Below are 144,179 nucleotides of genomic sequence, written 5' to 3' on the forward strand. Positions count from 1 at the left end.
CTTACTTCTGCCTCATTTAACCTCATTTAATGCTGTAAATCATTTATCTCTATTTAACATAATTCACAGTCTCTTTAACTTGACAGTGGTAATAGACACTCATCTGGCTAATCTTCATATAGAATTCCCAGTTTAGATTTTATTTAATTTCTATTAGTTCAAATATTTTTAAGGAACCTGAAGGAAATTTCCATTGAAATGCCCTTATGAAAGATAAAATGTAATTTTTGAAAGACAAACTACCCTTTTTTCAACTTTAAAACATCCTTCATTACTCACATGTCATCCATTATAAATGTGATACTGGAATAAGCAGAAAAAAAAAAGTTAAAAGGAAGCTAGACAATAAAGTTCACATCACAGAAAACATTTCTATATTTGCAAAATAAAAGATAAAAAAAAAGAAAAATGGACTTCTGAAATTTCCTCTGAGAAAATGCATTAAAATAATCTGATCTTCACTTTTAATCTTGCTGTGAATAATGTCAGTTCTGGGTGAGCTTTGCAGTAGTGACCCCCACTCTCCCTCCTCTTCTCTGCCAACTGTTTCCCTTCCTTTCTTGGATTCCACAACAGAGCTGGTATTTCTCTTATCTCTGTTAGGTTTTCCCACATCTAAACACATAATTTCCTTCCCTAACTCCCCCAGTCACCAGCTCCTGGTAGTGCATGTACTCTCCAAGTAATAATTCTTGCTAATCTTGGCAAGCCATGTTGCTCTTCTGGCTCCTTTGCTCTCCAGAGCAGAACTGGGTGCAAAGCAACCAGGCTTGTACCAAAGCACTTTCCTATATTCTCTTTCCTATGTTCTATGTTGCAAAATTCAGTCTGTAAAATGTAATTCTCCATTATTTCAATAATGGCCATGAAGTTTATTTAGTTTTATAGAAGAAACAAGTATTTTAACCTGCTCTTTCTCTTTTGAAAAGCGCTTCAATTTCATATTACTATTTTCCTCTAATTCATTCCTTAAACTGTTAGGATATCAAAAAACAACACCTCCTCCACATGTTTGCTAGAAACATGTTTTTGGGAGACCTATAAAAATGAAGTAGAAAAGTGATTTCAGACACAGTAAGCATAAGAAAGAACTGCCCAAGAATGTATTCCTGTGTGCTACCAAATAGGAATTAATTTGATATTCAACATTTCTATGACTGGTTTGTTTTTTTGCCAAGACTCTGGAGCGCCTGGGAGCTCTCACCAGAGCAGGGCACTGCTGTCGGAGGCACTGTGCAAACAAAGGGAAAAAAAAGATACCTGAAAAACTAAGTCACACAATGAACCACTTGGGATCTGCATAGATGTAATTGCTGAAGTAAAAACCCTCATTGTTCTGTCTGATTTTGTCAAAATAAAATTCCAGCTGGTACAGAAGGCCTTCCTTCAAGGACATCAGTCTTAAAGTACTGGGCATGAACTCATTAGGCAAAATATCTGGCTCCTCATAGTCCAGCCTGAACTGTGAAATCCAACTATTTATATTTGCATTTTTGCAATGGCTATCAAGATGACATTAAAAAAGAAATCTAAAAGAAAATTAAGTGTGATAGAAGGGCAGCACTGCTGTGGAAACAAATGTAGGAGTGACATCAAAAGGTAGCTGTGCTTAGTCATGAGACCAGACTCCTTAGAGGACAAATGTGCTACCCTGGCTCGCAGCTATGACTCTTGGAGGCTGTGGTTTCCCACCTATCCAGCAGTAATAATGAGAGGAAATGAATGCCTCTGATATTTGACAAAAGTATTATGGGTTCCAGGTGAGGTACAATGCTGAGTATTTACAGAGCTTGGTCTGGTTTGGTGTGGATTACTGCTTATTTCCTTGAGACCCAGGGCTAGAAGTGGGTGCTTAGACATTTCTTGTCCAGCAAATGAGAAGTTCCTCTTGATTTAGAGGAAGTTTTGGGTAAAAACAGAATCTTTTTTAGCCTTTTTTCTTCTTTTTTTCTGCCCTCTTTGTGTACCTGAGGATGCAGTACTCAAACTGTCTTTTTCCTGTAAGAAAAGATGATATGAGAAAGGTTTTCTACATGCACAAGTCTATTAGTGGCTGAGTGCAAATTTCTTGAAGGAGAAAACTTCACAAAAAGTTTGAATCCACAGGTTAACTCTCATTAGCTGTTAAAGCCTGACCAGTTGGTAAACACAAGCCAAGAATTTAAGCCATTTCCTCTTCTATTTCTTTGTCCTCAGCCTTTAACAAATGACCCAACTAAGTAAAAACATAATAGCATAAATGTCTATAAAACAAAGAATAAAGGATAAAGAAAATTATTTCCTTCACACCTCCAGGGCAGTCCATAATAGCACACACAGCAATGACTCTGTACAGTCCTGTACACACACTGTTTCAGGCAACTTGTGGGGCTTGAAGCATGGAGCAAAACAGAGAAGGGTTTGGAGGTGCAAAAAAGCCTCTAGCAAGATATTCTCATCTTCTGAGATAAGCACTGAACCACTTTTTGTCTATCAAATGCTGACCATTTTACACATAGTCACCATCAATCAATAGGAATCAATCAGTGTTTATTGTAGATCAATCACCACTGGAGATTTTATTCATTATGTGTTCAGTTAATCATTTTAACATGAAAATTGATTTTGTTTACAAGAGGATACCTGGAGCCTACTTGGGTAGGTGAAGTGATCAACTTTTCAAGAAGCAGAGAAAAATGAAGGGAAACTCTAGAATCAGTTTGGGTAGATTATATTCATCCTCTGACTCCAGTAAGAACACCATTTTGTCCATGACCTGATTTCTGAATCAATAAATACATTCACTGTTTTACTAAATTTTATTTTTAAAAAGTCATTTGTGAAAAAAATAGGACATTATTTGTGCTATCTTTATCAAGTTACTTGGAAATTAACTTATCATGGCAGTATTTCATTTGCCAGAAATCTTTTCTTTGATATTTTACAATTTATCTGCCTGATTGTTCAGGGAATACAGCTCAGACTTAAGTACAAGCAAGAAATCACTGAGAAAGCAGAATTTTAAATGCAACCAGGTTCTTTTAGCCCACAAAACCAAGAAAATTATATATAGAATTTTTTTTTTCAACAGTTAAAATAATTATCTCCACAAAGTGGTCTGGACTCATAACCTAGTCCTCTGGATTCATTTAAACCTCCCCTATTTCTCACAGCTGACAGAGATTCAGCCTAAAGGTGCTGTGGCAGGGCAAGGTAATTAAAACCACAACACAAAATGACACCTTTCTTTCCATGGAATCGATCTAGCAATTGCTCTGGATATATTGCTGTGAAAACAGATCTTTTGGCTGAATTACTTTGGCTACTTCTCTGCATTATGCAACGCCCAGTAAGAGCAGATAAACTAAGATTGTTTTGCAGCTGAAATTATTTAACCTATGGGATTTATTGCATCTGAAAAATGAAGTCAGTTCTCTGGAGGGAACACGCAGTTACTTAGAAATACATGAGAAATATTTGGGGTGAAGTAATTCATCTGGAATGGTGAACATTTAATTTCTGTAATTTAGTCCTAGATCTGTAACTGTACTTTGTTTCACAGGAAATTTCAGGAATTGTTTTATTTGACTAGCAGTATGGAATCAAATCCTGAGAATGTTGAAAAGAGGCTGGTGCTGGAAAGAGTCTGGTGCTAAAGCACAACTGAAGCATCTGTGACCTACCCCACCAGCAGAGCATGCTGGTGTAACAGTACTGGTTCCAGAGGAGTAACACTGGAGAACCAGCCCAGGGAATTGTTATGAAGAGCAAAATTAAAGGGCACATACAAAATATTTTGTTCATTTGTGCTCCACAACTTTCTGCATTCAAAATTTTGGTCCTCGGATCTCCAGCTAACCTAGGAGATTCTAAGTTCTGTAGATACCTACATTTTTTCCTCCAAAGTCCTAAGCAAATAAAGATTTTTCAAACATGGTCAGAAGTAAACAAACATCTCTCTCATAACCACCCTGGTGAGATTTACTAAGTTGTCATTCTTTCATGTCTCATAATAATCTAGACATTGGCATTCTTAGAGCACATAAATGAGGAAACCTTGGACACAAAGGGGCTATAGGATATGGGTGATTAATCTGATGCTGGAATCTGACTGTAAAGCTGGTTTCTTTTCTTTTGAAGAAGCAGAAATTCAGATGGCAAATATCTAAATTTTTCGTACAAAATGTTCCCTACTTCAAGTTTCTGGAATCCAGCTCTCTCTCTTTATTTTTTTGTATTCCATTGGGATAGTTATGTTTAATAACATCTTTTTCTTTCAATGAATACTGAATTATTGAATAATTTCAACAAGAAAGATCGGAAGAGATAGGCTGTATTGTGAGCCTAGAGTGTTTAAGAGGAATGTGTGGGTTTATAATATCTTAGTAGAAGAAAGAACTCTGGGTCTTCACATCTATGCAAGGGTGGTAACCATTGAGCTTATGGCTAAAAGAATAGGAACAATATTATTTAGCACACACTTCCCTGAAAGGAAGAACCTAGTGGGGGATTCCTTGCAGGATGACAGGCCAGTGCTCTGCTAAGACTGAATTGTGTCCCATTGGCCCGCTTGAAGACTGCTTTTTACCAGCTACCTTAACTGTTAGCTGTGATAGATGCTACTTGTTTGTCTTCCCCAAGTACAATTTAGGGGCCTCAAGAATGGCATTGGAGGTTATGGGTTTCTGCATTTCAACGGTGATGAGGCTGAATAAGTATGCATGAATTTATTTTTTCTTTTGGTGAATCATCTTCAGCTAGTAATGAGGATTTTGAGCATAGCTGAATCTTTCCTGTACACTTCTAAGCTCCTGCTGGCACCCAGACAAGCACACATCATGGTATTGGCACCCTGCTCCTGGCAGGAGGCTGGGACATGTAGACTCCCACAACAGCAGCAACCAAGAGTGCTCCAACACTTGCTTGGCCCATAGCCATAATGTGTTTTTGCCATCTCTCTAGAAGCTATTGAAATCAGCTTCTAAATGTTCCCAGATTCTTTCCCCTGGGGAGAAGAAATCTGATGGTGACATTGAAAGGCAAGACTCCCACAGGATTATGTATGTCAGCCTGTCACAAGGCCCTTCAGCCAGAAATATTTCTTTTTTGTCTTAATCTTTTATGTGGCCTTTTTACAGCTTGAAATAATGTTTTCTATCAGTTACAGATAATATTATAGTATCCTTATAAATGTTTATTTATCTGTTTGGTAAAACAATGAGATCTGGGGCTAAATGCTACAGACAAAAAGGAGATTGAAGTAGCATGCACAGAGATGCAGCTAATACCTCTAAGCAAATGTCATGTTCACAGTTCTCATGGTGAAATGGCATTAGCCAGAGCAGTGTCTTTTCTCTCATGTCTTCCCAATAATCACTGTTCCTTTCTAATCTGAAATTCTTCCTATCCTCTCATTCTATTAGTGACTCTAGCTGGGCAGAGACTTTTCATTGAATAGGCACAACCTTGGCAGAATATCTTCAGGATATTTACAGATAAAACTAGATTTAAAAATTTAACTTACTCTAATGAAACATTTCATTCTCTTTCCTTTTACTTCATTCAAGACAAACATTCAAGAGGTTGAAGTGAAGAGGTAGCAAGGAAACATCCTGTTACCCATCCATCTTTGGGGGATTCCTCGAGATACTCAGTGTAGTTACTCAGAAAGTCAATGGTTCATGAAACAAAGAAAATGTAGCTTATGTCTAGGAAAACATTTGGGCAGAAACTCAACTCATATTGCAGGTATTTATCCAATTCAAAAGAAAATGGTTCAAAACAGTTCCTTGCACTTTAAGCCACTGAGTCACTAATTTCCTCATCAGCAGAAAAGCAGCTCCTATGTAACATATAGCAAGGAAATCAGAAAATTTGTTAAAAAAGGGGTCACTACTACTATTTCACTAAGGACATGGGGCAGGTTTTCAGGTGGCCCATTCATCAGACCAGTGCTAATTTGTAGCTGGTAAGGACCTTTTCACAGCAATATTGTGACAGCAGCAGATGTGAGCTGTCACAGACACTGAGCTGGGATTTTTGAGCAACAAAGCCTTGTTGGGTGCATGCATTACAGCCTAACAATGCTGAACCTTCCCAAATGATGGGCAAAATTAATCACTTGCTATATGGCATTAACAGGTCATGCTCAAGGCTCTTGGTATATTTTCATGGTCATGAAACATTTATTTCTCAGATTACCTGCATATAAGACAAATATCTATCACTTGAAAGAGGGACTTAATTTGTCTGGACAAAAATAACCTCAAAGGCTCTGGGAGCTCTGAAGACAAACTTCTTGGTATTTCTAACAGGCTAGAAAAAGAAGAGGAAAAATTTCTGCCTTGATCTAATTAGAATATTACCTTTTTGATCCCCATTTTCAAGCTGCTGTTTTTCAGGACCCAGTGAATTTGGGCTTTGGTCACCATGGCATACATGCCTGTGTGCAGGCAGGGAGCTGTGGGTGTTGTAGTGAAGGGACCTCCTCACAAGGTTTTGGAGAGTGCAAAGCAGAGTTGGGAGCGGGGATACTGCAGCAGCTGAGGCCAGTGCTTGTCCAGGTGGGAAACAGCACATTTCAGAGTTCCTGCTCTGGAAAGGAAGAATACAGCCCAGCCCAGCACTCTGGAAGGTTTCCAGGTCCTTGCAGGCTGATAGAGAGGCACAACACACACAGCATGTGTCTAGCTTGGGAACAGGAGGTGCTTGCTGTGTTATAATGTGCAGGTTGGTCTCACAGAAAACTGGCTTTCCTGAAAGATGAGGCAATTTGTACTTTGAAGCAGTTCAGCATTTATGAAGCATCATCTCTGATTGTGTAATGAGCAGTGATATAAATCTACTTTTTTATTGCTTTTCACATTGAGTTATATTTTGTATTTTTAAAAACTTCTTAGTCAACCTTATTGAGTATAATTTCCCATTCTGTTTTCCAGTAAGTACTGAAAGGAATCTCACTTCATTGTGGGGTATGTCAGCTCTGTGTGGCCTGGAACCAAATTGGAATAAAAAGGGGAATTATATGGGGGACAGGGTAATGTCTGCTCTATAGTGGAAATTCAGATTGTGTAGTTGTCCTGCAATGCCACATGATTTCTCGGTCCAAATCCAGCACAGCATGATCCAGACCTTGTTTCTAATAACACATAAGGTGATCACTTGCTCAGCCCTGTCTGCTGCCAAACCCCTGTGAAAGAAATGGTACCACAAGGGCTGAGCTTCACACCACTGTGACAGCAGGGGCTGGCAAATCTGATGAACATCAATTGTCTAAAGTGAGTTTATCCCCCTTCTGAGCCATGAAAAGGTTTCCTCGAAAACAATTCCAGGCAATAATGATTTTACAGACAGAAATGTTGTGTTTCTTGAGACTGTACATTGCACCTTTTTGAGGGAAAAAATAAAGAAAACGGACAGTCCTCAGGACAATTCAAAGGACTTTTTGAACTTGGAAAGAAATCCTTGTTATGGTAACAAAATAGTTACTTTATAATTTTTTCCTGGGTGTTATTTTTTTAAGAACATTTCCTGTTTAATTGTCATTGCTAACTGGTTTTCATTTTTTTTCCAAACATGTGAGAAGAATTATAAAGTACTCTCTATCAATAGTAAAAGGCAGTAAAAAAGAGCTGAGTTACAAGGGGTACAAGAATGCAAAGCAAAATTTTAGGGAAGCAAACTAGTGAAGCAAAGCTAGTACAATTTTCTGAGAGATGCTGTCATCATATTTGGTTGCAACAGGGCATCTCTGAAATTAAAACTGATGAAACAAATGAAAATATCAAATTAACTAAGAATGTTTGAAACACAAATTCTATGGTATTCCAAGAACTTCAGTACGAGTATTGCCTCAAAAAAGATTGGAAAGTTAGAATTTTGGCTAATAAGAATATGTGGGATACTTCTGGGTTAGTTTTACAGAACATCATAAAACAGTGGGCTATAAAACCAGCAGTGCATACATAATAACAGCTAACTGCAAACACTCTGTAATGTTTTAACTTTAGAGGAAAATTTGATTTCAGAAGTAAAGGAAACATGTGTGTTTCTTCCAAATACCTCTAACTAGACAGTATTTTATCTAGCAAACAAAATGGGAGACAATAGCTTCTTTCAGACTACAGTATGATAATAAACCTGAGTTTGAAAAAATAAATGTTTCATCCTAAAAGATTATGACTTAGCAGGAATAGCCAATTACACACATTGAGCTTTCTAGAACCACTTTATGTGATTAGAAAAATGAATACAAGGGAATTAATGCATACACTCCTACATTCCTCAGTATAATTTGTGCTCTATACATCTGTCTTTTAGATGACAAATTTTAGAGACCAGGGCTTTTACAAAACATCAAATAAGCTGTTCATCTAAGTATAAAAGAACAGTATTGTGTAGCAAGAAAAACTGCTGATCAGATTTAACTTTGGAAAATAGCATGGATGTTCATGTAGCTTGTAAAAAAGATGGTGAGATTTAATTTTTTGAAAGTTTTGAGATACAGGAATGGCTCAATGCATGAGAAGAATCCCCCTGGTGTCTGCCTATGTTGAATATTGCTGCCATGACTTTGCTTTCCATCATACTAGATTTCAAACCTTTATGTTTAAAGAGAAAGAATCCAAATATTAAATGTGGAACAGAAAAATTGTATGTAAGAAGAAAACAAAATATAAAAGAAATTTGCATTGATATATAAAATATTTGGCTAACCAGACTAAAAGTATGTCCATCTTTCTTTTTGCAGATGGCCCAGCCTTGCTTTACTCCTGCTGTGGTCTGGCTATACATGACTCTATTAATGCTAAAACCAGCTGCCTTTTTGAGAGCTGCTTTTCTTGACCTTAGGTACCAGAATTACCCAAACTGAAGTTTGCCTGCTATCCCAGTCCTTCTGTTCTTTTTTAGGCAGATCAGTTGGGTCCTTTATGATCCAACTTGCAAGCAATTTCCACTAACTTTGTGAAATGTGATCATGAAAGCTCTGTTGTTCACAGGGCATGGTGAGTAGAACCGACAACTTATGCCGTGGGAGACTGTGCCTTGAGGCTTAGCCATGTGCTGGGTGCTGAGATGCCCCCAGTTTTCCTGCTTATTTTCTAGCTTATGTGCAGTGTCAAGAAAATGCAGCTTCACAATGTTTTTAAAGTCATGCAGGCCAGCAGCAGCCTTGGTGCTTTCATGCAAGGCTGGGATGGTATCTCCAGGCTGAAAGCCCTGGGGTTTCAACACAGTGATGGATGATGTGGCTCTGCAGGGACTTGGGCAGCTTCAGAAGCTGAAACACTTTATGTGAACACTTTATGTGAACACTTCATGTGAACACTTCATGTTCACTTATCCACTCAGCTTTAGCCCCAGTGCCTCAGATAAAGGGCACATCTCTGTAGATTAAGCACCTCTGAGAAATGTTCATGGTGCATGGTGGACTACAAGCACCCTGAAAGGACTCCCAGGCCTTGCCGTTCTTCAAAAGATGTAACACTGGGGTTTGTCTGCATTTTTTGGTGACTTCTCAGTCAAATAAACAAATCAACTTTTCATCTACCAGGCTTCCAAAACTTCTCATTGATATGGAAATTATATATGTGCAAGGTATATATGAAATCTCTGACTTGGATTTGTCAAAGCATTACAAAAGAAACAAACTTTGTCTTAAGAAATATCAGTCTGTGTGAGACTGGCTGTTTAGTGAGAACATACTACTCCACACATTTTATAGGGCAAAGCGTTTTGCCCAACAAAGAAAGGAACAAAGCATTTTGCTTCTTTACATGAAGGATGTTTTGGTTAGACTTGATTACTCTTGCTCTTTTACTAAAAATGAGACATTTGAGAGGAAATTCAATCTTATAAAAACAATATTTCGTTAAAACCTGGTATTTATACTTTTATTTTTGTTCCAGGCCAGCAGTAAAAGAAAATATTTGAAACTTGGAGATTACCCAAAGGACAGAAATTTGGAGTTATAAGAAGCAGCACTGCTTACCAGGTCTGAATTTCACACATATTGAGTGCTCTCATTGCTCCCAAACCAGTTCCTTACTGTGTGGCCTCTGTAGAAAAAATCCATCAGTTCACCGTTTACTCATATGTTGGTCATTCTCAACCATCAACGCATTTGTGAACTTCCCTGCTGTTTTACTAGCATGACTGGATCCACATGAACCCAAATCTCTGGCCTTTCCCACAGTCTGCTACAAGGCCACCCCATCAGAGCTTTCTGATTCACGGCTGGTGCAGGGAACCAACGCAAGAACCATTTCACAACACAGAAGGTGTATGTGTATTTTCCCACATTACTCCTCACCCATCCCAGCCACTAACCAAACATGAGGTCTCACGGAAGACATATTGTCAAACATAGGTAAATGTGATAGATCATTCATCCTCCTCGTCTTTGCTGTAGGATTATAGCTGTCCTGTTTTTTCAGCAGACAATGAGAGAATTTAAGTCTCAGAAACTGATTGTGTTCCTTACAGATTTCCAAAATAAACAAAAACTTGAGCAACATATCTAGCAACTTAATTCTCTCTTTTGTGTTGAACACCAAAAAAATATATACATATTTCCAGTTATATTGCAGTCTATGCCAAAAATGTTATCAAAAGGTCAAATGTTAGAAGTCAGTAAAAGAAGTTGTTTTGGATGATGATAGGGACTAATTCAGTGGCACAGTACCTCCATTAGCTGAAAGGACTGACCTTGTGGGTGAAATGGCAGAGACCTTGAGGGTTACCACCTGCTCATCTCAGTCCCATTTCTGAGATTTAGTGACATAGTAGCAGAGTCAGACATAAGCACAGAGAAAGTAAAGATAACCACTACCTAAGGACAAAAAATAAGAGATTAAAACCAGCCTGTTTATCCTGGTTGATCTTACAGAAATATTTAATGTAATTGTATAATTATGAAGAGAACAGTAATGGTTTTATTCAGCAGGTTTTCTGGATTGCCTTTTAAGTGGATGAGAGGTACATATGAAATTGAGCTTCAGTCCCACCTTCCCCCCTGAAACCATCACCCTTACTATATACAGCACAGTAAAGCCTCTTGATGTGGTACTACTCCCTTAAGTGAGCTGGCAGACCTATCTGTCCTTGCAATCTTCACAGTCTGCCTTCATCAATTCTCCTTCTCTTTCATGTATGCAAATACATATCTATGGCATGAGCTATCCCGTTGAGTTTTAGATCTCATGAAGAGGCCCAACAATAGTGCTCAGGTCTTTGAAAATCTGCATATTTTTTAGTCAATTCTGTTCATTTCAGGTCTGCCATTAAGATGCACTTGAAATTTCAACTTCCTTCAAAAAATCAGTTCTTTGTGTCCTAGCCTCAGACCACAAGCTCATTCCATACTGTGCATCAAGTAAACTTGGATATCAAAAATATTCTGGTCTTGGGTCTTACTGGAACTGGAAGTAGCAAGGTAAAGGCTGTGTATTGCAGGAATCCAAACTATTCAGTATGTCAACACTGTTTGAAGAGCCACGTGTGCGTCATGTTCTTGTTTGCAAGCTAATTAGATTGCTTGTTTTGAAAGATGGATTAATGAATTAATCACAGGGTGCGGTAGATGTTTTTTCTTGGCATTCTGAGGCTGATTTAATATAAAGTGTTTTATTTTTTTCCATGTATGATTCACTTCAGAACTCAAAACCACAAAAACCAGAAATGTAAAAATGATAGCTGTGTTAAAAAATGAATATTATCATCACTTTGGCACAGTCAGTTTTCATTAAGGTTATCTGAAACTGTAGATAGTACCATCAACCATGGAAAGAAGGAATGATCTGGGAGCTTTCTTGTTAAGAAATCAAAGCTGAATGGAAAAGGGTGTGGTTTTTATTGCACAAAATGTCAGACGGGTTTCTGGTTTGCAAATCTGAAAACAGGAGTTGTTCGCATTTTGATGCTTTCTCATACTGCAGCATTTATGGAATTTATATTTTTTATTTTTTCAAATCAATTAAATTTTGGCAACTCCTAATATTGCAAAATTCACATTCAAAAGCAGAAGGCAGCAGAGACTGGGATCTGGCTCAGCCTCTGACCATTTCTGGCCACTCATTTCTGGCCAATTTACCAAGTCAGGCATTTATATGTGCACTTTTCACTTATTTTCCTGTTTTTCAGCTTTCCCATTCTAAACAACTGCCCACCTAATGGGTAGAATTATGCACATCATTTTCATGCTGATCCAACCCACTGAGCACTGCATGGTGAGATCCTGGCCCTTGGCACACGAGAAAAGGAAGAGCAATACCAAGTTGTGTGATTCTAAGCAGGACACTCAGCATGAACTATGAACCACCTGGTCTTCAACCACTTTGAAAATGAAAGGTGGAGCCATATTTTCAAAGGTATTTACCTTAATAAATAAAGATAGATATAAATATCCAACGACAGAGATAAGGTGCCCTAGACACTTATATTTCCTGGGAAATTCTTGGGAACTCTATCAGTAGGGGTTAGAAAGCTATGCACTTATTAAAATCACACAAATCAAACCTTTGCAAATGCAGTCTTTGTTTCCTGATCCCTTCTGTTTTTCACCTTCAGCTATACAAACACTGTGCAGATACAGGACTGTGCAGTTCCTTCACCAACAACCTCCTTCTCCTTCTTCTTCATTACTAAAGCTGAAGAAATGTAAGAGACCAAAGCACAGACTGCAAAATCTGTGTTACTAGTAAAGGAGACATTGTACACCCCAAACATACTCCATAAAGTCATGCACTGAGTCAAGGCAGAGTCCCATACCTGTTGATTAGTAAAATAAGCATTTTTCTTGAATATTGACTAACAGTTACAAGGAAATTTAGCAGAAATATCACACAGGAAGACTGAGTCCTAATTATATATCAGAGCATGACTATAAAAGTGTCTGAAGGAGACGTTATCAAACCATAGTGAATGAATGCTACCAATAACCCATAACACTGCGAGTTGTGGATTTAGTTATGCATTGCAATTTCTTTTCACATCTGCTTTGTTTGAAAGCAATAAAATAGAGAAAACTGTCACCATCATCCACCTGTTCCAAAAGTCTCAAATTCATGCTTTAGCATGTTTTATGGAGCTCTCACTGCTGCTGAGATTTATTGCATCAGCTGGGGAAAAAAATTGTCATTATTTTATGTTTTCAGTTGTCTGACTGAAAATGTCTGGTGAAAACCACTACCTTTTAGGCTGTTGCCGAGTACGGTGATCCATTTCAAAACTGTATTAATACCCTATGCTCCCACCTGAGAGTCCAGACAGCAATTTTTTAAATTTCTTTTGCTTTTTGTACATTAGCTGGTGTGTGATAGTGCTGCAATATGACCACATGACCAACAAGTTTACAATGTAGCGCTCAAAGAATATAAATCAATATTGCTCCTTGGAATAAAATATCCAGGTTTTACCACAGACCATACTGTACAGAACAGACAGGAGGATGGATTTGCCAGAAGGGGCAGGGAAGAAGGGCTCTGTCACCAGCCTCAGGATTTCAGCAGGCTGGATCATGTGGTGGGTGCCCCCTGTTCACGCCTGCTCTCCCTCTCCCCATAGCTGCTTCTCCATCCCCATTCTGAGGGATGCAGCCAGGGCTGTGTCCTGGCTCAGACCTTGCTCCTCTTGCTCTGTGCCTCTCAGCTCAGGTACCTGGCAGTGAGCTCCCCTAGCTCTGCACAGCACTGGGACAGATGTCCTCCCCAAATCAAAGTCATACTTCTAGCACAGGCTGTGACTTGCACTGGGAATAGGGATTTCCCCAGGCAATAGCAATCCTAAGTGACCTGGATGTCCAGAAGTGTTGATGGACTCATTTGTATCCTTAGTTTTTCTGTGATGTCCTCAGAAAACTTAGTTGCATTTCCAGCATTGTGTTACTCTTCACTTGGGAGAGTCACTCACACTCATAGGGAAATTTGGAGTGAAAAGAGCTCAGACCACCTGGCTGATAAGCACAAAGAACATGGTCAGGTCCTGTGGTCACTGGGTCTTTCAAGAACATGGTGCAGGCAGAGGCTGCTCAGAGGGCAGAGCAGAAGGAAGTGCAGTGAGTCAAAAAAGCTCTCCCCTCCTCCTTCCAGCCCAGGATTCCTTAGCCAAGGAATGATCATTGCTGTACAACTTATAAAAATGTCTCCTGTGATTTGGAGGGAGCATGCAAGAGCTGGGACTATTTTATTTTCCTCTGATTTACCTTTCTCAAGTGCTTAAGGTATGTCCTACCTCTTTTCTCTCCAGAAAGCCATTTGAACTGTTTGTCAGTGGCTTCTTCACAGAGCTGAGGGTTTCAGCAATAAATAGTTTGAGGCCATTTTGAGGTTCTGAGATCTGAAGCCTCCCCCTCTGCAGCTGAGACTCAGCATGCTCCTCCCTAACACTTTATGGGATGAAATCAGAAAACTATTTTGAGAAATCAGATTTCTCAAAAATAAGGAAAAAAAAAAGCTCTCAAACTTCAATGCTACTAAGTGCTTACTGTCATACTTAAAGGCATATATTTCTGTGTGTTTGGGATAGAAAAACTGCAGATATCTGTACAAAAATGAGGCAATGGAGAGTTGGATAATTCTCTGTCAGCTCTATTGCAATGGTTTTACAAAGAGCTTTTTTACTGTGTATATGGAGTTCAAGAGCAGCTTTCCATCTGCATTACTGCAGAGTACAGTCTGTAATATTTTTTTCAGTCTCATATTAAATAAAAAATAGAAAATTGGAAAACAAAAAGGAGGTGAGTACTACTTCAGTGACCCATTTACTTTTTATTAAACTTATTTTATTAGAACTTATGTGATTCATACTGTACAGTTTTGTTTGACTATTGCTTAGGTTAATTCACACTAGAAGGATGCAAAACTGCTCTTATGAAAGCAGTCAAGGAACACATTTTGATTGCCAGTACCAAAGGGGCACTTAAGTGTCTACTAATATGTAATCTATTGGAAAGAAGAGTATCCAAACTACATGATGAATTTAAACCATATTAAATTCCTCCTTCAATATGAACTGATCTCTAATTATCTAAATATTGTTTTAGATTTTAAAAGAAGTCTTGACAAAGGTGGAAGGAACAAATCCTTAGAAACCTAATCAAGGAAACAGCTTAAATATTAAAACAGATATTTCCCAGTGTTTTTGTAAAATAGGCTTCATAGCAGTTTTAGTTCTAATCCTATTTAAAGACATATTGGAGTAAAGCAATGAGTTAGTTGCCCCACCAGATCCAGCAACTCTCTGGGCACTGAAATGAAGTTTGGAAACTTCTTGCTTAGCCTTTGTTCATTTGTTTACTGATGGACACTGGTGAAGTAGATCTCAGGTAAAGCAGATGCATGTGCTGCTGCAGGGGAATGCTGCTCTGTGCAAGATCATGTTTCTGCACTTAAAAGGATGTTATTGAAGTCTTTGGATTCACTCCAGCTGTTGTTGAAATCGTGGTAGAGTCCCTCTGGCTGGCACAGTGGAAATTGTACAGGCTCCTTATGCTCCAGTGCAGCAGCCTGCATCCATGAAAGAGCAGTAAATACCATTTGTCATCACTTTTTTCTCATTAGACTTCCCTCCCACTTTTAGAGAAACAAAAAAAAAAGGGGGGGGGGGGAGGGGGGGAAAGACTTGAGAGTTGTGCTTTCTACTGGAAGGAGGCATTTCTATAAAGTGTTCTTTTTCAACATCAGTGAAAATCAAGATTCTCCCTGTTGAAAATTACTGTAATGATGGAAAACTTCCTTCTGATTTGGTTGTGTGGTATATTTTTCACCCTCTACTCTCTTGATTTTTTAAATAGCTGTTATTAGTATAATCTAACCTCTTTATCTTGCTTCCTACGCAGAGGAAAAAAATTCTCATAGACAATAGTTTTCATATGCATTTATTAGACACTCTGAGTTTTATTACTGCATTTCACTCTAAGCCTTAATATAAACAGGCAGTGCCATCTTAGAAAAGCTGCTGCAAACTTCCTTAGTAGTGCTCTACCTCCAAAAAAGCTCACTGGGCAAAACCATTGTAACTCAGCTGGCAGATATAGTAAAGTATTTGACCTGTAGTTAATATATTAAGGCTTTTCATGGGGATCTGGCCTAGGAAATAATAAGGCTTAAGATTCCTATATGCTCACCAGCTTGAAGTTTAGCCCCACCAAGTCAGACAATGTGATGTGTTTTGAGTAGCAATTGCATTTAAAACCTTTCACTCAACAGCAGATAAGCACCTAACGTGATTTGTCTGGAAGAGCACCAGTTTTGTCCATATTAATCCTAAATTATGGTCAGCTGCCAGTATAAAGGGAACCTTCATTAAAAGTGACTTCTTTTATTCCCACATAATAGATACAATGCTCTACATTTCATAGATTAGCCTTTAACTTGCCTGAACTATCTCTCTTCTATAAATAGTTCACACACGAGCTAGGAACACTCATTTCTCTGGCATTTATTTGGAAATCACAGCTCCCAATCACACCAGTGGCTAATGCTTTTATGCTTCTTGCTTTTTAAATATCACTGCTGTTCATTAGGCTGTATATTCTATAATTAACACTCCTTCTCCTCAGCAATTAAGTAATTTATCAGATAACAGACATTACTGTACAGGACCACCAGACACTGAAAAATGAGGCTTACTTCAACAGAAGCATGTATTTCTGTGCAAATTATTGTGATAGTCTTTCTAACTAGAAAGAAAAAGAGGCAGATTTTGCTTTCAACAGCACTGCTGTAAATGCATAACAATTCTGGCACATCCCATCATGGTTTTCCCAGATTCACACAATCATAGCTGGACTATGTTTCTCTAGTAGAACAGAATTCTTGTCCCCGTCTGGGTCAGAACAGCTGCCCTCAGCCATACAGCTGACTGCAAGCTTCAGGATAAAATCTCTCCCCTCTGACTGGGGACACAAGTTTAGGGATTTTTATTTTTTTTTAACACGGCCCATTGTTTCTAAAAAATGCTTCTTTCTAAAAAAAAAAAGTTCCACAGTTTCTACCTCCTCAGCTGATGAGAAGTGACAGAGAAACAGGAATGCTTTTGGTTATCAGAAATCTGACTCCAGGCATACAAGCTGAACTCATTGTCACTTCACTACTAAAGTATGGAATTGTGAAAAAGCCATTTATTGTGGCAAATCACTGTTAGAATTATATGTGCTTGCCATCATGTAGCTTATCAATAAAAAATATTATGTGCTTCCACGTGGACTTTTTTCTTTTCTCTTTTTGACATTCAAAGTTCCATTGAAATATAATCTCCTACTCTGTAAATAATTTACAAAGGAAGTCCTTGAGTACTGCCACATGATGAAGAATCAGTGCAGATTTTCATTTTTGTAATTTTTATACAATTCTTTGCAAGATATCACTAAGAAATGATCTGGAATTATGGGTCACAATGAAAGTTAAAGAGCATGGATGTTGCAATGCAGTTTATTAAAATCTGCTTATTCCAGCAACTACTTTCCAGTGGCAGGTATGACTGTCCCAGGCAAATCAGTAGTCAGGAGTTTCAATGGCAGCTTGCCTATGCAAACCCAACTGATTATAATCACTGCTTCCCTCCTCTGCTGTAGAAATTTGCACTGTGACACACAACACCAGATGCTGGACACTGGCTACTATAATAAAAGTTAATTTGCAGGATGGTATGGGCTGCATTAATTTTCAACGTGGCAAAACACTAACAGCTGGCCCAACCTTGGGCCAGTGTTGTTTCATCAGCAAACGGAAAAAGGAAGTAAGTAATGAATCATATAAAGGGCTTTAGATGGCAAGTGTTTAGATCAGTCAAAGTCACAGTAGGCTGAAGGGATGTAAGAGTAATCTAAGAGCACAAAGCAGAGCAGCACAGTGACAGCTGAAATTTTTTATAGCTAAAACAAAACAAAACAAAATCTCAAGATGAAGGCATTTACCTGGAAATATGGTACAATTTATGTAATAGCTTCAATAAGGAACTGAAAAAATCTACCATGAGCACTTCCTTTCCCTGCCCCACCTCCTCCAGAATACTCTGCAACCTGCTCACTATGAAACCCTGTGAAAAACATGGTTTATGTTAAATTTCTATGTGATACCAGGTAGATAAGGGATTAACACCCAAGCCTGTGATATTTCACTATGTACTTTAGCAGCAAGCCCTAAGGCTTTAAATTATATTTTTATGCAAGTAAAGTGCCCATGGAGCAGCTGCATTGCACAGGGTGCTGCAGTGGTCACTGCAGCATCCTGGTTCCATCAAGACAGCTCTTGCTGAGCCCCTGAGTTGGCATGAACAGATGAGTGCCAAATTCCTGGATCCTTTCCAGGACATGAGCAGGGTATTGCATTACTCAAGGCACCCAGTTCTGGACCAAAAACAAGAGTGGAGCTGCTCTCAGATTTGGGGCTCCCTTTAAATTCTAGGTTCACTTTTGTATCCCATCCAAAGATACTCCTATGAAAGTCAAAGACACAGAGAGATAAGGAGTAACAGAAATTTCTCAAACATTATTCCAAAGATTGTATCTATTATATACCCCACGGTGTTTCTGTTAAAAGAGCCATCCTTTACAGTTACAAACTGTGTTTAAATTGAACTTCAACTTCCTAAACAGGCTTATGTTTTTATAAGCCATGGTTTGAACATGAAACGAATGCAGCCCTAAATGTTTGTGTTATGTACAAAAAGATATTCAGAGGACACTCTGGGCTGCTGCTCTAAACAGCACAGCCAAAGTTCACAGCCAGCAGGAAGGGATATGGGCAATGTCCACAGATACTGTGCCCTGGCTCCACCAGGGAGTTTATACTGGCCCTTTTCTGTTTGAAGGCTGGCTACCAAGAGGTTTGGCATGAGACTCAAAACTGTGTCACAAGTTACTTACCATTGTCTGCCACAGTGTCCTCATTCACCTGCACTAAGCACAGGATGATTAAAATAAAAAGGGGCTTTGAGACCAGAAATGGAGTGACAGAAAGACAATGGCAAGCACAGACAACTGTTTTAATTGAAAATCTGGCAGTGAGAGAAACATCAGTAAGAAAATCAGATCTTGACTAGTTTGCCCATCATGTTCCCTCTCTGAAATAGGTTTAAAGCACACACCTGAATTATTCAAACTGAAAGCCAGTGTAATTTCAAACAAATAGCTTGTTACCCACACAAAAGCTATTCAGATAGTGCAACATCAAACAAGAGAGCAGCAGCAGACAATAAGCTAAACTAAGGACTCCTTTGAGAGCACCTCTTTCGAGAAAACCAGCTGAGCTACAAAACTGCTGAGGATGATTAACATCCATGCAATTTATTGGCTTTCTTCAAATAAAGACCTCAGTGTAAGGAAATTATTGAAGAGACAACTAAACTCTGTCAGAGTCATAATTAACAAATTATAGGTTCCATTACATATACTGGTCTATACAACTCATTCAGGATAATGACAGAACAAGCTTTTTTTCCACAAAAAACATTTTATTAACATTACTTATTAATTTTTATTTAGAAAATATTGATGGTGAAATTAACTGAAATTCAGACATTATGAAAATACAAAATATAAAAGAATGTGCAAAAGTATCACCATAGGCATAACCTACCATAAGAAATATAAAAGTGCCTCAAAAGAAGGATTACCCTTTTGTAGATGAAATTTGCAGAAATTTCTGCTGCTCTGCTTCAACAGCTACTGCATTATCACAAATATCAAAATGCTCTGCAGATGTAAACAGCATAGCTCCATTAAAATCAGTAAAACTATGCTGATTAATGCCATATGAGGATCTGGAGTAACTTAGCCAAAATTTCAAATGTCGTGAAGAAGTAATGGCTACACTTTAATTTTAATGCTCAACTAGCTTATTCATTGCCTTTGTCAGAGTGTTTATCAAGGCATCTCTATTCCAAATTCTCTCCTGTGGGATAAGCTGCACTTTAAATTTATACTTCTTGTACTGTTATGAAGACTTCTGAAAGCCTTTACTATGAACATTGACTGTAAATGACCATCTATTTAAATGATAGGGCCAAACTATGTAAATGGCAGGGCAATAAACCTCTGAACACACTTGTGAAAAGTTCCTCTTCTTCAGCAAGCAGAGGATGCAAAAAAATTTTAAAAATCCATGGTAGATTTTCAGTGTTGGACTCTACTTAGTTATAATAACAGACATTTGATTTTTCAAATTTTAACTGATTTGCAACAGCTGAAATCTTCTCCCAAGGCAGTAGTAACATTTCCCCCATAAAAACATGGAAATTTAAACAAGTCTTTCCAAAATATTATTGCAAAGACAACACAGCAGAAGAACCAAACTTAGGTTCGTTATTCTATTAAATGCAGTTTCTTATAAAAAAGTAAATTGCATAAAAAGCAGCTCTGAAAGACAGAACTATGTCAGTATAAAACTTTGTGAAAAATATCTTACAAAAGAAGAAAGTGGAATCAACAAAAAGTGTATCAAACATCCAAGTGCACATCAGCTTTAAGACTTCAGGTTATACATCTGAGATTTTTTCTTCAGTTTTCTCACTATTTTTCTGCGGGATAAATTTGTTGGCTTGTTGATACCTGGTTTCTGATTTCCTGCTAACAAAACAAAGGAAGCAGTTAGGGAAACTGAAGGACAAAACTGTTACTACTTGTTATTGTTTGAGTTTGGTTCATGTTACACTGTTCACTGTCCAATAATAACAAACATAGCAGAAACTGTAACATGTGTTCTGCATTCTCTATTCTCACACTGTAAGGTCACCAGTGTGTTCACCTTTGGCACTGGAATCCTACTTTGCTGCTCTTTTCCTGAGCAGGCATCAACGCCTTATCCAAGTGTCCTGCAGTGACAGCAGAATGGAACTAAATACACTGCCCTCTATTAAAAAAAAAAAACAAAAAAACAAAAAAACAAAAACGCAACAACCAAACCAAAAAAAAACACACACAAACAAAAAAACCCAATCTATTCTTACATTTCTCCAAACAGTGGGACAAAGGTTAAAATACAGCCAGTGCTTGTGGGAGATGTAAAGAGAAAATTATTTGAGTTTCTGCACAAAACTCACAGAAGCTGCAGAGTGGCCTATGACAGTCAGAGCTAACATCAGACATGCTTCTAAAGGCTGCATGAATTGCAATTCAGAAAACAAGTATTCAGCAATCTTGACTAAAAATCTTTGTCTTTATGCTACCTATTTACCAGCACCCAGAGCCACTGTGGCCAACTCCCAATTATTTTGCTGTCATCCCAAGGCATTTGCTTTCTTTTCCAATATAAACTTTAAAGATGAAATTAATCACAAACCTTTTCACTCAAAACACTATAGATCAATTTAACAAACAAAGTGGTATATTTGCAGAGGGAAGGTCAACTGAATTCAACCTGAGACTCCAAGAGGTAACATGAAAGCTGCTGAGAAGGAAATAATGGAAGCAGGAGAGGAGGAGCAGGAGAGGCTTAAGTTGCCTGAATTATTTGCTTAATGTTGCTGTGCACTCCCAAGCTCTAGAAAGGAATATGCATAGCACAACATTAATCAGCACTAATTATGCCCTTAACTTTGGTCTTCAGCTGTACCAAGCCTTACTGAACTGCGAAATCCCAGAGTTGATGAAAAAGCTTGTAACTGGTACTTTGCATGTGGCTATCTGGTGCTCTAGTTACAAGACAGACAGCATCTCCTTACCTCTTTCTTACACACACACAATAGGAAAAAACAAAAAGAAAAAAAAAAAATGTGAGGAAGAGAGAATCGAGAATCCCCAGGTGAATCTTGATCTTGCTGGGTGTGGGCAGGGACAGTGTGGAGGCGAGATGCTGAAGAAGCAGTTTCCTTCCTCCTCTCTCTGAACTCTCCACACTGGAGCCTGGCCCAACCACTTCACAGGTAGCAATGGATGCAAATTAGATAATCACAAGCATCTCAGATAAACTTAACATACTATTAGAGACTCTCTCATAATACAATGGCAGAGACACACTCAGACTTGTCATCCACAGAAATATTACTGTAATGACTAACTGGCAGGCAATATTTTTATTTCTGAGGACTGTGCTCAAGGTACAATCCTTGCCCTAGACCTGGATTTCCAGCCCAGAACTGAAGAATCATCTCCCAGCATAAGGCTTCTGACTATACAACTTCCATACTGAGGTACTCAGGTTTTGTGCTTATTATGTTTAAAACAGAGCTGCTTTTTAGTTTTTCCTTTTTCTTTTTCCCAAAGGCAATGTACATGCTTAATACAGCCTTAAATATTTTTCCCATTAGTATCTATTTTTAAAATACTGCACTATGTCTGCTTCCTAAGTGTTCTGGGCAACAACATACAATTCTCTATCTCTCTCATTTATTTTCCTATCAAATTAATTAAATTAGAGTATTAAAACTTGCAATAGCTGCAATATGACTGCAAATAAAAGCACAACTGTTTCTATTTACAATCACAGCCACTAGCTGGTTTCAATAAAAGCATTAGGAAAATCTATTATCATTCCAAGCTTTCCCCCCACGGCCTGAGAAACAGCTGACACAGCACAACTGATGAGGCAGAATCTTTAGTAATGGGAATAGGAAATGTGAGTAGGCAACAGGGAATTGAGGAAGGATGGTAACTTCTGAAAATGCAAAAGAAAAAAGTAAATTGAGTTCACAACAGAATTTAATCCTATTTAAAACTATCCAGAATAAAAGGATATCTTAGTTTGTGGTCGTGGAGATACTGAACAGTTTAAAGACTGATTCCTTGTAGGCTCTAGGAAGTAGGCTTAGTCTTTTTGTGTGCCCTCCTCTACACTTCATTCAAATATGGTGTAACCACCTCACATCACACTGATCTTGCCAGAAGGATTTAGCATTGCCTTTCAATTTTCCCTGTCCTTAAAAACATAAGAGTCCAAAATGCAAAAAGCATACCCCCGTAGCTAGCCAAGGTGAGTAAAAGAACGCTATGAACATTTGATACTGTTATATGGATTGCTTTAAATGCTCGTGACTGACAACATATGAAAAACAAACAAAAACAAGAAACAAAAAAACCCCAAAACCAAAAAACCCTCACCATTTCTGCAGACATTGTAGCAATCCTTTTCAGTGACAAAGTTGTTGGCATTTCCACCACAGCCAGTATATCTGAACTCTTTACATGATTTAGTCTTGGTGTCATAGTAATAGCGAGGCACAGAAGAGGAACACAATCCTTCATCCTTTGGGTTATAGCATAGCAATGGGCCAGCTTGGGAACAAAGGAAAAAAAGAAGAGAGAGCGCGAGAAAAATTACATAAATGCAATCACTGTAGGTGGCTTCTTAAAATTGATCCTGAAATAAATTTTGTGTCTAAACAGCACTTTTCCCCCTTGAATTGACACTATTACCAATGACTTCAGAGACTTCCTACATCTAATTCCTGGGAGCTGTGAATTTGAGAAAGCAACAGACCATCCTAAAAAACAGGATTAGATCACATAAGTGAAATTCATCAGCTATCCCCATTTGTGATGTTATACATATGACAGCGAAGATTTTTATGTGATCTTATTCTGTATATATAGGAATATAGCAATAATTTTAGTGGAACAACCTCTGCAGAGAAAAAAAAAGGCACAACTTTGCTATGATTTTCCCAGCAAATTCTGCTCACAGCAAAAAGTACAAATCCAACAACTTTCCTCAAGAGCATGTTTCTTTTTGCCTCAACAAAATTTTATTTTTTCTGCTGTACCCCCTTTATCATCTCATTGTATGTACAACAGAAATAATTCAGCTTTCACCTAAGAAAATACTGATAATCTGTCATCAGCTACAAATAAATGCTTTTACACATTCTGGTAGATCTTCAAAGAGCCTATCTTGAACTAGATATTAATCTGGTGTTCACATCAAAACTTAGTTATAGTCACCTGCTCATAACTGCCACCAATCCTATTTAAACCTCAAATGGAGAGACAGTGAAGAACCACATCAGGCATCTCACTTTTATGAGAAGCTGAGCTGTTGAGTGCCAAAAACCTGAGCCGCCTACCACCATCTCCCAGGCCTGAATTTTAAAAAGGCGCTTCTGCTTTACATTACACTTCCCTGAATGTGACTGCAACACTCTCTGACACATTGTCCTCAACACAGATCTTCAACCTTATTATTTCTCTTCAGATACACCTATACAGCTCTCTAGAAGTCAAGAAATTGATTTGGTATAGCTCTGGGTGTATTTAAGATCTCAGCATTTTTGTTCTTCCAGTAACAGCTAAGACAACATATTAAAATTAAAGTCGACAATATAAACATCTGCCTTACAGAAGTCTTCAAAAATACCACTGTATGGGTATTCAGAGGAAAATATAAAATGAAGTATCATCTTCATATTACTTTCAAACCATCTATTTTATTAAAAATTTGGAACAACCATTACTTTTTTCTGGCAGACAGTGGTCCACACAAGACTGCAAATCTCTGAAGTTGTTGCCATTTCCATAACAGCCACCATAGATGAATTCCTCACACCTCATCGAGCTCAAGTTAAAGGCATATCTTCTTAGATAGCTCCTGCAAGGTCCTCCATCAGCCTCCATCCGGCATAATTTCGGCACTTCTGCAGAAATAAAGAAAAAAAAAAATTCATCCTCTGTAAAGCCAGCCCTTCATGCTTTGCATACAGAGCAACATGGTAGCGCAGGTAAAACTGTATTACTTCAGTTGCAGGCAAGTCCCAGTTTGTCCCTCTTGCTTTTTTTCTGGAGGAATCCAATGCATTAATTAGCGAGTAAGTGCAATATTAAATCACATTTAAAATCCTAATAGATAAATTCCACACGTCATCTCTGGGTCAACTGACTCTGTATTTTCTGCCCAAAACTGCCATCAGCAAGAAGCTGCAACAAGCAGGAGGGTCATCAGTTGGACTCGATCATCTTAAAGGTCTTTTCCAACCTAAATAACTCTATGATTCTAAGGCTCTATGATATATCGGGTGGGCGCAAAGCGTCCCGCAAATCCAAGCAGCCTCCCCGGTGTGTCCCCTCCAGCCCCTGCCACCCCGGGGCCCTCTGGGGCACTGCCGCTCCCGGGACTCACTCTTGATAGTCCAGCAGCTCTTCTCGCAGTCGTCGAAGGTGAGGAAGTTGTTGGCGTTGCCGTAGCATCCCCCGTAGGTGAACTCCTGGCAGCTCTGCGTGTGCCGGTCGTAGTACCAGCGCGGCACCAGGGCGCGGCAGGGCCCCTCGTCGGGGGGCAGCAGGCAGGCGCGCTGCTTCTCTGCGGAGACACCAGCCCCCGGGGCTGAGGCCACCGCGCCGGGGAGGCGGCCCCGGCCCCGCGGGGTCCCACCGAGGGCCCGTTCCTACCTGTGAGGGGGCGCTGGGCCAGCGCGGCGCAGGCCAGCAGCAGCAGCAGCGCGGACAGCGGCAGGCGGCAGCCAGCGGCCATGGCAGCAGCGGGGTCCCGGCAGCGAGCGGCGCTTCCCCTCCGACGGCAGCGCTTTATATGCACCGAGGCGGCTTCCCCGGGCCGCCTCCTTGCGCAGGTGGTGGGAGGGGAAGTTCTGATTCAGCGGGGCGGGAGGTCGCCGCTGACCCGGCCGCCACCGGGGCGCGGACGGCTGCGCGATGCGGGATCCGGGGGCGCGGGCAGCCCCCGCCCCGTCCCGCCCCGCCCCGCCGGGGGAGCAGCGGGGGGCGCCGCCGGGGCTGCCTCCCTGCACAGCTGCACCGCCCATAGCCCAGGGGCCTCCGCCCCGGGGCTGCGGCGAGCTGGCTGGGGGCCACCCCCCGCCCCGCTCACGTTACGGGATGATGCTCAAAGAGCGTTTCCTGTAAATCACGGCGAAATCCGGGACAGGTCACTCAGCGAAAGCCCCCCTCTCTCATCATTGCGCGTCCCCCCTTCGTCATCCTCGCCTTTCCCACCCCCCGAGGCCGCTCCCTATTCGGAAGCTCCGGGTAGGACGGGGGGAGTCCGAAAATCAAACGCTGGTCCTGCTGCCGGTCCCGATCCAGCCGGATCGAGTAGAGGCTGCTTAGAGAGTGCCGCCGAGAGAGACGCGCGGCATTAGTTTACCTCCGTAGTATAAAACACTGATGAACTTGAGAAAATGAGGCTTGGACTCTGGAGAAACCCGAGGGGCCGAAGGGATAACAACTCTGGCCGTGCAAAGATGGATGAACTTCAGGAAATATCATGACCTGGTTTATTCTACAGATTGTAACCCCACCAGGCAATGAGGCATGATCTGTGGGAGGAGGGGGTGAGCAGCAAGCAGCATACTTTCCCTCTCTAATCTGTTAGACACATTGCATTAATTAGTGTTTACCCTAGATTGAATATAGTAAGAGAGATAAAAGAGTGGCTGTAAATTAGGCGTGCTCTCAATAGATAACGACAAACTAATCTGATCTCCTATTGTTCTTCTCTGCTCCCTTTACAGCGACATTGATCCACAGTCCTGTAGGCAGGCACTGCCCGGGATGGGTTGCAATACAGGGCCCTGGAAATCTGTGGCCTGCAGGAAAGAAGACACAGTCTGTATGGGCTGTAAGCAGGAGGCACTTCAGGGCACCCTGATTACTTGAACTGACTTTCTCTCCAAGGCTTCTGTGCTTTACTTATGTCATGGAGGACTACAACCTAGCTTCCTGACATAGTTTTATTTTTCATAAAGGCAAGAAAGGAGCAAGTCTAATTCCTACTCTACCTACATGACTTATGAAAGGGCGTGAATCGCACCTCTTTCCCTCCTTTTTCAGAACTGCTCCCTTTTTCAGAATTTCCAGCAGTTAAAGTATAAGTGGGTGCTTTACTGACAAGAAAATAAATCGTGGTGCAGCTTGAGTCATCATGATGGGACATATCTGCCATGCTTTAGATTCTTATAGCTACAATGGTTACTAATGGGTGTCCTCATTTTTAGGGATTTTGTTCAGCATATTAGGCAGAGCAGCTATATCAAAGCTTATGTCCCTCCCGAAGAAAAGAACCAAAAAAACAAACAAACAAACAAAAAAACCCCACATACTTTTTCTATTTCCAAAAGAAAGCTGTCCTTTCTAATATTGGGAAACTAAAGTGGTTTTAATATTATGTTCTTTAAATGTCATGTCCTTTAGTTTTCATGACATTTTTTGGAATTGCAAAGAAAGAAATTTAAATACCACTTTAAACAATAGCAGCAAAGTGAATGCTGTAATGCAAACACCATTTTCAATATTTTCAATTTCCTCTGTGCACAGACATATAGAAATCAAAGTCTGATTTAAAGCCACCTATCTATCAATGCTGCTATTCAGCTTCTCTTTTGCTTTAACTTAGATCACATAAATATCTGTAAAAATATATGAACCACAATAAAAGTTAACACAGCAAGTGGTAGAAAGTCCATTACTGACTGCCGTCTGCAGAGCCAGTCACGTCAGCAGACAGGTCAGTGAAAGCTTTCCATTACAGAGCTAGGGACACCAAATTCTTCCCACCCCAACCATGTCAGTGGTGTGCCAGAGTCCACCTTCAGCTCACTCCTGTACCCTACACCTGCCTCCACCACATCACATGCTTTCTGCCTCTCCACACCACAATGCTTCTGCCCCCACCTACAGCCCAGGCTGTTGTGAGGCACTGGCCAGCCAGCTCCTTCCAGCTGTTTTGACTGGCCCAGGACCAGCAGCTGGTGGGGTTTGGGAATGCAGCTGTCAGTGTAGGTCATGGGCGTGTAGAAAGCACATGCCACCAGCTGGGGAGGGGAAGATAGTAGCCATACAGAGAGGAAGAGAAACTGATTTTAGTGAACTGGCTGAAGTAAAACGAATACAAACCCCAAGGGCACTATAGGAGCAGTGCTGGAGAAGATGTAAATTTTACATGCTGCTGACAGCTGCTTACAATCTGGTGAGTAGGAAGAGGTTGGAGGAAGCAGTGTGTTTAACAGGAAAAAAAAAGGAGAAAAGAGGGAGGGCTAACTGCCTATAAAGATCTTTGAAGTGGCAGATAACAGAAGGACTGCAAGCCCATTTTAATGGCCTGTAGCTGTGTTCAGTCTCAGGGGTCCTGAACTGTGCATCCATTGCCATTGTAGGAAAGCAGCTGCTCGGATGAGAGATGCTGGGTGATGTACAAGCATGCATGGAGGCACCCCTTGGTTTCTAAAAGCATAGAAACCTATTTGGGATCTAGACCTCAAAACCATATGCAACCACAGGAGAAGAATTTCCTAACTCCTTCTTGCATTTTCTGAATGCATCACTTCCCTTATGTTGAGTACTCCATCCCAACACCTGTCATAACTCCACGTGTTCGGAGACCCTTGTGCAAGCCAGGCACAATAACCCTTTTATGTAGTGTTGCAATTCTGCTTTGCAGACATACCTACCAAAAAGTTACAATGTCTGGCATTGATGGGCTGGCCACCTGTTGAGGCACTTTATATAGGAGCGGTTTCTTCCCCCTCTACCTTAGTCCAGTTCATCTGTAGTGGTAATGCACAAGTATTGAGGAAGGTACCCATGCACACCACCTGCTTCTGCCTTAGCAGCGGGGGAGAAGAACACAGAGCCCAAGGATGCAGGTGGCATAAAGCATGAGTCATTTCTATGGCCGAGAGGTGCATGGGGAGAAGATGGTGGGGAGAAAGATCTCACTGCTGGGCCAAAAGCTCCAGCCGACCTCGCTGCTCTTGCCCCGTACTGGAGTTGCAGAGGGTGAAGCCAGGAAGGTCAGCACAGGAGGGTCTTCCAGCTCCCGGCTCCTGCTGGGATGGCCGGACCTCCCTGCGCTGGCAGGGCCCGTGTCAACGCCCCGGCAGCGGGGCCGGGCCGGGCTCTAATCCGGTTAGGGGGGATTAGCGCGCAGGTTTAAAGGCCGGAGCGGCGCGGGGAAAGGGTGCGGGCGCGCTGGAGAGGAAGCGGCCGCCGCCGAGCAGCGGGGCAGCCCGGCCGGCAGCGTGTGAGTGAGCCCGGGGGCGGGCCGGGGGCGGCCGTCCCGCAGCCCCGCCACCGCCCGGGGGCTCCGGCCCCGGCGCCCTCGCTGCCCAGACGTAACCTTTTGTCCTCACTCCCTGCGCGCTTCGTAGTGTAGACGATGCCAGCCATCAACATCGAGGACCTGAGCGAGAAGGACAAACTGAAAATGGAAGTGGAGCAGCTCCGGAAAGAAGTGAAGCTGGAAAGGCAGCCGGTGAGCGGGCGCGGAGAAGGGGCCCGGAGCTGCCCGGGGCTGGGTGTGGAGCGGGGAGCGAGCCCGTTCCTCCCGGGGCGGCGGGGCCGGGCGCGGCAGGGGCGGCGGGGCTGTGGGAGCCGCTCGTCCGCAGGGCCCCGACTGTTTTGGGACGGCCGCGGTTTGCACCGACGGTCCTGCCACCACTTTGGGTCAGGGGCCGGAGACGGCGCTGTTGGCACAGCGCTGCTCACACCGCGTAGGAGCGCCGGTCCTTGCCGGGGGTGGCTGTGGAGCCCGGGGGAAGGAGCGCATCATCGCTGGGATAAAGCGCCCCGAGGGGCTGGCACGGGGCGGCCCGCCGCGGGCAGGATTTGGCACCCCTTAACTTAATCCCGGTGGATTTGGCACCCCTTAACTTCCCCTCCCCTCGAGTCCCTGGCGCCCAAGGCCGGCACAAGACCGCCTGCCAGGCGAGGGAGGAGCACGTCGCGCTGCTCCCCTGTTCTGTAGCAGAACGCCCAGGGACGTGCTGGTGCTAGGGGAGGGGTGGTCCTCCCCTGGGAAGCCAGGGGAGCGCTGTCGCGGCACTACACCCTGCCTGGCCCCTAGCCGCGTCTCTGCTGCCCGCGTCCCCGCCCCGCTTCCCGTGCTGTGCAGTGCCCGGGCAGGAGCCAAAGCACCGCCCGTGCCGAGCCGTGATCCACCCAGCCTTGTTCCATGGACATTTAGACATTCACACTGATTGTTCCTTCCCACAAGTACTTTCCCCTTAAAGGTTTATGGGTTTGTACATTTTCTATAGACGAAAGATGTACAGAACTGATCTTGGTCCATGATGAAACAAATTTTTATTTTTAATTCTGCATGCCAGCAGAGGCAAATTACACCTAAATAAACCGTTCAAGTTAGGACCAAAAATACATTTGTATGTAGGAATCAGTAGCATTAGTCATGTTGATTACATTGAAGGTCTAGGTTTTACCCCAAGAATAAAAATGCCAATTTTAGCAATGTTAGCAAATGCAATTAGCAAATGCCAATGTTTTAGCTGTGAGTTAGGTATCAGTGATTGTAGATGTTACAGTATAGTCTAAAGCTCCAGCAGTATTGAGGGCTCAACACCCAACTAGTGTTGATACCTATGTCATCTCTCAGAGATGATTCTTAGACAACTGAAATACACTCTGCAGGATATAAAGTTTTGGAAATAATAATAATTTCAAATACTTGTCTACATTTTTGGAATAAACCAAAACCCTGATCACTTTAGGAAAATGGGTATTTTTCAATTTTCCTGTAGTGAAGCATGCTTAATTCTACCAGTGCATTGTAACAGGAGTTTCACTGTGAGAATGAAATTGGTGTTGTAGTTGCCACGGTCCCCTGGTACCTATATGGAAGTTACAGGGACTGGGAAATGCAGAAACCACATGACTGTTGGTACCAAAAGAAAAACATCAGCCAAAATTTTCTTGACCCCCACTACCAACTTTACAAAATAAAAAGGAAGTGGCCTTTGGAATGAATAAAAATTTCGAAATGTATATTTAAGCAGGCTTTTTTTCTTTTAAGTGAAAGTCATCCTAGCAGTGCTGACTGAAGTAAAACCCTGGTCCTTCATATGCTTTGGCATGCGACTGTACTATGGTGTAAGGTGTTCCAGTTTGAATGAACAAAGTCGGCAAGGCACAGAAGAACAAGACACGTATAATGGGATTTCTAGGTGCAGCTTCTTCTTTGCTCTAAGGCAGCTAGATCTTATTTTATGCACTGTTTAATTGGGAATTAACTCTGTTCTTTCTGATGGCTTAAAGCTTAATTTTGCACAGGCCATGCTCTGTTGTTTGTGATGCAGCAAGTAAATTCATTGGTTCTCTTGTCATAGTTTTACCTTTGAAATAAAATATAATTAACAGAGGAGGCAAGGGGCCTTAAATTAGAAATACTAATCATCTAGTGGCCTGGCCAACAGCTGGTTCCTGCTGCTGACTCTGCACAGCAGTACCACTGCACGGCCTGCGGGTAGGAAGGGAGGAGGTGGGGACAGAGCAGGTGCTTATCCTCAAGCATGTCAGGTATTTGAGCATCTAGGGACAGTTTCTGCTGACACAGAGCAAGAGGTGTGTGTGCACAAGGAACCTCAGGAGCCCCAGACGTTCACTTATGCACTCTCAGACTCCACAGACACCACTACCACATGTGCTGCATGGGCTCCCGTGACAGTGAACAGAAACTAAACACCCTTCTTCTTCATAAGTGGGTTCTATTCAGGCTTGCCTACATCAGTGCTAGTTTGGTATGAATGCTATGGGAACTGTTATGGTCTCAAAACAAAATAGGTTCTTTTATTAACCATTGTTTGAAATAACCCCAGGTAACCAGTAAATAAATTGTCTTTCCTAGTTAGACTCTCATTCAAGGTGCATCATTTCTATAGTAGAACTGCAAAGTAAGAATTGGTATTACCACTGAAAAATCATTGCTGAATGTTTTGTTTGTGAAAAACACATAAAGCCATAAATACTTTGAAACTGAATTGAAAGTTACTGACCCTGAAACTATTGACCATAAGTCATGCTGGTGCTGAGGTAGAGTGTGATCCGCAGCTTAAAAAAACTAGATTGGCTAATTATGAACACAAGTTTAACTATGCAGCAACGGCTGTTTGGAGTGGCGTTTACATTCTCAGAGACGCTCACCTGTTCTGTCAATATGAGGCTGTGAAAAGAGAGGAAGGAAGCTGAGTGTGCACGTGCTTAGTGCTCTGTGGCCAGGTATTTTATGCTTGGTGGGAAGGTGAATGAGAGAGAATATAAATTCATGGGTTTCCTCTACTGATGAACGTTTCCCGCGGCCGTAACGCAGCCACTTTTCTGTCTTTTCCCTCGAGGTGTCCAAGTGCTCCGAAGAGATCAAGAACTACATCGAGGAGCGGTCGGGAGAGGACCCGCTGGTGAAGGGGGTCCCCGAGGACAAGAACCCCTTCAAGGAGAAGGGAGGCTGTGTCATCGCTTAGGAGAAGGAGCCCCGCGCCTGCCCCTGGAGCAGACATTCCTCCCGTACCCGTAGGGAGCGACTAGCGTGTCCCCACCGCCGCCGGTCTGTGTCGAACGAGCACAGGAGCGGATTTCTTTTTATTTTCTATTTCTCCTTACAAAAATACAGAAACCCTCGCGAAAGCTGCCGAGCCCCGCTCCGGCCGCTGGCCAGGGCCGGCTGTGCCCCGCTCCCCGCCGTGGCCGGCCTCTGTCGCTGCGCGGGGCCCGCTCGTCACCCGCTTGTTGGTCGCTTCATGGCTGTTCGTTGGCATTAAAGAAAACCTGCCCGTAACCCGAGAGCTGCCGTGACTTGCTGCAGGGGCGAGAGCAGGGGGAGGAGGGGCGGGGCGGGGGCTGCCAGGCGCCCCGGGCTGGCTGTCGGAACAGGCGCCTGTCCCGGCCTTTGCCCGGCACTGGCGGCGGCCATGGCGCTGCGCGGCGGCGGGCGCTGGGCTCGGCGCCTGGGCTGGGCGCTGCGGGGCCGCAGCTCGGGGCCGCGGTACGCCGGGGACACCCCGCAGCACCGCGACCTGCGGGAGGCCCTCCGGAAGGTACCGAGGGGCGACCGGGCAGCGGCGAGACCGCGGGACACCCGGCCTCGCCGCCCCGTGCGGGGAACGAAGCAGGGCAAGGGCAGCGAGCCGAGAGAACGGCTCGGGGTATGCTTAAATGAGTAAACTTCGCTCTGCCAAGGCCAGAAACGGAACCGTGCGTTCCTTGCCTGCGGGTGACCCGCCGGGTGGCAGAGCCCTGCCCGGGGCTGCAGAGCAGGGCCACCGGGCACTGTCCCCGTTCTAGAGGCGCACGACGGACACATAATGGGAGTCTCCTGCAAAACTCAGTCATAAAATCAAGAGGAAACGGAGCGCTTCTGGTAACGTAGCATGTAGATTGAGTGCCAAATGGCAACCTGCAAGAACAGTAGTGCTGGCGAACTCTGTGTAGTCCATGTCAGTGAGGTCAGTGTCACCTGTAGATCTCCGTGGTACTGGTCAGGGCACCTGCCAAAGCCAGAGAATCAGCAGGTTCGGCTGTAGGGAGCCCTGGTGTGGTGCCCACTGCAGGGCCAAGCACCAGTGGGAAAGAGAAATCCACCTTTAACCTATGAACGGCTGCGAAAAGTGCTGGAGTTCAGTACCTGCTGCAAGGGCCAAACACCATTATTGTGGCCACCACATAAGAACGTACAGTGGGTTCAGGTGAAGGGAATGTAAGGATTTATCTCAGATTGTAGGCAAGTTTCCAAACTAGCTGGCGTGCAGTGCTCTGCTGTAGTTTTTTAAAAACAGTATGCTCTGGATTGCCAGATACTTTCATGTGAGTTTGGAGCTATGCTGTCGTATCTTTCATGGATGCTTTTAAAAAATACTTGCAGAATCTTTATTTCCCTGAATACACTTAATTGTTTCCAAACTTCACCTCCAGTCCACCGTGGACAAAAGATAGTGGAGTTTCTTCTGAAGGTAAGATTTTTTTAAACTTTCACACCTAACATATTTGGGATATGTTAAAATATCCCAAATCCAGTGTTTGGGTCAGATTTTCTGTCACTGAGATCTGTTATCATTGAGCTTTGGGAGAAGGGGATGTATCTTCTGTGTTATAAAAAAGAAATCCAAGCAAGGAGGAAAAGAGACCCATGACTTGTCACTTTCTTAGTAAATTAGTTTCATTACTCTACATTCCTGGACTCTTTGCAAAGCAGAAATAAGATGATACAGAGAGAACCAGAAGCTGGAAATGAATCCTCACCTGGATTAATAGTGTAGAATTTTGTAGTTAATAACATTGTGTAAAATTTGTGCTGATTCTGTCTGGAGAGAGCCTTCATATATCTGTGTATCTGCAGAGCTATCTGCCCAATGAACTTGTTCCCTGGCATGCTGCTCTTCATTACCTGCCCAGGGACAACAACTGCATTAATAAAAAATTCATGTCACGAAAGGCAGAGGACAAGGCCAGATCTTGTAAAGGAGGTAATCTGGTTCTTTGTCATGGATAGGTTAAGGCGCACATTGTTTTGTATCTCAAGTATTTGTAGATGTGTATTTATTGAGGACAGGGGAAGTAGCTATATTAGTGTCTGCTAGTGCAGTGTTTGCTGCTCTGTTGTGTGACACACTGCTTTTTTAAAATAAAACTTTCCCCTCCTTTTCCCCTTGTTTTTATGCCCTCCATGCCTACTGAAGTGCAGATAACAGTATGCTCTACCTTGCTGGGTTCAGTGCAGATAATTAAATCATGGGCTAAGAGGGAATATGATGCTACATTTATCACATAAAGCCCTGTGATGAATATATTGTAGAATAAATCACAGTAGACAATATAAACCCGCTTTTTTCATTCCCCCGCATTTAAAAAAATGCTTATATAGCACTTATTTTAGATTTGCTTTGATCATATTGGAAAAAAATAAAAATCACAATTTATGTCAAATCCAGTCTGATGTTGTTCACACAAAGCTTCTAGCAATCAATGTTTGTTTTGTCTTAAGTTAAGCCTTTCTCTAGTGATTTTAGGATAAATTGAAAAGTGTCCCCTAAGTCTTTGGGAGAGAATGATCATTCAGTACCTGCAACACATTTTAAGTATACCTGTTATATATACTGGGGTACCCTTTCCAGTAGCTAAATCCAGATGCGAGTACCAGAGAAATCAGAGAAATGAGCAGTGCAATTCCATGAGTGAGAACTGGAGGTTTTGTTTGTTTGTTTGCATTAATTTTATTTTTTAGTGTATTAACGTACTTTAAATGATCTATAATTTCCCAATTGTTCTGAGCAGGATGAGGAAGAGACTCTTATAATTCCAGGGGGCTGTTTTTAGCAAGGGTATTGAAATAATTCTGTGAGTGGTTTCCTTTACAGCTTTATAGGTCACCACCCTTCCTCTTGGAAATTGAAAACGTAACTTTTCCTTAACTTGTTGAACAATGCTTGCAGTACACTGGTATCCTACAGCTTGCTTCAGTAATTACTACAGCTGGTTTGAAGAAAAAAGTTTAACTTATTCTGTGTATGTGTGTCTAACAGTATTCATATATATACAGAATGTATATGGGCTGCTTATTTGTCTTTTCCTCTGGCATTAGTAGGAAGAAACTTTGGGAAATGGTGAAATTTGGCATACATTTTACTAGAGCTGCATGTAATGTAAAAATGACATTTAGTTTTATGCCCAGTGGTGACTGAGTATAGTTACACTGTGTTGTGTGTCTGTAGGATGAGAATTTCCCCTCATGACAATAAGACTCCCCCAAGGGACACTGCTTCATTGTTTACCACTCCTGGCTTGTATGTCATGAGTTTCTATTTATTAATATATATCAATATATTTTTGCAGCAGTTAATGTCTCTTTGTATTAGAGCATGCAGGATCTGAATTTAATATTGACATTTCCTATAACTTTCTGGTAAAATTTCTGTAAATATTCCATCAAAATAATATGGTTCTTTCTGACTACCTGCAAAATAATGAAGGGTGACAACATTGGGGCACCTTGGATGGAGGGAGTTTATTTATCATTGTAAGAAATCATAAACCCCTGCCACAGGATGGTGAAGTAATAGCTTGTTGGTATTAGAAAGAATCCCTTAAATGCCAGTTTCTCACTAAGTTGGAAGAGAGAAAACATGCAGCTGAATCTGAACAATTACATGACTGGCACTTGCAATTTGAAAACCTAATTTATCATACACCCCAGTTAAAAGCTTCTGGAAGAAAACAGTTGGATGTGACACTGGCAAGGCTCACAGATTCTGCACTGACTGCCCTTCTGTCTAAGGGAAGCAAAATGTATTCCTGATTCTGGGGTATTGCAGTAGTCTTTTTCATCTTATGTCTGCCAGAAACATCACACAAACATTTAGGGGCTAATTCTCTTGCTGGTACCAAGAATTTTTGATAGCAATTTATCAGAGAGGAAATCTTCATCATTGAATTTTGTTGTTATTGGAAGAGGCAGCTGGGATACACCACTATAATATGAGAGACCATCAAGTACACCTACTAGTGCCCTACCAGGAAGTGCTTTTAAATCAGTGTAGGAGGAGGGGAAAAAAATGAGGTACAGTTTATTTAAGCAAGTTCTGTAAAAAGCTTTTCCTCATAATAAGAAAAATGTCACTCTCTGTACAAATGCTTCAGTGTGTAGCAAAAGTGCAATTAAGGCAATTTTGTAATCAGTGTTCCTATTTGTTTCTTGATGTCAGAGTAGAGCTGACATTGAGATTGAGTTGTTATGTCCTAACACTGGATTTTTTTTTTCCTGCCTCATATCAGTGTTAGAACAAATTTCCACTGTATCTAGTTAGACTTTTCAGTGAACAGTTTTTAGTACAACTATGCCTAGTGGATATTTTTGTGCCTCAGATCTAGCTATTATATTGCTTTATCATTGCCACATTTTATTAGGCAATACAGTTATGCATTTATGACAACTAAAATTTTGTCTTAATAAGCATTTTATGCCTGAGGAAAAAACTGAGGTTGAGACTGGTTTTGTCTGACAGTTCAAATGTGATGGTGTGGGCTGCAGTGAGAGAACTTGTTTTGTTCCTCCAGGGATGTATATTCGGAAGGAGGACCCAAACCCCAGCATGCCAGCCTCTGGTGGACATTACACTCTATCTAATCAGCACCTCTGTGCTGGAAAGTATGATTTGCAGGTGCAAGAAAATCTCTGTGGTCACTTGCTCAGTCCTGCATCTCTTTCATAACTCAATACAAGTAGCCTGGATACAATTCCAGAGGCCAGAGCTCCCCGTCACCCAAAATGCTTGTCCCAGATCAGTGCCTAGATTGGCACAGCACACATTTTTGGTCTTGTAGGACTAGCCTGGTTTAAAAGCCTCTGCCCTCAGATCCTAGGAATAGCTGTGCCCTCAGCACTTGGTTTTTTACAAATTTTGGGATCCTCCCTTTTCTGCCATACTCTTGGATAGGGCAGTTGCAAGGGGTGTATTTGCGAGTCTGCAGGGACTGCCAAGACACTCAGGTCTGCACAGGAGGGATTTGTCTTTGCAACTGTCTTTGGAAAAATGACATAAGGAGGTGGTGTTGGCTGGGATCATGTGTGTTCCTTCCCAGCTGGAGCTGCCTTCTAGCCTCTCATTCCTCAGGAAATGGTTGGGCAGGGCTCAGCTCCAGGGTAGGGGGCTGAACCTTTCATTTTCTTAGCATGGTGATGATGAGTGCCCTCTCTGCTTCAGCAATGGGGCCCCCAGATGTGCAAGCAGCTGCATGGGGTGGAGGGTAGGACATGCTTCTGGACTCCTTGGTGAACTTTTAGCTTTTTAAGAGTTCAGTAAGTATTGGGAAAAACTTTGTAGTTGATTCAGGGTTTGGATTTTTTGGTTTCCTGAAGTAAAAACTGTAGTCAGATGTATGGGATCAAAAGATAATCAGTATGCAAATTTCTGAACCAGTAATCAGCTTTCCTTTACCTGTTAGGTTTATTGCAAGGAGCTGCGTTGCAGTGAAAAGGAAGAAACACAATGATTTAAACAGAAACATGTCTGGATACTGACAAATGAATAGACCAGGCACAATTGCAGAATACTTATAAAGTGCGTGCTTTTTTCCCATGGAAAATCAGATTTTGTAAAAATAGATGAGGACAGGTATGCTTTGTTACGCAATGAGAAACTGCCAGCTCTTACATTATAGGGTTTTTCCCTCCTCTATTTTTCCCTCTGAGAAAGGGAAATTTTCCTTTAGTAACTGTTTGTTCCCGTATTTGGTGATCACTGCATTCTTTGGTACCCAGTGCAGTAGCAGATTGCAGATTACTTTGTTGCCTGTGGCACAGCTTAATTGAAGGTACAAAAATGAATTGTTGTGCTCTAATTAATCAGTTTTAACTGCATGTATTTCCCATTTAAGCCTTATATTTTCCAGCTATTAGGAAAATTTTCTGGGTTTTTTCTTTATATAAGCCTACTCAATATTGGTTTAAAATCCATTGGAATCTTCTCTGGCAGGTCAGTTCTGGCCACAGCTCTGTGCAGCAGGATTGGAGAAACCCTTTTTTTTTTTTTTTCTTCTCAGTGATATATTCCAGCTGGCTTGAAGCGTCCTCTTCATCCAGTAGGTTTTTTTTCTCTGTGTGGGCTACACCTTGTCCTGCAGGCACCAAGTAGAGCTATTGGCTTCTGCATATGCCATGTATTAAAAGCTGGGGAAATCAAATGTTTGAAAAACTTTAGTCAAAATTAATTCATTTTTGGTTTTTTTTAATTATCAGGAAATTCTACATCTAGGACTTTTTTTCTGCCACATTTTTCACAGTGTCACAAAATGGATGTCTACTTTTAAAGTGAAATTTTTCAGTTCAACCCCATATCATCATGGAAAATGTTTTCTTGGCTTGTTTCCAGAAACAGTCTGATGACAACTCAGGTTACAAAAGTTTCCATATCATCATTTAGGCCCAGCCTCAAATCCCATGGGCAAATAGGGCAAATTTTTCATTGACAATTCTTGTAGCTGATCATTTGCCCAGGTGTGTCACATGATATATTTGGCTGGGTAGCCAACTGGGAATATTGAGTAAGAGATGCATATTTTGTCCAAATGCCAAATCTTCTATATTGTGGGCAAGAGGAGACTTGTCTGTGAGGCAGAGAAGTGTTTCAGCAGCATCTGGGACATTTGCTATCTGGACATGACCCCTTGCATAGCAATGAGTTATATTTTACATACATCTCCTAGGTGAGCTCCTAACGAATAATAACAACACATGTTTTTATAGGAAGATCCAGGGCTCTCCCCCTTGTTTCAGTTAGTTTTAAAAAATCCCCAAAAACAACAACAACAAAGAAAACCAACCCAACACCCCAAACAACCCCCCAGATAACCCAACCACAAAGAAAACAATCCCCAGAAAACAGTCCTGCAAAACTTCCTGAAGACCTTTGCCCTGTGCTGGTGGTGCATCCTGAAAGAGGAAGCAGTAGGCTGCAGCTTTGCTCCCTAGATTACTGCAGACCACGGCAAGCCTGTAATGAAGGATTTTCCTTGCCAGAAGAAAATGCGCTAAATAACTTTGTATGAGCAGGCAAGGTTAGCACTGCAGGGAACATTTTCTGGCTGCTGTGTGGTTAAATCATATTTGTTTAATGGGGTTATTTTTAGCCTGTTGGGGTGTTTTAGGTCACATACTGCCTCTGCTTCTGCACCCGATGTCATCGCAGACTGAATGATTGCCTCTTCTGCTGCGGCGCTGAGCCTGTCAGGTCAGGCTCTCCACCACCATGCTGGGTGATCCAGGCATGTGGGCAGCTCCTGGCTTCTGCTAGGGTCTCCTAGCATGTGTCATGGGGGATGGAAGCACAGCACTGCCATCCATCCTGCCAGTGCTGGAGGGACTTCATAAATGCAGGACATGGATTCGCCTACTGTGTGCCATAGACATTCTCATCAGTGAGCTGCCATGGCATAAGCTCAGTCTCTCCACAGCCTCTCTAGTAGGGAGCAGCTACAAGGAGCTGACCTGCTTCTCTCACACGCCTATATTCCCCCATAGTTCTGTCCTGAACATGTTTCCACACCTCAGTCTCCTTCCCTGTGGCCTTTCCCTACCTTTCTGAAGAGTATTACTGGGAAAGGATTGTCCATCAAACTTTATTTAGGACTTTGGAAGAGTCTTGAGAGAGTCAAGGAGAGCTGTGACCTCCAAGCCCTGGAGTGAGAAGAAATGAGTAATATATTCTGAGAAACTCATTCAGGTGTGCTGGGATGCATTCCTTGGGGGAACCAAGATGGAGATCAACATGTGGGAAGTTGGCAGCTGCTCTTTGAAATGGGGACTATTTTTCCACGTGTTTTTCACAGGGTCATGAAATGAATGTCTACTTTTAAATTGAACTTTTTCATTTCAACCCCATATCATCATGGAAAACCTTCCCTAGGTCTTCTGGGCAGCAGCTGAGAAGAGCTGCACAGGCTGCACGTGTGGCCAGTCAGGAGCTCACCAGTGGGGTCCTGGCTGCCCTGCACTCCTGGGGTGGGTTTCGGTGTCCAGGTTTGGTAGCACAAATGTGTGGCCCATGGGTTTGCCCACCTCAGCTTTGCGTTTATTTTTTTTTGCCTTAGCATCTTTCTAAAGTACTACCTTGACCTCAGTACAGTGTTGCTACAATGCTGAGTTGTCTCACTGTGCAGTCATTACTCCTTGTGGTTTTGATTAAAACTGAAGGGAAAACGTAGTTTTGAAGGCTGTTAATTATTTGCTTTATTTATTGCTGATATAGAAAGCAAAGAAATGTCTGGTCTATTACCTCTTGTTTGAGTCATTGTTGCACTAATGTCTAGGTACAACCACTTGAGAACTGTCATTAGTGGTTTGTTGTTTATTTATTTGCTTTTTACATTAAAGATCCTATTAACTGTGTCATGTTTGCTTATTATATCAATAGAGCTAAGTTCAATTACTGTAACTTGATTTAAAGGGGAAAAAATTTCTTCTTCTAACATAATATGGAACAGTTATGTCATAAAATCATAGAATCAAAGAATGGTTTGGGTTGGATAGGACCTTAAAGATCTTCAATTTGCAGCCTCCCTGCTCTGGGCAGGGATGCTGGACACCAGATCAGCTTTCTCAAGGCCCCTTTCAACCTGACCTTGAACTCTTCCAGGGACAAGGCATCCACAGCTTCTCTGGGCAATCTGTTCCAGTGTTTTACCACCCTCTGAGTAAAGAATTTCTTCCTAACATCTCATCTAATCCTGGCTCCACAGACTCCATTTAATCTTCTTAATCCAAAATACCTTTTTTTAGACATTTTCTCTTGCTTCTCTAATAAATTACTCTAATCTCAGCTGAGGTATAATTCACAGGAAGCTGTAGTAAAAATTTGTGTAATTTTTTAAGAATTCAGTTTTTTGTTTCAAAATTCATCATCTTTCTCATAGTGTGCTGAAACTGTACACTGCAAGGGGTACTTAGAAGAGGTATTGTGTGTAGGACTGGTGTGGTCTTTAATTTCTGAATTGCATGATAGGAGGTGAACATGCTGGTGAATAATGAAAAATAATCTTAATTGCTGTAAAAGTCATCTGTACATACTCTCAGTACCCAAATTAATTCAGGTACAGTTTCTACTGTTGTAGAATGCATTTATTTTAGAATTCAGAATTAAATGGCATTTCTAATTTTTCTGGGTAGTTGCTGATACAACTACAATATCAGCAAAAATACTGCATCAGCATCATATATTTTTGTTACTTTTCTCATTTAAATAACATACTAAGTTTCAGTGGGAAATAGTCAAAACTGTGGCAGTGATTTGGGGGGATATTTTCCTTGCTCTTTTCTGAAGAAAAACTAAAATTACCTGTTTCTAAAAAAAATCTGAATTTATGTCTCTGTCCCCTCTCCAACCCTGCCATGGCATTTCCCCAGACCTGGGCAGGAAGCTACAGATGCTGTTTTCACAAAACTTTGTCAAGACAGTTTCTAATGAAAACACTCATTTTTCTTACCATCATTCAACATGAAGTAAATTTGTTGGCTTGATCTGTTTCCACTCTGGCAAGTATCCAGAGTGTTTTTAATAATTCACAGCTGATAACAGCCCTGAGGGCATTTTTGGAGGCTCCCCAGAGAACAGCCTGAGCTCATGCTGGGATGCAGGCTAAACCAAGGCTGCCTCCAGAGCCCATCTTTATTGTTCAGATGAAGCAGCCTGAGAAAAACACCAGTTCCATACAAACTGTTCAAACATACAGTTCACATGAGACTTACTGTGCCCTTGCTGTCAGGAAAAGAACAGTTTTTGTTGTGGTATACTGGTACTTCAGCAGGTAGGAAGGTTATATGGCTCCTTAATCAACTTTACATCCCAAATGCCATTGAGATTTGGACAGCTAGATCAGGTGGAAAGATTTCTTTTGTGATTGGGAATATCTGTCAGATGACATCTGTAGTATGCTGTGCTAAATATTTCTACTTTTAGAAGTTTTAGATCTTGTTATAGTTGGTATCCTGGTGATGGAAGTCTAAATGCTGTACCCATGATTTCCATGTTTCTCATGATAAAGCAGCAGACCAGATGCTCACATACTGCTGAAAGCTTGCTTCTGTGCAATTGCCAAACACTGCATGGATACTTTAGGGTTTAAGTTAAGATCCCTACATAATATTTGCCTGAAGTTCAAGCGTAAAGTATTTTTCTGAGGGCACAAATGTGAGGAAATAGCTAAAGCCAAGGGAGGGGACAAATCAGATGGTTGAAGTACAAAGCATTATTTGACCTGTCTTCAGCAAGGTTTTAAACAAATGTTTAATTTTGTGATCATTCAGTAACTGCTGGCTCAACCCTTTAAAAATACCTCTCCTTGTTTCAATTAGCTTTTCTAGGAAGAGATGACAATACCCAGTAATGAGTGCTGAAGCACCAGCCAGTTGAGGAGTACTGTAGTTCTTCAGGAATTTGGCTTATGTTTTTATGAGGTAGTACAAGGGAAGGTGTGCCCACAAAACCACCGTGAATGGTCAAGTACCTAAGAAGAAACTGTGGCTATCAGTATCTGGACTGTGATTAAAAAAAAAAAATTAATGCCATTTGGGGGTTTAATTGTGTCATGCAAGGAAGACCTTGTTTTACTCAATTTGGCAAACTCACCTGGTAATAAATCAGTTCTGTTAAGCAATTTGAGTTTTGCTCAAAGTCACAGGAGCAAACCTGCAGAAATCATGGCTTAGTCATTGAGAATCTGCTTAACTTCAAAGGTAGCTTTGTATGTAGGCTACACAAAAACTTGGCCCAGTACCAGCTACAACAAACAAAACTCTGTGTTAGTATATTCACCACCACATGTTTTTGCCAAGATCATCAAAATACTGGAATAACTTTTTGTATGCTCTTTTCCTGGGTGTTATCCAGTGAGCATTGCCAGATGCTATAACAGCCAAAAAGGTGTAACCACCTTCAACATCAAGTGTCAGTGTCTTAGGGTCTGAGCATATGGGACATGGTAGTATAGAAGAGAAATGTGAGCTCTCCTAGACAGGGTTCTGCCAAGTATTTTTTTACTACTGATCATTAGGCCTGTGTTAATCAATATAACAGTGGGAGAGAAATAATAATTACTGAATGAGTTGAACATTCAATATAAGAATTTCTCAGAATTTGGTGAGAGAACTGAAAAAGTGATTTTCCTGTTAGCAGCATTCAAGTATGCTTATTTCTGTGGCCAGCTGGAAGACAGAAAGCAGCCATATATGGGCTGAAATTCTCCAAAGAATGTGCAATAAATACATGGTTTGAAGAAAGTTTCGCAGGGTCTCAAGAACCCAGCAGTCATGGAGGGAGAGGATTCTATTTCCAGCTTAAGAAATAGTTAGCACCACAGGACTTGTTTATTTAGTGGGGAAAGAAGACTAAGAGGAGTAAGTTCTTGAAATAACAAATTCTCTCTTCATGAAACAGCATAGTAGTTAAATCATGGTCCCAGGTTAAAGGCATTACCTTTCTATTGGGAACTGGTGTTTGTTAAAGGCATTACCTTTCTATTGGGAACTGGTGTTTAGTTTGGACCCCCTCATGAGGCTGACCGAGGTGTGTGGTGCCCTTGGCTGCATGGCAGAAGCAGCCTGTGCCAAGGCCTGGTTTGGGCTGCAGAGCTGGGTGGAGGTGGGCCAATCCAGCTGCCTCATGATGGGCTGGTAGGCAGCAAGAACACACCTGCAGGCTGCCCACTTTGCTCCTTTCCCATAGCCATGGAAATCTGGGACTTTGTGGAGCAAAACATCCAGCTCTTGTGCCCTGAAACCTGAAAGTGTTTCTGAATGTAGTGGCTGTACTGCAGTTGTGTTTTTCTTGCAAAGGGAAGGGAAGGGAATGCTGCAGCCTGAACAGCGTAAGGACTGTAGTCAGGCAGCTTAGGACACTGACTTTTGGAAGATGTGCAGCACTAGCAGTAGCACAGACAAGAGCTGCTCAGGGACTAGATTTGGAATATTATCAATTCTGGAAGAAGGTCATACTTTTCCAGTACATATTGTGTCAGACTTGTGGGGAAGTTTAAATACAGACATGCTCCACACAGCACCAACTTCCTAGAGTGTTTCAGGCAAAAAGAGAGGAAATTAATCTCTTCTACTTGACTTTCTTGGAAATGTGTATGGTCATCAAGAACAGATCAACCTTTTTTGCCAAGGTTCTTTTGAGAATAATCCAGATTTCCTTTCTTGTCACTTTCTAGAAACTGTAACCCTACCTTCTAGAAAAGGTAACAAATAATGAGGGAAAGAGCCATTTTCATAGACCTTGGAGAGGCTTAAATTTGCCCAGATGGCCTGTTCTAGTAGTAATTGTTAAAATAATTACTTACATTTGCTTGAATACATCTTTTGTAATAGTTGTGGGTGAATGGAAAATAAGAATATGCATCAGGAAGTAAGAAAATTAATGGGCTTTTCTCAGTATATTGTTTTTTCCTTTTCTTCTTGAATTTCAGTTTTTAGGTGAAAGTAGTCAAAAGCTTTTGTGCAGGATGCCTGTGTTTATAACTTGTACATTTTTTTTTTTCCAAATCTAGATCATTGACAAGGAGATTAATCCCTTTGTGGATAAGTGGGAAGAAGAAGGACAGTTCCCAGCACATAAAGTGTTTAAAATCCTGGGACAGGCTGGATTCCTTGGTGTGGATAAGCCAACAGGTAGGCGAGTGTGTAACTCCTGACTATTAATAATGATAGACTCAAAAGATTAATTCGCTTTTGCCCCAGGTCAAAGCATGGGTTGGAATTCAGTGCAAAGTCTGCTTATATTCCTCAGTCACCTACAGAGTTACCAACTCTGCAAATACACAAAATAACATTGTTGCATACTTGTTGATATTCTTCTAAATACAAACGTTAAAACCTGTATAACTATTATTTTAAAATTAGGGAAATGAACATCACTTCAATTTTCAACATAAAATCTGTATAAGAACTTTTCTTCTGCATCCAGATATGTATGAAATAATCCAGATCTTCATTAAAGAAACCACAATTTGTAGGCATTGGAAGCATTTTAAGATTTGGCTTATTGTACTGCCTGAACATGCAACCTCTCTGTCACTTCAAAGGATGAGGATAGTGTGGCCTTTTGGCCATTATCCCCTAGATTGTCTTTAAAATGCATTATTCCAGCCCACAGAAGCCTGAACAGAACAGGAGGCTGATGACACAGAGAGCAGGTTTTTGTGTGTATGTTTATATATGTCGACAACCCAAAAAGTCCAGAGGAATAGGAAGTATTTCTGCTCTTCAGATAAGATACATATTCTGCTATCTATTTTTTTTAATATGTGATATAATATATACTTGTTTTCTTTTCAAATGCTGCTGTTACATGTAGAATTCTTGGTGATTTTCTTTACCCCCATTTTCCTACATTCAGAGCAGCCCAAAGTGTTTAACAGTTAACTGTAGATAATTTTCTATATGGGGTAGCTCACATAATCTTGGTATGCTACACCACATCATGATATTGCTAAGGCACAGGGTTCTGTGCAACAAATTATGTCTTTTTATCACTTAATTTCAGAGGAAATATTCCCTCTTGAAATGAACTCAGATTCTTATATTATAATGTGGAAGGTTTTCCCACAGCTGTTCAGCTGTTAGATCTCAGAGAACTCATGGGCTGTGATTGTCTGACAAATCCAATTAGGTCTGAGCTGGTATTTCTTTACAGAAATGCTGACAGTTCAAGATTATGCTTAAGATCTATTTAAAGGACAAATAGGATTACTGGAGGAGAGAGAAAACCGCTTCTACTTTCTGCCATAATTGATAGGCAGATTTGAATTGCATCTCAGTGGGTCTCCTTTGCATTGCTGATATTCGTGTTGGGTGTAATAATGGTGCATTGCATGGCTGGCAGATTTCAGTTCTGCCTTCTTATATTCATCTCAGGGCATGCAGAGGCTTCAGCTGGGTTAAGGAACCTCAGTGCTGAAGGTGCTGCACATACAACAATACAGAGGTAGGAACTTTGTGTAACACTCACAAAATATCTGGACAAGAAATAACTGGAGTAAAATCCAGTGAAAAGTGAAGAAGGGACTCATGGAGGTAAAGGTGGCACAGAAGGTTGCATGCACTTATTACACCTGTCATACTCATGTTTAAGACCATTTTAACTTTGGCTTTGATGTTTGCATCTAGCTGTTAATATAATTTATTTGACCTCTGCAGCTACATTTTATAAAAGGTATAAAAAATTGCTAAAATCCTCAGCAACCTGTGATCCATCTCAGTTCAGTATTGTTGGGCACAGAAAGTGCACCAACTCCTTGGAAGCTGCTGTCTTTGCAGCATTCGGTTGTGCAAGAGGACGTCACCAGATCCAGCTTTGCTCTGTAATGGTGCAATGCCACCAGGTACATCTTGAAAGTCCTGAAACTTTCTCCTGATGGTAAGTCAAAGTAAGGTGTGTAACAGCACAGTGTATGTAACTGCACAACTTTGGCAAAGCCTGAAATTCTTTGTCTTCTACACTTCTACACAGTGCTTAGGCTTGCTGTATGATTAGTGTATACTGTAAAATAGAATTAAAAGATCCACTTTTATACTCTGCTCAGCCACTTCTGTTATTTAGTTGCTGTTTTCAGAGGAAGAGAAGTCTTATGAAATTTGAAGAAACCAAGAGCAGCCAGGAGCTTTGGAGGGTTGTTGCAGGAGAAGAAGGGAGGGTAAATTGATTTGAGGAGAGCAATTGCAATACAGAGCATTTGTGAGTTAACAGTCTGCCCTACTTTCTCTTTCACAAACCAAAATTATCATGTTGTATCTCTTCAAATCCAGATCATAAGACATTCTCTATAAGCGCTGTTTTTTTTAAAAAGTTAATTCACTTTAGTAATACTTGCTATTTTGAAATACAAGTTTTATTGAATTTGTTTTCCAAGATCATTCTGTCAAGTTTGGAGGGTTTTTTTTTTCCTGCAGAAATAATTTTGAAGCTTTCTGATTGGGCAGAAATGGGTCACAAACTTGTTTTGCTTAGATAGAAGGAAACATCTGTTGGATTTTAGATTTGTTGAAAGTAGACTTTTTCCTGTGTAAACACCATTCCCTTTATGAACAATGAGCTTCTTCATGGGAGGCAGGTTTTTAAAAGAACGTGCCTTACATGTGTCCTTTATCACTGGAAACTTTCTCTGTGTGGAGAACTGATTTGGGGCACTATTTGTGTTGCAAAAGCTCTATCAATTCCCACTGTATGCAGTTGCAGGCTACAAACTTGGAAAAGCTTTTCCTGTATCTTTTTTCACAGTTGTTTATACAGTAGTTGGTTCTAGTGAATTTTGGCTGTAGTTCAGGATGTTCATTGGAGGTCATGTAAACACTGTGGGCAAAGCTCAGACATGCACCCATAATTGGAGAATTTTTAAGATGATCAGTAGATTTAATTTACTGTCTGGTCAGTTCTCTGCCAGAGAAAGAGTCTTCTCTTTGAACAATTTCTCTGCTCTGGTATTCTTTACATGACTCAAAAATAGTGCACATGTTAGTTTTCCTTAGGAAAGAGTTTGTTTTCTGTTACATTGCAAGATTCTTCCTTCTAGTAAAATACACGGTGAAAAGTGAATATAATTTATGCATAAAGAGTATTTTTGTTGTATGCAAAATGTGCATAAATTTACTTCATTCAGGATTTAGAAGGAAAAAACAACATGCCTATATACTTATTATTCTTCATTTATATTTACTGTCTATTTCTTCATAAATGATAAAATTCTGAGTTACTGAGCTACTGCCAGTCCCAAAACTAAGGGCAGAGAATATTAGGGCAGGGAGCAGAAATATTTAACCAGTCTTGGTAGTTTGCCATTGTCTGTTTTGCCAAGGGAAGTGGGCAAGACATATTCTTTGAACTGTTCTATGTGCAGATTAGATGAGATACTGGATTAAAAGGGGAAAATATCTGTGTGGTTATATGTGATCTTATGGCTTATGAATCAAAGCCTTGGCTGTTGCTAAATTTTAGGATGTATTGCCAAAAATGCAGGCTCAAAATGTACTGTGTGCCTACGTATGCCAATGCAGATGATTAAAAGTTGTTTTATCAGCTGATGTAAAAGCACAGGAATCCTGTAGAGGATGGGAGAGAAGGGTTTGTGGGAGGGCAATGTTTCCTCTCCTGCATATTCACATGGCATCACTGTGAAACATGAGTGATAATGATGCCTGCTCTGGGTGTTTCATTAGTGTTTACACTGGCAGTACTGTAGGAATATTTAGTGGAATGCGTTAGCATCTAGAAATAATTATGACAAGTTTGTCCAAATAGTAGCCTTCATTTATTACTGTCAGACACCTAGCAGTGAATGTAGAAAATATGTTCTTATGTATTTCAGGAAAATTAAGTAACTGTGGTAGGATTTGCACATGGATGGGAAAGTGTAGCTCTACACTATCGGTCCCCTTCCTCTGCTGCTGGGGCAAATGCCAGATTTGGGACTGGAGAAAGTAATAATCATTACCTTCTTGTCACTTCAGACAGAGAAGCATCTAATAAAAATAATGTTTCAAGTGTATGATTGCACTGCAATTGGAAAATGATAGCTTCCCTTCAGAAAGTCTGCCATTGTCTGCCAGTTTATTACAAGTGTCTCTGTCTGCCAGTTTATTACAAGTGTCTCTGTGTTGAATGTGGGGAGGGAATAGAGATCTGTACTATCCTCTAAGGTTAATTCTGTTGTTTTCTTTGCAAGTATACATTTATCTGGTAAAATGAGATCTTGTGAGAGTTTGGGCATGGAGAATCACTTGGAAAAAATGTACAGGTTTTCTGTAATACTAAGCCTTGTTATTACACAGAATGAGCATAGAAGGACCTGGGAGGAGCAAAAACTAGAAAGGGATTTAGTAGTTCAGGTGAAACAGGATTCTATGGTAACTTAGAAAGTCAATGGAAGGTGTTCAGGTACTTCTGTAGATAGAATTAGGAGCGATACATTTGTCAGAAGTGAATTAATTTACCCCAAACTGTTCCTGCATGGCAGTAGTGGACCAGCTGCAGTGCTTGTTCTTGGTTTAGTAGATTTAAGTATAATCAGCTGAATTAACTGCGTGATCTTTTTCCCACTTACAAAAGAGTGCAATAATCATTAATAAATAGTAGTTGCACTCTAAAGGTTTGCAAGAGAAGCCTTTGGGCTGTGCTTTCAGACACCAATGAACCAATAAATCAACACTCTCAAGTGTTTACCAGCTATAATCTATACCTGTTTTGCAATCAAGAAATAATTTTGATAGGCCTTCAAAAAGCAGTAGACCAAATCAGTCACTGCTTTGTTTGAATTAATTTGATAACAAGAATTGTGATGTGTGGCAGAGGTTTGGAGACCTTGATCAGATAAGAAATTTCAGATGCTTATTGGACCTTCTAATTCAGTGGATTGGATTGAAATCTCAGGAAAACAGGGGTTTTTATGTGTAGATACACCTGAGTTTTGTGTAGTTGAGACTTTTTTTCCCCTTCTCCACTCTTGTGAAATGCTGACTATTCAAGTCCCATTTGGTATCTTGCATGATGAAATTCAGTTGAAAATGGTAAGGGGGGGACAGTTTGCTACATTTCAGAGATCATCAGGTATTTCTGATCAGACAGAGAAATGAGCACTTGAGTTCACCTTTGGTTTTTCTTTAACTGTGAGCCTGACTTGGGAAATGGTTGTGTTTCTTTTCTTCATGGCTGGTTGGGAAATGCAGTGTTACCTCTGGGAATAGCTTGTTCAGCTATCAGTAGCAGCCAGCAGAGAACTGACTTACTCAAGGACACTCAGTCTTTGCAGAAGAGATAATCTTCCTTTAAATGTGTTGTTGATAGAGGGATCAGATTAGTTCCTGGGATTCTGCTTTTGTGTTTCAGATAAGGCAAATCCTCACACTTGTGGCTTGTAATGCAGAACACAGCAGTATTTCATGCAGTTCAGGTGGGCTAATAACAATGCCTTAGGGGTCAGACGTAGGCGTTTCTGAAATCTGGTATGTGTACAGGTTATGTCAAAATTATATCGAGAAGGCAATTTAAAATGTCTCTTTCCTGGAGAAAGTTAGAAGCATCTAACTGGTAGCAAATGCTCAGTTATGTATGTGCAATTAATGCCTGAGCTCTTGACACACATTTCTCTCACAGCAGACCTGCCATGCCAAATTCCCTTCTGTGAATCACAGGCTTTGCACAAACTGTCAGACCCACGTGGTGTCTTGAATCTGACTTGGAGCACCTAGAATCTGAGATGAGAGTGTTACAAGCAGCTGTCACTGTTCTGTCCCTGTTCTACTCTGGGTTGTGTAGAAAACTTTGTCCTCTGTTGTACTTGACTTCCCTCTAGTTTTGTAGGAAATTGTTGGGCTTGGGGATTTTCAAAGAGATATATCTGATAAAAATCTGATGTTCTTGATTTTATAGTTGTGAATAAGAGAAGAATGTGCACTAAAGAGAATAGTTGAATATATTAAAGAAATATGAAATAATATAACACCTGAAAAGAATATAGGGATTGAGACATTATCAAGTAAGACATATTGTTCAGGAAGTTTTTATTAGAGGCGTCTTGCTTATTCTTTACTTCTGTAGATCAAATAGCAAGACTGTCTCTTGACAAAGTTGGCCAGTGAATGAGGTTATACTGAAACAACCTGTGTATTACAAATATGTCTAATTTACACATAACTGTCTTTTCCCAGCCTCAAGATTCTTGACATCTGTCATATACATAAATGGCATAATTTAAAAGCTTGCTGAAAGTATAAATGCACCTCTTATGCTTACATGTCAGTACACATTTGAAGTGTGGACCAACTGTGAGAGACAAAGTGGTAAGAAAAGTGTTCTTCCCATCACCTGAGTTGTACATACACTGAAATTTAATTTAAGTTTTCTGTTATCCAGAAAAAGTTTTGAATAAGACCTCAGTGTCAGGGTTTTTTTCTGTTTTTTTCCCTTTGTTTTGTTTCTTAAGCAGAGTAATGGGAGGCCATTTGTGATAAACAAAGTACTTCTTGCAGGACAATGTATTTCCTGAAGAATATATCTGTTTTTTTCTCTTTGTGCCTTTCCTGGGTGGCCTAGAATGGCTGATTCCTGTTATCTCTAGTGCAGTAGCTATAATTTTCCATAAGACTACAAACCTGCTCTGTGGTCTTGCCTGCCCTGGGAGATACCTTCAGTGCTGGGCAGCAGGAGCCAGGAACGTGGCGTGAATCTGGAGGAGAGGAGGAACTTCTTGCATGGGACCTTTGGAGCAGCACGACCTCTGTACATGCTCTCCCCTTGAGCCTGAGAACTGGCAGAAAATGGGCACTTGCCCAGAGCCTCAACCATTTACAAATCAGCTTCACTTGTACACCTGAAAGAGGGAGCAAAGATAGAATTAATGAAAAATTTCCATGAATGTGTATCACAGGAGTTTGAGTTTTTTGTGGCACCATTGAATGCTTTAAAATTCTTTGAAGGTGACTTTAGTCAGCATTTCTTGTGCTTCCTATACTGTGTGTCAGAGGAAATGAATGGGACTGTTCTCACCGTTGCTTTATTATTCAAGAACAGGGGTCTCTCAATAGAGCAGAAGATCAGTGAGTAATAATCCTTCTGAAAGGAATTTTTTTTTTCCTTTTTACATTATGTATAACCGGTGAAACTCATTCCAGGAAATCACAAGGAGCAAAGTTTAACAGGAATCCAGAGAATGTTAAATAAATATACAGATGGTGGCACCATCCACAGTTACTACAGGGAGAGTAATTGTATTTCTGATCATCAGCTGCTCACTTAGCAGGTGAATACACCATTTCACAGCTTCTTGCACTCTGTGGCCTCACCAACTCCCCCCTGAAAAGCACATCTAGCACTGCTCCGTGTGCTGGAGCTTGAGCCTGGCAAAAACATTCACAATACATATTTGGACTTGTTCAGGATCCATCCACAGCCCAAGAAAGGAAGCCTTAAATTAGTTACAGAACCATAAAGTTTGGAAAAGACCTCTTAGATCATCAAGTCCAACCATTAACCCAGCACTGCCAAGTTAATTTTTGTACTTTTCTCCATCTTTTATGTTGGAATGGTTGTGAACATGTTTTTTACTACTACACATATTTAGTTTTTAAATCTTACCAACTGCTTTCAGCCACCTCTATCTACTTGTGTTTCCCACTGAGCCTCATCTCTTTCTTCTTGTTTTTTTTCCCTCTTGAGAGGATTCTGGTAGGTCCTTGTGTAACTTCCCTAACAAATTCTATTTGCTACTTCTATTTTAACTGACTTTGAAAGGACTGAAGGCAATAAAAATATTTTGCGAAAAAGTAATGAAAAGGGCCTCTGAATAAATTTTACTGTCTTTTTGGTCTTCGATTGTTTGCTTGTTTTAGGTAGAATAATGAGGGGCTCTTTCCCTTCTCATCCCCTCCCCCTTTTATTTTTTTTTTTCCCCAAGAGCGATAGCATGGGAGCAACTTGCTCTTCTGTAGCTGGTGTAAAATAGCTTTTAGTTGAGTTTGTCACTCAGAGCTGGTCAGGAAATTCCTTCCAGTGTGTCCAGATGCTTCCTGTGCACAAGGCTGATGTCATACTTGGCACATGATTAAAAAAAAAAATCACACTGAAGCTGTTTTTTAATTTGGTTTTAACCAGGTCCTTTTGCACCATGGAGGGAGGACAGTTTTGCTGGGGGGACAGTGACTCTGTGCTTGGGGTTGTTTGGAAGAACAAAAAGGAAACCATGTAAAATTTATCTGTTTCTAAAGCCTTACACTAATTCATATTCTGCACATGTCAGGTTCTGCATTATTAAAATAAAATAGTTATAGCATCTGATACTTGTAGCAGTGCTGCATTTAAGAAGAGATTTTGGCATCTTTGTATTCTAGGGAGTATTTGAGCTGATCATGATGCATCCTCTGACCTCTTTGTGGATTGTATTATTCTTTTACATGCTTCTGCATAGGAAAGGTTGTGTAAGCTGTACCTTCTGGTTGTTCCTGTAAAACCTGTGGGCTGCTGGACCTATAAAGGAAACAATTATGCACTTCTTACCTTTGGACAGGTCTCACCTGGACTCCCTGGCACCACACTAATGAGATGCCCAGATAAACCTGATTCTCTCAAGAATAAAGGGAGTTTCCTACATTTTAACCCCATGTCCTCACCAACACAATGTTGGGAATCCCATCCTCTGTCTCTGCCCAGGTTGAAACTGTGTGTCATCAGATCCCGTAGCCCCAGAGGAGGATGTGGAGAGAGGAGAATACAAGAGGAAACAAACACCAGGAGTAAAATTCTTTACATAAAACTCATTTTGACAGGAAATGTTTTCCTCCTTCCGGTAGAACTTTGTAACTATTTTCAAGACACTAATTTCACTTTATTCCATTTTTGCATTTATTTCTTTCTACAGAGAATCCAGTTTCTTCTTTCCTAGAAGATGGATGAGTATTTTGGTCTTTGAAAAGTTTGCTTCATCATCAGTTTAAAGTCACCAGCAGATCTTCAATGCACATGAAAGATGCTATAAATTCTGCTGGATAGTACATTTAAAACTGAAGGAATCCTGAGTTTTGGAGGTGCCCACTGAACATGCTTCTGCAAACTGATTGTGCAAGAATTGGCCTGGCCTGTAAAGCCACTGTATTGTGTAACCCATAAGCAGCTCCAGGGATTTCAGAGTATCATCTTTGAGATGGATCAGAATCTGGCTACTGCACAGATTCTCTGGTGCTGCCTGCTAAATTAGGGAAGGGAAGGAAAATATCCATTTTCTGTTAGGAGACTGGAAAAACAGCAGAAGATAATGAACTGGACTTTCCCTAAAGATATTTTTCAAGCAGTTTAGTTAGGTATCTGAAACATAAAATATGTAAATGCAGAGGATTAGAAAAATCTTCCAACTTTGATCTTTCTAAAGGTTTGGCATGTTTTAAATGCTCCCAGGTTTCAGACAACGGACTTTGAAACAATCTGATAAAAAAACTAAAATGATGAGATTATAGGAGATTTTTACTTTTGCAGCCACCACTATCTAGATCTATAGCATAGTGTGGTTTCTGCAAGGAAAAATGTACAGCAGAGTGTGGAAGGTGGAGAGGGGGGCCCATTCTATGTTGTACCTTGTGCCTGCATGATGAGCATTCAGGAGGCATCCTCAGGTCTTCTGTCATAGTTTCAAGCTGTCTGGGGTTCATGCTGAGATCTGTGGATAGGCTCTCCAGCGTGGCTTTAAAATATTTTGCCTGGATTTGGTAGATGTGTGTTTTTGGTGTGCACAGTCTTCCACTGATGGATTTAGTCAGGAGAAGCTGAATAGAGAGAGTGTACGTGGACATGGCCAGGAGAGCTGGGGCTTGAACCTGCTCCCTTCTCCCACCACTCCAGCGAGCTCTGTAATTAGCTTGTCTGTAATGAAAGGTGGAAAAAGCCTCCAGCAGAGACTTTCCATGTCCTGATGAGAGATGAAGCAGCACATGTGAAGGGTGGTGGTCTCTCACAGTGAGAGAAACCACCATCATCTACTATCACCTTCTTTCCTGTCATTTGAATGAAGACACTGGTAGTGCTTGACAGAAAAAAACAGCTGATATTTTAACATAATTTTCCCTTCATTTCACTATTTTATTTATTCAATGGGTAGTTGTGAGCTGTATTCTGTAAATGCCTCCACATGCTGAGTGATCTAATTTTCCACGTGGGAGTACAGAATAAACTTTAGAACACAAAAGGTTGCACAGAAAGGTGGCATTAATTATACAAAATTACCATCAGAAGGCAGATTATTATACAGAACATTCTTTTTAACATTATGAAACAGCTTTTAATTTAATACTAAGTTTGAACTGACAACATTCAAAAAACAATCACAAAGCTTTGGAGTTTAATTTCTTGTAAGGAAGTATCCTTAGAGGTAGTTGTTGAAGCATATTAAGTAAGTTTAAGAGGAAAGGAAATTTAAATATAAGTTCTGCTGAATAATAATAAAGGGATTAATTGAAATCATTAATTTCTGGTCATAACAGAGCTTGGTCAGAAAAGGTGAAATGGAACAATACCTGAGTTCTTCTCTGAGTCTCAAATATCCACAAGCTGTAAATATGAGAGTAGTTTTGCAGAGAACAACACTGCAGCTGGGGGTACTGGTGGATGAAAAGCTGGACATGACCTGGCAAATGTGCGCTCATAGCCCAAAAAGCCAGAAGTATCCTGGCCTGCATAGAAAGCAGTGTGGCCAGCAGGTCAAGGGAGGTGATTGTCCCCCTCTCCTCTGCCCTTGTGAGACCCCACCTGCAGTGCTGCATCCAGCTCTGGGTCCTCAGCACAGGAAAGATCTGAGCCTGTTGGAGCAAGTCCAGAGGAGGGGCATAAAGATGATCAGAAGGACAGAGCACCTCTCCTATGGGGAAAGGCCGAGAGGGATGGTGTAGTTCAGCCTGGAGAAGAGAAGACTCCAGAGAGACCTTGTTGCAGTCTTTCAGTACCTTAAGGGAGCTTATAAGAAAGGTGGGGACAAGCTCTTTAGCAAGGCCTGCAGTGATATTGAGTAATTGTTCTAAATTAGAAGAGGGTAGATTTGGATTAGATGCAAGGAAAACATCTTTTACAATGAAGGTGCTGAAGCTCTGGAGCAGGTTGCTCAGAGAGGTGGTAGATGTCCCTTCTGTGGAACATTCAAGGTCAGGTTAGACAGAGGTCTGAAGGTCTGATCTAGTTGGAGTCCATGCTCAGCACAGGAGGGGTTGAACTAGATGACATTTAAAGGCCAAGCCAAAACATTCTATGATTCTACACAGTTAATTTCGCAGGCATACAAATATAAACAAAAGCTTGCAAAGAAAAGGATTGTCATTTGTTTGAGGTATTGTTTAAAAAGAAATAAGAAAATTAGGCAACAAATAAGAGGAAAAATCAAAACATAACATGGCCACTGATTTGTCTATGGCTAAAGTTGCAAAATATGAAATAGACAGTGATGAGGTAAGACTTGTATTTTGTAATTATCCCTGGCTTTGGAGTGGTACAAGCTCTTACATGTTTCCTTTTTATCTCTAATTATGCCAACTTATTAAAAAAAAAAACACAAAAAAACCCTAAAAAACCCCAAAAAACAACAAAAAACTCCAAAGCAAATAAACCACCAGCCTGCTCCAAGAGCTGCACTTCTGGGATATTAGAGGCCACCAGTGTAACCAGGTCCATGATGCTGGGTGGATGGTGGGTGCCCACCCGGAGCCAGGCTTCACAGCTGGGAGCTGAAATGCAGAGATGGCAAAGTCTGGAGCAGAGCCAGAAAATGAACCCTAAATTTGGGAGTCTAGGTAGCTGTGATGAATGTGGGAGACAGGAGATTTCTGATCATGATGGTTTGTGCTTGCTCTCGGACAATCCTGAGAGAGTTACTGTAGTCCAAGACTTGAAAGATCCCAACAGATGAACCTTGTGGAGAAGTGTTTACCTCCAGCATCTCCCAACATCCCTGCTCAGCTTTCAACCAGCCTTCTCACTGAAGGCTGTTGATGTTTTTGAGTCAAGATTGTTTGGTTTTTTTTTTTTTTGTGAGAGTGTTAAGTTTCAGAAAAAAAGGTGAATGTTTTAAGAACATAGTAGAAAATTTGCTTAGGTATCATGCTGTGAAACCACTTGGCAGGGGTGGTTTTATTTTAGCTGACTCTGGAGAATCTGAGGAATGCCAAAAATGCATTTTTAATGGTCAGCTGCAATTTTAATAAGTAAAAAATTGCACCAAGCAGGGCATAATTTAGAGTGAAAAATATCTCAATGATATGAAGTCATTCTAAAGCACAGGGCCAGATGAAAACACCCATGTTCAACACAGGCTTTGAACTCACTATGTTTGTGGAGCTGAAAGCACAATCAAACATTGCTCTTCTTTTTGGTGTATGAGATGTGTGTCATCTGCAAAGGGTGAAACTGGAGGGATTATAGTCAAGATCGGTTTTAAGTTGATCCTCTGTTAAAACCATATGTCAACCTACATCTTCTTGCAACAATATTTTCAACACTCAGGCTGCTGGCTGAGACTTGGATAATTGCATATAGCATCCCTGTTGCTTGCCTGTGTCTTTTTAGTTGCTATAGGTCAAATATCACCTTTCTTTAAATAACCTCTGCAATAAAACGCCTGAGTGCTAGTTATTGGGTTTTGGCTCTATTGAACATTAATGAGAATTGGGGACATACTTGCAATTTTAGTGTTTTGAAAACTGAGATTATAATGAGAGAAAGGAAATGATGTGATAAATATGCTTTCTCTTTGTTTGCCTCCTTAGAACACCTTTCCTTGCTGGTTTCTACTAAAGCCTTCAAGCTACCTGGAAGCATGTAACCAGATCAGTCAGTCTGTCCTGGTGTGTGTCTGCTGCAGACCTCCCCAGTCTCCCAGAATGATTGCACTGTTGCAATGCCCAGCAAGGGAATGATGGGCAGGAGGCAATCTCTGCTTGCAGCAATTTTAAAGGCAGCATCCTCACTAACTTTAATAAACCCTGGATTAAAGGGCAGGAGACATCTAATGCAACTTCTCTGTAATAAAGGAAAGCTCCCTGAGCCACTCATGGAGATGTCATACAGGGGATGGGCAGATGTCACCATGCCCTCTAAGTTTTTAAAGTTTGGGCAAAGTGATACCTGTGATGAAATAACACCAATGCTACCTGGTCTGTAGCAGTGGTCTTTGGAAGCAAAGCTGAAAGCTGTTTTTATGAAGCTGTGATGTGGTTAAAGTTTATTTCTGAAAAAAACTTACTTTATTAAGTGCTCAGTTTCCTTTAATACTTCCGGATATTACGAAGCTCAGCCAGATTAATTTGAGGTCCCAAAGATAAGCAGTTCCTGAGTGTCTGAGAAAGTCCTTAAAGGGTGAGAGGAGAGAGACAAGAATGTGTGCTACCAAGAAAAGAAATGGGGTGTGATCTGAAACTGCCCACTCCCTTGGCCCAGCTGGGGCAGCTGCTTTGAGAGCTGTTACCCCACACACCCCAGCCTTTCTCCTGGCTGCAGCCCGAGAGCCTGGAATGGGGAGCTGGTGGTGCAAAGCCTGGGCACAGAACAGGGGGAGCAGAGCACCTGGAGCTCAGACAGGATTTCCCTCTACATGATGGCAAAAAACACCACAGTCTAATTATTTTTTGTTTGCTGGGTCACCAGGCAGAGTAGTGATCATCACTGATGCCATAAATATTTATAGAAAAAAATTCCATTCCATCTTCCACTTTCACTGAGGTATTTATCCTCACTGTTTCTCTGTTTGTTGTCAGGTTACCCACCTGATTCATTTTTCATCACTCTACACTTGTGGGCTAATGCAATGTGGCATATATTCAGATATCTGTGAGAAGAATGACTATACTGTTTTTGCAGGAGTGCTTTTTTACTATACATTTTGCATGCTGGTAATAAAGCATTTCTGTATTGCTTTGAGATGGTACATTATTATTGTTGAGTGTTTTTTTTTCTTCTTTTGGATATATTATCAAAGCCTTCACTGGTTTGTTTTTTCTAAGAAAATCTTTATAAATCCATTTTCAAAGCTGTGCCTTGCATTTATACATATTTTACACAGCCTTAATATGTTGAAGAAAAATCAGGGGTCAAGCAGAAGCTCAAAGATCCAATTAATGAGTTCTAGTAAATGCCCTTAAATCCTTTGTGCATTGGGAGTAGAGCACAGGGACACCTCTCCTGATGCTTCACTTATTCCTTCAATATTTAATTAGCATGGCTTACTCACTAATTCTCAGTGAATTTTGAAAATATTTAATTTGAAACTAATTAGACCAATTCCCTGACTATTAATTACCCAAACCTGCAGATGTAGGAATGGTAGGAGATCATAGGTGAAGACACTGGGTGCAGTTTTATGTCAAGGCTGAATCTCAGGTGTGGCTGAACAGACTTAGGCAAATCTCTGCAAATCTTTCTCTGTACCCCTTTTGTCCTTTGAAAGAGAGAAGAGGGGAGTGGCAAAACAACCTCAATATTGTGCTTGTCCTGCAGGGAGAACCAGGCCAGCCCCAAGCTGTGGTGTTCAGTCATGTCTGAAACATGACTCAGAGTGGCAAGACATGTTGCTGGTGCAGAGATGTGCATACCAGGTGTGTGTCTTATGGTACATGCATGTTTGTGTGTGCATATGCATATCATGACACATCACAGTGTCACAGAATGTCTCGAGTCAGAAGGGACCTGCAAGATCACAGGGTTCAGATCCCTGCCCCTCTCAGGACTATCTAAAACTAAACCATATGAGGGAATCATCCAGACATATGCATTTTCCAGTCTTTAAATTAATGAGCAATTTTTATTTTGCCATAATTTTAAATGGTGAAATAATTGTATTGCTTGTGGAACATCGAATTTTTCTGAGGCTCTTTCCTGCCTGGATTTACAGATATGGGAGTCTGTAGGGGAGGTCTTGTTTTTCAGAGGTTCAATGTCCTGAAGTAGATATACTGCTGGTTGGAGATGCTCATTTGGTAATCAGCAAGTGAAATTTCAGTGAAGCATTACAAACTCTTAAGTTTTCCATTCCTGCTTCTGGGCAGATGGGCATTATTGTAATCTTGCAATAAATGTGTCATGAAATGTGTTACTGAGATTTGTAAACTTGCCAGTTTGATTGAAGTGAGGAAGCTTGCTCATGCTTCATTACTCTTGTGGTTTTGTATAAACATTTCTTAAGCAGTCTCAAGTTGTCATAAGGAGCATATACCTGAGTCTCTTTGTTACTTCAGTAAAGACACTGAGGGTTAGGTCTCACTCTTGGAAGAGTAAAAAAGGAAAATTATCTTTTTTTTTTTTTACATTTTCCAAAATAATGCTGTCCATTTTTCCTGCTGGTACTTCGGTTCTCATTTGAGACTTTGTTTTGCATCTTGCTGAGTGTTTGGATGTGACTTTTAGCAGTGGACTTGCAGGCATGGAAGCATTGCTGCAGTGTGCTGTGCAAATCCTGCCCAGCTAGTTGTTTTCCCATAGACCTGCAACCCTGCCAGGCAGGAAAAGGTGTGGGTGGCAGAGCAGAGCCTGTCTGAGAAACCACCATGCAGCTGTGGGGTCTGGCCATGCAGCCAAGTGGGAATTAGATTTTTCTGTCCATCAATTGTTCAAATGGCAGCATGAACCCTGCTTCTGCCTGATTAAAGTCAGTGCAGCAGTAAATACTGCAGTAAATAATAGGAAAATACTAGCAAGATTTATTTCTCTGTGTTTGCAACACAATAGGGGCTCCAAATGAGTTGCTGCAGGTGCCCAGCATTTTCAGAGATCTTCAGCTGCTGTTAAATCACAGTTGTGCACTGGGACTTTCAGTGTTTGTTCTTCACACTGACATCAAAACTGTGTCTGCTTTTGTGCTTGTCTCTCAACCTCCCATTGCAGGAGGGAATGAAAGAAGCAGTGCTGTCTCCTGAACAACACAGGAGATGAAGTGTGTCTTATTTTCATGAGAATATTCATGAGGAGCTGCAGACTGACCAACTTGAGTCTGTAGTAGTGAGGGTGCCTGCAGTTCCTGTCACCCTTGATATCTGATGACAGTAAGATGACTTACTTGGGGTAAAATTGGGATCTCCATGCACTGGGTTGCTCTAAATCCTATGTAGCAATTGAGAATATTCTTAAGTAAGGTGTCTTTTAGTCTGTTATCTAGACTTAGTGCAGTGTGCATTATTGGCTAGGAAAGCTGTGGTTAATTTGTTTAAAACTGTAGAAACAACAGAGCCCTTTTCCTGGCACATGCCATGTCTAGTGGCAATAATAAAAAAAAAAAATAAACTTAGATCAGCTTTTAATTTAACTCACCTTAGTTAACTCACTCACCTGTGATTTTTCTGTTTTTCCCAAATGCAAAATACTGAAAAAAATTTTTTTTATGCTGCTAGAGACAAGTAATGTATTTTATTTAGTTTAATTTGGTCTGTGATCTTGATTTATTTTTTACCCATCTGTTAATCAGCCAGAAAGACATTTTTGAGAGGTCATTTTGTTTGACTGTTGGAATAACTTCACTCTCGTGCTGGACTGCTTCTGACAGTGAAAGACCTAAGTTTAGTAAGTAGCACTGAACCATGTTCTGCTGTAAGAGTTTTGCAGTTATCCTTTATGTTTGAGCAGAATTTGATCCCATTCTTTAAGTATTTGTTTCTTTCTTTCTCTTTGCTACAAGGCTGCTTTTCTTTCTGCATCTGTTTACCACTTGTGTTGCATCATTGTAATTACCAGCGAAAGCTCAAAAAAGAGGAAATCAATCTTTTCTGTATTTCAGGGAATTTTCATCTTCAGCTCTTAAGACAAAAACTAAATTAAGTGCATATTTTATTAACATTGAGGACAGATTTGGAATGGAAGCTATTAGCTGGGCATGTCTTGGCCTGAAAGTTTTTGGCAAACTAATGAGGTCAAGGAAGAAATTAGGAAAGCTCAAAGGATTGATCTGTAGGAACAATTTAGGAGCTCTCTAGTTGAGCTATGGAGTGATTAGAGTCATGTGATTACAATGTAAGTGTCTGGCATAAACAAGGAAATGAGGTCCTGTTTAGGACAGTGGAAGAAAATGAGAAATATAGACTGAAAAACTGCCAGCAAATGAAATGCTGAGATTATCACTTCTCACCAAAAGTTGGACACCTTGCTGGTGAAGACATACCAGTTGTATTCATGGAGAAGATATGCAGCTGGGACTCAGTCTTCTGGGACCTTCGTAGAGGTTCTTGGCTTGCTTTCTCATGTCCTCACATCTTTAATCATCATTAAGAGCATCTTTATAGATGAGACAGATATAAATAAGTCTCTTTTCAGTGAACAGTGCAAGAGTATGAATAATGAAAAAAAATCAGGTTGGTATTGCTAATAGGCAGCTTGTCTTCAGAATCTCCATACATTTGTTCAGAAAAAGTGTTTATTAAACAATTTCAACACATTTATAAGTTTGTTGTTTATTAGCAAACAGGCCAAAAGACAACTTCTGACTGCAAAGTATTTGCTAAACACACTTCAATCACATATATATTTATTTTATAAAAAATTTTTGCTCTGTTTCTTTGTAAAATAAACCTAGTTTATATTGTCATTGAAAGTAATGAAAAATGTTAAGTCATTTATCATGCTAATGAGAAAATAATCTCAACTGTAAACAGAAAAAGATAAGTAAGGAAACCATCAGTCTTCACTTTTCATGCTGCTCCCTCTACACAGCTTGTTAAGTCACATTGAAGTCAGAGAGTATATGCCATGGAAGGACTTCTAAAGCAAATTTTGGGGAACAAACCAGAAAAATTGGTGTGGTTTTGTTCATGTCTTTTGTTATTCTGTCATGTGAAAGACCCAGAGTATTAAACAGACAAATATGAAACTTCTGTATAGAGTTTGGGTATGAGACAGAACACATGGGACATGTGTTTTTCATACACATCTAGTTTGGTTTTATATTATTCAAACAGCCCTGTTGGGATTGGTGACACTCATTAAAGAGTGTGTATGGTGGCCCTTAGAATTAGAAAAAAGGGAGCTTTAAAGTGGAAGCATACTTTCATGCCACTAGGATTCTTAAAGAGCTGGTGTAAATTTTACAAATTGATTTTTAAAAGTATCCTTCTAATAGTTAAAAGTGGGGAACCCTGTGTTGAGATAGCATAACCAGTGAAGTACACTGTAGTATAATTTAAAACAATCTGCCACTTTTTAGCACTGGTTATTTCATAACTCTTCTATTGCTCCAGGCAGTTGTGATTGTGTGGCTGAGGGATGGGCACGCCAGCAGCCAGAGACAAATTATGTTTAGGTTGGAATAACAGCAGAGCTGCTGGCAGCTCCAGGAGTCAGAAACCCCTCTCCTGCTGATTTCTGCTTGCAGATGGGGCAGTGGTTATCACACTTAGGGATAGTCTGTTATCTTCAAACCAGTCCTCACTGTGGGATAAGGAAAATGAGAGTCTCAGCTGGTGAAAGTCCCAAGCCTTTACCTGTTTGGGGCTACAGTCTCTGTAGAGCTGTGAGACATCACCCAGTTGTTAGGTTTGTCCTGTACATGCCCATTTCTGTGGGGCTATTCTTATACCAGACAAGATTATGGGATGGCAATAAAAACTCTTGGCCTGTTAAAGCTGAGTGGTGGAGCTGGGTTGCTTCTCCAGTCTCTACCTGCCCCCAAAGAAGCTTTTTCTTACTGTTTGCTTTTTCCAGGAGGAAACTCCAGTTAAAGCACATACCAAGTTGGTTGTGAGGACTCATATTTCCTTCCACCCCCTGCTTCATTGAATTAGGTTTTAAACAAAATACTTTTATTCTTAAATTTCTTTCTCCCTTGTTTTTTGCAATGGTGAGCATCACTCCCCCAGATGTCCGCCTTCCTTTCCATGAGCTTCCCTGAAATTGTTCCTCTGTTGTGTTCCTTGTTAATTAATTATCCTGCTCTCAGCTTCAGGGTTTCTTTTTTTTCCTCCTTTGGCGTCTTTGAGGCTGTGATAAAATCCCATAACTTGTGTATCAAGAGACTTACTTTTTATCTTTTTATACTTGTGTTAGTTATCTTGCAGCATCTACTTTGTCACAGGGACCAAAACCATCACAATACTGAATTGTAGGCAATGCACTATTTCTAAATTACTTTGTCCTTCCACACCATCCTCTTCCATGTCTTTAACTAGTGTTGTAAATCCTGCTGTCATCATTAAGGGGAAAAATTTTCATCTTTTCAGTAAGTAGTAAGACATTTTAAAAGAAATTTCATAGTACAATACCAGGGCTGTATTGCTTCACTGGCCATTTATTTTGAAGACGTATAAAATGCTTCTGTGCTTATGCAAGGAGATAAGCAAATGAAGGTAGATGAATGGATAAATGAAAGATAAGAAGTACAACTGTTTGGCCTCTCTCTTCCTTAGCAGGAAAGACTTGATAGCAGGTAATGCCTTGTATCTCTAAGTGGAATCTGACCGTCAAGACACGGGGAGGCAGCAAGACAGTGTGGGGAGCTGAAGGCTTTTTGCTTAGCAATTGGCAGAGCACAGCACTGTGGCTGTTGTTGACAGCAGTTGCAAAACTTAGCTAGAGGTCAGATTAAAAAAAATTAAAATTGAGTCAACAGGGAAACATTTGGAATAATTAAATTCCAATATGATTAGTTTTTATATAACCTTGTTGCAGCACATTCTCCAGTGCTGGCAGGCTAAACAAAGAGGTCTTCTGATCCTGCTGTAAAATCTGTATGAATTTGGTTTGGATTCTTCCACCTTTTCTGTGTTTGTAATCAACAAAACAATCAGATCAATGAGGCCCATTCATCTTGCTAAGATATTCCAAAAACATCCCAAATGTGGGATAAAGAAGATAAATCTTCATTAGCATAAGAAACAGGACTGAGTGAAGCAGAGTGCCCAAAGCTGCATTTACACTGATAAAGACTTTTCATTGAGGAAGAAATTAGGGAGCAGTTTCACCCCAGGTTAGAATGGAAAACACAAACCAGAGAATGGGATTTGTCTGAAGACACATCTTAGCTCTGGAAAGCTGGCATGGAAGGATACACTGAGAGATGAAAAACAAACAAAAAATCGTATCAAAATTTGTTGCTTGATTACTCAAGCATATTCATCTTCAAATAAGAGTGAGTTTCTTATATCTCTTTGTTCCAACACAGTTAAACTTGCTAGTTCCTCTCTTGTGCTTAAAGTTTTAGCCTAAAGTTTTCTGGAAGCTGACAGGCTGCACACATCTTCTCAACTGCTTGGCAAGATTAAAAGAACTCCAACAGCACTAACTACTCCAACACAATGTCAGAAGCAAGCCAAATCTCACAGAGTGAATTGCAATTAAATTGCAAGTGGAAGACATTTTCCAGTGGTAAAACATCAGTGTGGGTGACCTCAGTCTGCAGCAGCAAAGCTTCCAAACAGCAATTTCCTTAAAATGGTAAAAGGTTGGGGTTTCTTTTGTGGGATTTTCTATTTCTTTCCATGGCAATACATCTAACACATAAGAAAAATCTGTGCAACAGGAATATGTGTCTAGTCTTTCATGTAAAGCTCTGTAAAATGCAGAGATTAGTCACATGGTTTGGTTTGAAAATGTAATTGCTAAGGTCTGTCTTTTAGCATGCTATTTAGGCGAATTTGTATTTGCTGAATTTTTCGTGTCTTGCTTTAGTTAATTGCTCTCAGTTCATACTTTATCAGTGCTACTCCAAAATTTAGAAAACAGGATTAACCACAGTTTGAGATTTCAAGCAAGAAGCAATTCTTTATTGGGGCTTGGTAGTGTAAGGAAAACAAGCTCAATCATTACAGTTATACCATGTTTGCATAAATGAGAGTAAAATAAATAAGCTCAATCTTTTCCTTTGCTTTTGTGTTGGAGATTTTCAAGATAGAAGATATGCTTTCATTCATATTTTACTTTTTTTATGTCACCTGACTTGAAGTGATGAGGCTGTAGACTAGAAGATGCTGTGATCTTTTCCAGATGTAAAAACTCATCTCACTTCTCCCTCCCTTTGTTGTTGTTGTTGTTGGTTTTTGGTTGGTTGGTTTGATTTGTTTTCTTATTTAATGGAAAGAGAATTCCAGCCGTACAAGTGAGGAATTTTTCATGTAAGTTTTCATTGTTTCAACGATGTATAGCATGGTCTTAAAGCTTATTGCTAATTTTTAGTGTTCACTATTCAATGAACAATGTATTTGTCTTTTCCTCAACTATTTTAAACATAGGGTGAGAGTTGAGCATAAAATGATGTCCTTGGTGTGGTCTTTCTCATTCTTTATGGTTCTGTACAATGATGTAGTTGGGAAAAAGGAGGCACAGTCACTGCTGCTTTGCTCAACATTAATTTGCTGTTGCCAGAATCACTCAGTTTGGGCCTACCTCATGCTGAGAGATGCTATGCACTGGATTAATCATAATGAGTTAGCAAATTGTTCTTAAGGAGGAAAAGGATTATAATAATGCACCACTGAAAGGATGTGCAGTATGCTCAGGATCATGAAGCTTATAAATTGTAATGCATTTATTATAGTTTTGTCTGAGACATTGCAGAAGCTTCAGAATGGGTCACGTTACGGATGCTTATATAGCACTTTGTTTCTTCAGAATCTCACTCTGCACTTTGACCATGCTAACACTGATGAAAAAGCTGCTTTGCACCCTTGAACAGCTGTCCTGGCTCTTGGGCAGTTTATAAAGACAGCCTGAGTCAGTGTGGGCTTGATGTCTCCACCAGACTAAGGGTACTCAGAGATGTTGATCGTGCTGGATTTTTACATGACTGTGAGATACAAGATATGTACTGGAAATGCATTTTAAGCCAGAAGCATTCCAGGACAGACATCTGCACATCTGCTGCTTCTGCTGTGCAGCATGGAAAGCCCACAGTGTCTCAGCTGCAGGGAAACTCCAAGAGTCCAGCAGCAGTGGGCTCTCTTTGTGTGTCACCAGAATGATCCCCACAGTCTCAGCCACCTCCTGTGTCATGTGTTGCCCATAAATGAGAAAACTAATTTAGCTCAGCACCTCCTTAGGGTGCCTCTGAAATACTGGAAAGCTTATCAGCAAGCTCTTTGGAGATGTTGTTTAAAAGTAACTAGGAGGTGGTGGAAAATATTTCTCTCTGAACAGAAATGTCCAGGAGACCACATGAAACAAAGGATTTGTCAACAATCTTACTTACAGTGGCTGCACAGGGAGATGGCTAACTGTGATAAAAGGTGCCTATGGTAATAAAATCCTCTTCAGTTCCCTTTCTTACAGGCCTGTGCTGCCCACTGGGGTCTTGTGGCCACAGAAGCCTGCAGTGATAGATGGATGCAAGTGAAAATGGGGCAAATAGTTTGTGACTATTGAGTGTCCTCCTAAAATAGTGCCTCTTACGAGATGTAAAGTTACGTAACTCAAAAATATGACAAGGTGCCTTAATATATTAAAATAATTTTCTAATTGTGTGTTTTGTTTCTGGAAATTCTTACACTAGTTGCCAATAAATGCATGGTATTTTATTTTTTATTTCAGATGTTTCAGTTACTCATTTGGAAACACATAACACTGTATAAACACCAGGTGTCTGATGGATGGTTGCAAGTGCTTTAAAAATTCTTTGCAATTAGATGGATCTAATGGAAAGTCCTTCATACAAGACCAATTAAAAAAATTAGTAGCAATATGTGGTTTTGACAAAAGCTTTTTCCTGCATGAAAAGGCTACTTTTCCCTCCCCCATCATTCCCACTTTTTGTCTACATGTAGATGTGTGGGAGAGATAGGAAAAGCATGATGACTCTGGAAAATCTGTGTCCTTGAGAGTGGAAGGTGGAGGGGACTCCAGCCTCCCTCATTTGTTGTTGTTTGTTTGTTTGTTTGTTTTAATTTGAAAGGAAGGTGTGTTATTGGTTACATGATTGAGCCATGAAGATAATAATTCAGGTATTCGCCAATACTTCTAAGATTATTTTTTAAATATCTCCTGGAATAATTTCTGAATTTCTATGAAGAAGGTGGAGTTTTTTTCCTCAATAAAAATGGTTTTGCTTCTTTTATTTTAAAATATAAATATTTTAAATTCAATTTCAGGAACATCCCATAACAATACAATACATTTAATGATTTAATGTAATTTGCCTTTCAGAATTTCTTGGAGAAAGCAATGAAATTTAATTCCTTCATAAATTTACTATGTGACCACATATTCAGTATGTTAAGTGTGAAATACACATTTATTGCTATGTAACACTAGAGTGATATTTTGAGAACAAGAATTTGAAATAAAATTTGTTGTATAGCTACTTATAAAAATGTAAATTACTGAGATGAGTAGTGAACCCTTCTTGGGTTCCTGAATGGTCTGTAAATATTCAGAACTGAGAGAAGTCTGAGTTTAGCCTTAAGTGTTTAAATAGCAAGTGGTGCAGATGCATCCTTACTGTAGACTTTAATTTGCTATGGCTAAATCTATATTGTATTTCTGTAGTAAAAAATTGCAGCTAAACTGTATAGTAAAAGGGCACTTAACTACTGGGTGCATGAGTTCTTAGGATCATTAATTATAATTCAGGTAGGATTGGGAATCAAGGCAGGTGACAGGGATATTCTGGGGAGGAGGTTTTGCTGGTTCTCTGAACTCATCTCAGTGTCCTACAGATACTTTTAGCCATGTCATTGTTCCCTTTTGCCCTAGATTAATCTCTAGGTATGTTATGGGCCCCAGTGTGTCAAACTGGTAACTGTTTAATAGGCAGTTTGATGTGATTTTAATTGCAAACTGTATTATCATTTTATCTGGTCTGCAGCAGGGTGCTGTTATTCTCTCTTGGAACAACCTGCTTTTCATTGCTTTGCAAGCTGATTTGTTACTGATTTCAGAACTAAATCTATAAGAAGAAAAAATATAATCCTGATCAGTGATAATTTCTTGGAGGAGACAACATTGTGTGATAAAATTCTTATAGAAATAATATAACACTCTGAGTAGAAGGTTCTTTTGAAGAAAATAATCTTGAATGGGGATTTTTTTTTTTTGGTACGCTTACACCACACTGAAAATCCTTTCGCTTTTGGCCAGTAACACACACAAAGCACACCCTACAATGTCAGCATAAATAAAAATAGTAAATAGCATATTTCACACTGGAGATAGCAGTTCAGATCAGAATCCTGTTGTGTCGGCTCTTCTACAAACAGAGAGGAATAATCTGTTTCATTATATGGTCTGGCTGACAAGTCTTTAAGACAAGGATCTGCACAGAATCAATAGGCAAAAATGAGAACTGAGCCAGATATTTGCAGCTCTAGAATATGGTTTAAAACATTTATCCACATTCCTTAAACCAAATAAAAGTTATCAATGAAAATTTTTCTCCATTAAAATTATCAAGAATAGAGAAAGCATGGAGACATATCAGTTTTACTGAAATATTGACTTTATTGGAGAAAATGAAGGGAAAGGCATTGTCCTGACATTGCAAAAGCACTTTCATTTTTACCCCAGAAATGGTTTTTATTGTGATCTTCCCTTTGTGTGTCTTTAAAAAAAAACTAAGGTCACCTGACAGAAGCATACAACTTACTGTTATAAAAATACTTGGATTGTTTCATTTTTATTTAACTTTTGTTCCCTGTTTGAGATCAAACCCATTGCCTTTCCTGGAAAACTGCAAATTTGGGTTTTGTCTTGAAGAGCTCACCACAATCCATTGCTCAGAGCTAGAAATACTCTTTTATTGCTTTACTTTTGCTAGCAGAAAGCAGTTTCAAAAGCAGTCAGCTTTCTCAACAATCACAAATCCAGGAGCTGGTCTCCTTTGGTTTCTGCTGGACTTGGGAATTGAAACCTGTGGAGGTGCTCCAGCAGCACGATGGATGGGATGCCCACAGGGTGAGTGGTTGGGAGCTGCCAGAGACAAGGAGCAGTGGGAGTGGTGGCCCCAGCCCTGCCCATGCTGAAGGCTGTGTCAGCGTACTGGTGCAGATGTTGCCAGCTGAAGAGAATTTATAAACAAGGAAATTATCTAATGACAGAGGGTGTGCTTCTGGCTGCAGCATTACTTGATGGATGTCTCTTTAATAATCTGTTGGCTGTGGCTGTGCTGGGACTATGCTGACCTGCAGTGTGGCAGGCATTCTAGGATGGCATGTTACCTTTTTCTCAGTGTCTGACCCAACATCTCAAGGACTTAAGAAGTCAGCCATGAATGGAAACTAATGGAAATTCATTTAGTCCTTTAAGTCTGTGCTGATCAGGAATTCCTGTGGAAACCTCCTGCAGTGCACTTCTGTTCCAAGTTTGCTGCTACTGAACTAAAACCCCTGTGCTGGCCAGGCTAGCTCCAGAGCATGTCCAAAGTTTATTTCATTATTCACTGCACACATTATGAATTTATTTTTTTTAAGTTACTGCAAATTAACATTTTTTAAGTTTCTCCCCCCAATGCCCAAAATTGAAATTCTGAATTTATAATTCCATTTGTAGATTGCAATTTTTGGAAAGTGTGAACTAGTAAAATTTATGTCTTTGGGTGTGACATATTAAGTGTCTAAAGTTTTCATATCAGACAAATGTGAATTTCCAACAAGCTATTTATTATCTTGGACTGGAATAAAAGATCTTGTAGGGAAGAAAATTAAACATAGCTTTCAGCTGATAAATATTTAGTCTTTGTATTAAATGTTAGCATAGAAATTTTAATAAGTAGCACATGTAATAAAACTGTAATCCTTAAATCACTTAGTATTGCTTCTTATTTTATTTATGTATTTATTTATTTATTTGGAACTCAGAAGAAACAGAATGATGTTTTTAATATTCACTGATACATTAAAGGAATGAAAGTAATTGGATGCCTGAAAGAAATGATGCAGTAAGTCTGCTTTTTTGTTTATAGAGAGCTACAAAACCGAGTACGGTGACTCCTTTTCATCCAGCTTTTAAAAATTCCTTACAAATCTACATACTTGTATTCAGTCCTGTTACTCATCTCTTCTCTCTGTTGTGCTTAAACTGGGGTATGTTCTTTGGGGTATCTCTGTTGGTTACCCATTGATAAGTCAATTCCCATTTTCTTTCCCTCTTGACTTATGGATGGTTGAATGTCTGTGCATTACTGTATGTTCCTTATACTATCTATTTGTGCATTCACACTTAAGATCCTACTGGAAGAAAATTTGCCGTGATGCAGAGTAGCATAAACTTTTTGTAGGAATTTGTGGCAGTCCATGTGAGAGGATGAGTCCTGAATAGAAGCACCAGCAACACATAAGGTTACGTACCTGCTTCATCCTTGTACAGATGTGGGACTAATTATTACCTGTTCAATGTGAACAAATATGTTTAAGACAGAAGAGCAGCTGTTCAGACATTTTTTTGGGAGGAAGAGCACATTTTACATGGGGCTGACAGATGCTGATGACAGATTTTGGTGCTTCTGAGGGCTGACTTATGGTTGTGTCAGGAGGACTGCAGTGGACACACATGTTGTTGGAGGATTTGCTGCAGTGGTGGCCTGATCATCAGAAGGGTGCCCACCTTCAAGCTGGAGAGAGCAAGCATTCACTGCTGGACATGCCTGACAGAGAATTTACTTGAGCATCTGCAAGAAAATCTTAGAGCAGGCTGGTAGCAACGTGTGTGCTCGATGTACGTAAGGAGGCTGGCAGCTGTTGCTGCTTGACTGATCTCAAGCAGCAGGCAGGTTGCAAAGGTGATATCCTTGAAATGCATTCTATGATTTGTTTATGAGCTTGCCCAAAGAGAATCCCCATGAGAAGTAACATGGCTTTTCCACTGGAGCTCAGGAAGGGTGATAGTCAGCCTTTATATTTCTTGACTTCATTTTTCTGTGTGTTTGATGTTTATTTCATTTTCTTTATGCTGTGGCATTTAGTTTGACTGACATTTTTCAATGTACAATAATTGAGATCTGTGCTCTTTAACCTTAAAGAAAAAGCTGTAAGCTATTTTGATTCAAGTCCAATTCTTTGGAACAGATAGATGTTGGATCAGACCTGAGTGGGTGGGAAATAAACTCCATTTAAAACTCCAGGCAAAAGACAACTGAGGAGTCTGTGACCAGGGGTTGCTTAAAGTTTTTCTCTGGCTTTGAGCTGATGCAATAGCTGGTTCCTGTGGCTGTGTGCACTTTGGATCTTCTTTTTCCTCTTTTTTTTTTTTGGCTACTACATCTTTTACATCATTAATGTTTCTTATGTTGCCATGTGTACATTTTCTTCTATTGTACTGCGCAGCTTAGCTTTTCCTCCCCCATAACATTGTTTGTACACATTTTTGGGGGGTTGTGTGATATTGTTTTTAAGAGCTCTGATAATCTTCTGAGTTTGAAGTTTTATGCAAATGTGATAACTAACTCAATGTCACTGGGTGATTCTGCATAACCACATAGAAAATGAAGAAAACTTACAAATTTTTGAGGGATGTTTTAGAAATCAGAGGGTAGCAAGTGCAGGTGTTGGCAACTTGGTGATTCATAATATACTACTCTGGCTTTTTAAAGTGTCCTATACAGCTTTGAACCCTTTTAAAATGTGTCCATGCTGTCTCTAGCTGGGGCCAGGTCTGTGTGGTGCATTTATCTTTATCTACTCAGCAGCAGTATTTATCTGCTCAGTGGCAGGCACTGCCAAGTTCCTCTGTGGTATTTCGTGGTGGTGTTATAGGAGAGTTTTTATCCTTACACTGTGTGAAAGTTTCTCCTTTATTTTATAGTGTAGATCTGTCTTAATCTACAACAGTCCTGCACAGACCCAATCACTTGATTTGCCTTAGTAAATTTAGTTTCTGTGGTGGCAACTGTGATGACGTGTGTAGCAGAACACAGAATACAGCACAGAATAATACAGAGTACAGAAGGAGTTTTGCAGGAACACATATTTTGCATTGTTAATTGCTCTTGGGATTGTACTTGTGATGCCAGCCATGAGTGCTTGAAAAGTAATGAAAAGCCAATCCATATTTTTCCTTTTCTGAGGGCTACTAGATCATGAGTGATACTAGAAGTTTGGTTAGCAGAATAAATCCTTACCTGTCTTGAAATTTTTGGATTAAGTAGTGTCTGTGAGAGAGCAAGTGCTGAAGGTGACTGTGATCTTTCTAGGAGCAACCAAATAAAATCATGAAGCACTATAATTTTTCATGGTTTGGGACAAAATTTCATTCAAACTGGGGGAGTTTGATCTCTCTTACTAAGGTAATCTGTTAAAATGAACTTTGCATCTGTTACAATGGTTTGTTTGTGTCTGGAGGTTTTTCCTTTGTTGTTTTTTTTTAGTTTGTTGTTTTGGTTTGATTTTTTTGTGAATTGATCTGGGGGGGGGAAAAATAGCCCAAAAATACATATGTCTTAATCTCAACAAGACTATAGTGGACTCACCGCTTTTCTGTTACTCTTAATGAGAGGTTCTTTTCCTCTACACTCAGCCAGATGCAAATAACCAAGAAGGCAGGGGGTGTTTTCTGAACTTTATCAGTCTCAACTTTTCAGAATGGATTTATGGGAAATTCCACAAGACAGAGAGTACACCCTTGGTAATTCTTTAAATCCCTTCAATATAAGGCAGAGGAAAAGAATTATGATATGGATTTCTGTACTGCCCTACCTGATGACATTTGCAGTTATGAGATTCAAGGCACTTTGCACTTCTCTGGAGTTTAAATTCTTGAACCATATTTATGACAGGTGAACAAGGTTTGAGCACTTACATTTTGCTTCTGTTGATTTAAAATTGTAAGCTGTGATGAAAACTAGCAATTAGCTTTGTCATCCTAATATCAAATATAGAAGTCTCTCAGACCTATCTGCAAACTGGGATTCGATTCATGCTTTTTCTTTGACAAATTTTAGAGCAAATATTTGGGTTTTTTTGCACTGAGGTAGATGCCCAGAGTAGAAGTAATACTGAGTGATTTTCTTTGGTGTAGGTACACATCATTGAAACTTTGGAAAGTATGTAAACAAACAAGACCGATTATATAGGTTTAAGCATTTAACATGGAGTTCTGAATACAGCTGCATTGTGTTATCACCATCCCTTTATCCAGGCTCACTTAAATTCTTAAAATGCTGTGAGGACCACCTGTTTCACCTTGCTTCAATTCACTTACAGGCTGTTTTCACCACAGATATTGTCATTCCCATTAACAGCTACTAGATGGGGTTCAGAAGCAAATTCCAAATAGAGACACTTGAAAACTCTTCCAAATTTTTGACTAGAGACTTCAAGCCTGTCTCATCATGGAACAGTCATATTTGAACAGGGATCTTTAACAAGTGGAAAAAAATGCTCTGGTCTTCACAAAAGTGAAATGATTATATGAAAGACTTCAGCTTCTCATTTGCCATTATGACTTCTTTTTCATAGACTTTCTGTGCCTTTGTTTTTTCAACTGGTCTTGTCACCAGTGCTTCCATTTTGACCTGTTGCAACTAGAGATCATGTCTTGCTCTTTTATTTGTAGTTTTGGGCATCATTTGTGCCGTCTACCCTAAATTCATATGTAAAACTCCTGATACCCCAAATTGTCAGATTTAGTAGAATGTACACTTGTGTCTTTTAAAAGCAATGTTTTTTAAGATTCACTGTGTTCTTTTGGCACCTATTCCACTGCCAGGATCTACAAACACGACATGTGAAAATTTGCTGGTCTGTATAAAATAAGGAGCTTTTGTGGGTTGGGGAATGGTAAAATAATGTGATGGTGGTGGTTAGTAGAAAAGCAGAGATCCAATTAAAAGGAATAGGTTAATATACAGACCATGGTGTGGTGGGTTCATCTTGGCCAACCACTAACTCACTCCCCCTCTTCAACAGGACAGGGCAGAAAATACAATACCAAGGCCTGGCTGTCGAGGAAAGTCAGGGAGACTGGCCACCAGTTACCATCACAGTAAAAAGCAGACTTGGCAGGGGGAAAATTATTTTTATTTCCTGCCAGTTAAAGTAGATGTGTGTGGTGAGAAGCAACAGCAAATTAAAACAAGATGTTCCACCATCCCCTTCCCAGGTTCATCTTCCATTCTTCCTTCCTGACTCATCTACCTTACTCCCCACCCTAAGCAGCACAGCAGGATAGGGATGGGAGGTTGTAGTCAGTCCACAGCACATCCTCTCTGATCTTCCTTCCTCCTCACACTTTTTCCTTCCTGCAGCTTGGGTCCTGCCCATGGGCTGCAGTGCAGGATCTTTATTTATTTGTATGTTTCTGTGCTCTCTGCTTTGGGCCTTATATTTTAATTTCTTTGTAAAAGAAGCTGAAATCCAACAATGGATGAGATATTCTATTAGGCCATTTAACAGCTGGAAGTTGTGCTATTATCATCAAAACTGTAACAATTTGAACATATCTGAGTTGCCTCTTTCTACCCGTTTTCAGCTATAAAAGCAATAGTGCATTAGACTTTCTGCCTAGTTTAATCTACTTTGTGCTTTGTTACTTTAATTTTCTTGCAAATTAAAATTGGTAATGTAGCCAAACAATTCTCTAAAGGTCCCTCATCTCATTTTAAAGTAAAATAAAATATTTACCCCAGAAATATTTTACATGTGAATATTTAAATATAGTTTGTTATTCTTGATGTGGAATTTTTTTGGTGTGGGGTTTTTGCTGTTTATTTTTTGAAATTGTGTGTGTGTGTGTGTGTTTGTTTGTATGTTTGTAAAGTGATCAAATCTGGAATTGATTTGGTTTCTTTCACTATGGATTTTCACCAAAAATGTCACCAAAATTTTTCACTCCTATGTTAGGCATGGTGTTTGCTCTTCTGAATTAAAATTTAATTGACGTATTAGCATTACATCATAGTACAGATAGTTCCAGGAAGTGGTGTTTGTTGATGAGACTGGCGAATACAAACCTACCACCACCAGCATATTGCCTTTTTTTGCAAATAAGCGTTATTCCAAAAAAGAGTAAGTTCTGTTCCAAATAAAAATTGAAAATTAATTTCATACAAATTTACCATCATCACTGAAGGAGATGGAAATAAGAATGGCTTGGTGGTTTTGTCTCAGACTGAGAGCTGAGTCCCATGACATGGAGGGAAATGTGCTCAGAGCAGTCCCAAAATCTCTGTCTGGAGCACTGGCAATGGGTCTGCGAGCACCAGGCTGCCACTAGGAACTGAGGAAAAAAGGAAATTTCTTTGGTGCTTGTGGCCAGCCCTGCCAGCTAATGCTGTGTGTGACACCACTGGCAGCCTTGCTCAGTGTGGAGGGCCAGTTCTCCAAAGAGATGGGACACAACTGTGGTTAGCCACGGCCTAAATTACCTGGATTACCAGGGTAATAATGGCACAAACTGCACTGACAAATCAGTCTCCACCTTGATCAAGGGGGGCTCAAAAAGACATTGAGCCCCCCATATATATCATTGTTTATCAAATCACTCACATTTCTCCATGAAACTTTAACTTCTTGGCTCCTGGAGCAGAAGTGATGAAAGCTTAGGTGAGGTCTGATTAATGGTTTTATCATTTGCTTCTGCCCTTCCTACCTGCATCTGTGGTTGTCTCTTGTGTTATCTATCCCCAGATTACAAAATTTTGGGATTTTATAATCTCTTTACCCAGCAGGACTTCCCTCTCCACCTTCAGCTCCCAAAGCTTCCTTCTGCTCCTTTACTCCCTTTGGTCAGAAATTCTTTCATTATTATCCTTTTAAAAGTTGGCCTTGGCAGTATTTTGGTTTTAAAGTGTACTGCTTAGTAATTTATCTCAAATGAGAGCAAGAAGAGTCTGTTACGTGGTAATATAGAATGGACAAAGAATGGATCTTTGTGGTATGGACAAAGAATGTCTCTAAGCTGGATACTAGGATAAAGTAGCCTAAGTTGGGTCAGTTTTGTGCATAGCATTCCTTCTGGGAAGTTACTTTTGATAAATCAAAATAAACTAAGGTTTTGATCTGTGAAATTTAAGTGAAAGATGGGAATATAACTGCCTGTTAGACAAAATTAAAGATAAAATCAGTAATAACAGTAGTCTGACAATAAAAGCATTGACTGATATAAAATAAAATTTTAAAAACCTAATGAAAAGAATTTGTGAGGTGCTAGAACTGAAGTTATCTATTATAATTCTGCTATAGATCCATTTCAGATTAGCAAAATCTCTCTCATGCCAGATATCTTTAAATAGTCTTGCCTTTACAGGCACATACATTACTGCTCCTCAGAGCATTTATTTGTTGCTGGGGGCTGTGTAAAGGCAAGAAAATTAGATTATCTGTTATGTTAAACTCATTTACATATTGCTGATGTTTCATTGTACTGCTTAAGCTCCTAGTAGGAACTTTATTTTGTATTTTTAAGAAACATTGTTTTCAAGCAAAAGTTTGGAGAAGTAGTGGGGTTTTTTTAATTCTGACAGTCTAAACTATTCAGTATGACCTAAGGAGAAATGGGTTTTTTTATGCTTAGCCTTTCCTCTTGTGTTTTTCCTTTCAGCAAAGAAAGGATGCACACAGATAGATTTTGTGGGTTTAGGAAACAGATGATAGCATGCAAAGTCCCATGTTTATATGCACTGTGGTGTTTTGACCTTTATTTAATGGTGTTTTTTGTAAACTTCAGAGCAGGTCAGTGAAGGGTGTGCTCAGTGTTTGAGGTCAGCAAGTGAAAACAGGTGAGGGTCATCTGCCCCTTATTGTGTGTGTGAGGGGTGAGGGTTTGTATCTATTTATTTGAAATTTTCTTAGCCGGTCTTCAAAGGAGCTAAAAGAAAAAAAAAAAGAGGCAGCATTATCTAATCAAAGCTGCTCAGTCAACTAATGACGTCAAGTAGTAACCTTAACCTTCACTTTCTCACCGTGTTTCCTTTGGACTATAAGCTATTTAACACAGCTAAAAATTACCTCATCCATCATAGCAATGTAGCCTTTTTCTGTGCTTCACTATGTAGTGGGTTTATCAGCACTGGGCATGGGAATGAGGTGAAGAATAATTTCTTCTTTAATTGAATTTGCAGATTGGAATGCTGGGGGGAGAAGGGCAGCAATGGGCTGTGCTGGCACCAGGCCAGCACCCCAGCTTGTCAGCTCCCTGTGCACAAGAGTGCTTTAATCACTGCACAGACCGGCTGCAGGGTGTGGAATAAATGCATTCAGTGCTGCAGTTGTGTCTAACATGAATTTTGAGCTACAGCAGTAATTTAGAATAGAAACACGACCTGTGTGTGGTCGCGCTCCGTGCTGACTTGGCTGCTGTGTCTGAGAAAGAGGATTGCATGTGTGATGAGAGCGGGTGTCAGGTGTTATCATGGGGAAATAGAAGCACTTATTACCTTGTGGTGTGATTTGTTCATATGACCTTGCTGTTGGGAAGAATAATTTTGCTTTCTGGTATCATTTACAACAGCATGTCACTTCTTCCTGCTGTTTCCAGTAAAAGTAATGAGGCTACTTAGGATACTGAGGTGACTTGATGTGCACATAGATAATTAGAGCAGGTGTCATTCTCAATTCAATTCTCAATATTGTAGAGAATAATGTGGTATTGCTTTTGTGAAAGGGAAGCTGGTAATTATCAAATACTTAAAAATTAGCAGTTAAATGGCAGTTGGCAAATCCTTGCAGTAACAACATCTTTTTTTGCTGTTTTTCTTGTTGCTTATGCCAGTCTAGAATATGAGAATCACAGATTTGTTTTTTCCTCAGAATATGGCGGCATGGGTTTGGACTTCTCCTATAATATTGCAGTGGCAGAAGAGCTGGGAAATATCCGTTGTGGAGGTATTCCCATGGCCATTGGAGTGCAAACTGGCATGGCTACCCCTGCCCTTACAAGGTAATTTTCAGAAAGTTTGGTTTAGCCTAAAACCCAATTGTCATGAGTAGAAAAAAAAAACAATACTGTGTAGATTTACTGCCTAGTTGCTACTCAGTAATGCCTGAGGAAAGAAGCTACTCTCTACTTCTCTCAGTTTGCTTTAGGGGAGAAAATACTTAAATACTTTATCTTTTTTTTTTAATGCTAGAGTTGTACTGATTATATGTTAAAACATAAACCTTGTTGAGTAGTAGATGATATGTTTACAAACATGAAATATTGGTACCACAACCAATTAAAAAAATTTAATTCCAGCATCCAATTTGTTCATGTTTGTCTTTTTTCTTATATCCCAGTGCAGTCATACTAAGAATGCATTTAGTTGTAATTAGTAGGATCAGTCTAATTCTGCTTTATAATTTACTTGTTCTTTTTGCAGCTTTGCAAGGTGTCAGTCCTAAAGTTGTAGCACATATATCATGGTCCCTAAATATGCCCATTCTAGACAATTAATAACTTTTCTTTTTCTCATCAACTACGTCAGTGTTCCCATTTTATTCACTTACTATCATTTAGGCTCCTGCATTTTCTTAATCTGATTTGTAGCGTTTTTTCCTCCCTCAATAAAAGTTAACAACTTTGCTGAGCAAGAAGCTAGCTGTCTCCTGCAAGGCATAGAGACCCACCATCTTCTGAATATAGTGTTGCCCAACTATTTTTTTTTTGATTACAAAATAACATCTTCTATAACCACACATTTGGAAAGAATTCAGCTGTTTTTTGGAACTCAAAACAAAGAAAGACATCAAACCAAAAATATTATTCTAAGCAAAGTCTTGCTGTGAAAATCCTCTGTTGAAATGCTAAAGGTTAGCAAAGTTTCAAGCATTCGAAAGGATTGCCAAAAATCACCACAATCTGCTCTCATAATCTGATTTTCCATGTTGATGGTTGGGCTGTTTGGGGTTTATTTTGACTGATGAATATGCAGCTATGGGTAAATCTAAATCTAAATCATACTTGATTAGGCCCCATGGAAAATTAAAAAACAAAGTTTGCTGCCTAACAGACATGGGCACTTAGTTCCAGTATGATAGAGGAAGGAACTCCAAACTTGCTTCTTGTATTTATTTGGGATTGCTGCTGTGATTTTTAGCAGGGACAGGACTAGGAATTAAGCTCCTTGTGTGCCCCAAATGGAAGTGTCTGCCAGATCCCAGTCTGTTGTCTGGCTGTCCCATGTCCTTTGTGCCAGGGTTGGTTGGAGGGGGTGACAGTCTTAGCTTGAATGAGTGGCACCATTCCTTTGGAAAAACTGGGACAATGTTTTGGAAGGAGGCCCCAGTGAGCTTAAGGAGGCGAGTGGCAATGATGAGCTGAGAAGCCTCACAACAAAGAGGAGGCTGAGGAGGAACTTGGATTTATGGATTCCTGGACACATAGGACATTTCATGACCCAAGGAATTTTTCAGTCACACAAGAAAGGTCTGAGAAGTGGACCATGAACTCACCAGTCACACTGCAAGAAGAAATCAGTGAATCTTAATTAGGACAAAATCAAGCATGAAATGAGATGTAGCATATCTTGAATGGATAGAGTCTTCTAAACAGCAGGAAAACAGTGTGTGCCTCTTAACTGAATTTAAATACAGCCAAGTGAAATTTTTGTGTTAAAATACCATCCAGAGTTTGCTGTTTCCCTTTTTATTTATGTGGAGATAAAAGAACAGCTGGAAGAAGCATTAATGGATTTTACTGAGTGATTTAAATGTAGATGTGAAATATAAATAATTGAAATACAGGTCTTTCCAGATGGTGGCCATCACATGTCAAAAGTTTTCAGTCACTACTAAAACCTGGCAAAGAGATGGTGCAAGAAAACAGACCAGGTCCTCCATCCTGGTGGTTGCAGAGTAGTGCAGGAGCATTGAGAGGAATCCTCAGGGGTTATGTTTATTTAGATCTGGAACTTCTAAAGCAACAGTCATGAAGATGAATTTTGGCCATCTAGACCACATGTTTCTGTGGGAGTAAGATGCCTGAATACTTTTTAAAACTTCTTTGAAATGATTATGACTGCACTTCTGGTGAAGACTCTGAATCACAGCTTTGGAGGGTATTAATTGATCAATGTGTGGGTAGAAAAAAATTTGTAACTAACTTCTGAATAAAATTTACCTTCATAGGGTATTAATATCGTATGTTTTTGTTATTTTGTTGCAGGTTTGGTTCTGAGGAGTTGAAAAAACAGTTCCTCGTACCAACTATAGCTGGTGATTTTGTGGCTTGCTTGGGAATCAGTGAAGCTGGAGCTGGGTCAGATGTCGCAAGTAAGTGAACCTAGCAAACTGTCAGTTTTAGACAGCCTGATGTTTTAATGGAAATAATCTGTTTTTCCTGACCCTTCACTTTGTCCCCATCCTTTGTAAGAAACAAAAGGAAGGAAAGTCTGGTGTGGTGAGGGCAAAAAGTAACATTCCAGGAATACAACACATCCTTCTCATGCATCCAAAAGCAATCAATTTTAACATATTTGTCAGGTGAATCAGTGAAGTAACCCTGTATAGGCTGAGCACAACAGATTAATGCAGCTTTTATGCTGGCCCTAGTTTTCTTCTAGCGTTCTGCTCTGCCCAGGCTCACAGCTGGCAGGAGCACTCCAGCACCTCATCAGCTGCACAGCCATGCTCAGTCATGCAGCTCTAGATGTTCTGACAGGGAACAGAACCTGTTCAGCTGGACTAGAACTGGGGCTGCCTTGACAAAGACCTCTCCACTGAATGGGGGAAAACTACAGAGCCTCTCTGATCTGAAAATGACAGCATCACTTTCAGGATGATTTCCCCTTGTTCATCCTTACTTCACCTCAGCCCCCTTTCTGTCATTCCTGTGAAGCAAAAGTATCTCTCAATTGGTGATTTCTTTATTTAGAGCTAATGAAGAATTTGCAATGTCAAATCTATTATCTTTATGATTTAGTTACTTTACATGCAACTTTTTTTTTTTTTTGGTTTAGTGCAAGAATATGTTTAGAAACCAGGACAAATTAAACTATTATTCTGAAGTGCCTGAGGCATTAAAAAATTTGAAAAATGAAATCAAAACAGATAGAGTAGAAAAAGAAAATATATCTCCTCTGATGATGAATCATGGACTTCACGGAAAAGGGAATAATAAGTGACCACTTTTAGAGGTTTAGTTGTTGGACAGAGCATGGCCAAGTTGACCATATTGTGTTCTTACAAATTACTGAGACATCTTCCTGCAGACAAGCTTGCCAATGTATGACAGACATTTTTTATCCGAGGAATCCTATATCCATCTCCATGAGCAAACTCCTGTTGTTTTTTCAAGGCAAATAGGTAAACATCCAGTGCTCAAGCAGGGTTGCAGCAGGTAGATTTAAAGAATGTTAATGTGGATAATGAAATAATGGCACTAAATCTTCCTGCATATTTTATTGCTGTTTTCCTTTCTGGGTTAATTTAATTTATTCATAAGAAGAATTCCATCACTTTAGTAGACATGTTTATTAAATATTACTTATTAAGAATACTTAATAACTATAAATAATAAATTTAAAATGTTAAATTTCAATATTATTTAAACTGCATTATTGCTTATTATAATTTAAATATTATTAGGATTTAAATAATAAATCTTATAATAGCACTTAATAATTTATATATTAAAGTAATTATAAATTTGAATTTTTCTAATATAAGAAATATAACATCATTTATTTTAATAAACACCTCTCTAGTTTAATTAGATGATCATCAGAAAATTCTAAATAGGAATTTAATTTTTTTGATTCAGTGTTCCAGATAATAAGTAACATAAATATTCCTTGAACAGCAACTTGTTTATCATCTAGTTAAAGTGGTATGATACACTTAGATGAATGCAGTTAAAAACCAAAAACCAATTTGGAATCAAAAAGGATTATCTACTGTATCTATGCTGCAGCTGGGAGACACACTGCAGGATGAAATTAAAATACTTTTTCCTCTGTCCTGGAAGATTTGATCCCTGACATAAATGCCAAATCCAGTTTACAGTGCTTCTGAAGGGCAATTAAATGGACAATTTAGGTATGAGCAACAATAGATTGTGTTCTGAGTTGCACCATCTCCAGATGGCCCAGCTGTAGAGCAGACTGAGGTGTGTGAAACTACACTTGGTGCTTCCTTTTGTTGCTCATGCTATTGGGATGTTTGTGTCCCTAAGAGAAGTGAAGGGACATGGCAGCTGTTCACATGTGAAAGTCAGGGATGTGCTTCTGCCATGTGAGCCAGTATATTTTAACCAGAAGAACGACACAGAGTAAGGTATCTCTCACATTTTTTCCTGCAGTTCCAAAGTTACTGAAGGTGACATGAACACAGAAAACAAAAACAATGTTTACATGAGAACTGAAATGTGCCTCAAACTAATTTATTCAGAATTCAATAAAACGAAAAGGACCGTGTATATTAGTCTAATACAAAATTCATGTCAATTTGAAGGAACACCTATCTGCTTTCAAGTGTAGTTATTTTATGTTGTCCATAGCTGTCACATGGTCACCCACGTGCACCAAAACTAACACAGAGATGGCTTGAGAAGAAAAACAGAATTGTACAGATGGTACAAAAAGTGTCTTTAATTTCAGGATTCTGGTACTACAAAGCATAAACTTTTGTGTCAGTTTGAATGATTTTGTCACATTCTATCTCACTCCGATTCCACAATTTATAGAGTGTAGTCTGTGCGTATATATAAGACTAAATAATGGAAAAAAAACTTTTCTCACACACATCCTCTATCTTCAGATTATGTTCAGGTATCTGCAGCTAGCAACACTGTTCATGTCTACCTCTTCACCATAAATATCCTCTCCATTTTGTCTTAGTGTGTTGCTCGTCCCAGCTAGATGGTGACAGTGTGGGGGGTGACAATCCCCCTCTTTCGGGGCTCCGCAGGATCCCAGCTACCAATGGAGGCACAACATGGAACAAAAAGGCCACAGCAGCAGCACGGGCCTGGGGTGGCACTGGGTTCCTTTATTTGATGTTACACTCCCCGAGTCTCAGGGCCCAGGCAATGAGGGGCAAACAGCAGTTTATAAAGTGGGGGCAGGTCTCAAGTGTGGATACAATGTTCAGCTAATCAGGAGAACCGGGGGGTGGAACACAAGGGAAAGGGATACAAGGGAGGAAAACTGCTTGGGACAGGAGGGGTTAACAACTGGATGTGGGAGGAAAGGGTTTGAAACTTGGCAGAAAAGTAGCTAAGTAGCAAAGAGATAAACCAACACCTGGTTCAATTGAATTACAAAAACAAGTCTGTGTCACTCCAAAAACAAGGGGGAAAAGCCCAAAAAACTACCAAACAACAAATCAAAGTATAACCTGCAAAATAAAAACACATTAAATTACAACATCAGTTGAATCCAGCCTTTCTGCTTTTCTGGATTGAGGTTGTCTTTGAGCATAAAACCCCAGACTTCTGCATGGTGTCTGTAACGGCACAAATACATTTCCAACCCTGGCAGAAGTATTACTCTCCAATACACGATGTTACACAACAGCTTGCAGACTTGTGAATCCTGTGATTAACTGTGGATCATCCTCATTACCAGTTTGCTATTGAAACACTTCAGGATTTAGCAATCACTTTTACTACTTCGTGTCTGAGTACTTGTACTTACCATGTTGAATTTGAAAACTCAAGATCATTCCTTTCTTGCTGGGCCATACTTCAGTTGTGTTGGTGATGTCTCCCAAGTTTGTGTCACAGACAAATTTAAGTAGGGTATTCCTGTCCTTTTAAAGATCATTAATTCAGTAGGTTTTGTCCAGAGGCTGATATCCAGGGAGGGGCTTAACTAGTACTCTCCCTGCACATCAGAACTTCTTTTAATGTAACCTGATGCAATTTCTGCTTTGCCAAGTTCCTTATGCACATTTCCACTTTTGTCCTAATTCTTATATTTTTAAATTTTAACTCATAGTTACCTGGTAGTGTTAATTTCACTTGCTTGAGTCCAATAGGATTTTTCTCTAGAAAATCCTATTTCATAATAAATCAGGTTGGGTTTAAATAAGGTAGCATGAGTAAATTGAATTTTTTATTTCCAAATGTATTTTGAGGCTGTGCAGATTGCCAAAACCAACAACCTCTGTTTTCACTAATTTCAGTCTTTCTTGTAGGTGTTTTGCTTTGTCAACCATATTTGAATCTGTCTGTAATCTCCTGTGAAATATTTATTTTTTTTGAAGTATCCTCCATATGCCTCATTTTTTCCCATCCTCTTTTCATTTCTGTGACTGAAACAGTTTTGTTTGCCACCACAATCTTCTTTGATTTTGCTGGTTTTCATCTGCAAGATTTAACTGAGTTCAACCTGTTGCAATACTTATATTCTAAACTCCAAATTGTAGCTTACTTTCCTGATTAATCTTGTTCATTTCCTGCTACTCATTTCCTGGTTTTTGAAGTGATTATTCATTCAGTTAGACTTGAAGGTATTTCTTTAAAGTTTTCGCTTGTTTTTTTTTCCTGTGCTGATGATGTAAATTTAAGATATGTGTTCTTCATATTTTACTTTAAGGATGTGTGTTGCCTATCTTTGACTGTAATACTGACCTTAAAAGTTGAAGCCAACCTTACCTTTAGTCAGATCTATTTAAGTGCATGGCTGGACTCAAGTGCAGTAGAGAAGAAAATTGAGCCTTGAGTAAGTGTGATTTGAACAGTGATGTGACCAGCCCTCATTGCTTTTATGGCACCAGCTGTGTCATTCACCTCTGGTGATGCCTTGTGCTCTTTCCTAGAAGGGCTCCTCAGAGAATGCTGTGTAAGAGGTTGTGAGAGTCAGTGGTGTGTGCCTACAAAAATCAGCTATGGAGCACCCACTGAAGTAGCCTTTTCCCAGAGATAGGCTCTGTCAGGAAAAATAATTAGTCAAATATTCCAAATTATCTTCATAGCTATATTCCTGAGTCCACTTGACCATAGTAAATTGTTAAGTAGGTTTTCAAAGCCTGCTATATTTTAAACATAAAACTTATGTATTGATTTGATCATCTTTCTTAATCATCTCTAATTAAAGAGAATTGATTATTCACAAGATCATTTGAAATTGTTGTTTCTCAAGTGTTTGAAGCAAACTGAACAATTGAATCTGTAGTACTTGAACATTCTCATTAGTAAGGCACTTGTTCTTTAATCTGTATTTGGGTGGTTAGGCCCCTGTGACGCCATGCCTACAAGAACTATTTACATTTGTGGTAACATCACAGTGCTCATTGTTCCTTTGCAGGCCTTCTATGGGACTTCTATCTAATCTCTCCAGTAGCTGTTCCACAACAAAGGGATGTGTGATGTAAATCACTGTGTATGCTCCCATCCTTGTCACACCATTTCAGTACAGTCATATTTCTTATTCCAGCTCTTGTGTGTCCTTCCATTATTATTTAGTCTCCATGTATGTGAGTGTCCAATGTCTGTGTCCGTGTATTATAAGTGCCAGTACTTTAGATTACTTAAGCTTCTTGGCAGTCATTATTATACAGATTTCATACTGAGCCCTTTGGATAGATTTGCCACAGTCTTTTTATTGGATAAATTCCTCTGTTTCTGCTGGTTTTATCCACATGATTACCATCTCTTTCCCTCGCTTTGGTTCCTTTAGCCATAGCTAAATCCCATACTTCCTTATTTTCTACCTTATATGATTTTCTCCCATCATTTTTCTCCAGTGCCTTCCTTAACAAGACAAATTTTCAGCCATGCTGACCTCAGTCCCAGTTTACCTCCTAAATGTAGATCAGATACTTGGATTTGCTTTTGGTTTATGCTTAGATCCCCAGGGAAGAATGTGCATGTGCAGACTGAGGTGATTGTGTATGAAAGTGTGACCAGATGACTTAAACATGCCTGCCCATTCCACTTGGTGTTTGACTCCTACCCTTCAAGTCTATGATTCCCCTTCAGTGGAGTCTCATGAATTTCATAGTCTTGTTAGATTCACAGGTGCTATTAGGAGTGTGGCTGGGTTCTCTTATACCATCCCCTACTTACAGCTGAATATCTATTGGAGAGTCTTCATCAACTGGGGCTCTTGTCAAAGTTCAATTGCAGAGAAAAGAAGGGAGCCCTTTGGAAACTCTGCTGGAGGATAAATAATAACTAATTATTCTCTCTGGCTGGCTGTTGCAGCTAGGGCTGTTTGCAGCATGATGTGAACCATTGCAGATGAAAATAAGATTGTTTTTTGCCAGGGTGTATAAATAGCAGGTGTTTAGAACTCCTTCATGTCCACACACTCATTGCATTCAGACTTGGCCTTCAATAGCTTACCAGCTTTGAAGGTATTGCAGCACTGTGACCAAGAGCATGCAGGAAATGCATGTTGATTTATGTTTATGCATTAACAGATATGGAGGTTTGTGTTTGTTTAGGTCATGACTCTGGAATAAATGGCCTCCTCAGGACTAAGGCACACAGTAAGAGAAACTCTAACAGATCACCTCACAGTGAAATGCTTCTCCCCGTTTTTGACCACCACATTTACTTAGGAAGTTTTCTGCTCTCATCCACTGGGATGAAGACTCCACCTAAAGGAAAGTGGGAGAAGTAGTCCTGTTTCCCTGGCTTGCCTTCCAAGAGTTTTCTAGACTGCTTTGCCTTATGGCCTGGAAGAGTTATAGGACAAGGGAGTAAGAGGGAGAACCAAATAGTTTTCTGTCTTGAGGGCAAGGGAATGACCCTGCCAGTCATATCTGGACCAGTATACCCCTCCTTCACAAGAATAACCCTTCATTTCCTGTGTTTTGAAATAGATATCAAGACAACGGCCGTGAGAAAGGGCGATGAATATGTCATAAATGGTGGTAAGATGTGGATTACATCCGGGAGCCAGGCAGACTGGATGTGCCTCCTGGCAAACACCAGCGAAGGACCTCCCCATCAAAATAAATCTCTCATATGTCTGCCAATGAATCTACCTGGTAATAACACAGCACTCTTTGACTTCTCATTTGATTTTATTGGTGTTCTTTGTATGCCTAATACAAGAAAGAAAGGTGTTCAACCAAAAATACATCTAGAGAAGTTGTTCAGATACATTTTCATGGAAATTATTCATATCCGTATGAAAATAAAAGGATAAAGAGTTTAGAGATTTCAAACTTGGGAAATACCTCTCAAGCCTGGTGGGCTTGCTGAAGAGAGTTGAAGGCATATTCAGGGTGTTTCATGGCTGTGCTGTGCAAAGGGATCCCTTCACCAGGACACTATTATCAATTAAATTTAAAAAATAGTCTAAGAGTTAAATGTGGGCTGGAGTGAAAGATTCAAATATCCTGGAAGTAGCGACTTGGTTTAGAACAAGACAAGCAATTCAGCTGAAGCCATGGAATAAATACTTCCCAAGCTAGGTCTACCAGTTTCAGTGGTACATCCTCACAGTGTCTGTTCCTGAGTAATCTGCAGACCTCACAGAATGGATGAGTGCTATATGCACAGAGATCATCATCCAGACAGGATGCAGTTAAGATTGTGCTGGTGGGGATCTTTTGCAGTTTTGACACCTGTTCAGAAGTTTTTAAACCTTTTAACTCATTTTAATATTTTCAAATATGCAACATATTAATTTATGCACTATATAATATATAGTATATACTTAAGTATATACTTATTAATATTAAGTATTAATATAGTATATTAATACTTAATTTTTAATGTTTATTTGATGCAAAAAACAGTTTAATACAATTTAATAGTTATTAAATCTAGAATAATGTCTATTAATATATTTATATATAAGATATTTATACTCAGGGCTCTTTTGTTCATTCAATTCAGAATATTTTACACACAAAGTATGTGCCATTATTGGCATTTCACATGTAGGAACACACCATAACAGTGAAGGGAATGAATCTATGTTCACTTAATGGATTAGACTGAGAACAAAACCCAGGTCTTCAGTGTTCCAAAAGAGGATGATTAGAGCTTCTTAAGGGAATGTCTTTTAAATGAATTTAAGCATGGAGTAAGTCAAGCAAGTGAGTTGCCTTGGGAATCAAGCAGGTTCTGAGTGAACTGTGAGCTTCTACTACCTCTGCTCATGCAAGACAGGCTTTGAATGGGAGCTCATGGAAGACAGACCTGAGCTGCTTCACTAGTTGTGAACATTATTGAGAAGCAATGAGCAAACATGTAACTTACGGCCAGAATTGCTCTGAATTTCCAGGTAAATTCACTATTCAGCCATCTGCTGACAAACGAGTGAAGTCCTTCTTGAGATTTTTCATGGACGGGTCAGAATGCAAATGCAGTACTTCTTCTCTGAGATCAATCTTCCTAAAACAACAAAGCAACTGACCCACAGTTGGTGGCAGATAAAATACATAGAAATTGACTTAGAGGTTTTCGGCTACTTGGCTTATTCCAAAAAGATACTAGTTGTCATAGCTCTAGGAGGGGGGAGATGTTAGATCTCACAGCCTACACACAGACCTTCTTTACCTGCATTAAATAGATTTAGAGCACAAAAATTGTCTGAGACACCTTATTCTGATCTGCAGAAGTGTAGAAGTCTTCCTAGGAACAAAATTTGTGCTCCTCAAAATGCATGTGTTCTAATTCTTCTGTGATGATACACATATTTATCTCCAAAGGGGTCACAGTACCAAAACTGGTGACCTTTTGAAATGAAGTATTAAGGCTATTGATTGTGCTCTGCGGGTGAGTCATATCAGAAGTGAGATTTTTCAGGAAACTCCATCTGGTTTGATACATCCTAAGGATGTCTGTCTGCTAAAGATTGTGCTCCGTGGAGGGCAGCAGACCAAGGCTGTACGGGAAGTGTCTGTAGGACATCACCGAATGATGCACTCTCAAACGTCTGGGGATGTATGTGTGTCAAAGCTCAACAACAACTGCAATGGAGAGAAAATGTGCTAAATGTACTATGTCTGACTCACCTCTGCAGGCACCAGCCTATATGGCTGGGTAAGGAAGGATCTGCAGTGTATTTTTGCTAAAAATCTAAGGTTTTTTGTATTTATATAGTGTGGTGGGAAGAAAAAGAGAGAGAAAAAAATTCAAACTGAATTATTAACCTCAACAATTGATAGTTTATTGGCTAGACAAATTGGATTTGCTTCTTCTAATTTTAATCTAAAATTTCTTCTAATGTGGGCTGAAGCAAATCATGGTCTAGATTTGACAGACATTGCTGAATATATTTCTCATAAAGGAAGTTTGGATAACAGCACCATGGATCCACAACAGATATCCAAATTAGGTGAATACTCCTCATACAATAGCAATGTCTTAAAAAAGCAGCTGAATTTTTCATATAATGAAAGAGAATCTAGCAAGTTGCCAAATGTCTGTGTGTAAGGTATATAGACAAATGGCTTGCAGCCCTGATATGGTAACTGTTTTGTCCTCTGGTTTGTCCTCCGAGTCCTCAGATAGCTCTAGGGGAGATCGCAAGGAGGAGTTAATAAGGAGAAGAGCAACCATGAGAAGAGAAAGAGTGTGTTTCTTGGATTGCAATTTAAAATGTGTCTGTTTCCATTTGTAATGGCACTAAATGGTGTCAGGAGAGAGCAACTGCCTGTTTCTCAAGATAGAATACAGGAAATAAAAGAGATTGTAAGAAGGCTGGAGGAATGGGAGAAAATGAAAAAATCAAAGATGCTTGGGAAGAACTGCCCAGGCAGAGAAATAGCAATCCATCTCAATGATACTGGTACAAGTAGCTTAAATGGCTCTGTTACAGTGATTCTAGTAAGTCATGTGCTTGGCCTTGTTAAGTTCAGATTTGTGAGTTATTGCATGTAATTTATTTAATACAGATGAACTCCAGGACTTACCTGGGCCAGTAATTTCTACTGCTGCTGGTAATTTCTCATTTGTAGTACCCCTTAGGAAGAGAAGGAAGATAATTACATAAAGGGAGATTTTGATTCCCCCATAGTGGCCAAAGAGATGATTATGTACGATTGTCTTCCACAATGTAAAGCATAGCCTCAAAAGGGGCATCTCATGAGACTGATGAAGCTTGATCTCCTTGTGGGTGAGAACCATGAATTAAGAGCAAGTGAAACTGGTAGGGCATGACAAAGGGGGATGCTGCTGGACCCAGGAAAATTGAACCACAACCCAATCTGGAAAAATTACAGATAGAAATCATCATACATTTATCTCACTAACCAAGCCTGTAAGAGCTTTCTTCAGTGGTATTTGCTGTATGTGGATCTGGGAAGTAAACAACGGGATTAATTTAGCAATGTAATAATGAACTGGCAGCAGTTTTGCTTTCTTGAGGAGAGTCCTTTTAAACCACCCACTAACAAGAGCAGTAAGTGCATCTTCATATGGCTGAGGAGCAGTGATTACATAAAACCAGTTGGCTTTATACCATACATGATCTCTGCAACTCTCAAAGAAACCAAATAGCAGTATTCCAATGGGAAACAATGTTCCTGATTTCATCTGGGCTTCTAAATTGCTCAGTGTGTGGTTATTTAGCTATGTTTTTAATACGGAAACAAACCACAAATTATTTTTTGGCTGACTGAGTACAAATTACTGGATAATTTTTAGTTCAAAAGTCAAGAATTTTTATACAGCTGTCCTGATTTTACTCCTGCATTGATCATATATCAAAGCAAGTCTTCCTAATACATAATCTGTTTACAGCTTGGTTGGTGGAGAAAAAATCTTGAGTGGAATTTGTGGAAGTCTGTGTGAACATTGTTCTCAGAGAAGTCTTGGCATTTGTAAATAATCTCAGTATTTCATCTCTGTGAAGAAATGAAAATTTCCATAACCTTATTTAGTGCAGCCAGAGAGAGTAAATTTGAAGGAAATGACTGCCAACTTCTTCTGCCTACAAAACCAAAGTAATTTTCATATCTCTGAGGGCCTCCTGTGAGTAAAGGGTGAGATGTCTGTATTAGTTCAGAAAGAGATGTTTTCTGAAAGCTGTGAAGAATAGCAAGATATGAACAAGTACAGAGGAACCAGAACAATCTGTGTGGTGACCAACCAGGTTCTACTGAGCCATGCCACAGAGTAGTAGAGGATTGAAAACAAATAAAGAGGAAAATAACAACAGAATACCTTCTCATCACAAAGCTGGTTGGAATAACATGGACATGAGTAGTAAAAAGCTTTGGTTTTCTGGCAAAGATACATATGCTGAGTTGGAGGACTGTTTTGCTACACCTACAGACTTGTCAGATGTAATTAACATCTGTGTTATGCACAAATCCTTATGCCATGTTGTTGTCCTCCTTTTGCTTTTGAAACATTCTTGACTTTCACTCGGAATATTTGAATTAGCTCCAGATCAACAGGGAGATAAAAGCTGAAGACAGGAGAAATGCCAGGGGAAAACAGTGGGTGCCTGTCAAACTCTTGTGGCACAGGGGTGAGCCATGTTTGCATCTGAACAACAGCAGGGAAGAACTTGTAGCTATGAAAAAACAAACAACATGAAGGAGTCCAGTCCAGGGTGAGGAGGCAGCTGAACCCTCATGTGGCCAGACCTGAATAAACCAGGTTCATCTTCAACAGACCAATGCATGTGGGGTCAGAGTCAGTGCTGTGTAGAGAGGTCTGTGGGGAACCAAACCCTCCTCACAAAAATATACACATGAAAACTGAGAGTGATCACTGTACCAGAAAAAATCAGCATAGGCTAGAAAGGGGAGGATAAATGAAGAAGAGAGGGAAGGAAGAGGATTTCCAGGAAGAGAAATACTCCTAGCTGCAGCTTAAAATGTAGCTCTCTTTTTGTCCTTACTGAATATTTGTGTATTGTTTCATAGCAGTGCAGGTACTCAGCAAATATTGCCAAATTGAATTTCAGCATTTTATTGTAATGCTAGATAAAAATCAAACATAAACAAATAAAATTGCATTGTTTGAGGACCCGTGTGGAGTAAGATTATTATGACTAGTAAATATTTATTATTTGGGGATATAATGAAAAGTGGGACTTTTACATTTAAAGTTTCTGATTTGCTGGTTTAATAAAGTGGAAAAACTTTTAAAATAGGATCTGGGCCATTTCACTCCAGAATACTGTTATATTTTTCCTGAGGGTAGGTTGCACTGTTGTCTTGGAACATACATTCACATCTGCAGACTTTTCTCTCTGAAAAGAATTGTATTTGTTCATAGTGCTTCTATTTTTTGTGGTCTTTCTCATACACTTTCTCTTCAGGCATTCATGTTGCTAAAAAGATAGACAAACTGGGCATGAGGTCATCGGACACAGCTCAGATCTTTTTTGAAGATGTAAGGGTGCCCTGCAAGAACCTCATTGGTGAGGAAGGAAACGGTTTTACATACCAGATGTTGCAATTCCAAGAAGAGCGGCTGTGGGGAGTAGCCAGTGGTAAGTCATCATTTGTGCTTCTGCAGGGACACAGGGGTCACTCTTTGCATGACTAACAGCACTTTTCTTTTCTTGTAAGTTGCAATGATCTTTTAGTATCTGTTTTTGAAATCTGTCATAGCCTGGATACAGACGACATTCCCTTATTGTAGAAAAATTCCTTTTTCTGTACAAAAACCTGAAGCAGAATATATTTTGTGAGCCATTGCAGACGCTTTTTTTTTTGCCTTGTTTCTTTTTGTTGTTGCTACTCTGCAAAGAAATTATGGCATCACGCTATGTCTATTACAAATATAGGGCAAAGGCTATCAAAATATCAGCATGAAATAGAAGGATGGTGGCTTTTCCTGTAGTACAGTGCGTTATGATGCTGATCATGGATTTTAGAAAGTTAACTTACTGGCTGTGTAAAGTTAAGTGGCTCTTGCAGGATGTCAGAGCTTTGTTTTGCAAATCTGTTTTACCTCTGTACACTTTGGACATAAGTGCTACATTCCTTTCCCTGAAGTTATATTGTCACAGAGTTTATGTTACTCAGAACTCAGGCTGTACTCAAATCTATGTATTTGGGTTATATGGATTCTGGATATTCCAGGAAGCCAGATCCAAGTCTGGATTGTCTACTTTCAGCCTGCAAACTTTACCCTACCCCTCCCTACCCCTCTTCTATTTTACTTGAAGAACCCCTTGGTTCTTCAAGTTAAATAGAATGTGGTTCACTGTGAGAAGATTGGTCCTCTTTAGATTCCAGGGTTGTCTAAATAATGTCACTGTATTCATGCTCCTGTGCATTCTCTGTCTGTCACTGTCTGTGTGTGGCTGGGGAATTAAGCATTCTAAGAAATGGTGTTTTCATTCAGTGAACAAATAAAAAAAGCACTCACTATTTTGGGTTCATCACAGACCAAATATTTTGGAGTTCAAATGCCTTTAAAAAAACTCATTTATTGAGACAAAGTTCTTAGTTCAGCCTGAGATAAATAGTACATGTGAGAGTAGTTTTAGCAAAGGACAGGATGTTACACTTGCTGAGGTTGTCACTGCAGAGTCAGGCAAGCAGGAGTTGTGATCCTACCACTGCTTCTGCCTTAATTGAGGTGTATACAGACTGCAAGGATATGCATTGTGCATTTCTATGCTCAGTTCGAAGTCTAAATTAAACAAACCATGAGAAGCTCTGAGCTGCAGTGAGACTCCCCAGGCAGCAGAGTAGCCAGAGTAGCTGGCAGCATTAGTCATGCCCCAGGCAAAAGTGACGTGCACTGACAGCATCAATGAACAAAGCTTGGCAGGTTAGATCACTCCTGCTAAAACCACAGGCAGCTTGGTACTGTCCAGTCTTGCACAACTGCCTGGCTGTCACTGTGCTCTGCCAGGAACTGGAACACCAGGTTTCAATTCCTTTTTTTGTCCAAAATAACACAGCAGGAGCAGGTGAACCCTTGCCCTGGATGAGCAGCCTGGGAAGGGCCTCTCTCCTTGCCTGCTATGACCAGGCAGGGGCCAGCAGGGAGGAAGAGTCTGGGAGCTCACCAAGGAGAGGGAGCTGCTTTCTGCAGTGGCTACTGTGTAAACCTTGCTGGACCCCTTGGGTTTGGTTTTTTGCAACTACCTGATATAAAATACATAAAAGCATTGGCAGCAGGGACAAGACTCATGGTTTGGGCCAAGCTGCAAACTTCAGATATCACCAATTGTGGTAAACAAGAAAAAGCGTAACCAGTGTTCAGAAGGGAGCCCAATACCCAATGGGTGCCGTTGGTTGTATCACAGCATCTAGAGATGTTAACTTCCCATCCTGAAAATAGTTTCACATATGTTCAACCATGACTGCTCAGGTGAAGGCTCATATGTGTGAAACTATTGAAGTGCCTTTAAGTGCCTTAGGTCTGCATGTTTAATCCTGGTCTTCACTTCTGCCCCTCAGTAGGACATTTCTGTTCCTTCCCAGTTCATGACTGTGACATTGAAAATCATCAGTCTGCTTTTAAATGCTTTAGGCACCAGTCCTGGGATCCTCACTGTTACTGCTTCCTTTAACTTGGAAAAGGCAGCTGACTTGTCTGTTTTTCCTTTCTGGGTGTTATTTTGTTGTGTTTCGTGTTCTTTGTTCTGTTTCTCTTTGTTTGGTGAGGGGTTTATGTATTTTTAGTTTCAAGTATCACATGCTCTAGACTTCTTTTTGTTTATTAATTATCTTCTTTGTGGCCAGTGTCTTTCTTCACTTGGTTCTTTCTTTTAAAATCTATTTTCAGTCAAACAGGTTTAAAATACAAATGGAAAACTAGCTTCCTGGAATTGCAAAATTTGATCCCAGGTGTGGTTTCTTCTTCTGAGTGACATATCCTCAAAGGCATTGGTCAAAGTCACTGTGTTTCTTGCTTCACCGAAAGAAAAAAGGTGCCACGGGTCTCCCATGTTGTGACACTTGGTAAACACTGTCCGTTTTAAGGGCCTGTTGCACTGATCACAGGAAAATAATGTTGCTATGGCAAAAAAAGCAAACAGTTGTCCTGTGAATTGCTTAACTCAGAGACAAAGAGGGAGTTCAGCATGCATGTGAGAGCAGAATGGCACTTTTCTAATGAATTCTATTTGCTCCTGCAACTTCAGTTTTATGAGCACCATTGAGTCATGGCCAGTAAGCAAGATGACAGATCCTTTTGCATGGGCAACACACATCCTTAAGAATCAGATTGCTCAGCTTACAGCTCACTGTACATTTAATTAGAGAATGATCAGTAACAACCTAGGAAAAACATTAATTTCATTTTATTTTGAGAGGAAACACAGCAAAAGACAAAGTGTCTTTACAGTGAGCAGAAATTTTAAATGGAATTATATAAGTTGGATGGAGATACGAGGAAAAGATTATTCTGAATTGGCAACTTCAAGTGCTTTCACAATTCTCAGCTGTGTGATAGGCCACACATTCCTTAGGCTGCCCTAGTGACATTTCCTGCATGTGCTGTCAGTTGAAACCCACAGGGCTAAGTTTGTCTGAGGATGTGGGGAACACTGTATAAGAAAAGGAAACAAATACACAGAAAAAGAAGGGGGTTCCCTATTATGAATGGCATTTCTCTGAATTCGTATGACTGGGAAAGTGTTATGTGCTGTTATTGTGTTGAACATGGCTGTTGGCTGTCATGGTATTCATGGTGTGCTGCATTTGGGTGCTGTTTGTTACACAGCCAGGCTTTGCCATGTTAGAGCTGTGCTCAGAGCTCTGAGTTCCTGTCGTCAGCATCACAGAATGGTTTGGGAAGGGACCTTTAAAGTTCATCACATCCAACCCTTCCACCATGGGCAGAGAGAACTTTCACTAAACCAGGTTGCTCAAAGCCCATCCATCCTGGCCTTGAAAACGTCCAGGGAATGGATATGTCTTGGGGCACCCAGAACTTCTCTGGGCAACTTGTTCCAGGGTCTCACCACTCTCATAAGACATTTCTTAGAATCGTAAAATGACAGAATGGTTTGGGTTGGAAGGGACCCTAAAGATCATGTAGTTCCGGTTCCCAAACATTCTTCCTTTTGTTCAATCTAAATCTACATTCTTTCAATTTAAAACCAGTCCCCCTTGTCCTGATACTACAGGGTCTGGTAAAAACTCTGCTCCCATATTTCTTATAAGCTCTCTTTATATATCAAAAGGCTGCAATAAGGTCTCCCCAGAGCCTGCACTGCTCCATGCTGAACAACCCCAACACTCTTAGCCTGTCCTCATGGGAGAGGTGCTCCAGCCTTTTAATCTTTTACAGGACCCTTCTCTGGACCTGCTCCAACAGATCAATGGCTGTTTTGTATCACGGGCTCCAGAGCTGGATCCAGTACTCCAGATGGGGTCTCAGGAGAGCAGAGTAGAGGGAGACAATCACTACCCTTGACCTGATGGCCTCTTGTGAAGCAGCCCAGGACAGTCCTTAGATTTCGCAAATGACAGTTCCTGAAATAAGAAGGGCAGTAATGGTAGTGAAGGAAACAGGAGAATGGATCAGCAGGGGCAGGAAGGAGGCAGTGAATTGGAGAGGTGGACACTATAGGAGCAATTTTCCCAGAACCCCAGTCTGAGCCATGATGTGTGGTGACAACCTGAGCAGAGTTTGACAAAGTGCCTTCATGATCTTTAGACCTTTAGCAAGCAGGACCTGAACAGTTTCTGTCATGTTTCTTCCCACCTGATCTTGCTCCTGCCTCCTCTTTGCTGTTTCCTATCTCTCTTTCCCTGGTGCTGGGTGCTGGGAACCACACAAGCCGTGCTGGAGCACCTTGCACTGACAGACCAACACAAGATGAATGCCTTGTCTTTATCTCTTCTACCTCCTTTCTGCTCTCCTAGCACTGGCATGTACTGTTTAGTTTCCCATCCAGCAGCTCAGACGGCGCTGTATTCTTCCCAGATTTCAGTCGGAGGGAAAGGGACAAGTGGTGCCTGGATACTCCTTGCCCTTTCCTTACATTTCTCAAGCTGGAGACCATAGACATACAAGTAAAAAAGCTGTTGGTGTTATACATGCTACACTGTTGTGTGATATTGTCCTTTGGAATGACAGTATTTCTATTCAAGAAATGTTCCTGAAAACAGAAATTTATTTTCCTGTCCAGAAGGCCAGCATTTGGGTGACAACATAGTGCATTAACACAGAAGAAATGAAGACATTACAGACATTACTGTATATGCTCTTCTGAAAAATAAGCATTGCAGCTAGTTGTATGATAAAGGAGGGGAAAATATTTAGGTAATGAGAAAAGCTGATCACCCTATGGAATGTGGAGATGTGAAAAATGGTGCTCTGTGGAAGTGATGGTGAATGATCATGGCAGGGACAATTGGTGGAATGCAGAGTCTGCACAGGACAGCAGTACAGAGATGAAATTTAAATAGCAGAGATCTTGAAAACAAAGCAAAAAGGTATATGGAACCACACCAGGCTCCTGCAAGGGACGATCATGTGAGTAACTCACAGGTAGAAAAAGGGATTTCATACTAGTCCAAGGCTTGGGTTTATTTTGCATTTCACATTCAGAGTTTTGTGGTTTAGATGCAAATGGATGTGGATATGCATATCTTGAAAAGAGAAAACGTGACCCTTCTCATGCAGATAGTTTTGTGAAATCATGCCCTGCTGCTTGTCATAGTAACATGAGTCCATATTTGCCAAACAAAATTCTCCACACATTCTGTATCTGCTGTTATCCCAGCTACACTGCAAGGGACTGATAGCTTAGTCATTCACTTCAAGGCTGGTTTGCCTTGGAAGAGAAACTTTTCCCTTTTTTTCTTGTTTAAAATGAGATTGCTCAAAAAGCAGCAGCAAACTAGCTCTGCTTTAAAGCATCGTCTGCTGCCTCTCTCACCTGTTTTACAGCAGTACCCTATTTTCATGCTGTTTCCATCAGGAGAATTATTTAATGTTTTTTTTAAAGTGGGTATGAATTTTTTTTTCTCTATGCTGGGATCACAGAACACAGATGTAATAAGCAGTCTATTTGTGTTCCTTGATCTCAGAATAGGTTTCTGTCTTTTCCCTGAAGGCTTCCTTCAATTTACATTTCTACAGTATTCCTCACCAAGCACACTACACTGTCTGCCTTCGTAAAGTTTACCTCATCATGTTGGTACTGCTTTTTATGACTCTCCCTCTTTCCTACCTTCTTCCAGGTTTGTTTTTTTTTTTTTCTTCTCTTCCTTCTCTTCCAGGTTTTGGCAGTTTAGGGCTCAAGTAAGATAGATGTCTTCAAGGTACAAGGAAGTACCAGACTCTTCTCAGAATTAAAGCTTCACCACAAACTGAGTGTACAGAACAATTTCCTTTAAAAAACCTAATGTGTTGGTTGTACAATGTGAAAAAACCTTCTCTTTCAACAAGAAGGTAAACAAATCTGGCTAAAATGATGCCTTGTTCTGTGCTTTGTTTCTTCCAGCCCTGACACCACTGGAAACTGTTATACAAGAAACTATTGACTACACACGGCAGCGGAAGGTGTTTGGCCGGCCTGTCCTGCACAACCAAACCGTGCACTTCCGCCTGGCCGAGCTGGCAGCCGAAGTGGAGCTCCTGCGCTCGCTGCTGTACCGCGCCGTGGGTGAGCTCCCACATCTGCTTCCCAGATGTGCTTCTCTTCATGCAAAGAACCTTGTCAGGCTAAAGGAACATGGGGAGGTGACTTCCAGAGTGAATGACTTTTCATGTCTTCTTTTTTTACTAGCTTTCTATGTAGAAGGCAACGATGTGACAAAATTTGCCTCCATGGCTAAGCTAAAGGCAGGTCGTCTGACCCGTGAAGTGACTGATAGCTGTCTCCAGTTTTGGGGAGGAATGGGATTCACCAGTGAAGTTCTCGTGAGCAGGCTTTACAGGTAAGAGAGTGATGAAAATACGAAGTCGCTTTAACTGAAATTTAGCCTCTTAAATGTCCTGTTAAACAATCACCTACTTGAAAAGAGCAGCAGCATCTCACCACTGTGAATGGTCTTGTTCCACTTCATAGCATGTCACTGAAGTGGGTTGTGGATGCAAGGACACCCAGTGCCATTAACTTTGAGTAGACAGGTGTCGGAACTTAACTATTCTGTTGGCAAATCTTGGCTTTGCAAGATTTGTGCATTAAAGTTGTGAGTTTGAACTGCCCACAGGTTAGCTTAAATGTAAAATGAAAGAGGAAAACTCAGTATTTTGCCTGATGGTCCTCTGGTATCTGTCACAGAGTAGAAAAAAAGGTGGGAAAATTGGGAGCTACCAATCAGTGACATTTTCCTCTTTGCTTTTCATTTGATTGTAATCTTGATTACAAGAACAGAAATAAAACCAGAAACTTTCTTCTAAAATGAATGAAAATCAGCTTTATCTTTTTCCCCGGATATGTGTGAAACTGGAGTTCCCCACTTGGCTTCTGCAGGAGCCTGTTGTGATAGCAGTCTCCACCCTTTTAGTCACACTAGATACCATGTGAGACATACAAGAGATGTAATTGCTTCCAGAAAGTTGTTAGATCATTAAAATGGTCCAGAGGCCTTTTTGTACATTAATTGAGGTCCCTTCAGATTTTAGTCTCTATCTACTTAGAACAAAATTCTCCTTAAGGAAACAGGTTTTTTTTGTATCTGGCCGCAGTGTCTTATATTCTGTAGAAGGACCAAAATTGACCTTAGATTCACTTGCAGTAGCAGCTTTCTGTTCAGCCCTTACATAGACAATACCGAATCCAAAGTTAGACAAATCAGTGGTTCAGTTAGTTGAAAGTTTTGGTAAATGTGTCTGTGTAAAGTGAGAGCAGAACACTTGGGAGAATCTGCAAAAAGCTTTCTTTTTAGGTAGGTTGAGTTACTTTTTCTATTTTTAATATTTTATGAACAATAATGTCATTGTAGTAAGTCAACAGATCCTCAATATTTTTTACAAGTGGACTCCTGAAATTTTCTTACAAAGGTACAGACTGCTTTATGATGGTGGTTTTAAGCCAGCTGTCAATATGATGGTTTTCCTTAGTTATTTTTTTCACAGCCTTATTTTAACAAGTAATGGTCATTGGTGATAGAGATGTTAAGAACTACTGCAGTAGGCAATCTGAATAAAATGAATCCCTGTCCTTACAGCACTTACTATAAATTATGTAGTCTGGACAGATTAATGTGTATGTGCTTTTACATAGTTTTGTTTAAGATTTCCTAGCCCAGTATAGTGCTAACTGTGAGCAGGGCTTTTCTGTGTGGATTCCAGAGTGATTTCCAAGTATAACAGCACAGTCACATTTTTCCTTAGAAGAAATCCAGAAGGTTTCCTGTTGGTGTACACAGTCAGCTGGCTAGAGAAATGTATCTTTCTACCTCTAAAACAAATACTCTTATAAATAAATGAGGCTAAAGACAGTGTGATATTTATACTCTGAAATTTTCTATGAATCAGTAAAATTCCACCATTGAGTAACCAAAGGTCCAGGAAGGGACAAGGAGAGTTTTACCTAAATAAACAATTACATGTTCAAGATAGAATCTTGTTAATCTGTAACAATAAGCAAAGCAGCAACTTCCCTAAAGCCCTTCTTTCTACTACAGCAGTCTGAGTAACCATTCACGTCACTGTGATGTTTGTCCAGTAGCAGCAGTATCATCGCACAGCAGGACATCTAGTCCTAATGTTCAAACATTTTTGTAGCATAATCTTTATGAAGTTCCCAAAGAGATGTAGGTCAATCTTCAACACTTCTCGCTGTTACTCACTCCTCAAAGAACATACAGTACAATGCATAGTTAGTGAATGAAGTCTCTGAATTTTAGTTATTAGGGTCAGTTAGAGATCATAAACAGAAACAGCACAAAACTGCCAACTTATTTTATTGATATCTGTCATTTAATCAGTAACATTTTAAACTTTGTAGAACAACTGGCATGTCTTCATTCCTATTCTCTAGAAAGCATGAAGAGAACTGCTTCACCATGTAGGTGTCTATACTGGGTTGATTTTAGATATGTAAATGTCTCACTTGTACAGATTCTAATAAGAAGAACAGGTAAAAAAAAAAAAGAAAAGCTTAAAGCTCAAATATCAAAAAGTTTCATAGAAAAATACAAGACAATATAAAACCCATAAAGAATAGACTTTCCAACCTGTACCCTAGTAGCAGGATTCTGGAGAAAGAAAGCACTAGCCTGGAGACATGCTTGTTTATTTTTCTCTCCTCTGTCTGAAAGGCCTTAAAGACATCGTGACTTGGCAAAAATCTATTATTGAACAAAGCCATCATTTATATGAAAAACCTCTCAAGGTTATGAGAGACTAAGGAAAGAAATCTTTTTGAATTAAGTTTATTGCAATTTTTCAGACTTCCTGAGTTTTAAAAAATTGCAGGTAGTGATCCCTGTATTTTAATAGTAGTTATGTGCGCTTCAATTGTTGTAGGAAAAACTTATGTGGTCTTCTTAAAACAGTTTGATTTGTTGGGTTTATTTTAAATTCAGATTGTTATTAACTGCTAAACATCACGTCTAATTGCTTCCAGTTCTCAAAAGTTTTTCTCCTATGGGCTGTGATGGGGAAAATGCTATCATTTCTTTACTTGCTATGTTGTAAAAGACTCAAGAAAACAGTAGTGAAAAATATTGACCACTCATGTGAAATAGAAGTGTAAGTAGCATTGCAGATGCATAGTTGCAGAAGAAACACATTTTCATTTTACTCCTCAACTGTCGTGTAGTTATTGCCATATGAAGGTCTATTTGTAATTGAGGATAGCTAAAAACCAAACTTCTGTATAATTTTAAGTGGATTTTTTGAGTAAGTAATGTATTTCCATCTATTTTTTTTTCCTTCCCATATTTCAAAAGTTAGTTCAAATAGTTCATTCAGTTTCATTTTTTATTTCATTGTTTATAGTCTTTCATTCTTTATAAAACATGTCTAAACTTGAGTGAGTCCAGACAATTGGGGGTTTTAATCAGCTTTTTTCGTTATAGTAATTTGTAGTTGTACCGAACAAAATGAAACGTATCTATTTCTGCTGACAATTTACTTTGATGTCTGTACCTAACTGCTGAGACAAAACTTAATACAAATTGCTGTCATCTGTGAAACAAAATCTGCAGTTTCCACCTTTTTCAGCAGAGGCTTTGAGACAGATGCCTGTCTACCACTTTGACTTTTATGAGTACCTTGAGAAGGAATTTAGGAGATGAAGCACATGACGTTTACCTTTAAGATAGCAAATCAAGGCAGGTAACTTTACAGTGATGACTTTAAAGTAGAGCTGTGCTCAACTCTCTACTTTATGCTCAGAGCAGGCCAAGCTGATGCCCATTCCCTACTCTTGGCCTTCAGAATGTCCCTGAGGGGGAAGGAACAGGGTCATGGGAACTGGCAGGCATGGCTGTGGGCTGTGCCAGCCTGGTCAGAGGCCTGCTGCACTGAGTGGCACCAGTTCAAATTCTTCTCTCTAGAACAAAGCCTCCTTCAGATTCTGCTTAATTTGGACAGCCTATAGGTAATCTAGCTGAGTCTGAATATGGAAGAAGTCACAAAATATTAGGCTTGAGGGTTCATCAGTAACTTTTTTGGAGAAAATTCTTGTCAGTAGTAAAACCTTAAAATAGTTAAAACCTGAAATAGTGAGTTATGAGAAAAAAAGGGTAAAGATTTTGTAATCAAGTGCAGTTTGTGCTGAAAAGAAGCAGTGTATAAATGGCCAGGGAAGCAGTGATACTCTGAACCACGCAAACCTTGGTAAGGTTTTTTACCAATGGCCTTCTAACCAGGGAAGCGGAGAGCAGCATCTCTGAGGGACTGCTGCCTTAATGCCAGGCTGTTAGGGGAACCCAGGGCTTAAATCACCAAAACTCTTTCTTCCCCCTGTCTGACTGGCACTGATCACTGCCAGAAAAGGGAAAAAAAATTTCTTAGTTTATTTTGGCAGGAAATTTGAAGTTTCATGAAGACACCTGCATCATAGATAGTGCAGCAGGCTCCTCTCAGCTTGTTTGGGAACAGAAACAGCTTCAATCCAATTCCATATGGTTTCCCAGAGGAAAATGTAGTGTAGAGCAGCTCCCACAGCAGGCTCAGCTTCTCAGCTGTAGGTAATAAATGGTACTGGAAGGCACAACTGCAAGCATGATCACATTTTCCCAGCTTGAAGCTACAGACAGATTTAGTGTACCATGAGCTGCATATAGCACATTACAAGATCTAAAAGTTTGCTTATGCTGTGAATGGGTACATGTCCCTGCTTTATGGCTGGGGAAATCGCAAACAAGGGAGAGCTCAGACTGGGATAAGGACTGGCTCTGATTTTCAGGAAAACTGGGACCAAAAGTTTTAGCAGCAGGGTAGTAGACATGGCTTAGCTTGTGCAAAACAAGGTCCAAATGTCACTCAGGGTGCAGAGGGGTCAGCACCAGCCAACAGAGGAATGTTAAACTGCAGACTATTTTGGATTACACTATTCAGAAATACATTTTCAGGCTGTAAATTACAGGGTTCCTAATCATTAGAACAACTTTGTTATCTCATAACCTTCAAATTAGGGTAGTCCAAGATTAAAGGGAGCTTTTTTTTTCTCCTTCAAGCAGTGCTTGACACATTTCGGAAGGCTGTATTACATGGCCTCTATGGAGATGGGAAACATGGTTTGACAATGTGGAGGGCTTTTTTTTTTTTTTTCCTGTTGCTACCTAACTATAAGTTATTAATCACCTGGATTGAGTTTGGTGGGTGGGAATGGTGCCTCACCCTCCCTCTTAAGTGCTGTTTTTTAAATTGACATTGAAGATTTTTTTGCTTTTATTCATTAAAACATAGATTAATTTTTACCATTTATCTCTCTTGATTTGGTTGAGTGAAGTCTTATAATCTACAGTGAGACACATGGGATTTCCTGAATGTAAGGGAACATTTCACAGGGAATATTTTAGAGGGATAGAACACAATAGTTGGGTTCTCTCCTTCCTCAGGTTAACTTCCACTCTCTAAAGAAAACAGCATTCAATTACATTCAACAAGTAGCTAGAGGTTTGGTCCCTCAAAATGACATCTTTAAAGCTGCCTGGTGTGCTGCAGGCTGGTTCCTCATGGTCCTTGGTCAGGGGGAAGCCACCTCAGGCTGATGCTCACCTCAGGAGGGCTGAAGGTAGTTTAGGATGTGCTGCTCTGTCATGTGGCAACAAGACAGTGATGCAGAAATCAAAAGCAAAATGTTATTGTGCCAGATCAAAAGCCTTTACAGCAGTAGCCTAACAGTGTCCCTTACAAAAGCAATCAAATTTCAATATTTATATATATTGAAATACTTATGTGCTGTATTAATAATGCATTCTTGGTATAAGATAAACTATCAAGCCATAAGCATACATTAAATAACTGATACAGAAGCTGACTTCACTATGTGCTCTTTCCCAGCTTCCTTACAGAGTTTCTGGCAGGATAGTTAATCCCATGGTTTCAGCTTCTTATGATGAAAGCAAGTTTCTTTCCCAGAAGAGGGCTGCTGGATTAAAATCATTTGTGTCTTTTGTCATCTTAATCTGCTTAAATTAGGGGGAAACCTTCTGTCCTGTCTCCCCAGAGGAGAGATCAGCATTAGTCTCCTGGATGTAGATTCTGTAAGAAATATTCCTTATCTCACCCACAGAGACAAAAATATAATTATCAGCAAATTTGTAAAGATACACACAAGCACAAACCATATGAAAGGTGTTCTGTTTTTTTGAGACGTGTCTTTATACGTGACAGCCTGACTTGTCTGTCACACACACCACCAAAGCCAGATTTTACCACTATTTAAAATTTCATATAAACAAGCCCCATGTGTCCAGGATTCCTGCTGCAGAGACAGGATTTCTATTGACATCACAGCGTTCTAAGGATTAGTTACTCGCTGTTGCTACAGTGAAGATGCCAAATGCTGAGCATTGGCAGGGGCTTTCTGCAGCTTGACAAAGCAGACAGCACCGCAGCACCAAGAACAAGCAACCTACCACTGTTCCAGGTCTGCTGTCTTCAGCAAGGCCCTAGGAAGGTGGGGAATCTTCAGGTTACTAAGCAGAGATAGTTTAGAATTGTTCTGGTAGTTTTATTGGTGGTGTTTTTCCTTCTCCCCTGAGGTAAAGTATTTGTGAGTAAAATTGCTTGAGGCTGCAGTAGTGAGCGCTCTGGCTAGCACAGGGAACTTAGGCAATACTGTTAGGGTTGACTTGGGATGGTTATGGCAGGTTTTAAATGAGTGTGATTAGAAATATCAAATAAAGAGTAAATATTCCTGAAGTACTAATTTTTAAAGCACAAAAGCTCTATATAAAACTACACTAGAATACTATACAGAACTACTTGTAATATTATACTATGTAACATTAAAGTACTATATAATACTAATGAGGCTTTTACCAGATCTTACAGAGGCATTAGGAAACCTGGATTGGTTAAAAACCTTGAACGGAAATTATACCCTTTCTGTGCAATTCTCCAATACCACATGTACTGGTTGACCCTTTCACCACAGTTAAGCAAATTTAAGTGCTGCAATGCTTTTTGCTGCTGGCCCTGGAAAAGCTCCTTCCCCTCCTACAGTTCAACTGCAGGCTTAGGCACCTACAGGTTTGGGACAGGCCCAGCAGGGGTGTTGTGGGCAGCATCACAGCCCACCTGCCCAGGAGCCAGTGGATCAGGTATTCTGCAGGCATGTGGCATTTGTATCCAATGTGTAAGTAATTCTGGGCAAGCTGTCCAGCACAGCACCATCAGAACAGCATGCAAATGTTTAAATCTACTCTTTATATTTCTGCAGGGACTTGAGATTGATGTCAATAGGAGGTGGCTCAGATGAAACCATGCTTTCCATCATATGCAAATACATGGACATACTTCCAAGAAAGTGACGCATCGGCACTCTTCCTTGACAATGAAGAAAGCAAGAGCATGACTTGTGCTGCATGCTGAATGGGTACAGATCAGTAATTTTGCCATCAGAAAGCACATCAAAGTCTTTCACCATTGCCACTTTGTGCTTTCCAATGTCAAATTCTTGTTGATATGAAGCACTCTGAAAGCTTGCAGCCTCCTGCATTCCGTTTTTTCAGTTGGTGACCTAAGTTTTCCAATGACCCTTGCTAAGCACACAGAAAAAAATATGTTCTTTAATCAAGCTACACTTCACAGCATCTAAGCTGATAATTACACAACAGAACTTCCATATGAATGGAAGCTATGTAGCTTAATCTCACTTCAGTAAAGCTTTGCTTTCAAGATGAACAATCATGGCACAAATTATTCCCATCCATAATGAAACCCCAGAACAGTGCCTTTCCTCCCAATTAACAGGTACCTTTCCTATCTTTCACTTTTAGCAAGCAATCATTAAAATGAGCTCTGTCATCTTTGACAAATCCATATCAATTTGTACTCCACTCTCATGGACTTTTGGTGATGGGAGTAGTGTTAAATTTTTATTTGCAGAATTCTACAAACAACTGTTTCAGTGTATCTGAAGCTTGCAGAGGGTGAACTTCAGCAGCAATGTACCATGTTGTATGCATAATTATTAAGAAAAATATTAAAATAAACACATTAATATGAAAACTGTGCATAATTACTGAAAGTCTTCCTAAAACAGCCATTTAAGCTGGAAGAGGCAGCCTGTATTATTGATTAAAAAATAAAAATTGCCCCTTAAATACAGCACCATTTCAAAAAAATACACTGGTACTCTACAGTAGAAAAAAATGTATATAAACAACACTAGCTAGGATAATACTACAGGACACTTTATTTGTAAGTTCATTGTTGGTTATTAATGATAACACATCATACAGTATTTCTAAAAAAGTTTTTCAAAAATTGTAGATACAATTTCAATATCTAGCAAACTTCCATTTTTTTGAATGTTAAACTCAGCAACGTAATAGCCTCAATGATTAGAAACTACTTGGTGAACCAAAACTAAGTTCTCGAACCCTAATGTGACTGCACTGCCAACAAATACATCATAATCTACTTTAATATAAAATTCAAAATATCTGCCATTGTATTTCAGACATCATGCACTGTAGATTTAGGGACTATCACTAATTGGAAAGTAAACATACTAATGGTAAAATTTCAAGTGATTCAATTGAATCATTTCAGTTTTAAATACTTTAAATATAAAGAAAACATTTGTACTGTGTCCATATTGGTTGGTCCCAATGATGAAAGGCATTTGCTTAAAAGAGTAGATGTGTAAACATGATCTGTCACATTTAAATTAAAAAATAAAAAATCCAATTTTAAGTAACTTCTTGCCAAAACACGCAGTTAAAGTTACTTGCACATTATCAGACCTAAATACAAATGTAATTTTTGGGAATACCACTATTACATTTGCTAGCTTCAGGCCAGCCTTTAAAACTCCACAGGTAAGATCTATTTAGAAAGATCAACATATTCTTTGTGCTCTTGCAACTGAAATGACTATATGCCTGAAACCAGAGCTCTAATTTAGAGCATGGCCCAGAATGAAAAGCAGAATGAAAAAGAAAGCCTTGAAATTCTGCAATTACTTCATTTTCAAATAACCACTGTTCTTTGAATTTTTTCAATCAATTCTAAAAACTATTTTCCCCTAAAAAATCCATCCCGCTATGCTAGCTGTTTCTGCATATTTACAAATAATCCCCCCAAAACAGGGGATGATGGAAAAACTCTGATACATTAAGAAAACTATATATAACTTCGCATTAATTGTTAATGCAATTTACAACAATTTCACTGTTTTATCCACAAAATGTGCCACTTTAAATCAATGTCTTCTTTAACTAAGACTACAGTTGAAATTACACAATGTAAACCAGAGGTAACATGCATCACCTCAGTTTAATAATCCAGTATATCACAAAAAAAACAAATAATGAAAAGAGCATCATGTAGCATAATAGCTTTGTCTGGCTTCCTCTGGAGAGTGTTCTCAGTCTGCCCATAGTTGCACCTAGAAGTCCACCCGTAGAGTCAAAATCATTCTCCTACATTTAAAAAAGAAACAACCAAGCAAGAAAAGAGAAAAAAAAACATGTAACTCTGAGAGAGAAATACCCTTACAGCTCACTCAGTATAGTTTTCCCTGTTTTTTCAAAGTTTCCAAAACTAAAATTATTTTAGAGGCAAAAACTATCACCCATTTATCCAGTTCTATTATTACCCCAAGCCAAAGCAAAGTGAAAGCAAAAAGGCATTTCTGACTCTCTTGTTTTTGCTTCCTTCTTCTATTCTTGAATACAATTAAATATAGAAGTGTCATTTTAATGGTACTTGACATTTCCTGATTAAAAACCTATACTCATATCCAAAGCATAAAGATCTAGGTTGTGCCTTAGGAGTAATGTATTTGCATATCTTATCTTTTTGAACAGAAATACTGATACTGCTGACAAATCAGTCACATGTTACAGTCAACAATAAGCTGTCAAAATTTTAATACCAATGTTCATACTAAAAGACAGGATGCTTTACATTATTAACTTCTAATCCTGACCCATATTTAAAGAAAGGTAGTTATTCAATACTCACCATTTCCGATAACATTTTATTCTGGTTTTTAACTTCCGTTCCAATTTCAATGGAAAGCTATAAAAACAAAACAACACAAAAACCAAAAAGTATTAAATATGAAGAATCATATTTAATATAAGTTAATACACAGATTACAGAACCCAGTCAAAAATACATGACATGACTAGCACTTTCCCCACTGAAAGCAATACCTGGTATTTTCAAAAACCAAAATAACATACACAGTATTCTATCAATGACCCTTAGGGAAATAAAAGATTTTCCATCTGACTAGATGAGTCTAAAGAGTCACTGGAAGTACTCAATGCTCCTCTTCCCCTTTTCCAGAGAACGTCTTACTTGTATTATTGGATGGAATCTAAAACCTCAAGATCTAGTAAAGTCTGAAGTAGCAATTACCCATTCCTGGAACAACTGTTAAAACTGCTGGCACACAGCAGAGAGAACCATGAGCATTGGTTCGACTCCTAGTGTTGCTGGAGCTGACACATGTAACCTGCAAACACATCTCTTTTGACAAGCTGCTGTGCTATAAACAGGAGGACTTTCTTCAGTGAACTTGTGTAGCCCTTCTCTGCTTTATGTCACAGAACAGAAGGAGGAAAGCTGCACTAGAGCCAGTCCTGAGACAGTGATCAGGGCCAGCAACAGCCTGGGCAGACAGGTCCCAGCTCAAGCCAGAAAGTGAAGTGAGGTTAGGGTTGGAATCAGGGAGGAATGAGACCAGGCACAGTGGGAGCTGCAACAGCACAAAGGTGGGAGCCAGCCAGAAGAGCCTTGGCTTAAAGCAGCTCTGGAGGTAAACAGGGGAGAACTGACACTGAGCCTGACTGTTATTGGCTTAGCCTGACTCTGTTATCAGCACACTGGCCTTGAACAACCTGCTCAACACCTGGGCTGGAGGGAAATGCACTCCAGGCCCCCATGCTTTGGATTTGCCAAAACCCATTTGTTTTCACATGTCAAAACTTGAATCTCATTATCTCGTACTGATGCATTTCAATCAAGAGTGAAACTGATTTTACATGAGGCTTCTTGGATTATGTGAAGGCTATTCCACATGCCAAGATTATCCCATTGCACTTAAAGACAGAACTACAGAAAGATCTCCTTGGGGAACCATGAACTGCTATTTTGACATACATGGATTTTGAAATGTAACATATCACAGCAGGAGACAAGAAATGAAATTTGATAACAAAGGTCAAAGCTTTTTTTTTTTTACCCCTTAACTTGCTCCAAATTCTTATTCTAAACCTGTTTAATTTCTCTTTGAGACTAAACCGATTTTAAGCAACAGCATTGAAGTAAAACTTCGAGTGAGTTCAGGCCAAAAAAATTCACTGGAATGTGGTTTATAAAACTTAAAGCTTTTAGGAACAAGAAATCCACACAACTTTAATCTCAGAGCTGTCTTTCAGTTAGACTTGTTTGAAAGAAGTCCTCAATCTCTGAAAGGAATCAGAATCATCAGAACACCAAACTTCTCCTTCAAAGGATATTGGCGTGCTATTTCTAAGAGCTGTTTTCACATTACATATTTTTTTACTGCAACTCCCATCCTCTGTTCCCCTGTACCACTGAGAGTTAAGAAGCAGAGAAAATTGGGCGTGAAACTGAACCCAGGAAAAAGGGAAAGGTAGTGGCAAGCCATTTCAAGTCTTTTATTTCTCACTACTCTACTGATTTGATTGTCAATAAATCCATTTCCCCAAGTCGAGTCTGTTTTGCTCATTATGGTAGTTGGTGAGTGATCTCTCCCTGCCCTTACGTTGATGCATGAACCTTTCATTGTGCTTCTTCCTCCCTTGTCCATCCACCTCAGGAGTGACAGAGCACACTTTGGCAGGCACCTGACATCCAGCCAGGTTAACACACCACAGTTTTAAATTTCTGTTTTAAACAAAGTCTGCTGCTTCCCTGATTGATATACCTGAATTTCCTGACTGTGGCGACACCACTGTGGTTAAATACGTACCGATTTAATGGCACTGACTTTTGAACGCAGACTTTCTGTTAACCTGTCGTTCTCCTCTTCATAAACACTGTAGCCACTGTTGGTATAGCCATAGCTCCCTGCAGGTGCTCCATCACCTGCAAACACAACAGTCAGTAGGCAAGCTTCCTTCAGAACTCCTTGCATAAACATCCATCCCCTCTCCCAGAAACAGCACACAGCTGGGTGGCCTCCGCTCTGAGAGGGAGCTGTCAGTCTGACAAAGGAAAGGACTGAACACCTAAGCACTATCAAATGCCCACTTCTTAATGATACACTTCCTAACACCTCTCTTGATTCACTAGGAAGTGTTCCCAAGACTTGTTTGATTTCATGAAAATACTACTGCACAATACATATCTGAAGCGTAGGAGTAAATCTAGGGTAGTGCCAGACACACCTGGTTTAGCCCCAAATACTTTCTAGGAGGAAGCCCCAGGACTCAGTCATACACTTCAGAGGTGTGAACATCTCCTAAGCTTTAGGGAGCCATCACAGCACCCACGTGGTTGTAGAAGGTGACGTGGGAGTTCAAAGTTTCCTTCAGTCATCAACATGACTGATGGCTGAAAAATGAGGCCTAAGCTGCTCAACACACTCAGCAGGAACTCTGCAATGATTTCTCAATTTGCACCAGATTATATCTGTAATAAATTTATAACAGTGGGGATTCTTGTTTTTTTACTCCCTAAACATGGCAGGAAAACAGAGAAGCACTTAAAAAAACCCCAAACGAACAATTTCTGAATTTGGGAAGGAATTGACAGAAGAGCAACAAATTTGCCTATTCATGGGAACATGGCTCAAACTAACATGGTATTAGAGTAACTGAATAACAGCACAACTAAATGGGGCAATACTATTTACAAGAGCATGTAGTGACAGGAGAAGGGAAATGGGTTTAAATTGAAAGACAGTACGTTTAAATGCAGTATTAGAAAAGAATGTTTTACTGCGAGGGTGGTGAGGCACTGGAACAGGCTGCCCAAAGAAGTTGTGGATGGCCCCCCATCCCTGGAAGTGTTTGTTCAAAGCCAGGTTGGATGGGCCTCTGCGCAACCTGGTCTAGAAGAAAGTGGCACGGCATGGAGGGTGGACCTAGATGGTCTCGGAAGTCACTTCCAAACCAAATCCTATGACAAACACAAACCTGTCGCTGCTCGGTAAATCCAGCTGGGCCAGAAGGAGAGGCAGAGGCAGGGCTGACGGCCTTTCTCCGCCAAGCTCCCGAGCCCTGCCACCACCCTGCATCCAGGGCACAGCTCCCCTCACGCCTCCTGCGCCCCCAGCCCTGACAGGGGCCGGGCCCTGCTCGTGTCGAAGCCCGGCCCGGCCCCGCCGCAGCGCTTACCCAGCCCCGCGCGCCTCATGGCTCTGCCCTAAGCTGCCACGGGAGGAGCGGGATGAGGAGCGGGAGGAGGAAGAGGAGGATGAGGAGGAGGCCGGAGCACCGCAGGGAGGCGGCGGCTTTGGCGCGGCGGCCGCGGAGCCTTCAGCCGCGAGCGCCACGACAGCGCTGCGCGCGCGGCCCGCTGGGAGCGCGCCCGGGGCGCGACGGGGCCGCGCGGGGGCTGCTGGGGGCTGTAGTCCTGGTCTAGGGCCGCAACAGAATGCCAAGAAAATTAAAATAAAGTGCTGACAGGAGCTTTTAACTTCTTTTTTCCCCCTCTACTGTTTATTTAAAAGCATACAGAAACTTAGACAGGAAACTTGAAGATAAAATTATTATTGAATGTGATTTAAATTTTGTTTTCAAAGATAATTTCTCCTTCATTCATTAACCCCTTGCAATGCTTTAGCACATATGGGTTTTTTCTGCTTATATGAAGGATGTGACTCACTGAATTGAATTTATTTGCCAGGATGATACCAGAAGGATTTATCAGTACTCCAATGTAAAGAAAACACCACTGAGTCCATTCAGAATTTGCTATTTCAGGGGTGGTGTCCACTGGACTAAAGAAGCTGAACTGACTTTCCAGCTACAACAGGCTGCCTTTTCATTAATTTTAATTAATATGTAATTAATTGCTCTGGTGTTTGTCTTCTGGTACAAACTGGGACCCTCAGTACTGGGACCAGCACCTACTTGCATTGTACAAAGTATTTAAACACAGAGCAGAGCTCCTTTTTCAGGGATCTTGCAGTACACCAGGAGCCTTCACCTAGGTAGGCAGAGTTGTAGAAGGAAGAGTAAAATAGTTCTGGTCAATATGAAGGCCCATGGCATCCTGCTGACCTCCTGTGTAATTGCTGTAAGACACCCCAAGTCTCCAGTAAATAAACCCACAAATACTTGCAGCGTATCTTTTCTCTCCCTTTGTGGAAGTGCATTTGAGACCTTAGTCTCATATCTGTCCAAGTTCTGGACAGATGTTGAGAAGCCTATTTGTTTCCTTCTCTGTCACATCTGGACGCCTGTGTCTCAAAGAACATTGCAAAGAGAAAAGTTAGTTAATGCAGAAAACGACTATTAATTTAATTATTGATAATTTAAGCGGTTTATCCAAATGAGCATTTAGATGAGCATCATTTGCTCATCTAAAACAGAAGAGAAGGCCAAGGAGAAGAAATGAGCTGCAGAGCTGTCCCCTGTAGTGCTCACTGTGAAGTTAATCTCCATGGGATTCTGTCTGGAGCTCAGCAATTCTTACAGGAATTTGCTAGCTACAAATTATTGATAACCTGAGACTTGATTTACAGCAGTTCAGGGAAATGCATCAGTTGTCTCAAAGATGGGAAAAGTGCTATTACCAGATTGAAGCTCAAAGATGGAGCCCTTTGAGGTAAAACCACCTGAAGTTCACAGAGAGGCCCATTTTTTACCTTGCTGGGGAAAAAAGGTCTCTTAAAGGATTTCATGCTTAGAGCAGCAAAATCTATATGTTGAAAATATACAGAAAATTAACAGATTCTGAGAAAACCTTCTTCCTGAGTGCTTCAGATTTGAACTAGGGCTCTGTTAGGAGCAATGTCCTCATCATCAGAATTTTTGAAGAAGGGCTAGTGTGACAGTCTATACAACAAGTAATCAGAGAGTTAAAACTGAAGGCTTAAGAGGCAGTAGGAAATGTCTTTTTGTAACAGCTGGCCTGACTCTCTCTCTCTTTGTTAGGTTTAATTTTATTTACATTTTTGTCTTCATACACAATCCAAGAAAATTATTGCATTTGGTGACGTTGCCGTATGAAAATATTTGTCTTTACAGTATTTGCGTATTATATGTCACCTTTTTCTTTCCCATATGACTCATCTTCCATTTTCAGTAAACATGGGTTTATACATAACTAGGTAAAATGTATATCTCTTGACAAGGACCGTAGTTATTCATATTAAGGGACTCATTTCTCATTTTCACTTACATTTTCTGCAAAATAAAATCCCAATTAATCACATGTAATGTGTTCAGAACTCATAGTGTAAAGATATATAATCTCCTTGTGATGTTGTGAAATGACATCTTGAGTCTATATGCAATTTACAAATACCACATTTATTCTACAGTTTCTTACAGCAAAGCATGAAAATGATAGTGACATGATTAATGTTTCAAATCTATTTTAGTCATACTGAATTTATGGTTTTTCATACACTGGAAGTACCTCATAGGAAAGTTAGTTCATTCTGTAGATCTCCTGCCATTACAAGAAGGAAATCAGGATTACATTCTGCATCAGAGGCTGCACACAGAGGTCAACTGGATGTCATTAACATGTTTATGTTGCATTTCCATGGAACAGCTTGTATTCATGTTAATGATTTCACAGAACACATCTGTGACATAAATACAGTTTTTCTGTCAAAACTATACTGCTGATTAACTGTACTGCTGCTGCCTTTCTCCCTGGCAGCTCCCTGCATGGAGACATGCCCTAGGCTCCTCAGCCTTGCAACCCAGCTGTGCATGGGCAGCTGGCAGCTGTGGCTGCAGCTGTTCCGTGGCATCTGCAGGTCTTCCTGCCAGGAAGCCTGAGGGAGTAGTCAGCAAGTGGTTTTAAATGAGTGACTCATCAATGTTTGGTTTGCCAGGGACAATATACAGGAAGAAAAATCACCTTAAAAAAATTAAATAAAGCCCACAGCTTACCTATCTTGTCAATGCTTTTACAATCTTTTAACACTAGCCTGCTGCAGGTGTGTCATTGTCAGAGACCCTGCTGAGGTGATGTGTATGTCAGCCTCCTTTCCCCAAAATATTAGTGAACTATTTACTTTTTAAAAAACCTAAAATTATGTCTTTTGTAGGAGAATCATTCCACATGTCCTACCAGCTGTCCTGTCACTGCTACAATTTTTGCTGACTTTACTGACTCTTTACTGACTTCTACTGGTTCTCTTTACTGACTCAAATTAAACTAGATGAATACATTTATATAGCAAACAGCCTACAGATTATATTAGATTATATTAGTGGATTACTCCATGACTCCACTGCAAAAGCAATAAAAAGGAAAAATTCCCAAAACCACAGGGAATCTGATTCAAACGTGCTCTAAAATCAGTCTTCCAATACACAGCTGAAAGCCCATGGCTTTTACTAGCATGATATAATAATGACATGACTTTAATCAAATTATTAAAGAAATAACAAGAATTTCAGTGATTTTACATGTTTAAAAACAGGTTTTTAAAGTCTTCATTATTAACTTGCTACTTTCAACAATTATGGATTGTGAAAACAGCCTGACTAGTCACAGGCCTCATTAGCAAGTTGAAAAGCAGATGCCACACAATATAATGTTTAGTATCAAATATTTCAATCAACGTTTTGTTAAGCAGTTATCTTCAATTATTAAAAAAAACACTTGCTAGTTAAATCTTGATCCATTGTGCAATTAAGTAACAGCTGACATTTCTAAATGAAACTAAAACATTATTTACAAAGAAGCAGCACAAAACAATATACTATTTTAGTTAACCTCAGTATTTTCAAAAAGGAGTAATGTCAGCATCATTCATCAGTATCCTTGTCAATTAATATCCTAGTTTGTTCTAAGACTATTTAGCAAAAGAGAACTCTGAAAATGCTTCTGTTCCAACAAACCCAGTCAAATCATTCAGGACTTTGCTCCCATGTTGTAAAGCTGACAAAACTGATAGTGGGCTTAGTATGTCACGAGCCTTGTTCTTCCTGGTTGTATTCTCCAAATAATGCTGTCAAGAAAACCAAAAACTGCGTAAAACCACACCTTCTGTAAGACTTTAAATGGCTGAAGGAGTCTGATGCTCATTGCCACCCAGATTGTCAAGCAAAGAATTAACCATCCAAGTCACCAGAGGAACAGTACATGCAGTGGTCACAAATTCTTTAATCATGAGACCATATGTAAATCACTACAAGTACCAACAAACCTGTTGGTGTCACCCATCATGATGATTCAAAACTTTATTCAATACTGCCAAAGAGAGCAATGGCTGTTTCTGGTCTAAAAGCAATTCCATCATAGTTGGCACCTTCCCTCTGGAATAAGGTTTGGACTCATTTCATCTCATTTTGTATTCTAACAATTTTTTATGATGTTATTTTAATAAGACAGTTATCAAGTATCTGCCCAAACAGCCTTTTTTGTCTTTAGAAGATAATCAAGAAGATATCTACCTGGTAAAGATTCTGAGAACTCTTGTAATCTTTTATAAAACCATGTTCCTGGGAATCGGAGGAGCTTCCTTGAATATATGTAATTGTATTTATCCCTGCCTAGCCATCCTAAGCCTTTCCATAACAAGGTCAAATGATCATTAATACTTTGTAGCTATAAAGACTTCCTATCTCATAACTTTGCATATGAGTATGATTACAGGTTGAAAAATCACATAAACCTATTATAACATTTTTCAACTCAGTAAATATGCTTGGGGCAAAATTTCCAGTTTGTATTTATATAAAGAAGTGATGGAACACTTTCCACACAATTTTCTTGTTCCTGATTTCAGTACCATCTCTATTTTACAGTCCTAGTAGAGGTCCCTCAGGAAGCTTGGTTTTTCAGACACATATCAGCAGCAAAGAACCACCTGGGGGAAAGAGAAACAATATCTGTAGTTGCATCAGCAGAAAGTATCTAGTGAGAAAATATGGTCTTTTTCACCTTTACAACACTTTTAAAATTTGTTAGCAGTGAAGGCATCTTTTTTCTCACTTTGATATAAGTTGTATTAGGCAAGAATTGAGCTTTATATTACCTCATACACCATATAATTTAATTATTATCTAGTTGCAAAGTACCGTGATTATTCTTATTTTCTCCTTCAGTTGGTTTTTAGTATCGTAAACTGCTCTGGCTCCTGTTTGATTCTACAGGGAACACACCCAGAAATCTCTGATGTATTTTTATTAATTTCTTGTCAGTGCTGTTAAATTACATCAAAATAAAGAAGAGAGGTTATGGACACAACTGCTGTCTCCCTCCTAAATTTCGTTACGTAAGGCTAGAATCAAAATTTACTGAAGTCATGGAGAATTTTTGTATTGACTTTGGATCAGGCTATAAATTTTTATTATAAAAACACCTCTGCTGATTATTTATCTCCCAAGTAGTGTATGCTGTGTAATCTATGAATAATTCCAGTCATGATTTCTTTCTCTAATATTAAGGTACCATTTCTGATGTCAGCTTTGACTGGGTAATAATATCAGCTGAGTGAGTGATAAGAATTCAGAGCCATGGCAGAAGCCTGAGGATTAATAACTGTAATGTCTAAAGAGGAGGACTAATACATTTAAAATAAAAAGTGGAAGTGAAAGTAATTTTTCATTTCAGTAGAAAAAACGAATAGAGTACACAGTCCCAATCCTCCATAAGATGCAATTAAATAATAATTTGATGATTTGTGTTATGTTTATTTTGACCTTTCAAATATGCGGGAAAGACTTTCACCAGTTAAAACAGAGAATTCAATAAAAACAGAGACTTTGAGCACGATGAGTTTCAGTGAAGGGTGTGCTCTTTTGCAGACTTGCAGAGAATTTTCCTGCAGGATATTTTTCAAGACAAATGGAGCAGACATCATGCTTGTTTGTTTGTCCAGCAAGGCAGAACTTAGAACGTGAATAAAGATTCCTGGATATTGGAGCTAGCTTTGTTCTACCTTTGTGCTTGGCCACTGAAGAATTACTTAAGAAGGAAAAAACAAACCATCATGTACTTCCTCCCTAAGAGAACTCTTTTTAGTCTTCTTATGAGTCAACAAAGCATGCACAAACCAATTTATTTGATGATTAATTAGAGAAGCTAGTGCCTGAACATAAACCTGCAAAAGTTCTTGCAAGCCACCTGTTTTTCAGAAAGACCATCACAAGCAAATTGCCCATTCAAAGCACCTTTATAAAGATCATTTTCTTAGACTGCTGCATGGACTGCAGCAGCTGGGTTAATTGCCTGGACAGAGCACAGTGCTAATGGGATGATGTGACTTCCTGTCCCATGGTGGCTCATTCTGAGTTTTCTTGTGTGTTTCTGCATTGCACTACACTGGGCCACAAGAGTACGTATTTAATTTCTGTATTGTTTTCTTGATGCAGTGTAGCAAACTGGAAGAAAGTGTAACATTTTTCTCCACAAAGATGTGTCAATGCACTTCTAAGAAAAAGCTATTTTAACTTACTGGAAATCTGAACACAATATCTAACTTCTAATGAAACTAAAAAAAAAAAAAAGCATCATTTTTTTATGGCATGGGGTCAAAGACTGAAGTAATTATAGTGCGGAAAGAATCACTATGTTTAGAATGAAAAGTCATAGGTTCCCTTCAGAGTTTTCTGTAAATGTAGCTAAATTCAAACTTATGTTATATTTTATGCCACACCCATGAAGAAAGAGTCCATCTCCTGCAGACCATTCACCAACAGAAGTAATATTTACTTGAAAATAACTTGAAAAGTCATTGTCACTTGTCAAAAGTGTGGTCAAAAAGGACATTTTTTTATGAGTTCAAATTAAATTATATTATGCACATCTATGCCATGACATGCAAACCATCTACATTGACACCAGTACTCAGAAACGCGTACTTGGACAATAACCCTACCCTCTGTCACTTTAGGGACCATGTTAGGCAAAAGGTCTGGATATAGGGTAAAAGGTTTCTACCCCATTTACTGCCGGTTCAAGTGCACAAAATCTCCATCCTATTGTGAATGGCTTCTGTTCCACCAGCTGGTGCTTTGCTGGTGGACCAGGAAATCCAGTGGTGGGTTGCTCCCTGGTTCAAGGTCCATCAGCTGGTGCTTTGTTATGGATTGGGTCCTGGCCTACAGCTCAAAGTCTGCTGGACTGCTCTTTTGTCTTTTACTCTCAGTGCTGGCCTTGTCCTGCTGGAACTCCATTCCCTGCTGTTTGACGTGTGACAAATTAAGCTCAACTCTTAAATACTTTTTCCTTCCCTTTTATGCTTCGCTAAGGAGACCTTATTCAGTTTGTCCATCCTAGCCAACACCATTTGATATCCCTTCTGCTCAGAAAATCCTTGAGTCATCTGTATTTCTTCATAGCCGAGTAAATACGGCTTGGTATTTTTAAATCCTTTTACCTAGAATCGAACTGTTTCACTGGACCCTCTTATCTAAATCTCTTCCCTGAAATTCTGAATCAGGGGAAAGAATCAGGCTGGTGGTTTCTAGAGAATATATTTTCCTGGAAGGGTTCAGGAAGGATGGAGAGGACACTAGACATAACAAATTCCACTCAGAGTGATGTTTCTGAGTTGACTCCAAATGCTAATTTTGTACTTCAGTTGGAAATTCCAAGAGTTAAAATACAAATGTTAGTTTACTAGAGCAATGCTGAATGTCTATATACTCCACTGGTGTAAAAGAAAATGTAGACAGCATACTTGAATTTCATACTCGTGAATCTTTAGTTATAAAGATAATTTTTCTTTAAAGGAGATTATTAGGATAACCTCACTCATTAAAATAAAAGTTGTTATTCAATATGACTGTCTTTTAAGTTATGTATTCCATGTATGTGTAAAAGCTATGCTTTAGGAATTACTAAATGAAGTAAATTTGAATCTAACCCCATTAGAATCCCTATTTCCTGACAGGATACATGGTCATGGATCTGGCTTCAAAAGTTCTTCTGATGACTTCCTGCTCACTGGTGTCAGCAGTATAAACTTTAGACCACATTCCTCTTTCGCAGGTCAGCATAGATCACAGACCACAGCAAAAGTAGGGATGATTCTGGCCACACAATCATGTTTTACAAGATGCAGTTTTCTGTGTCTTGACAAATCATGACCAACTACAATGTGACTGACTGTCTATAAATTACAGAATATCTTGGGTTAAAAGGGTCAGGTCCCACAAGGACAAGGATTCCCAAGAATTACACCACATGCCTGAGAACATTGTCTAAATGCATTGTCCAAATTGCTTCAGGTCTTTTCCAGAGACTACAGTTCCTAAGAAATTAGTAACAGAAAGAAGCCCGGGAAAAACAGCAAAACTAGACAGCAAAAAAGACAGGTCTGAGGCACCGGGTTCTTGTGCCTAGCATTTGCTTGGCACATACAGGCCAGCTCATCCTGTGCCAGATGTCAGACTGGAGGACTGGAGCCAGTGCTGGTGTGCAGTTTGATGTAAGTGTGACATATCCAGTGTGTGTCATGTGTGTGCAAGGCACCATGCGTGTGCACATGGCACAGAATGCACCTCTCTCGGATGTGACTCATGCTCTTCATTAATCATAGGAAACACAAAATATCCTGGGCCAAGTCTCCAAGAAAATCTTGGTGACCTTCCAGGAGAGCAGGTCTGGCTCTAATTCTAGGTTTGTGCCTCCTAACATGGTGGTACATGAGAAGTGAGACTCAGTGTGTGCTCCCATGCTGCTTCTGGGAAAGGGGCAATATTTCCTCATTTCTCTTGCAGCACAAAGTGCAAGTGACAGCTCAGAAAATGTTCCTAGAAAGTGATATGCAGGGTGGAGACGGAGGATGATTGGATTCTAAGTTTGAAAAATAAATTCTGGGATGGAGCCAAAAAACATCCCTGTTCCTCTTTTTCCCTGTCAGTAGAATATTAATTTCTTGCCAACGATGTTAAGAGGTTTATTTAATCATTTTTACTAATACGCTCTAATGTCTTGAAATGGGGCTTAGGAAAGAAAAAAGTGTTATTCATTGTCAGTAAAAGAATAATGTCCACTATTTGTGTTGCAGCAGAAACAATTACCTGATCTATCATGGAGATTACATAGGGAGACATAATTCCTTCCTCAGAGTCAGTGGGAGAGGAATGACCCCTTTTTGCATTACAATAGAGTAAGATGATATGGTTCATCTTGTATGTTTTATAGAAAGGCACAACAGCTCTTCTAGATGCCTTATAACTCTTGTGATCCCTGGAGTATTTTATCCTACTGTGAGCATTAAATTTATGCCTCATTTTAGCAACAAGGAAGCCATTTGAAGGAAAAACATATAGAAGTGCAAACTGAATAGAAATACATGAATATAACAGTATATAAAATATATATTTTATATATGTCTTTGTAATAAAGTAGAAATTTTTTTTGCTAGAAATAATGTACATTTGATAAAAGAAGCTATATGATCTGTTTTAATGTTATTGCACTGTAATTTCCAGTTTTATGAAAAAGACACAGAATGTGTCTTTTTCATAAAACTGGAAATTACAGTGCAACAACATTAAAAAACAGAAGTTTGCAAAATCATGTTCACACACATCACCAAACAGCCATATACAAAAAGCTTTTCTGTGTGGCTCTTTAAGGTCACGTTTTATTATGGAATAGATACAAATTGTGTGTGTGCACTTACTGGTAATAAGAATCTATTCTCAGGAATCACATAATTTATGGAGCAAAAGGTCATTTTAGAAATTATAAAGAAATATTTGATATCAATCACCCTTTAACAAATTCATAAGGATTTTTGAAAATTTAGATGAAGACAGTTAAAAATAAGCAGATTTGTTCTATTGTATACTATGAATTGATTTTTTCAAAGCTTTTTTCTGACCTTCCCTGTATCGCCCACCTAGAGATTGTCACAGAGAAGAAATTCACCTCTCCCTTACGGCACTACCAGCAGGGAGGGAAGCAGCCAGCAGCATTCAGAGGGATCCCTGCACCCTGATGTGCTGACAGGTGCAGCGGTTTCTACAGGAGGAGAACTGAAGACAGAAGAGCTGCACATTTCTCTGCTGTTTCAGATTGAGCATCAGCTGCTCAGGTGTCCATGGTGAGGGTGCTGGGATGAGCAAACCTGTTGTGTCTGCTTTTGGCCATGTCAGGCAGCAGCCTTGGTGCTGATGCCAAGGAACAGAGAGAGAAGGAAGGGGCAAGAGAGGGACCTTGGGAGCTGCCTGGTGTGCAGTCTACTCCAAGCTTTCCTGTGAGCAATGAAGGCAATGAAATATTTCTCTTCTGTTTTAGTTTTGTTGTTATAAAGCTTAAGAACTTGCAAAACACCTTTCCCTCCACTAGTGTGTTATTAGGGTCTTGTTCACTGGTCAGGTGTCTGCAGGACACTTGTGGGAATTCAACACAATAAGGCCAGAAGCCTGTTCAAATACGACAGCAATTACCCAGGGCTCGTGTTCAAATGGATTCAGGGACAGAATGCAGTGTCACCGGGGGACTCCTGGGATAAGACTCCTCTCCTGGAGAACTGATGGGGAAGAGGGGAACGAGACCTCCTTAGACTAGAAGAAAATATGTGGAGGGGTAGAAATTAAAGCCTTGTGCATGGTTAGTAAAAATACAAAAGCAAGGAAGTTATGCTGTGTAGGAGATGTTCTGAGGGAGCTGAGATATTCAACTCTCCCTACCCAGCAGAATTCTCATAAGATGTTGAATCCTGCTGGACACTCACATGTAAAGGATGTGAATATTGTAGGCAGCTGAAAATGAGAGTATGTTCCTTTAGGGGTGACTTTTGTTAAGAGTTTATTAGATGAGTTTTTACATCTTAACTTTGATGTTCTTCGATGAACCGGTTTGTACAAAACTGGTTTTCAGGCATCTCTTATGAGCTTTGATAGTAATCAATTCTAGCCAAGGCTTTTAAAATAGTCCAACTCACTGCCTTCAATTATTTAAGAGCTCTTTTTTTTTCTTAAGACTCTGGAGAATATTACCTTGAAGTCAAATAAAACTGTTTACACATACTGTGAACCGTCAGCAAAACAATAAAACCTCTTTCTAGGGGACCATAACACACCAACAGTTAAGATTTTATTTAATGGAATACTAACGAGGATTTTAAATGACATTTAATGGATTTGAGAAGATTATTTTCTTTCCACAGCTGAATTATTAGTAGGTTTGTACTGAGTTGCAGGGTATCATTATTATTTTTACATCAGTGATACCTTTCTAACCTCAATTAGCAGGAGATCAGAAGCCACACTCTGAATCTTTCACTGAAATGCAGTTGTCAGCTATGTTAATGACTTTATAAATATGTCCCAAAAATGGAAATGGTTTATGCAAATTAACCTGAACCACAGTGTACAGGATTGGAAGTACAAGGAATAACTCAGTGGTTTTGGGAAGCATTGAAAAGCATGACTTGTAGAATCAGCTGAGTTCCACCAGAGGCAGGAAAGGAGACCTCACTAACATTTGCAGGAGTGCCAAGGATGGAGAAGGACATCTCTTCTGCTCACCCTCTTTTCTTGTAAAGTTTTTTTTTTTCATTCGCAGAGCATTTCCTCTCATGTAAAAAGAGTCATACTTTTAAATATATCCTCAATGATTGGAAAAACCCTACTACAAATGGAAATAGATTTAAAATTAATACCATTAATGTTTCATGCTCCTTAGTGGTAGCTGGTTCTTACAAAGATTTGGAAAGAAATATAAAAATCCTTGAAGCCTTTCACTTTGAATTATTTGAAAACTGGTAGACTGGAAAAAAGAAATGTAAATTTTTTCCTTCCTTCAAAACTCCTGAATATTTGCTAAAATTTGCTATTTTATCCATTTTATTAAAGGCTTCTCATGAGCATCTGCTCTGAATTTGCTTTAGACATTGATTATTAATTTCTCACATACTGTCATGTGAGATGTTACTACTCAATGTCTTTCAGTAGGTTTAACTCAGTAAAATCTGCAATTCCTGCTCCTTAAACAGTTTTTATTTAGATGTGTTTATACAGCTTGGGTAGAATTTCTTATCCAAAAGGTATTACGACCTTAAAGAGCACAAAATTTTGATCCTGAAACTAAAAAATAGCTGAAAGAAGATCCAAAAGAGGATCAGAAAGATGTCTGATGTGAAGCAAATTCAGGTGTTAGGTTTTAGCTTGTACATATGTAATAGCATAGATGAAAAGATTCACCTTCCTCAATTCCAGCAGACACATTTCTCTTCTGTGAGGAATAGAGGACTCTGTCCTAGATGCTTTCTTGAAAGATTTACTCATTCTTTTAAACTATTTATTCAGAAAAGCTGAGGATTTCGTTAAATGAGTTATAGTTTCTGTCAAGGTACATAAAAATAGCAAACCATAGCTAGTTTAGAAGTTGGCAATCACAGTAGACTTTTTAGGCCAGTGCTTCTTAATAGTTATTATTCATATTTATATTCTTTTTTGTGAGCATTTTAAAGAAGTTATCAGTTCACTGCTAAAATGTCATGTTGATGCATTCCTTATCTTCAATATGAAAAGTTTCCAGATAAGCCGAGATATTGCATCAATTACTACAAACTATTTGTAATGTTAAATTTGCCTGAGTATCAAAAATTGGAAGGGACCTCTGGAGGTGAACTGGTCCAACCCCATGCTCAAACAGACTCACAGCCAGAAAGCTGCCAGGACAATGTCCAGAAGGGTTTTGAATGTCTTCAAGGATGGGGATAATGTATTGATTATCTTATGCCTCTTAATGACTCTTACAAGCACTCTGAAAGCAGGCTTAACATTTTTGAGAAAGCCTCAAGACACTTTTGTCTACTTGAGAGCTGTGAAATACACAGTGATTACACTGCTGTACAGAGGGCTTACCTGAGAGTCTGGGCTGAGATCCCTGGAATCTCAAATGAACACACTGGAATGGTTCAGTTATGTCTGAACTTGAATATTTGCCTCCTGCTGTGTTTCATATGTTTCACTGGGGGAAATCTACTGAGGAATTTCATAAGCAGTTCTATTTTTTATTTGAGTTTTCAATTGTATTTCCAGTCCAGCCTTTTTATCAAACACACAGCAGTTTGCTGACAGAATTCACTGCTTCATTTCAAATGCTCCACTTATCACCTGGTTTCTGCTGGATGCTTTATCTATTTTTTAGAAAACACTTAATCTGAGATACCAAACAGCTTTCTTAATACTGAGTATGTGTTAGTCAATATGGCAACAAATAGAAAGCTTGCACACATCTATTACACCAGACAAATACAGCAATCAAAAACTTATTTAGCAGCAATTTCTGATAGCATCAAGAAATAACACTGATTGTAGGGCAGAGGATTCCTTCAATGTGAAGAAATAAATAGCCCTTAATATACAATTCTTTTGTATGTAGTTTATTTGTTGCTTTTCATAAACTATGCCAGTTGAGTTTGTCATTTAATAATGGCACATGGAGAGGGGAAGCCAAGCTGTTAGGCTGTTTGTTTCTTAGCACAGAATTAGAGCACCTTTTCTTTCATTTAACAGATTTGGACCTTTTATACTGTGTGTATAGTATCCTAGCAGGGGTGTGTCTGTTACATCTCCCATAAACAATTCTTTTATTGCCATCTGCTAATTCACAAAGATCCACATGGTCAGTGGAAGAGTTAGAAGTAAAAATCTTGCTGAAAACTTACAATCACATTTTTTCACATGCCTCCTATGAAATAAACTGGCAGAACTGGTGCAGTACCCCCCAGTCCAAAGATCAGGGAGTGAGGTGGAGTATCCTGTAGTTGTGTCAGCACTGACCATCAAATTTAACTCATTAAGGGCTATGCTCTCAGTTAGTTATGAGTATATTGGTCTTTGGATTTGCACAAGTGTAATCTCTTGAGCTCTCACACACAATCAGAAGTGACAGCTAAGTGCTGCAGAATGACTCACACAAAGCAGGAGAAGGCAATGCTGGACCCTGCAGCAGCAGTGAGGGTGCAACAGTGACTGCACAGGAACCACAGAGGAGGCTCTGGGAGCACTTCCTGTGCTCAGAAACAAAAGGGTTGCTTGTATTCCCATAGCTGTGACCGATACATTCAAGCAGTCTGCAAACCAACATATGCACGGCGGTATGTCCAGCCACTGAAAAGAGTTGCTGGGGCTGTTGTCAGGTCACTTATGAAAAATTAAGGGCTATAATTTATTTTGACAAATACATTTAAAATGAGGAAAAAGCCCCAAACTGGTACTTGCATAAGGAATATTTGAATTCTATTAATAATATTCTGAAGGAGTTTTATGAATGACTAAAAGAGAATTAACAAAAACCATGAAAAATCTCTTTCTGGTCAGTATTCCATAAGGAAAAGACAACAATAATTATTTATGAAAATGAGCACCTCAGAGGTGATGTATTTACCTATGGACAGTTGAAAGAATGTGGAAGTACAAGTGTTCTACAGATTCCTAAGAAACTACAGACAGAAGTAATTATAAACATAGATTGTACTACCTTAGAGGAGTGAAAAAGTTAATCTTCTCATCTATGCTGAATAAAGATTTTTTTACTGCTACTAGGTTAAAAAGGAAATGCATTGTTTTCTCTGTAAATATTTAATATCTCACTATTTTTTATATCAGAGATATGCATAGATATGTTGTTAGAGTCCACTAAATATTGGGGGTTTGTGTTCATTTACATTGTGCGGCTTTTCAGTGACTGTTCAGTATTTGTCCAGTAAATTCAGGAATCAAACTGATTTATTATTTGCATCTGCTGAGGGCCCAGGCTGCAAATCTCTCTTCTGTGGTTTACAGAACTATTGCAGTATTGCTTCATGGTATCAGACTTCCACATTTAAGGACAATTAATCTGTGCTGAAACAATCTCAGAACATATGAAGAATGTAGAAGGACATATGTATTTCATATATGAGTATGTAAGTAAGTGTTTAAAAATATTTTGTCAGAAAGACCACTGCTTTTCTCAACTGTAAATGTAAATTATACCTTATTTATTTAGGATTCATTACTTTTGAGGTCTTCAAATATTTTGTAGAGGGTTAAATGTCTGTTCAGAGTGACCATCAAGTTTACTGCACACTTACAGGATTGCTTATGCACCATCACACATTGAAGGGAGTGTCTGAGCCTGCAGGTGCTTGGAAGGCTGGAGCTGTTCTGGGGTGAATTAATTCATCTTCAGTCCTTACTTAGGGCAGGTTGCAGCTATGTCTGAAACATCTTGCAGTCTAATAATTTTAGTCTAATTTAGTCTAAAATTTAGTCTAATTTCTCTAATAATTTTCTTCACATTGTGTGAATAATGCAAGAAAGTCTGGTATTTCTGCATTGTGGTGGAAAATACAAAACCATGAGTTTAATAAGGGATATATAAAAAAAAAAGAGTGTGTATCTGAAAGAGGGATTTAGCCAATATTTAGCTTTCAAGTCTCAAGCTGCAATTTCAAGAACCTCTCCACAGCTTCTGTCTCATAATGCACACACTTAAACTCCTAAGCCCCCCAGACTTTTAAGTTTTTCTACTCAGACTCAGAAGCATTTCTGCTTGGACAAGGCTGACCTCCTCAGGATTTTTCAATTTAAAGATCAGATACAAAAGACTTCTGGTGACTAGCAGCCAATCAATACCCTGATGTGGCTACTTCTTTTGATTGTTATATGGAATACTTTATCTCATATGAAACTCATAAGTTTCGCAGCAAATCTAATGCAATTACTTTTTTTCCCCTGCTTTTGTGTGCTTTTATCCTTGGAATGATTTCTGGACATGTTTACCAATAAGTGTTAGGTTTTCTTACTAAAATACTGTTGCTTCTTCAGTAGTTTGACAATATTAGCTAATATATGAGCTCACAAAAAGGTTCCTTCCTCCCACTTTTTTCTTAGCAATTCTTGTTGATATTGACAAAGTTTTTGCTCATGGACTATAGGTATCATTTTTGGTATTCTGACTTTTAATAAGCTGAGTCAAACATAGGGAGTAATCATTATGAGGACAGCAGATTTCAGTTATGAAAAAGTGAGTTGCTGGAAGGGTGAAACCTTAGTCACACAGAAGAAACCTCTAGATGTAGAAGTCCCCTTGTACATAGTTTTCATTCCAATTTGAGGTATATACTGGCAACTCACTGTGATAAAAAATTGGCTGTTTTGAATGTCTCAAGGCTTGAGAGTTCATTAAAAAAAAAGGATGCTTTGAAGAAAATACATAACAATACCTCAAAAATGAAATGAAAATATTTTTTGAATGAAAAAAAATATCCTAATTAGGATCAAGAGCACTGTATCTTCTCACAAAGTCAGAAATATACTCCACAAAAACAATGCATATTTCTGTCAGCCACTGAAGGAGAATACATTTACTAATTTGGTTGAATCTGCCACTTTTTTCCACTTCCTGCTAACCAAATAATCAAATTTGACAGCTCTCTATATTATGATCCTGAACACCTTGAACACCTGTGGGCATATAATAAATTTTAAGCCAAGTCTGAATCAGAAGGTTTTTTCTCTGATAAATGTTTGTACCTTTGGGTAAGGGAAGTTCTAAAGGGATGACACTTGTGAAGAAAAATGTGAAAATAGCTATTAAAAATCATTCTTCATGTAACTATGTTTAAAAAAATGTGTGTTTATAAAAATCTCTCCCATATGGGGAGCCTTCACTCTCAAAAAGAGATGTCTTATTTTCAGAAACAGAGGCATTGGAAAAACTTAGAGAGATAGTGCTTTTGTTTTCTGTCATGTGACTGACTCTAAATGGATAGTACTATTATAGAAACATCCTCCTGTAGATTTAAAATGTTGTAGAAATACCAGATGGTAATGGGAGATGATTTTTACTCTTAAAGAAAAAAAACCTGTTGTTACTTAATTCAAATGAGAAACCATTAAAATATGGTTATTAAAATAAAAGGAAAAACAATAAACCAATAAAGTCCAGCTTTTGGGAGTTTGGGATTTTGTCTATGTGTATGGTTTATGAATCCATAAAATAGCCTGTGCTTTTCCTTGGAGTATTATGGTTCATGTTTGTGATTACTGAGCTTATTTACTTCTCATCAATGTGCTTATGATTTGCAAGGTGGGGCTATTAGCAAGTCATCAGGAGCTAACAGCAGGTAAATTAAATCCATGGAAAGAGCCACATGGTTCTGCCTTTGCTTGGAACAGTTTCTCTAGAGAGGAAAAACTCAAGGCTTGAAGAACTTGCAAGAAGTAGCATTGTGTAAGTCTCGAAGTGCTGAGTTACTGTGTTACCAAACTCATGCTGGGGTTCCTTCCAGCCTTCCCTGTTGGGCGATCACAGCAATGCTGTGGTTACCTGGGGCCTGTGTTATTGCTCTTCTTTTGCCACAGGAAGGTGTGAGAAGTGGTTAGTCTCCTGACTGTTTCCCAGGGTCTAAAACTGAGACAGCTGCTCATGGGTGGGAGTTTCCAGGGCTGAAGGTGAAGCCTTAACCCTGTTTTATTTTGGTTTTCTTTCTATATTTTTTTTTCCCTCCTGGGTGTACTGTTCCCTCTCTATTAGCAGAAAGCAGTATGGAATATTGAACAAATTAATTGTTGCCAAATTTCACAACTTGCAGTCTGGACTAGATTCAGCTGATAACTAGCTGATGTCAATTTTGACTCTAGTCAGTTGTAAACAAAAATCATACAAAATCTGGACTCACACTTTCAGTGTTGATGATATTCTGGTTTAGCCTGAACTGAAGAGTGGTTTCCAGCTTTATAACCTGATTAATGTCTGTAGTATGTCCAAGTAGTGTGCTGGTGGAATATTACTGACAGTATTTGGTACAAGTTCTATGGCTGCAGTAAGTTAAGGCACATAATGTACAAATCACTTGTTCAGACCCATTTAAAATGTCACAGAGAAAAAATATAATAAAATTCAGAAGCAGAGAGTTCCCATCCTTTACCAAATAAGCTGAATAATCTATGATTCAGGGAAAAAAACTACCCTCCAACCAGATATTTTTTCTGGACTGCTTAAGCATAATTTGTGCATTCTCTAATAAAACTGAAAAATGTTAGTTTTTATGCTTTCATGTCTTAAGATTCCAGTAAAAACAGTAAAGATGAAAACTGAATATAGGGTGAAGAGTTCAACTGAAGCTTGCTAATGAGGCTTAATTTAGGACATTCTGTTTGCTGCTTTTTCATAAAGTCTTTCTCTGTTCTTTTTAGCTGAAAATCTTCCTTTGTTAACCTCAGCTAGATACTAATAAAAAATAAAACATGGCTTAGAAACGTTCACCCCATAATAATTCAGGCATGCAGAGGTGTGCCTGCAATGAGACATACATGCCCTCAGCAAGCAAAGAAAAAAATCTGATTCCATTTGCTCTAATCAACAATGGCTGTGAATCCACTGTGGTTTGGGGCCTAATTAGATGATTGTTAATTGCTTAATGTGTGAAGGAAAAGTTCATGACACATAAGAGAATCTTCTGTTGCTGATTTGAAAACCCATGAGTAATCCTCAAGATTAGCAGTGGGACCATGGCTGACTCAGCTCTATGTAGTGTCTATAAACACATTAGCAGAGCAAGAAGCTGATGAGTTATTCTGGGGAGAACTCAAGGGGAAAGTTATTTCCTCTGCTGTCAGTCAAGGCAGAGCAATAAATGTGGCCTTTCTTTAACTTGGTATTCCTGGTATACTTCAGGTTTTCACTGTCCTCTATCATCTTCTCCTTCAACATCTGCTTTGTGCTTACCCTGCCAGCCATCAGCTAGAAAACATGTAGACTGGCTCTTCTTAAACCTGAGAGTAATTATAAAGTCCTGGATACTTTGTAAGCCAGAAGGAACTAAATCAAAGGTAAATTAAGGCCATAGGAAATCCAGGAGTTGTGGTAGAAGCTTGTATTGACCAGGAACCTGGATAGAGGAAGGGATAAGTTAGAGCAGCAGAGCCACTGATACAAGTAGAAAATGGTTCATAAGGCACCCCTGGATACAGACTGCTGAAGGGTAAGCATTTCCATGGTGACATTTAAGGAAGAAGAACACACCTCCTCTTAAAGAGAGAGATTTGCTTTTTTTTATTCCTTTTCTCATTTTGGAGGCAGAGATGCATAAGGGTTTCCAGAACTGAGAGGCAGGAAAAAAATGAATTGGGGGTCAAAAAACTGTTGCCTTATGTAATGTTTGACCTTTTTTCATTGTTCCTCATATGCTCATATGAAGGAAGCAATGTTTTGCATCTCCATAGTAATTTTTAGTAGTACTTAGCTCTTTGTGTAAACAATTTTGCTGTTTCTTCTGCTGTAATTTCTTCTCAGTACATATGAAGGAAGCAATGTTTTGCATCTCCATAGTAATTTTTAGTAGTACTTAGCTCTTTGTGTAAACAATTTTGCTGTTTCTTCTGCTGTAATTTCTTCTCAGTACATATCAATGGAAAACTGTAATTTAAGAGTTCCTACTTCAAAAGATACGAAATTTCATAATATTAGGTGATCTGTCAAGTATGGAAAAGTCTTACCATGAAGAGCTTTACAGTTAACACAGTTACAGCTGCAATTCCCAATTCAGTGCAGTCAGTATCAGAAATTACAAATCCAAATTGAAGACTTCCTACAGGCTCCTCTGAGAACACAACTTCATCATCTTGTACTTAGCTACTACTCACTAACACTCTTGTAGACAACCCTCTACTTGAGTAAATCCCTTCTTGCTTGTTTATCAGCATGGGCTCTAATACAGTGTGGTTTTTTTCAGTGCTTCCCTCTTCTATGCTGAAGCATGGATTCCTGCAAGTCATCATCTGGCTTTTCTAGCTTTCTAAAGGTGCCTTGCTTGAAACCTATATGAAGAAATGATTTTTCATTGTGCTCACCACTCTGTAACAAATTCAACCTTGACTGAAAGCATTAGGTTGATTGTGCTCTCAGCAGCTGTTTCATCGGAACTGCACTTTCCCAGAGATCACTCTCAGGCTCATTCTATCACCTGTGAGACAAAGAAGAGAGAAGTTCAAGCAATGAAGCAGTTCAAATGTCAAAACATATTTTGGCAAGGCAATTTTAACTGACTGTTTGCAGAGTTCCTGATCACACTGTAGCCAGCAGTGGAAAAAAAGCTACTGCGATTAATGGTTTCCTCAGAATTGTTTAAGATAAACAATTATAATGTCTCTGGGAAACAGTCCCCTGTGGCTGTCTGTTTGCATAAGTTTTCAAAAAAATGGCTCAAGTCTATTTCACCAGAAAGTCCTCAATTTTACTGCCACTTGAGAAAAATTCAATAACATCAGGATAAAGCACCCTTGAGGTTCATCGATGGCTAAAAAAGCTGTTAGTGTCTATTTAGAGTAGAAACACCTGGTCTATTTTGGTTTTTATATGCAAGGCACTGAAAGCATAGCTAACAGATTAAGGTGCTCAGCATCTGGGCAAGGCAGGCCCATAGTGCAGAATCACTGATGGCTTACTTTGCATCAGTAAGCACCATTTTATGGTAAAATTACTTTTTTCAGTCAACATTATTTAAATATGTGTTCTATTGGTTGCAAAGTATGGGACTTAAAGAGAAGGTCTTGGTAGTCACAAAACTTGATTCTCCAAAACAGTTTAAAAATACTCAAGATCTAATAGATCAATCAAAAGACAAAAAGAGGATGAGAAACAGAGCTGATCAGTGCAATCATGCAGATTGCAGTGCTCTGTTTCCTCATCAAATTCTTAAACCTTAGGTGCTCACTGCCCAATGAAGTCATTACAGTATTTCTAATTCTAGAACTGCTTTATATAGATACTAATGTTGTAAGCAAGGCTAGCAGAGGCCACTTAAGGAGCAGAATATGTTCTTTAGCTACTCTAAACAAAAATACCAATTTCCATTGTCAGGTGGCTAAGAGCAGCATGAGCTATGGACCTTGTGCAAGTGCAGTGAGTACTCATGTGGAAGTTTTGATCCCATCAGGAACTATAAGAGTATTGAGTGTCACTCTGCTAGTGACTTAAAAGATGTCTAACTTGCCTTGCTTCACTGGCTCAACTCTTTCTTTAATTTAAATAGCTGTTTTCTTCCTAGCTGCACTGTAGAACCACAAAATAGCTGTGATGCCACATTTAAAGACTAACTGATGTAGTTTTTATACTGGAGCACTATTGTGCAGAACTTGGCAGAACATATTAATTAGACAGCTGTAGTCCAAAATTCCATATACTCTACTTCAGTCACATATTGGAGAAGTTTTTTTCTTAATTTTCATAGAATGGTGAGCATTTCACATTTCATTAGACCAGGTTGCTCAATGCCCCATCGAAATATCCTTGAATACTTCCAGCAATTTAGGATCCAAAACTTCCCTGGACGACTTGTTCCGTGATCTTCCCATCCTCAGTGTGAAGAATTTCTTAGTAATTGCTTTTCTAAATCTACCTTCTCTCAGTTTACAGTCATTCCTGCTTGTGAATTACCACTCCATGCTCTTGTAGTAATTTCCTGGTCAGTTAATAATGTCATGATCCTTCATCCCTTCAGTTATGTGCTACAGGTGACAGAATCAGGGGGAAGGGGTTGTTATTTTGTTTGTTTTGTGTTTTTTTAATGCTTTCTGACATGTGTCAGCTGAGGCATCTTAGAAATTATAAGCCATTCAAAGTCTTAAGGGAAATAATTCAAAACAAAATTGGTATTTTAATCTTATGCTTCTTACAAAATAGCGAATGTTTGTTTAGGATACCTTACAGAAATTTAGGCAATTAAATATCTTAAATGCTCCACAAATAAGAGCAAAGATAACAGGATTTCAGTTGCATGTAGGCAAATTATTTCTGTGTGTGTAATGACTGCCTAAAGAAATAGGCACTTGAGCATGCAAGTGATAATTATGTATGGTAATGTCTTGTTATCCACCAAACCACGCATCTTACATGAGTAAGTGCTTTTTGTGTAGAAGCATATTTGTGTAACCTCTGCAAAGGGCCTTTCTTCACTCTTCTCTCAGCTCATGGGAAGAGATTGATTCAGCTCATGCTATTGAGTTCTTGGTACTCTCTGCAACTTTTGCCTCTCTGATTCAATTTGCCTGGTTTTGATAATGAAGTTCCCATTTTTCAATACTTTCTGTAGCAGCTTTTCTAAAGAAGTTTTTTTCAGTTTTTATTAGGAAGTAGAGGAAAGGCAAAAGGAAGAATCAGAGGTGCAGATTTTACAAAGCACTGGGGAGTCCCTGTAAAAACCTTGTGTCTCCACTTAGGACAGTATTACCCTCCTGGATCTGAGCTATATTGTCGTCCTGCTTTAATAAATGCTCTTCTCCCGCCTACTATTGCTTGTGACCATTGAGAGCTTCAATGCATATTTTGCTTGAAGAGCTCTTGCTGTAGCATTCCATTACACATGGACTGCCTAGATGCTCTGGAATAAGACTAGACCATGGAATGCAGCCCTTGCACCCAATAAAGTACATGCTCTTAGTCATGAAACTGATCCAAAGTTGATCTGTACTGAAGTTCTCTCATTTGAAGAAAAAACTTTATTAATTTTAGTGCTTCTCAACACATAGTTTCAAATGAAATCAAGTAAAGTAACAAGCCCTCAAATAAGTCATAACACATGCAGAGCAGGGGAAAAGTGGGGAGTGGGCAGGTATGGTGCCTACCATACCTTAAAGGAAGAGGTGATTCTCCTGTTGCATAAAGGAAACATCTGATGGTGAGCGGTAGCTGCTAACTCCCATGCTTTTAAACCTCTTCTTTCATAATAGGCCAAATCTACTTCAGTCAAAGAGCATAATTACCTGAGTTACATTGTTGTACTTCTGTGGAGAAGCGCCTGGGAGTCCTGGTGAACAAGAAGCTGTCCATGATCCAGCAGCACCCTTGTGGCCAAGGAGGCCAATGGTATCCTGCTGTTCACTAGGAACAGCATTGACAACAGGTCAAGGAAGGTGATCCCTGCCCCCTACTCAGCCCTAATGTGGCCACACCTGGAGTGCTGTGTCCAGTTCTGGGCTCCTCAGTAGAAAGGGGACATTGAGCTGCTGGGGGTAATTGTGCAGCAAAGATGATTAAGGGACAGGAGCCTTTCTTTTATGAGGAAAGGCTGAGGGAACTGAGTCTGTTCAGCCTCAACAAGAGACAGCTGAGACCTCATCCATGTCTATCAGTATTGGAAGGGAGGGTGTCAAGAGGATGGGCCAGGCTCTTCTCTTCTCTTCTCTGTTCCAGGCAAGAGGACAAGAGGCAACAGGCAGAAACTAATGCACAGGAAGTTCCACCTGAATGTGAGGAAGAACTTTACTGCACAGGTGACCATGCACTGGAATAGGTTGTCCAGAAATATTGTGGAGTCTCCCTCACTGGAGATATTCAAGAACCATCTGTACACAATCCTGTGCCTTGTGTTCTAGCATGACCCTGCTAGAGCAGAGAGATTGAGCCATATACCCACTGTGGTCACTTCCAACCTTACCCATTCCCTGATCCTGTGGTTCTGTGATGAGTCATGAACTCCCCTGTCCTTAAAGGAAAGTCTGCTGTAGTTGGAAAACTGCATCTCACATTAAACTATTACGGATTAATGAATTGTCTAACTTTAGACTCCACCAAGCCAGATAGGCCCTGAAAGTGTTCAGTTGTCTCTGTTGATAGTTGCCTATACAGATCTATCTCCCTCTCCTTGTCTCTATCTCATCTTAGTGATATTTCTGCCTTTCTTCATGTGTTAAATCCTGTGCTTGTAAGGTTTCTAAGAAAGCTCTGGGCCCAGTGTGCCTTATGCTGGTGTATTGCTCTGTTCTCACAACATTTCCTGTGATTCAGTATAAGATTCTCTAAGAAGAGAACATTATAAAACATGTGCATTTATCCAGAAACTGTACTTGAGTTTTAATGCTTCCACATCAATCTTGAGTTGCAATGTTTCTGTAGAAGTTGAGCTGATGGAAATTAGTAGCATAAAAGCATAAAAGGGATACTTCTGTTTTGCAGAGAAATTCTCTTTAATTTGAATGTGGACTGTGGCTTGGTGCCAGTACATTGAGCTGTTTTGCATTGCAATAAAGTATAAAAGAGAACCTCAGCTGTATGAAATTGTTCTGGCCTCCTCCACTGCCTTATTCTAGGAAAACTGAATTTGGAGGGAAATTAGTTAGTACAAAGACATGTGGAGGCTGTCTTCTGTCATGTGTAAGAGCATTCCAAGGTGTGCTTCTCCAAGACAGGGACAGCTGTTCTCACTGCAGAAACCATTCCCTTCCAGAAGACATCTACAGAGAAAAATAATGCAGGCCTATGAACCTGGTTCTATTTCAATGTTTCACCTTCCCAGGTGCTTCATTGTACAGCCAACAGAGTGAACTGCCTCAGAATAAAAAAAATCTTACAATGCTTTATATTTTACACCCTCCTGGTGATATGCATGTTGGATGTGTTTAACAGGAGCAGTTAATTTTACATTCTTGGAAATATTTTCAAGAGTATTTATCTTAAAGAACCGCTGCATCAAATGATTATGTAATGCCTTTAAAGGTAATTAACAGCTATATTTTAATTAGGAATCTCTCAACATCAGGTTTCAAAGTGTAGTAATCATTACGTTAGAGTTTTTCCCCCTTTATATAGCCTCTAAGAAGCTTGATCAAAAAACTACTACTTGTAACCACCAACAACTTGGCATTTGTAGGAGACACAGGTTTAATTCTGTAGCTGAAGGATGTTGGTGACTTGAATCAGTCCTAGGTAAGTAAACCAATTTCTGGGCTATTCAGGAGGTTCTTGGAAAGTTAGTTCCAGGGCCCTGACACTGAGGAGTTACCTGGGATGGGAGAGAGGAGGAACACTGAAAGGAGCTCCTGTTGGCTCTGAAGCAAGATAACTTCCAGATACTTTTCTGTCTTTGACAGGACAGGTTCTTCCGTTGCCTAATTAGTCTAATGATTCTAAATGCTGGGATCTCTGAAATGCAATTTTTTTCCATTCACAATAGTAAGAAACCTACCAGTAAACTTGGTAGATGATTTTTTGTATGAAGACTTGAAGTAAGCATAAGTCTTCTTTGCTTTGAGATACTATTTTTGACAGCTTACAATAAATCATAGAGAAGTGAATGATTATATTCCTGCAGTGGTCTCATACTATTTATCTTAGGAAGCATGAGTTTGTAATTTTGAACCACATAGCATTTGCTCTATCCATCCAGATTTTGTGCAGCTCTAGGGAATACAAAAATACAGGCCTTTCTGTGGTGCCAAGATATGAAAGTAGCTAACTGGAAAGCTGAAATAGCATGGATTTAATGGAGAGAAACATCTGAATTGAACTTGTTCATATTTTAGACACTGCATTTAACTTGTTATTTTGACTTCTTTTAAACATGCTTCCTAAGTGATGTTTGTATTTGCCCCTGAGGTTAGTCAGCCTCAAGTGAAGTTAACAGCACACGAAGTTCTAAGGATCATTTTTAACTTTTATATTAATGTTTCATTGCTGCCCGATGAAGCCTCCATCCAATGGAAAACATTTGTTTTTAACAATTCAAGATCAAGTCCTAAATTGTTCTAGCAGGCCTGAATCAGTGCACAGCTGGAATGTGAACATCAGAGAAATGTACATGCTGAAAGGTCTGTAGGTGGCAGAGGGAGCCAGGAGCCTGCTGCTGGATTCTCAGCAGCCCACTTTGTGTCCAGGCATGCCAGAAACCTGGGGACTGCTCTCTGAATTTTCTGCTTGAAAGTGCATGAGGACTTGAGGCTAGAATTCCTCTCTCTCTCCCAAAAACTTTGCTTTAATGCATCACACCAGTACCATTTGGATACCGGAGACTGGCACTTCATATCTTGCATCCTAGTAAAATGAATTGTTCCTGTGTTTGATTTCATTTCCTTGACTCCTAACCTCCAAGCAGAACAAGAAAAAGTTAATAGTGTTGACTATGTAGGCAGAAAAGGGGGATTTATGTCAGTGGAGAAAGTCTTGAAATGAGCCACCCTTCTGACAGAAAACAAGAAAACACTTTTCAGAAAAGTTCAGTTCAGTAGTTTAAAAAGTAGTTACATAAACTGCAGCAAAATAAGTTTGTACGGCGGTCAAATGTATCTTGAATGTTAGACACTTAATTTCCTTGGATGTTCATTGAGTTGAACTATCCCAAACAAACCTGTAACAACTTCCCCACTGGAATATAATTTCCTTCTGCCATGTTACAGTCTTTGTTTCATTTTGCAAAAGAAACATCTAGCTGGAGAGTGGGTGGAGGCAGACTGCAATGAATCTTCTAATATTTTGGCCAGAGATACATCTGCTGTAGATATAATTTGAGCACAGTGGAATTTAGAATTATGTCTCTGCTGGAATTGAATTGTTTTCCTTGACATCAAAACTTGCACTATATGATAATGTATAGGGCATAACTGGGCTGGTTTTCTGGGTTTTTATCTTTGTCCTCCAGTACTTAGTTTCATTTAAAACATAATTCTACTACTGATAATCTCAACTGCAAGAAAAACCTCCCACTTAGGCCTTTGTGAAGTGTGACATCAGCTTTTATTTAAAGTTCAGCTGAGGAGAAAAATCTAGTTTTTAGTGGAAACTGAAGGTAGTGTGTGATTTTTCCTTGCTGTTAATAGCACCACAAACTGTCTTAGTCTGGTCTTTATATAGCAAAGTTTTGACTTTTCCAGTAGCTGACAGATGATGCTTTCACCACCCCTTCAATGCTGGAACAAAACAGATGCAACTCATCTGTAAAGTAAAATCAAGGTCAATAACACAGACTGACTTGGTTTAGTGTAAAGCTGATTACAATTTTATGTCTGTTCTATCTGAAAATGGTTAAAGAGAGAATCTCATTAACAAAGCACTGGGCAATGGAGAAAAATTCTAGATTTATCATTCTTAAAGCTGAGATGTCACCAGGTCCACAGAGGCAGCAGCCCATGTTGATACATGATGTGAGGAGACCACATCAGGCTTTCATCTTCTTTCTCTTATTAACAAAACACCTATGTATGTTTTCTCCATGTGTACAGGCTGCCTGAAAACAGTCCCCCTTTGGATCTTGGCCTATCTTGTGAAATATTGCCTTGTGGTGGTATTGCAAATATGGGTGTTGTGAACAGTTATCCGAGATCCAACAGTTTAGCAGGTACCATTGCCTGAAATCTTATTGCATTCACTACCATTGCTATAACCCCTTCCCCATGGTGCAGTTTTCCCTTTCATATTTTAAATGCAATAATTGTATTATGAGTATTGTTTCCAAACTTATTTGGTTTAATTTAGTTAGTTTCTCATTAGCTCTGGATCAGGACCTTGCTGCAGTACTGACTCTGCTATACTTCATTTAATTGTATTTAATGCAATCTCTTTGTTCCCCAGAGGCTAAACAAACCTGCAGCCAAAGACTGAAAATGAGAACAGAGGGCTGCTTTCAGGCAGGTCTAGAGGAGCTAGACTTAAAGCATGCATTGCATCTACTGTTTAGTTCCCTATCTCTCCATAGTAGGCATGACCCCCTAACCTAGCAGCAGGAAGCCAACCCAATTAAAAATGAAAAAAAAGCTCTTTCCCTCTGGACAGCCAATAAACTGGTTTTGTGCTTGTTCTGGGTTTCCTACTTTCCTTTATGCCTGGTCTTTCTACATTCAAATGCTTATTTTAGCTGAAGATTTGGGTTTTGTTTGGAACAACTGGCAAGGAGATGTGGTGCTGAGCACCTCCATAGAACATGGGGCTATTCAGTTAAATCTCATTTCCACATTTATGTGCTGCAATTGTTCGTTTTCTGACAATACTTACTGGAAGAGTCCAATTTATCAGTTTTCTTTCCATTTTCCAGCATAAATTGAATTCTGCCTTTCCAATGTTTCCTATGTTTACCACTTTACTGTAGCTCCATTTCCAATACAAAAAAAATGTAGTTTTCATGCCCTGGGAGATATCCTGCTGTTTCCTAGGATACTTTTCACAGAAACTGAGAGATGCCTCTTTCTCCAAAAGTAGTATTGCTGATTGCCCACAGGTAGGGTGAAAAGGGCAGAGAGCAACTGGTTTGAGCTGAAGACCTAGGGATAACAATGTGAGGAGCAAATCTACAGAATCTGATGCTGTGGAAATTTGTGCCCATTTCTCTTTCCATATCTGCTTTTTAAAGCATCACCAGGTCCTATTTGCCTATTTTTACTGCACAGGTGCACACAGAGACACACTGCAATAAAAGAGTCCTAAATGGCAAAGTATGTGCTCAAGTTTCACTGCTGGGCATGTTGCAGCAGGAGATCACTGTGAATGAAGCTCCTCAGGAGCAAAGCAATTATGAAGAGTGAACAAAATTAGCATTTCTTCAAAACCATGGGGCCTCTATAAGCAGAAGAAATGTGAAGGCTAACTGGGGACATGACTGGAGATAAAGAGAGAATACAGATCTGCTCTTCCTACTGGGCCAGATGCTCAGAGAAGGGCTGAATTCCATCTGCTTTGAAGAGTACTTGGCTTCCTATTACATCTCACAAGTCACTGTCCTCTATTTTCACAGGTGGCTTTCATACAGTAGTAAAAGCCAACACAGGATTAGGTGAGAATCTGGTTAAAACCCCATTTCATACAGAAGAATTACATATTCCTCTGGATGTTTCTGTAGTGGTTCCAGGATCTTTTGCCTAAGCTTCAATTAGTGTAGCTTTGTAATAGTACATTTCACCCAGAAATACCAAGGGTTTAATAAAATTAGCTCTATCGTTGGGTTGTAATGTACCCTACGGATTTGTAATTAAAGCTGATTAAGAACATTCCAATTAAATTATTTTCTGTTGAATTATGCATATGCTGCAGCACTATGATGTTTCCTTTTACTTTTCCCCAGGAACCCAGGGAGGGTTCAGGGGGCAGGCTGCTATGTGGTGTAGAGCCAGTCTTAGCATTCCAGACGCCCTTCCCCAAAGCAAAAGGTCTGAAGTGGCAGCCCAAGAGGATTTGAACAAGACTGCCAAGGCTGCAAGTGTTCTTGGCTGTATGGGAGGAAACTGAAAGCAGTCTCCAGGAAAGGGAGGTCACTGTCATTTTGAATGGCTGCAATTAATCTTTCCAAGCCTCACTCTGTAATGAGAGTTTGCAACAGTCTTTCTGATGAAAAACTCTTGTTTTTTCTTCTGAAATCTCAGACTTGTTTATTCCAGCCAGCCCTCCTCTTTTCCTAATGCACAGAGGAGTGGAGGCATTATCAGTGTCTTTAGCTTTTCTAAAATCTCCTGGGAAACAGAAATAGCCAGCAATAAAGACCAGCACCTATTATCACTGCTTTCTGTTATGATAGGTGTACAACCCCTGACACTGTCACTTTTAAAAAGTGACCTACCTACCTTTTTCTAGGTGCTCTGAAAACTTCTTTTAATGAATGGATTAGTCAGTAATGATTCTTGAACTGGGTTGTCTTGGACTAACAAACCACTTACCCTTTTCTACTGGGCTTTCTAGTAGGAATGGGGACTTACAATTTGCTCATAAGTGACTTAGAAATACGAGAGTCTGAGTGTATGGAATCTTACCCTTCTCCTTCTTCAAAGGGACATTGTGTAATCCTTGCTTTCTTCAGCTTCAATGGGGTCACTCCTGACCTTACTTCAGCTCTCAGAGTACACTGTGCTACTCTGCTGTCACTGAGTGCTAATTGTGGCAAATAACCCCACAAATTTCTGCTAGAAGCAAGGAACATTCATGCATTTGAAAGTCACTGTACTTGGATGTACTTTAATTATGCTCTATATTTGCATTTTTCAACATCAGCATCTCACTAATAACTCAGTTTATAAATGTTAATCATCTTTTTTTTAAGACTGACAGCAAGCCGAAGTTACAGCTGACTCTATTCAGGTGTCTGGGAGCAGGTCCAATAATGATAAAGAATCAGAGCAGCAAGCTCTACTTATAGACATCAATTCAAAATAAATATAGAATGTGAAAGAATTATGACTTTGAGAATTGCTGCTTTTAAAACTAGCTAAGGAAGCATAACCTAGTGCTCAAGTGATAAGGCAAGGTAATTAATAATTGCATGCTAAATGGCTGAGCTGAAGTCAGAACTTGGAAGTAAATTCTACTTTTGAAAAGTAAAAAATTTTCCTAAAAGAAATCTTTAAAACAAGCAACATAGTTTCTTTAATTAACTTTTAACTTAGGAACCAAGATGTTTGTGACTGAATCTTCTTTCTCACTGTCTTTAAAGAAAAGATTCTATGGCATTATGAGAAAACTTCCACTGTCGTTTATCTGAGAGAAGATTAAAAAAAATAATTGAAAAGGCCTAAAAAGTGTGTGAAGTATTACACAGGTGTACAGAGGCAATAGTCAAATTCATCCCAGTACAGCAATAATACTTAAAAATATGCTGAATTTTAAGCAGTAACTTAATTGGATCAGGATGAAAACTGGTGTGTGGAGTGAGTTTGGAATTCCTAACTTCCTCGTACTCTTTGTACTGTAAGACAAAGTCACAGTACAATTCTCAAAAAAAGAGACATGGAAAAAGAAACACTGCCAGAACTTTCTGCTTTGAGAGTTACAAGGCACAAAATGTTAGAAATCCCTCACCAGTAGGGATTTGGAATAAAAACTTTTGTTTTACCTTTTCACAAAACTCTGGCAACTGCTTGAGAAGTTGCAGTGGAAGCAAAGCATGGTGAGTAAAACAAATCATAAGGGCAAAGCCTACCTAATAATATAAATCATTTAAAAGGTGGTAGATCATTATGTATTTAGGAAATAGGTTTTCTTTTTAAAGTATACTTTGCAATAATGACTGCAGCATTGCTACAGGAATATATTAACATTAGACTGATGATTAAATGCAAAATTAACTTTAAAAAATTTGGGCTATTAAAGAGCAAGACACAGTAGAGGACAGAACAGGAGATTGCCAGAATGACATTCACAGTCATCTTAAATGGCAGTTTTTGCAAAGAAAAACCTATACAATGTAACAAGGTAAATTGCATATTATTCACTGACATTCTTCAGCAGGAATTCTTTGAGTAAAAGTTTATTCAGCTCAGATGTTTGGAAGACATCCCTTTTTCAGGCTGTAGAGTCTTTGATATTTTCAATATGCAGAACTGCATAGTAGTCATGGGTTTGTTCTTACAGCTGAAAGAACCTCCTTGTCTATTTTGATTTTAACATTTTTAACAGCTCTTAGAACCATTCAAGGGTTTTCTCTGCTTCATGAGACACTGAGATCAGAATTTCCACCCTGTCTTTGGGGTTCTTTTTATTATGAATTTTTTTTTTTTTATTAATCAAAGTATTTTGAATACCTCCCAGGGAGAAAATTTGGATGTTTATGAGAACTCAGATGGAGCTGAGGATGTCTACTCAACAAATAATGTGAGTGTGCATGGCTATAGAGAAGGGGAAGGCACATGGGTTTAAAGCAAACACTACTGTGTTAAGCACAGAGCAGCCACCAAATTTCTTGAGCTCTGAAACTAGGAGTGGCTTTCATCTTGCTTAATTCAGATATAACACTTTCCATCTAAACCAATCATGCTAATCTCAGTTTATAGTCAAGAAAGACAATTAGGTAAACTCTTTCAGCACTTACTATGAGATGAGAAAAGTTGAGCCTGACACTCTAGTGGGGAGATTGGACTCTCTACTCCCTTCCTGATGTCTTTTGGGCTCAGGTTACTGTAGTCCAGTGAATTACTGCCTCATTTTTGCCACCAAGTACAATTAGGGCCACCCTCATTGCCAAGTTAAAGCTCTAAATAATGAGACATTGAAATAGCCAACTGTCCTGCCTCAGGCTGGTGTCCTCCATCATTCTGTAAGATTATGCCTGAAAAGCCTGATGTCTAAAGGACAGGACATTAGCAAAATAGCCCACCCTGCTGTGGGAGGTGTGATGAGGGAGATCTCCCTGGCGTGTGCTGTGGGACCAGTGAGCTGCACACAAATAGCACTCTGCCAGCTTTCTGAGCCATACCAACAGATCATGGCCTGAGCACATCAACAGGATGTCAGGAGATTCATTGGACCAAGAATGAAGGCTCTGACAACTGTCAAATGTATACTACAAGTGTATTTCTGTACTCTTGGCTGAACTATTTAAGCTCTGAAATACTCTCTTCCACTTTCCCTAAGACATCTTGGGCAGCTTTGTCATGTGTCAATTACTATTTAATTCAGTTTTATTCTACTTTGCAGCCTATGGATGCCTTAGTTTATTACACAGCCTTGTGTAATGTCCTTGATGTATTGTTATGAGTACTTTGACTCCACCT

The 144,179-nt window shown here is 39.6% G+C and overlaps 4 protein-coding genes and 1 long non-coding RNA gene across 7 annotated transcripts in view; 3 read left to right on the plus strand and 2 right to left on the minus strand.

Moving 5' to 3' along the window:
• Window positions 1–18,944: 18,944 nt before the first annotated feature.
• On the minus strand, window positions 18,945–25,717 carry TFPI2 (tissue factor pathway inhibitor 2). Of its 2 annotated transcripts, none has more exons than XM_054638821.2 (5): window positions 25,295–25,717; window positions 25,026–25,205; window positions 24,364–24,543; window positions 23,015–23,188; window positions 18,945–20,542 (listed from the first exon to the last, which is right to left on the minus strand). In XM_054638821.2, the coding sequence occupies exons 1-5, from the start codon at window positions 25,374–25,376 to the stop codon at window positions 20,442–20,444; spliced, it is 717 nt and encodes a 238-aa protein (XP_054494796.1). In that variant the 5' UTR covers window positions 25,377–25,717; the 3' UTR covers window positions 18,945–20,441. The 2 variants fall into 2 exon arrangements, with proteins under 2 accessions (XP_054494796.1, XP_054494786.1); XM_054638811.2 differs by having other exon boundaries at window positions 18,945–20,545; window positions 25,295–25,705.
• A 3,006-nt stretch (window positions 25,718–28,723) lies between these two features.
• On the plus strand, window positions 28,724–32,423 carry LOC129121924 (guanine nucleotide-binding protein G(I)/G(S)/G(O) subunit gamma-11). 2 transcript variants are annotated; one of them, XM_054635458.2, is made up of 3 exons: window positions 28,724–28,880; window positions 29,008–29,111; window positions 31,984–32,423. In XM_054635458.2, exons 2-3 carry the CDS (start codon window positions 29,016–29,018, stop codon window positions 32,107–32,109), a joined length of 222 nt encoding a protein of 73 aa, XP_054491433.1. In that variant the 5' UTR covers window positions 28,724–28,880; window positions 29,008–29,015; the 3' UTR covers window positions 32,110–32,423. The 2 variants fall into 2 exon arrangements, with proteins under 2 accessions (XP_054491433.1, XP_054491423.1); XM_054635448.2 differs by having other exon boundaries at window positions 28,792–29,111.
• A 64-nt stretch (window positions 32,424–32,487) lies between these two features.
• LOC129135042 (putative acyl-CoA dehydrogenase 6) lies at window positions 32,488–107,389 on the plus strand. Its single transcript, XM_077174966.1, has 9 exons — window positions 32,488–32,682; window positions 44,678–44,798; window positions 78,285–78,414; window positions 80,620–80,726; window positions 87,225–87,392; window positions 92,633–92,806; window positions 98,735–98,896; window positions 99,020–99,170; window positions 106,082–107,389. The coding sequence occupies exons 1-9, from the start codon at window positions 32,557–32,559 to the stop codon at window positions 106,170–106,172; spliced, it is 1,230 nt and encodes a 409-aa protein (XP_077031081.1). The 5' UTR covers window positions 32,488–32,556; the 3' UTR covers window positions 106,173–107,389.
• A 736-nt stretch (window positions 107,390–108,125) lies between these two features.
• BET1 (Bet1 golgi vesicular membrane trafficking protein) lies at window positions 108,126–112,377 on the minus strand. Its single transcript, XM_054643763.2, has 4 exons — window positions 112,185–112,377; window positions 110,816–110,931; window positions 108,835–108,891; window positions 108,126–108,290 (listed from the first exon to the last, which is right to left on the minus strand). Exons 1-4 carry the CDS (start codon window positions 112,201–112,203, stop codon window positions 108,135–108,137), a joined length of 348 nt encoding a protein of 115 aa, XP_054499738.1. The 5' UTR covers window positions 112,204–112,377; the 3' UTR covers window positions 108,126–108,134.
• A 30,089-nt stretch (window positions 112,378–142,466) lies between these two features.
• LOC143695711 (uncharacterized) overlaps window positions 142,467–144,179 on the plus strand; it is a 7,147-nt gene continuing 5,434 nt past the window's right edge. The window contains exons 1-2 of the long non-coding RNA XR_013185225.1: window positions 142,467–142,576; window positions 143,218–143,280. This is a non-coding gene — a long non-coding RNA (uncharacterized LOC143695711). The remainder of the gene's footprint in view (window positions 142,577–143,217; window positions 143,281–144,179) is intronic.

Source organism: Agelaius phoeniceus, chromosome 1, assembly GCF_051311805.1.
Source record: "Agelaius phoeniceus isolate bAgePho1 chromosome 1, bAgePho1.hap1, whole genome shotgun sequence".
Classification (NCBI taxonomy): domain Eukaryota; kingdom Metazoa; phylum Chordata; class Aves; order Passeriformes; family Icteridae; genus Agelaius; species Agelaius phoeniceus.

Coding starts and splice junctions, on each gene's coding strand:
- TFPI2 (XM_054638811.2), bottom strand. CDS start 25,376: ATGGCCGCTGGCTGCCGCCTGCCGCTGTCCGCGCTGCTGCTGCTGCTG. Junction 24,544..25,025: donor GAGCTGCTGGACTATCAAGA/GTGAGTCCCGGG, acceptor TTATTTCTGCAG/AAGTGCCGAAATTATGCCGG. Junction 23,189..24,363: donor CCACTGTCTGCCAGAAAAAA/GTAATGGTTGTT, acceptor TTTGTTCCCAAG/CTGGCCCATTGCTATGCTAT.
- LOC129121924 (XM_054635458.2), top strand. CDS start 29,016: ATGCCAGCCATCAACATCGAGGACCTGAGCGAGAAGGACAAACTGAAA. Junction 29,112..31,983: donor TGAAGCTGGAAAGGCAGCCG/GTGAGCGGGCGC, acceptor TTTTCCCTCGAG/GTGTCCAAGTGCTCCGAAGA.
- LOC129135042 (XM_077174966.1), top strand. CDS start 32,557: ATGGCGCTGCGCGGCGGCGGGCGCTGGGCTCGGCGCCTGGGCTGGGCG. Junction 32,683..44,677: donor TGCGGGAGGCCCTCCGGAAG/GTACCGAGGGGC, acceptor TTCCAAATCTAG/ATCATTGACAAGGAGATTAA. Junction 98,897..99,019: donor GCTGCTGTACCGCGCCGTGG/GTGAGCTCCCAC, acceptor TTTTTTTACTAG/CTTTCTATGTAGAAGGCAAC.
- BET1 (XM_054643763.2), bottom strand. Junction 108,892..110,815: donor AAGTCAGTGCCATTAAATCG/GTACGTATTTAA, acceptor TTGTTTTTATAG/CTTTCCATTGAAATTGGAAC. Junction 108,291..108,834: donor ATAAAATGTTATCGGAAATG/GTGAGTATTGAA, acceptor TTTTAAATGTAG/GAGAATGATTTTGACTCTAC.